The sequence below is a fragment of the Buteo buteo genome, chromosome 9 (assembly GCF_964188355.1).
Source record: "Buteo buteo chromosome 9, bButBut1.hap1.1, whole genome shotgun sequence".
NCBI classification, from domain to species: domain Eukaryota; kingdom Metazoa; phylum Chordata; class Aves; order Accipitriformes; family Accipitridae; genus Buteo; species Buteo buteo.
In genome coordinates, this window is record NC_134179.1 from 8,095,708 (window position 1) to 8,204,010 (window position 108,303).

The following is a 108,303-nucleotide window of genomic DNA, read 5'->3' on the forward strand; positions in this document are numbered from 1 at the left end:
CCAGAATATTTGACACCAACATAGATGCCAGGATGGATGTGCAATGCAGGACAGCCTAGAAAGCTTTCCTCTGGTAGAGATGTTTCAATGGAAGTGCATACAAGATTTTGTTTTTTCTCGTTTGTTCGTCGTTTACGAGCAAGGCCATTTCAATCAGCTGGTAATTTTTTGTAAAGCGCTTTGATTAAATAAATATTGAGACTGCGAGCACAAAATGTTATTTTATTATACAAAACCTCCACGATCGTAACCGCGATATTGATCGAGCTTTCAGAGCATCATGCACAGAAATAACGACTCGTGTAAATAGCCCCAGACAAGTGAATGGTGCGAAGCTGCTGGGGGGCCGGCACTTGTAGCGGGGGATCTGCACTCTTTCCCCCTCCCCAGCCTCTGAGTAAGTTGTGCAGGAGAGAGCTTTGTTTCCAGTGTAAAAATAACGCCTGCTTTGGTGGGTTTTATCTGCGCTTTGCCAAGACGCGTGACAAATTTGTACTAAATCGGAACCTCAAACGATGCCAGCACATAAAAACAGGAAAGCTATTGCATAATACAGGAAAATGAGATAAAAATCCTTCATACGGCACAGTTGCTTCAGAAGCAAGAATAAACAATATTTAAAAATGTATAAACACAGATGGCATATTTTCCTTAAAAAAATGTTTTGAGAAAAATAAAAGCCTCTTAAAAAGGAATAAAATATGAAAAGGAGGAGAAGTAGGTCAGAAAGAAGAAGTCAAAGGAAGGGGAGAAAACTAACAAAACGGAAATCAAAAATAAAGCAGATTCTGCTGTGGCATGGCTGTGGCATGGGTCCAGGCAGCTTTCTGCAAGCCTCCGCTGGGGTGACGGTGAGCTGCGCGTCCTCGGCTCTGATCCAGCACTGTCCCAGGGTCCCGGCAGGCGGACAGCCAGCAGCACTGCGGGTGATGCACCTTGGATGTTTTGACAGGCACTGGCTACAGCAAAGAATCCTGTGCCGTGTTTCAGGGTGAGGAGAGCCAGAGGCCGCCTGGCTGCAAAGGCAAAGCAGAGGGTGGAGATGCCCCTTGGAACCACCCTGCCGAATGGGGGTCTGAGCCTACCTGCAGGTTCCAGGGCACAAGAAATTAAAAAAACACATTTAAATGGCCTACTTACCCAGGAATCAGTGACAAAGGAGAGAGGCGTTTGAAAGACTCATTTATTTGCACCATTAACTATTTTAACGGTCTCTCTCCAATAACAATCGTTCCCACGGTTAGAAGAGCAGGTGTTCAAATAATGAGAGCGATTGAGAAGCCTCGGATGGTCATTATTATTAATACCCATAATAAAAATGAACCAGGGAGAGGTACACCCCGTGTGCTCTTTTATGCCCTTCTGGTTTCTAGACTGGTAGCTCTTTCCTCTGGGACACCTCACGGGAGGTTGGGCAGTAGCAGTGGCCAAGATGCTGGCTGTGAAGGGATGTTGTTAAAAGCATCACAGAGACTAGACCGTGCCTGCAGCACACACGGGTACCTTCCAGTTGGCCCTACGGGGAATAAGAGCCGCTTTTGAGTTGGTTTTGTCCTGCTTGCTTTCCGCTCGTACCGCGCAGCCTGGGTCAGGTGTGCACAGGCTCCTCGTGCATCGTGCCATGCCAGCACCCTGAGCAAGCTCTGCTCAGCGAGGGGCAGTGCTGGCAGCCGAAAGCACTCAACAGTTACGAAAATATGTTTCTTGTTCCAGACTTGAGCATTTAGTTCACCAGGCAGTGTCCGTAAAAGCTGTGATGTGGGGCATGTGCACCCTACGTGGTATTGCGCGCTTTGGGTTGCCAGACCAGAATTAGCTGTACCTATCGTTGTGCCGGAATAACCAGAGCCGTCCGGGCAGTTGGACGAGGTGACCATTGTAGGTCCCTTCCAACTGAAAATAGACTATTCTGTTCTAAGCTAGGCAGCGTGCTGCCCATGCCCTCGCCGGCCTGCACTGCCTCGTCTTGCTGGTCCCTGGGGCTTTGCAGGGTTTGGGGGCCTGTAGCTCTACTGGAAGCCCACACAAGTCAAGGCTGATGCACTGGGAGCTTCCAGGAGCGCTCAGAGTTCAAGCTTGTGTTTCCCCGCATGCTACTTGGTGGGAAATCTGCACTCCAGGAGAATGTTTTTAGGACTCTGAAAGTATGGGAAAACGGCTTAAACATTCAAAGGATGTGCTTGGATGACAACAACTCCTCGTGGGAGTGAAGTTTCTGTGTGAAAACTGAGCTGAAGGTGCTTGTGCCTTCACTTTCCATGCAGAATAAATACCACGCGAGGCAGCGAATTATCTCACAGCGAAACCTCTGCAGCAAGAACTTCATTGATTCCAGCCACATAAAAGTTCATTTTGCTGGTGTAAGTTCAAAACTGTCACTACGTCTCAGGGAGGAAGAAACACAGGTGTGCTTTGTAAAAGCAGTGATGGAACTACAGCATCCTTACTCCTCTGGCAAGGTGAGCCGGTACAGCCTCTGCACATCTGCTTTTGGGGACCATACCTGTTATGGAGGGGATCTCCTAACGAGAGAGGGGGACATAATGCTGGGCAGAGAGTGGGAAACCAAGCCAGAGAAATGCATATCTGAAACAACACGTGCCTTCACAACAGCGGGGCTAGTGAAACACTGGAGCTCTCTGACAAAGGAAACAATAAATTCACCATTGGTTGCTGTCCTCAAGTGGAGGTTGGACAGGTTCCTGGAAGACAAGCTTTAATTCAAGGATGTTATTGGACTCTGTAGTGTTCAAGGACGCCGTAGGATGAGTAGCTCCCTCCACCGGAGGACTGAGAGGGTGAAATACCCTGACCTGTGTTCAGCAGCGGATCAGAGGAGACTATTGTGGTGGCCCCTCTCAGCCCCAAAGCCTATAAATATTCACCCTCCTTGTAATTATTTCTGTTACTGCTCACGCTCAGGTAAAAACATGGAAGCACTCTGAAGCAAATCTCACTGCCGCTGGAGTCCACATGGATTTGGTTTGGCATGGGCTGGGGTGGGGACCAGCAGTGCAGACCCCCTGCTTGGGTACCTGCCCCACGCTGGGGATGCGCTGCTCCCCGCTCGTACAGCAACAGCAGGTGAGCCAGATGTAACGATGCTTCCTGCGGACTTCAATCTCATTTCACCCCCAGGCTTTGCAGAGAACATGGAAGCTGCTGCTCTAAAGCTGCTATTTATTCATCCCCACTTAAGCTTGGGGGCTTAAGGTCTAAAGTGCGCTGTGGTGTTGGAAAAGAAAGAGCCCTTTAGCAGTGGTTTCTGTTAGAAGGGAACCCGGTTTCCAGGGCTGGCAGAGGTTTCAGGTGATGGTGAGGGATACACAGCTAGTCCTTCGCCATCCCTCAGGAGGCAGAGCAGGGCTGCTGCTCCCCACCTGGGGTGCTGCAGGAATGAGCGGTGGACACAGGGACTCCAGCAGCACAGGATCCTCCAGTGCATTCAGGGCTCGGAAGCATTTTGTTGTTGAAATCCAACTGAGTATGAATACTGATTTCCAGTATTTTCTGGCTGCTGAGTCCTGCTCCTCCAGCCCAGGCTGGCTCCTGGCGCCACAGCTCCCAGTAACCAGCTCAGTCCTGGTGTGAAACACCTCTCTGGGCAAGATTGAGCACTATGGATTGTGGTTTTCAGAGGACGTTCATGCTGTTTATTGAATGTGGTTTATTTTGGAATGATAGCTCCAGGTTACAGTTGCTCCAGGCTGTTGCTGGCAGCAGCAGCCACCCCTCAAAGCTGCGGAGGTGTTGGATGTCAGGAGAGACCTTTCTCTTTTCTGAGAACCAGCATTTGCTGTGGCCTGTTGGCTCCAGGAGCTGGACTGGAGTCCCTGCAGGAAAAATGGCACAAATAGCTGGGTTTGGTGGGGTTTTTTTCAATGAGTGGAGCAAATAAGCTGGTGGAGGAAGAAGTGGAGAAAGGAAAACTCAGGCAAATCATTGAGTGTCCAACTTTGGAAAATGGCAAGCGTAGCTGTTTAGTCCTTTGCTTTTCACTCTGTAAATTGAGGTTTCCCCGCCTTCGGTCTCATCTGCACCAGCGCTTGTTTTCATCTATGGATAAGCCCCTCGCCTACTATCGGTACTCTACCCCTCATACTCCACTCCTCGCATCCTGACGTGGGGCAGGAGAAGGGGTGCCGCGCAGGGTGCTCCTGTGGCTTCCAGGTTTTCAGGTGTGGGGGCTTGCCCAGCAGTACCCGGTTGGGGAGGGGAGAGCCCCTCCAGCGGCTTGGGGGGGCTTTTGGAAGCAGGTCCAGACCTTGGACCCCTACAGAGAGAGCCTTTCCTGTGAGAACCGCAAAGGAGCAAGGGCACATTAATATTAATAGGTCCAGAATAGGCATCAGTGGGGACTCAGCAGATAGTCATATTTAACTAAAATGCAGAGTACGTCTCGGCGGCAATCAGGAGGTTTTGCCACGTGTGTGGGAGGTAATATATTGGTGGTGTTACAAGTAGGTCTGCAATGTGTGAAAGGGCATCTTTCTATTCAGATGGCTCAAGACGTGATCTTGTAAAAGGCCAACATGTAAAACATACGCTGCTGACATGGCCTGAGTGGAAAAGCAACAGGTTTTCATTCTGTGTGGGAAGGTAAAGGTGATAATCTTTCCCTTCCCCCAGTGCTATTTTGGTAGCAGCGTATCAGTGTGTGCTGTTGTACGAGGGCACGCCGCAGGAGGGAAAGAGAGGTCTCTGAAAAACGGCTCCCCGAAAGCCACACAGGCCTACGTGCTGCCTTCTGTCCACCATGCCTTTAGCTAAAACTTGCTCTGTTTACAAGGCGCAGGATATTTTCTTATGGCCAGAACCATGAGCTGACTCTGGGCTTTACAAGACTCACTTGCTTATCGCTGATGACGATGATTCTTCAATTAGAATTTAGCTGGCAGCTTTGGCGATGTGATAAGCTGCACTGATACCCGTAATGGGAGTAAAAGCCTGTTGGTGTCCTACCTGGGATGGGTCGCAACCTGTGCAGCACCTCCAGAGCCCCTCGTCATATGCATAGTCACGTATGTAGTAATGTACGTAGGAAGACACGACCAACCTTCCAAATGCAATTCTTTGTTGTTTGAAGATGCCGGAAGCTGAGCGGCTGGCTGCATCTCTTTCATTGCCCACTCTTTCCATTTGTGATGAATTCATGTAGAACAGGTGACTTTTTTAATGTGGCCAAGGAAAAGTGGCAAGGTGCATCTATTTAGAAAGGAAATTGGCTCTGCTGGCGTGCTTACATCACCCAGCACTCATGCTGCCTAACGTTGTAACACGTTGTACTGTGGGTGCTCCTCCCTGTCAATCAGAGTGCGAACCCACTGCCACGGGCTCCATCCTAAAATACCAAACACGTGAAAAGGTTCAGTGAGCACGTAAATACTCCCATTAAATCGACATGACTCCCCATACACTTCAAGTAAAGCCTGTATGGTGTTTAGAGAGCTTTTAGCCTATTCACTCATGCTGCCAAGGGTGCAATGGAAATACCAGACACCGTAAATGGAATTGAAAAGAGGAAAAAAGGAGGGAATTGGGGGGGGGGGGGGGGGGGGGGGCGGGTAGGGGGTCGTGTCCAATGTCCTTCAGCAATTAACAATGAGAAAGGACATCCAGCCACGTTTTGACCTTCCCTCTAATGGAGCTCGCAGAGATGCTGCCAGTGCTTTCACCCACGTCGGAGGAAAACCCCTGCTGAAAGGCTGCAGCCTTTCCCAGCCGGTCCCTCTCAACCGCTTGTGCCCAGGGATTTTTTGCCGTGAACACCCAGGCATCTCCCTCTAGCGGCATCTCTTCCCATCCCGGGTAGGTGCTGCCAAGACCTGTTTTCTCGGAAGTAAAAGGAAAGGCAGGGTTGCGAGGGCTCCCAGATTCCTCCCCTTGTACTCGTGAGTCGCCTCTGTAGTTATCTATCTGCTGCATTTATGAGACTAAAGGAAACGAATACATCTCTCATGAACTGACAAGCTGACAGGGGACAGCTTCACTCATTGCTGCAGTTCTGGGCCAGCACTTCAGACCCTTCCCCACTGATATTTTCATTAGCAAAGAGCTTAATGTTTGTAAAGCTCTGCAGTACCTTCTCCTTAGAAGCCGCTACGGTGAAGCAATTACTAGGGCAGCAAACACCGGGGACACACAGACACAGAACAGTTCAATTCCTTGTGTGGTTTTGTCTGATAATCGGTAACACATTTCATTTTTTCAGTCTGAACGCTTGTGCTGTTGATTTCTGGGATATCATGATTGTCCCCGCTATACATGTGCTTACCTGCTCTGCTACGTGATTTGCATGTAGCTGTTCAGTATCAAGTAATATCACCATTTCTGTTAGTAAACAAAATGTTTTAAGAATGCTTTCGGTTTAACTCCAGCCTTCTGAAGTGTGTTGCTGACCAGAGCAAGCTACTTGCAGAGGAAAGTTCAGGCCCCTCAACTGACACACATTCCTTTTATATGTCACTTTTCCCGGGTTGCACATCTAAAAAGTAGTAATGCTTTCTCCATACACCTGACCCACGGGCCAGTTTAGGTGATGGAAGCAGCTCACCACATTTCCTATTCTCACGAGTGTGTTGTGAAAACAGGAAGTGTTATAGGCTAGACACTTCCAAAGTGATTAGCAAAGGCTGATATAGCTGCCAAACCAATACACTCCATCCTGACCTGAAGGACCCACAGCACTTTAGGGTTTGTGCTAATGGAAATGTCACCTGCCCGCTCATAAATCAAGCGGCTCGTGCCATTCCCTTGCACGCAGATGCTACCCACATGGTAGTTTTTATTTCGCAAACCCGCAAGAGGCTGGTTCACCTAGCAGCCTATGACGAGCAAAAAAGAAAGGCTGTATGAAAACACCATCTTTCAACAGAACTGTTTTTATTGTGTAGTGAAAGACTGAATCTAAAACTGGATGAAGAGGAGTATCAAACAGCATGTTTTACCTAGTACATACAAAGACAGACGCTGCTGAGGCTCGAGCGTGTCGATCCTTGCTCAAACCACAAAGAAGCAGTAACTCAGGCTTCCATCTGCATTTTAACAGCTGTTAAGAAACAAGGTAACCGAAGGGTGCAGCTTCTGGAGAGACTGGCAAACAGAAAAGAACCAGGAGACGCATCTAGTATGTGCTGCGGGATGGCAGGGTAAGATGAGAAATCAGCTGGCAGTTTTATCGCTTTCTCCATTCTCTATTAGTTTCCTTTTCTTTTCATCCGTTTTCCTCTTGAAGATGCTATCTCTGTAGAACTGAAGTTCTTTGATGCTTTCCCTGATGTCATCAAGTGCTCTGAAAGAGAATTAAAGAGGGTTTCAAAACGCCTGTGCACATCTTCAGCTACATCTGGATTCTAGCGCTTCTGAAAAACTCCAGGCTGTAAGAAATCAAGGTCTGATATGCACAGATCGCACATCTGTCAGAAATAAAACCCACCCTCACTAGTCTCGGGTACGTAGAAAGCAAAAGAAGTCCACCAGCGCTGGCACGCCAGGGAGTAACACACAGCTTATTAGTTTACGTCACCGTGGGACATGGAAGCTCCTGAAAGCCAACAGGTTCGACAGCTTCGAGTACTAAAACCAATTCAACCCAAGACAAGGGCTCCAGAGACCTGCTTTCAGCTCCTGCCTTGGCCTGCTTCTGGCTTCTGCAACAGTCACCCCTGCCTTCTCTTTTCATACCAGAGCCGCCCCTCCTGCCAAGCATGGCCACATCGAAGCAGAGAAGTAAAGGTTCAGTGGCTCCTTTTCACTGTCGTTTAGGACAGTCGTAGCTCTAAGTACCAAACAGCACCTACAGAAAGTCCACCGCAGACACTTTAACACCCAGGTGTCTTGCGCTTTTTTCTACGTTTAGTCTGCGCAGATGAAAGAGCAAAATGGATGCACTTACATGGTATATATGGACTTATCAAAACCTATGGATCCCACAGGACCCACTGTCTCCTCTGTTCAGAAGAAGCAGAAAATGTGGCTTTCTAGAAATATGTGTTAATATTGTGCAGGATCTTTTCTTGCAAAACCTCGAGGCAACTGCAACTTTTAGGGATGCCTCAGATGCTTGCAGGAGAGTAACTCAAAATTAAACCCTTCCACAGGAAGGAGAATGAGCTCCCTGACACATGACGACCTCAGGAAGACAGCCAGGAACAGAACTCTCATCTCCCCATTTACAGTCTTCCAATTTTAGTGTCTCTGCGAACAACTCTGCCCCAAAGAAGGACAGATAAAACCCATTGTTAGGCTACCATTTTCATGTGCCTTCTCACCGTGACGTCTAAGAAGTGACAGATGTATCTATGTTGCCAAACAAGCGTCTTGGCTTGAATAGCAAACAGAGTGAATCAGAGCAGATAAGGAAACTTCTGATTCTCTGTGTTTTAATAATCCCTTTCCCTACACTAACCAGGCTTCAGACAGGAGGATACAAACGTCAGGGAGCAGAAGCACACGGCCTCTGCCATTGTCTGCATTAGAAGCGGCAGGCCGGGAATTCAGAGGAAGCTCCACACTCTGCTTGCGAAGAGCACAGTGTCTGCCCAACAAGCCCTGCTCTGGTATTGACAAAAGTAGAAACTTCACCTGTGAGAAGCCGCCTTCTTTGGTGCAAACTCGTATTCCTCTGGATACCAGCGTCTGCAAGTGGAAAAAAGTGCCACTTAAAAAAGGAAATTGGGGTTCAAAAATATGTCCGGTGGCTGTGCAGGTTTGTTACAATCGGTGAAAGAATTTCGGCTTCCCTGGCATCCAGAGAAGCCACAACCCTGGGAGTCAACGTGCTGCAAGCTCCAGAGCGCGCCACTCACAGAGTACTCCACGGCTCATTCTGCGCATCCGCCCGAACAGAACAGATGAAAGAACGAGGTGGCGGTGGCAGGCAGCCCTCTCCCAGCAGCTTTTAACCTTGTTTTAGAAGAGCGCGCGTTAGTGCCACTTAACAGGCTTCCCTAGATTACCTTTCATAAGGACTGCTTAATTTGGGGAACGTTTACCTGCAAAGTTCTTTGACAGTGCTCACATCAATGATCCTGTAATGAAGATGCCTCATGAACTGAGGCATGTATTTGTCAAGAAATTTCTTATCTGCATGAACAGAGTTACCTACAAAGACACAAAACAAGGTGTTTCTTCAAAGACGTTACAAAGCTACTGTGAACGACATCTAAACGAGAAGCAGGCTAAGCGAGCTGGGGAAAGATCATAGGGTATGAAAAGCTATTCGCAAGCAGCTCGTTTATCCCATTTTCTAGTAAATATGATTGCAAAGGTTTGTCAGATTTTCATTGCAGGATCACACGCTGTTTAAAAACGTAATCCCTCTGTTAATTCTCCAGTGACTACTCCTACAATTTCTGTCGCACAGATACGTATCAAAGTACTATGCAAGCATTGGGTTTTCCGCAAAGTGACAACAGGCATTGCTATTCATTTCACTTAGCATCAGTCCCAAGACCGTACGTGAACGTCCTGAATGTAGCTCCAGGTAGCAGGACGTTTGGCAGATTCATATTTGGCGTTTGGGTTGATACACAGGGAAGAAAAGACGCCGCTGGGTTCACTGCTCAGATTTTATGGTCACAGATTGCTGTCAGCAGTTAAGTGGCCTGCCCCAATTATAACCATACACAGAAACATTATTGCAAAGAAGAATTGAAGTTTCCCGCAGCAATGATGTGCAGTATTTGCTTTAGGGAAGCTGCAGAACGGATGATGCCATTACTGAACCTCTCCTTACTAAAAAGGTTTTGATTTGCATGCTAGATCTCGGCTTAGAAAAACTAAAGCATCCCTGCCACATACATCAGCGGGCCTTTCGGCATCTGGCCAGGAGTCGCAGGAGGGATGGTATTGTTACTGTTAAGAAAGAACATACTTTACCTGCGAGAGGACAGAGACCGGGGGGTGTCTGTTGTCGTACAAAGGAGAGAAACTCATACTCCGCTTGCTGCAATGAAATTTTACTCTCCTTCACAGCCTTAGTAAGGCCAGACTGCAAAAAAGAGCCATCCATCATAAATCAGAAATACACTGCCAGGAAAGATACTTCCAGAAATGCTCAACAGCAAAAGGTCAACCCTTCAAGCATTGGTTGTTCCCCAGCGTGCCCAGAAGTACCAACTGAAATCTGTGTTTCAATATTCTGGGACGTCCCCTCGCCTTTTTTTCTCTCCAGGCATCGCCACAAGCAGATCTGACTGATGTGCAGGGTGCCGCTCAGCAAGTAAAAATTAGCACAAGTAAAGGCGACCGTAGCATAGTCCTAACAACCCTGATGTTCCCGTGGGTTTTAGTGGTTTGGATTTTTTTTTCTTTCCTGGTCACTGTACTTTCCAGGGGTGGTTCTCAACTACCGAGATGTTATGCAAGTCTTGTTTATACACCTGTACATATGTGACCCAGGAAAGTATTAGATTTCTCTTTGTTGAAGCAGAGGCATTCACCTCCCCAGCGCAAAGCAGTAGGTATAAATAAAGAGAAATAATCAGGAGTTGTGGCTTAAGTGTTTATCAAGATTCCTATAAATCAGAAAAGTTCGTTCTTTCTTTTTTTTCAACAGTTAAATGTCAAATCTGCTCCAAGTGTTCTCAGTGATTTATTTCCATCTGGCTACGCTATATATTTCCACGACTGTGCCGCAAAAATCTACTTGACAGATCCAAGTGGTGGTTAAAAAATTCATTATGTGGCTGCATTTTCATCTATATTCTAATTGCTTCTCTTTTCTTAGTCAATTAAAAATAAGTAGCTCCTCAGGAGCAGCGATAACGTATGCTACCATCTTCAATTCACTCGTGAACTGAAGCCGAGTTTGAGTCCTCAACTGGAGAAGGGGAAAAGCACCCATCACGGTAAATTAATATTCATTTTCCAAACTCTTGCTAATCCTTCCCGGGGAGAGTGAGATGCCGAAGGGGGAGGAGGGGAGGGGTTATGGGTGTCTTAAAACTTCAGCCTTTAATTGAAAACTAACTTGAATTTCAATTCATAATCAGGGATTGGAAAATCCATTCGTTTTCTTGCTACCAGCAAGGAGGAAGCTTTCTTTGGTGGCTAAAAGAACTAAAAGTAATCTCTCACTCCAAAAGTTAAGCTTTCGGCAAAAAAATACACTGCGCTTACGGCGCCGAGGGGACGGGCAAAAATAACCATCCAGCGTTTACAGTAAATGGGCCTGTCGCATTCTACAAGTACCTAACTTTGCAGCGATAAATCTGCATCTTGTCAGCTCTGGACCGTTCTACGCTGACCTTGCCCCTGTACTTACTTGGGACTTCAAGCCACCTCTTCCCCTCTCCCATCAGAATTATTCTTTGAACTATTTTACGCAACACGGAACAGACTTCACCGGGAGGAGCTATCAGAGGAGTCCATCCAACCCAGCCTACAGCTGGGACTCCGGCAGAGGCACGCCACAGCCGACAGCTCAGCAAGCAGACTGGGGAGCTGAACCCGACTTCTTAACCTCATGCCGAGAGGCAGGCGCTGAGCCTTCTGCCTTTGAAGACGGGAGCCAGTGCCACACATCCGAGAGAGGGATCCCATTCCCAGGCCCACTGACACTTGCCTTGCCCTGCCTGCAGCTCTCCCGTGTGCCATTGCTCCAGCCATGTCAGGGGAGCACTCACTAGCTGCTGGCCTTTGCTGATGCTTCTGGCTCTCAAGTCAGAAAGTTGCTTCCAGCACTATTCAAACTTATTAAAAACTAGGCTACAAAGCACAGGCTGCTTCGGGGCCATCTTGCAGCTGAGATACAGGAGGACAACTAAAGATACAGGAAAGCAATCCGCAGCTGTGCCACAGATGACTTGCGAGACCTTGGGCAAAACGTTACGCGTCAGCTCCTCGCTACGAAATAAGGATGATACTTACTGTCTCCCATTCTTTATCTCCTCTGTTTGACTGCAAACTGTTCAGCACAGGAGCTGTCTCTTTTTAGGTGACTGTACCGCAACTAATAATTCTGAATTATACGTCACTCTCACCAAGGCAAAGACAAGAGAAATTGCAGCGTGACCGCTCTAGAAGGGTTACCTTCCCGTGATGCTCCTTGCACCACTCGGACATGCCGTCCAGCAGCTCGTCGGGCTGATTAATGATAAGGTTAGGGCCCTGTCAGGAAGAGAGAAAGGTAACGAAACACAGCTTAGTATCAAGCACTCGCAGTCTCCAGAGGCAACGCTGCCACGCACAGCGGCCCCCCGCCATTTAGGGAGTCGGGGAAGCAGCTGCTTGGAGGGTAGGTACGCAGCGGCAGCTCGGGGGGGGCAGAGCAGCATCCACCCTGTCCCCCCACTCGCGTCTGGGCCCGAGGCGCCCGCTTCGGAGCAGTAGATGCCCAGGCGGCCGGAGCAAGGGGCCGCCCCCCCCCGCCCCAGCAGCGGGGCCCAAGGGCCGAGGGCCGCTGCCCGGCTGTTATTTTCTCCAGCTTCCCCCGGGAAGCAAGGGCCGAGCGCGCCCCGGGTGCCGGCCGGGCAAGGCCGGGGAGCCCGCAGGGCCCCGGGGGCGAGGCCCGGCCCGGCCCGGCCCGGCGGCTGCTCCTCCTCACCTCGGCCAGGACGTTGAGGTCGGAGTCGGTGATGAGGCAGGCCATCTCCAGGATCTGGTCCTTCTCCACGTCCAGGCCCGTCATCTGCCGCGGAGAGGGGAGGGAGGGGAGCGGCACCGTCAGCGCGGCCGCCGCCCGCCCGCGCCCCCCGCCCCGCTCCGCCTCCCCTCCCCTCGCCCCGCACCTCCAGATCCACCCAGACCATCCGCTGCCCCATTCCGCCGCCGGCCATGGCCGCCGCCCGCCGCCGGCCCCGCCACAGCCGCCCGCCGCAGCTCCGCAGGCGACCCAGGCCAGCGCGGCTGCCGCCCAGCATCGCCGCCGGGCCGCAAAGCGCCGCCGCCGCACTACAACTCCCGGCAGGCCCCGCGGCGCCGGCACGCCCCCGGCGGGCGTGGGCGGCGGGCGCGGAGGCCGGTGGGAGATGTAGGCGCGGCCGCCGCCTCCAGGGACGTGGCGGAGGAGGAGGAGGGCGGGGGGATCCCGGGAAGATGCTCCGCGGACGGCGGAGCGGCCGAGTCCTCCCCCCCACCCCGGATAAACCCGGAGAGATCCAGGGGATGCCCTGGCCGCCGAGCGGCTCCGGTTAAACGGAGCCAGTTTTGCTGCCCAGGGCTGAAACGAGGACGGTTCCGCTCCGGCCCGGGTTCTTTCCAGGGAGGCTTTTAATGCTCCTCTCCCCGACAAGGAACGCCCCGCTATCCTGCCCCCAAAACGCCGCCCAAAATATCAAAGAAGCCAGAAAGCATCCCTCCCACCTCGAGTCCCTCTCAGGGGATGCACCCTGCATCCAGCACAGAGACAGACCCCTCCCACCCCACCCCACCAAAACACCGGCTTCCCTGCAGTGGCCATTTCTCTGAAATTCTGGCACTTTGGGGGTCCCTGTCCACCCCCCGCCCCGCAAAAAGCCCTGAGGTGTCAGGTTAACAAACACATTTAAAACTGAGGCACTGGCTGCGGCAGGAGAGCTTGCTGCTAGTCGCTTTACAAACATTAAAAGGTAACTTTGATGAGTTGGGTGGGCTAGGTTTGGGGTTTTTTTATACATATACACGGTAAGAAACAGATTGGGCTTTGCCACCAAGTTCTTTACGAGCCCGTTGAACGGGCGTTAATGCCGCGACGGGTGCCACTTGGCCTCTCTGTAGCTCTCCCTCCGGTAGTCATAGTCGTGGCTCCAGCCATCCCGGTGCCTGTCTTCATAAGCAGGCTCCTCTCTGCCCCCCCGGTAGTGATGCTCGGCATCGTGCCCCCTCTCCTCAAAGCCGTACTCCTCCCTCTTGCCCCTGCCGTAGTCAGGTCCCCGCTCCCCGAAGCGCTGCTCGCGGACGAAGTGCCTGCTGTCTGGGTGGTAGGGGTGGGCGCTCAGCCTGCCCTTGCGCTGGGCCGGCACCTCTGGGCGCCGCGGCATTTGGGAGGCCGGCGAGGGGTGAAAAGCATGGGGAGCGTGCTGGTAGGCAGGCACGGGGAAGCCAGGCTGCTCATACTTCCCCCCAAACTGAGGTTGCTGCCACATGGCGCTGTTCATCTGGAAAGAGAAGAGAGGAAAAGGGTCAGCGGATTTGGGGCACTCACTTCCCAGCAGCGTGCTTGAACCTTTCCAGGGGATGGGGGCCAGAGAAACACTAACCCCCACAATGGCCTCTGAATCACACATTAACAACACCGTAAATACAGGGGAAAAACAAAAGTTGCTGGTTTGGACACGAGACTAGACGCTAACTTACAGAGCAGCTATTACCGACTGCTTCACCTACAGCCGAAGCTCAAAGCTCTCCCCGCTGTTAACCACCTTGGCGGCAGAAGCCCTAAACGTTCCAGAACTGTCATTTCAACACTCCAAAAGTACACTCCCACAACCTCTCACAATCGTTACAAGAAACAAGTACTCAAAATCAGAGACAACTCTGTCACGTGTCATCTGTCAGCCATGGGCCACTGCAGGGTCAGATGCTGTTAGCACAAGCAAGCAGCCTACCACTGCTTGTCTCTGAAGGTTATCGGCCGATGGCAGAGACCGCTGCGCTGACGAGAATCCCGCTGCTACCGCACCATCAGGACTCCTGTCGTATCTGCAGAAAAAAAAAAGGTCAGGAGCTTCAGCCTTAAACTCAAGACTAGCACTTGTGTTGCGCACTTGGCAGCGCCCTCCCCACTTTGCCTCAACGGACCTTTTCCGCGCTTGCGTTAAAACGCAACGGTCTTCTTTTGGTGTTCGGATTTCAGGCACTAAAAAGGGTACCAAGGGCACTAAGAACTCAAGGATTTTCTCCATAGGGAAGAGCAAGCAAACTGCGCTGGGGAAGAGAGCCAGGAACACAGCAAAATGCGCAAATGCTCTTTTCTGCTTCAAACTACGTGCAGGTACCTACGGTGTGTGCTGACAGGACTCGTACCTGCTGCAGTTTGATGCCGGATGCGGCGCGCCAGAGGGGCTGGTGTTGGCGGCTCCATGCGGGGACAAAGATGGATTGCCGTCCTGAGATGCATGACTGCTCCCTGAAGAGAAAGAAACATTCCGCAAGACTGACATACGTGAATTAGAAGAACTTGGGTATGAAGTGAACTTGCAAGGCGCTAGCAGTTGCCACGTGCTTAATTAGCTCTTGAGTTTCCTCAGTGGCCTGCAAAAACACGTCATCCAGTCCCCAGAACAAGACACCGCAACTCTCTTAACACCCGCAGGGAAGGATGCAATTGGGCAGCGATGTTCTGGCCTACATGCCTCATTCAAATGACATCAGGGACGGCTTTCACTGCCTGCGTGACGATTTCGAATGGCCTTCAAGGGTACCAGTGAAGCACCAGAAAACTAACCCAACAGAAGGCTCAGCTCCTGGACTGCACCTGGCCGTAACTGATGGAAAGGTGCTAGGGGGGAAGTACAGGGACAAGATCACACACCTGCTTGACACCAACTTGCTACGAAACCAGCACTGGCTGTTATGTGAGTGACCGCTGGATGAGAAGCCAGTGCAGTTTACCCCACCCCGTGTCAGTCTGCTGGGCTTTGGGAAGGGGCAGCCGACGGCAATTTTGCTTTCTCTTTCTCTCATAAGTGGGTTACTTAGTGCTTCTTTTGGCGGGTACCTGATCGGAACTGGATTTTGATGGGCCTCCCGTACAGCTTGATGCCGTTCAGCAGGCTCAACCCGTAGGGGACCGACTCCTCGTGTTTGAAATTCACGAACGCAAACTGCTTGGGTCTGCCGTCTCTGTCCTTCGGGATCTTCACTTTAATCACCGGACCCGCCTGCGAGGCAAGGAACGAAAGGCGTGAGAGGAGAAATGGAGCAGCTCCCCGAAAAGCTGGGGCCGGGCGGTTTGTCCCCGGAAGTTTGTCCTCCGCCGGCCGCCGTACCCTCCCTCGCCGGGGCAGGCCCGGCCATAGCGGCCGCGGCCTCCCCCGCTATAAAGCGCGGCCGGGCGGGGGAAAGGGGTTCGGCTGCCGGCCGGTACCTGGTGGAACAGCTCGAAGATGAGCTCCTCGGTGACCTTGGGGTCCAGGTTCCCCACGAAAAGGGTCCGATCCGCCTCGGCCGCCGCCGCCCCCATCGCCGCGGCCGGGCAGCTCGCGCTCAGCGGCGCCGACGCACGCCTCTGCGCAGGCGCCTGCGCCGTGACGTCGCCGCGTCAGCGTCCGCGCCCCCGCCCCCGCCCCTTCCGCTGGGCCTGGCCGAGGGGGACCGGGCCGGACCGGGCGGGGCTGGCGGCGATGGCGGAGCCGGTGGAGCCGGTGTTCGGCGGCGGGAGACGGGGGGTGGGGAGAGCCCGAGGCCCGGGAACCGGCCCGCCCGTCTCTCGAGCGAAGCGGCGGGCAGCTGCGGGCTCGGTGGGCCCGGTGCCTGCGGCGGGGCGCTGGCCCGTTCCCTCCAGGCCCTCGGTGCTGAAGTCGTAACTTACCGTCAGCCCTGCGTATCGGACCAGAGTTGTTCGCTGCAGCAGGCGTGGCTGCCCCAGCCTCAGCCGAGCGGCCGTTCTGGTCAAAGGCGACTTTTCCAAAACGGTGACAGAGATTTCAAAACCCCCAAGTTAGTTGTTTGCAGGTAGGGAAGCCTGCAAAGGCTGTCGATTCCCGGAGGCTTGCGGCGGAAAGCTGGGGACGTCGTCGCTGTGGGCTCCTAACCCTTTTCTCTCTTATGAGTTGATACTTGGGGAGCCCAGCCGCGCCCCGTAGGGCCGGACACCCTCCCGCCGCGAGTGCGCTTAGCTGCACTGATGGCAGGCCTCCGGAATGGAGCGTGGACCTCACTTTGCGTCGTCAAAGTAACAGCGGGAGAAGAAGCCTAGGTGAAGCCAGCAAGAGAACGGTGCATTTTGTGCCGCCGCCTGGTTTTATTGCCACCATACTGCGATGGCCGCCTGTGTCCCGAGGGCTGCCTCCCGCAGCCACGCTAACTGGGGAGGGCGGCTTGGCCCTCCTCCGTTAGACTGTTAGGTGAAGGGGCCGCTCTTGGGTTCGTGTTTGGGCAGAGCGCTGGACAGTCGTCTCCCAGCTACTTCACTTCTGCAAGTATTTTGCAAAACAGCTCCCCTGCCCCTGGCGCTTGATCCAGGACAGTTCTTCCCAGCGACTGTAATCGCCTGGCTATTTCAGAAGATGCTGGATGTAGCACAGGGGTATTTTCCATCTGGGAAAATTTTGAAAGGGGAAGTCGAGCCTTCATTTTTCATTAGATTCCAACGCGTTATGGCAGATCCTATTTTCTTGTTAATTAGGTGCTGTTCATTTTCTTCACTTCATTACTTGCTACCGCACCTAGAATTTATATTCATTTGGTTTAATCGTGTTCGCCTGGTTACATTCTAAACAGTTACTCATTCAGAAAGGAAATTATTACCTCGCTCTGCCAGGACTTCCACTTTGCCTTAATTTCCCTGGAGCCTCGTTTACTTCCCTCTGCTTTTTCTTTTTTTTCCTCTCTGGGTCCCCTTGGGCTTGGCTAGAAGTGTGTGTAGCATTCGCACCACCGTCGGCTTGCTCCCCGTGTGCCAGGCAACTTCCAGCAAGCACTGTGGCCCTGCGCAGTGGGCCATAGGCAGCCACGTTCAGGGACCCACATGAGGTGCCGACAGGCTCAGGCGCTGCCCATCGCAGCCTCGCACAGCCCAGACCTGAAAAAATGAGCAATGAGAGAACGGAGAACTATTTCAGGTTTTTCACAGGCATGCTCTTGTAATTCTGTTGCGCTTTTTTCCCTTTTTGTGTTACTATTTTATGCCCTTTCTGCTCTTCAAAGAAGCAAAATGGAAAACCAGAAAGCTTTTTTGCTTTGGGGGGGCAAAACACATTCTTCAGCTGCCTATTTTCACTCTTAATACACAGGTGCTCTTATATATTGCGAGAGCTTCGACCAGTTCCACGCCGGAGACAAAACAAGCGACTAGTCCTCCCCACATCATTGCTTGCGCTTGTGCCTTGCACCTCTTTCTTGGCCTGCCTTCTTGGTTACTGCCCTTAAGCTGTAGATTCCCCACATCTCCCAGCTCGGGGCTCTGGCTCAGCCCTCCTGTGCGGTGCAGGAGCCCAGTGGCCACTCGGTCATCTTGGCCATCGCGTGCCTGCCATGCAGCCTCTGTCCCCAGCACCAGTTGCAGGCATCAGCTGCGCCTTCCCTCTCGCCTAACTGCGCTCCTACTCCTCTGGTGGCTTGGCCACCTCCCTGGCTTCTCCGAGAGGCTGAAGGCACTGTGGTGATGGGACCACTTGATCGAAAGCGGATGCCTGAAAATTCCCTGCAGCCAGAAAGCGGGTACCCATAATTACACCCCACGATAGCAAGATCTGTCAGACAAAGACATTGCAAATGATGGTCCTTTCTCCCGAGAGCCTGGAAGGAGGGGTCCTGCCAGCTAATGCAAAAACAGCACTCCTGATCCCCACATGCCATTTTCATTACGGCTGTCGAACATCCAGGGGCTGATTGACAGCTGTACGGAGAGGGAGATGAGCTGACAAAGATAGCAGCTGCGGTTACTGCCGAATGAACTGAGCTTCAGTCACCGGTTTTGATTCGCTGCTTTGGCTGCATGTTCAGGCATGGGGTGAGTGGGGGCAAGTCACCCCCTACGAGAGGAGGAGGGCGAGGTGAGGAAGGAAAGGCAGGGTCTGGGAAGGCAGGCTGCCATCTTTTTACACCATCTCCGTCGTGTGGGCTGTGTCCTCCTGTTCCCAAAGCTTGCACAGGCGAGGGGAGAGCTGAGCCAGTCATCGCCCGGGTCATCGTCTTCCTGGCACCAGTGCGGCCTGTGCCCACCTTGCTTCCTTAGGTGCCACCATGATTGCTGTCAGCGAGTGGCAGGCGGAATACCGCCTGGCCTCTTAGCTGGGAAAGGCTTTCAATGACTCCTGGCAGGTTGCGACAGAAGGGTAATTGTAGCTACAAACGTCTCCGTGAAGGGAATCATTGTGCTTTTTAAACAGACCATAAAAATCCCCAGCGATGCCGATGTTCGAACAGTTAAACAGCGATTAAAGACGCCAGCGCTACAAGACCTGGGCATGTTATTTCCAGAGAACATGTCAGCAGCTGCTGCATTTCCTGCCTTTACTGCGCTGCGCTGGCAGGCGCGGAGGTCTTTATGGAAACAGTGGCCTTACATTTGGCGTTAAGTAGCGAGCATCAGAGGTCCTGATCTGCCTCTGAGCATCCTCTGGTTTTCAGCTCCCTTTCGTGGAGCTGGGCAATGAGGCCATTCCAGGCACTTGTGGCAGTGCCAAAAACCTGCACTGCTTGCACAGGGCGTCCCAGTGGCTCTGGGGACAGTCCTGCCAAGCAGAGCCCGAGCTGGCGGTATCACTGACATGATCCTCGTCTCGCTGACATGGCATCTCCAGTCTGCACTTCGGGGGTCGCATACAATTACATCTAATGACCTTAGTAAGTCTGTAACTGGTGCCGACATTACCCTACAGCCCTAAAGACTTTAGCGGGTTGGGCTTTTTTATTGGGTTCGTACCAAGAAACTAAAAGGCGGCTGGACAGAGAGGAGGCTGAACCCCTCTGGTGCCTACCTGGGCTTGCTGGGTGCTGTGGAGTTTATGTGGTACTTGGGGACCGTGACTCCTTTCAACCTTTCGTCTCCCTCCTGGGCTGTATCACTCGCTCTCCCTCTTACTTCATGCCAGCCTCTTCTGTCAGAAGCAGTAAGATTTGTGACGGGACTTGATCTGTGTATATTCAGCGAGAAAATTTCGTATGTCCCTATTTCTTCTCACTCTTGAACCAAAACTACCCTAAAAGAAGATCAGTATGAGAGAGAGGAAGAGAAGTTTCAGCAACAAATCCCAAACATTTCTTCCAAAAAACTGCTGAGAACTGAGGCATGCTGAGTGTGCTGATATTATTATTAAAAATGTCTAGGCTCGAGTATCTCTAAAACAAATCTCTGGTGTGTCGCAGGCTGGCTGTAAGCATGGGAGAACAACTGAGTATGCGTGCTGCGAGGTGCTGCGAACCGGGGGAGGTTGCTTTGGGGAGAGCATCATTTCCATCTGTCAACCCTTTCTGTCCTGTTCCTGTGTGCGTGCCGGCAGCTGGCAGCTATGTATTGCTGGGGTGGCAGCATTTTGTTGAACAATTTTTACAGGTTTACTGAAAAGATCAGCAGGTGCTCTTGGTTCTGGGAGTGCTGGGGATGATCTGGGTGCAAGGCATGCTGCTCCCCTTGACAGCACCCTTTTCTTCCCCCCCCCAGCCCCTGCACTTTTCAGACAGAGCACGCAGGGTTTGCACAGAAATCAGAAACAGATCTGGGTTTGAACAATCTCACTGCCTTTGCAGCCAAACTTTTCCCCATAAGAATGGATTTTGGCCTCAAAAAAGGGGCATCGTGGCTGGAAGAGGGAAGCTTCTCAGAAGCTCTGCTCCAATGTGGGAGGATGGGAGGGAAGGGGCTTGGGTGCAATTCCTGTTTCTGGGCTGGGGCAAGCTGGCGGGGTTACCCCGACCCTGGGCTGCTGGTGTGCAGCCGGGGCTTCGAGGGCTGGTGCTGTGTGCAGTGCATAAATCCCAGCCCGCAGACACTCTTATAGCACTCGTGAGTTGATTTGCTTTCAAATAAAGGGCTAAGAGGCTGTGGGTTACATCAGCAGGGCTTTTTGAAACCAGACATTCTGCTGTTTTCCTCCCCAGTGCCCATGTGCTATCCGGTGATGGAGGCACACCTGCCTGCCACAAGGCTCAATGGGGCTTCACGGTCTGCGTGGACATCGCCGGGCAGGTATGACTGGACCTCACTGAACTTCACGTCAAAGCCAGTGCCCTCCACAGCTTCTTCCACCACGTTTCTCTCCAGGCAGAGGCACGAGAAAACCTGCTTGTTGAAGGCATAGTAGGTTTCCTGGAGGATGGTCACCATCACCAGGTGCCCCCTGGCTTCACAAGGGCACTGACATTTCTCAGGCCGCTGCGGAAGGTGGCCAGGTCCTTGCAGGCGGCCTTCAAGTGGAGGGTGGAGAGGAGGCAGTCAGCAAGAGGCAGGGACGCAGGGTCCACAGGGTTGGCTTTGGTCATGTCGCACTTCAGAACCTGCCTCACCTTCTTTCTCAGTTTCTCCTCTTTCGCAGCCCACTTCTCCCCAGCAAGTAGACAAAAAATAAATATATGAAGGCTCCTTATGTGCTTCTTTAGCATCTGTGCCTGCGACTTCATGTATGCCGTGGTTGGTGGCAGGGCGGTAGGAAGCCAGCCTTGCCTGTCCCCTTCCAGCTCAAACGTATTTCACCACTGGCCTCCAGTCGAAGGCTTCCGCTTCATTCTTCAGCCACTTCTCCAGCTCCCGGCGGTTCTGGTCTGCATAGTCCAAGGTGATGTTCTTTGCTCACAAGCGGACAGAAACTGGTAGATGGTGGGGCTGCAGCCGACGTCTAACAGGGTATTACCCCTCAGCCTATCTGGTACGGAGTGGGGGGAAGACCATCCTGGCGAGGATGGAGACCGTGCCCCGGGACAGAAACATCTGGCAGCCCTGTCGGGCTGTGCTTTGCCTAACCCAAAAACGCAATCCCAATTGCCATGGACCCACAGTGCAGCCCTGGGCAGGGCTCCCCGATGCCCGGAGCTTTCTGGCAGCAGCCCAGCCCAGGGGCAGCTCCTGCAGCCATCACAGAGCCCCCAGCCCTGCCCGTGGGCAGGGGCAATGCCTGCTTCTGGAGCAGAGGCACTGGCCCCCTACCAACCCCTACCCAACCTGGATTTGACGGTGTTCCCAGAAACCGTGGAGCAACTCCAGCTGGCAGTAGCCTGTGTGCATAGATAGACACACATGCCTATATATTTTTTTTTTTTTTAAAGTGTGTGCATGTGCATTTGTACAGCACACAGCTTGCTGTGCACTGGGGCACACACCGAGCAGCGTGCAGCCCGAGGGCAGCCCTGCAAACAGTGCTGTAGACGTCACCCAGCACTTCGGGGTAGGTACTTGCCCAAGGAGAACATTTTAAACAGGCCCCTCAGGTTTTGCACCTGAAATGTGTTGGGCCATCCCTAGCTGTCGCTTAGGCTGTAAAATTATTTCAAACGCTTTTGAGGGTCAAAACAACGCCAGTAAATGTCTGCGTCCGTGAAGACCGCTGGAGTGTCCATCCTGCTGAGAGCAAGCTCTGCTGCTCGCTCCTCCCGCCACACATTGTGCAGTCCCCGTTGTACTTGTGGTTTTAACCTCCCTCCTGCATCCTCTGCTCCAGGTGCCAGCTGGACACACTCCTGTTCATGAGCAGGGCTTGCTCTTGCTCTCTGTTTTTGCACCGAGCTTTACTTCTTCCATAATGACTTGCTATTGAAATCCCCCCAGCAGCCCCTGAGCCCCACAATCCCCTGTACGAATGACCATAATTAATGGCAATCCCTGGGATTACATTACATGTCCCAGCTTTACAGTAATTGACAGCGATGACCCCATACAGTGTGAGCCAGTATCACCAGCAGTCGCAGCCCAACAGTTCTGTAAACAGTCTTGGGGCATCCGACACATTTACTTCTTAATAGCAGATTGAAGTCGGCGTGTTTGGTAATATAATGTGGCAAGGAAGTTTTAAGGCCATTAGATGCCCTGGCAGAGGACTGTCCCTGTCTCTCCCGCAGGAAGGAGGAATCGCTGTCAGTCCACGAGCAGCACCTGTCAAAATTTCCATTCCGTCTCAGTGATTTTGTTGCTTTTATTTTTTTCAGGTTTCCCTTGGAAAACTGCAATTTCACCTCCTCGCCCCGAAAACCAGAATATTCCCAGCCTTGGCGCCCGGCTTTTGCCTCCAGAGCCGGCGCAAACCCTGCGCCCCTGCCTGCACCGTGCTGACGGGCGGTCCCCACCTGCGGCGTGGGCACCCACAGCCCCTCACCCGCCGTCCCGGGGACCGGGGAGCGGCGGGGGGGTGAGACGGGACGCGGCGGCGGCCGCCTCCTTCCTTTGCCATCGCCGCCACGAAGAGGCAGCAGAGCCCTGCGCTTCGCGCAGCGGCGGGTGCCCGCAGCATCTCGTCCTCTTCCCGCTCGCCCAGCGGGAGCCGAAATGATCAAACAGTTTTAGGCTCGTTACCGACTCCGAATCTATATAATTGGCCTTTGCTTTTTTAAAGATCGGTCATTAGGAGCAACGGGCGGAGGAGCCGCCGTAGCATCCTCAAACTAATAAGCGCTGGTTTAGATCCCGAGGTGACTTTGCTTAACAAACCCTGCTCCCCATACCGCATGCACGGCCAGACCTGCTCCTGCGAAACCAGCTGCCGAAGATATGAAGCGTAAAAAGGATGTCAGCTTGAAAGATGAACACGTTAAAGAGGTTTTCTTCTGAGAGCAAAGCCAACAACAAGCACTCCCTGCTACTCTGGTGCTGAGACCCTGGGCTACAACGGTCTCTAAAGCCACCAGCCCCGCCAGAGCTCCCCCGGACTCCACAGGTGGCCCCAGAGGCGTCTTTGCCACGGGCTGTCGGTCCCCGAAGCAGACCACAGGCACTCCCGACCTTGCAGCTGGAAGCCCTGAGATAAATCCTATTGATGCCAGGGGTTTTGTCCCTGCCGCCTGAAATCTCAGCACCGCAACAGGAATGGGAGGTTGAGGAGAGGTGAATTTACCCCCCTGTGAAATCCTTGGAGCCGGGAAGTTTGAGGTCCTGCATGCTATACCAAGCTGTGCCCACCCAGGCTCACCCCCCACCACCCCTGTCACGCATGCCAGGGTGCAAGGGGATGCTTTCACAAAAGGGAATATGCCAGCAACAAAGTTGATACTGAAAACTAAAACGCAGCAATGCTTTGGTCTGTGCCCCCAAGGAAAGTGCTGGGGGTGGGAGTGAGCAGCAAGGCCACCCTGCCAGCCCCAAATCTCGCTCCCAAGGGGCCTCTGTTCTCACTCCTTGTGGCATGTGTACATTTTTCCTGAAGGTTGCTTGGCTCGCTTTTCCCTCTTGGCTCAGCAGGCCCAGACACTCTGTAGGGCCATTCCTGAGGAAGCCACCTGGGGCCGGTGGGGCTGCCAGGAGGAGGAGAGGGGTCTGCTTTCTGCAGGGGGACACAGAGAGAAGGGGGCAAAAGGAGTGGTGGGCGTACGCGCCCTGCTCCTCACCTGCCTCCCAAAGGACTGAGGAGACATCAGGGTGACCGATGAGAGCCGCTGATAAAATCAGAGTAATCACCCAGTGCTCCGCTGGGGTCAGCTCTGCGCTGAGCATCACCAAGTTCGCAGTGAGGCTCAGAGAGCAGCCTGAGCCCCAAAGCCAAGCCTGAACATGCATGCCTTTGCCGGGCTCTGAATTTATTTTTTTTTTTTAAGATACCCGACTGAGGTGTATAAAAGCATAGCCCGGTAGCCGGCTGCAGCGTGGGGGCTTTGGCTTGTTGCTGGTGCTCTTTGCCAGTGCAGTGCTCACATTTCAGTCCATAGAGCCTGTTTTCACTCATTGAGTGACATGACTTGGGGATAAAAATCTACCTGGTGTCTGCTGCAAGTAAGGCTCGTACTGGTGTCTGAGAGCCAGTTTGAAAGCAGCTAGCTCATGCCTTGCGTGCAGGATCGGCCCTATGCTCAACCTGGGTTTAAGCCTCAGCAGCCCTAGGGCTGGTCCTGGGCTCTGCAGCCGGCAGCACCAGAGCCCCCCAGCCTGCTCCAGCCCACCCCGGTACCCTTCCCACCCTCCTCCTGTGCCCTCGCCCCAGAAGAGAGGTAAGTGAGATACGCAGGCACCGTCACATGGCACAGAGCTGAGCTGGGGTGCCCAGGGAAGGGAGGCACGCTTTGATGGTGGGAACAAAAGCACCCTTTTCTGTATTTTACATGCTTCTTACTAGACTGAGTTTTAGGTGCTCCCCTTCTTCCTATTTGCAGGAATATGTGTAAAGAAAGCACCCAAAAAGCAAATGTTTCTGATCTCTGATACTTTTTGGAAAAGGGAAGCAAAAGTTCCTTTTGTTGAAAACACTGGTTATTTGAAACAAGCGGAGACAATTGTGCCTTTCAGGGATGAAATGCACTCATTTTCTGAAATGCCACAGCTCCTTGGGGGCTTTTTGCAAGCTCCGCAGCTTTCTCTCACAAGCTTGGTTAGGCTTCTCTGGGTGGAAGTTCCTGGGGTGGGTGGGTGTGCAGCAGGATGGCAGATCTGGAGAGACAGTACTAGTAATTCCTGAAGGGTGCCCGCTGGGGAACTGGTGCTTTTGGTGGAGTTGGTTGGAAGCATGGTGCTTGGTTGTTTCAATTGTTGCGGAAAGCGTTTTGAGCTTTTTCCTGTGTTTTACTTGGTCAAAAGTATTACACTTGAAGTTTCCAGTTGGGCTTGGAGGGATACCCCCCTGCTGCTGCGTCTTTCCCTCTACCTTCTTACTCCTGGGGGCAGAAGCAAGTGCAGATGTTCACCTGATTTTCTCTGTTGCATGTGCATCGATATGATCTTAGTTAAATTATATATAATTAATAAACGGGCACGCTGCTGGGGTCTTGCCCCGGGTCTCACCCGGTGGCTTTGGCTCCCTGAGCGGCTCCTGCCCATGGTAGGGAGTGGGAGCAGCCGGGGCTGGGCGGCACAGCGCCGGGAACAAAAGACGCCTCTTCCTCCGCGTGGTGCAGAGGATCCCGAACAAAAGGTTCACGTTCCCCCGCGCTCTTCTCTTTCTGCCTCTCGCTCTCCTTTCTTTTCTACTGCTCTTCGATGGGGATGTAAACAGTCCTTTTTCTGGTTTAAATTTCTCTGTGCTGCAACAAGAAACTAGCAATTAACTATTATAAAGCTGTTTTACAGTCCTGTGGAAACCCTTTCCATCCACTTTGGTTTAAATGGGTATATCTTTTATTCCTAGTTTTCAGGAGTGTAAAACTTTACAGCATTTGCTGCAAACCTGCATACTTTGCTTTGCAGTTTATTGCTCCCTCTGCAGATATAGCTTACTCATAAATAAGGCTTTCATCTCTACAGTACTTGCCTAAGAACCGCAATGCCTCTGAGCAGTTTCATTAATGGGACTTTGCCTAGAAATCACAGTGTGATTCATCTCCAACCTCTTGTCTTTCCTTTACCCGACAGTGCAGAGCTCTGCACGAGAGCTGTGGTGGCAGTGGGTCGCTCGGCCAGGTTATTCATGCCCCAACCAGCAAATCCCTATGGCTCTGGGAGATGCAGCAGATGGCTCCGGAAAGTTTGGCGCGAGCTGGGCTAGCTGGGTCTCTGCGCTGGCGTTGCTTTGGGCACCGAGGTGGTGGAGCCTCAGAGCAAGGAGAAATGTGAACGCGCCTGCCCCTGCAAATCCTCAGAGCTGGGCTGGCTCAGGACCTCTCCCGCTGCTTGTCCCACGCCTTGTGCGATACAGCAAACGGAGGCATGTCCGAGGGGCAAAGGTACCTGTGGCATGCAGTGCAGGTGCTCTGCACTATGGCTCGTGAAAATGGGCTGCGCTGCAAGCCTTTCCTCGTCGTGTCATAGGTGCCGGGGGTGCTCTCCAGCCTCGGCATGATTCTTGCTCTCCCCGAGCGTGTTGAGCTGGGGGAGAAATAGTTCTTCAGCTTCTTAGGCAGGTGGGATGAGTTGTCCAACTGCCCTTTTCTGTGCTGTTAGGCGAGACGCTTTTGCCCCCTTGCAGCACAGGAAGCCAAGAGGGAGCTGTGCCGCAGCCTGCCGTCCGGGCAGAGCGGCTGGATTTGGCAGTGGGAGTTGTGGAGAGCTCTGGAGTGCTTTCGCGTCTTGCTTTCCTTTTGCTGGCAGCCCAGCCAAGAAGCTCGTATTGCCAGTGGTGGCATTAACCTCTGCTGCAGAGCTGGGTTGCATCGCAATAAAAAGCTACTTGGGGGGGGCTGATACCTGCGAAGGGAGAAGTGTTTGCTCAAATACATGCTCCTAGGGCCACGTCCCTTGTGGGCACAAATCAACCCCAGAGTCGGCAGAGTAGCAGCAGCTTCAGTCAGCAGAGCTGAACTGCCTCTATGCAGCTGCTCGTACTTGGTAGGCTGCTTTAGGTGGAGAGCTTTCCCTCTTCAATAGGGATTGCTTACAGGTTATTTTAAAAAACCTCTTTGTTTTCCTGTGATTAGCAATGAATAAGGCTGCTCCCAGCTCCCATGGTGTGAGGGAACAGATGAAGAGGTAGAACTGATGAAGTCGAGGTTCCTACGGGTTTAGGTCTGACGTGGACGTGCTGGTGTCTGATGACCACCCTGTAGCTTTTCTTTCGATGGGAACACCAAGAGGGGCTCTTTTTTATCCTGCTGCCTATTTTTCTGCAACTCATAGAGATGTGCTGGGCTTGACATCCCTGAATGTGGCTGACATTGGCTCAGATGTCCGAAAATCAAGCCAACCAGGTGAGTGGGCGCCATGCTTGCTGGTGCCTTCATTCCTCAGCCGACAAGCCAAAAGCCACAGTGTGCAAATGGAGGCCCGCTGGGTTTTTATGCACTGCTGGTTCTGCCCGTGTCTCTGGGAAGGGGATGAGGCACTTGGCATCCCAGCTTTTGTGGTGGGTCCAAGGGGAGGAGCGGGGGGACTGGTCCCTGCTGCAGACCCAGACCAGCCACTATTTTCCTGGGACTGTCATGACACAAAGGATTCGGAAAGGTGTGGGATATTAATTGCAGCTTTCAGACCCCTGCGTGCTACATGGTAATTTCATCGCATTACGGCAGTAGTGGTTTTAAAAATCGCCCTCCTCCTGTCCCCTTTTAACAAAGTACGTCTCGTTTTGCAAAAATGCATTTAGGGCCAATTTGTTTTGAGTCCAGAATGGCAGCAATTAGTGTTGTGCGTTTGGAATAAATGCAGTAATACTCGTGTAAGCATAACCTCTGCTGAAAGGATGAAACCAGGCGGGGACATTTCTGTAGATCAGCAGCACAGGGTACCATGCTGCAAGTCCCCGAAAACAGGGTACCTTACATCGTGCCTTTGAACATTCCCGCTATTGCATTATTAAAAGCTATTTTACCAGGGAAAAATAAGACCTATTTAAAAATGCATCGGTTGCATGCGTCCATCCCACCAGCCGGACACGGTGCTCCTCTCGGCTCCCTGTGCGCAGTGGCAGCACCCCGGCTTCCCTGGCTCCAGGCGGGACCAGGGTGGATGCGTGCTGGCAGTCACCACATTAGCGGATGGTTTATGGGACCATTTGCCAGTGCCGGTACCTGCCGCCAAGCCTCCAAATGTCAGAGCTGGGCGCGGGGAGGCAGGCGAGGGGAACAGGTGGGCTGTGTGGATCTCCGGGGCCCCACTAATTCACAGGCAATAAATTAATGACGGGAATGGGGACAAAGTCCTATTCTGGGTGCAGGTGACTGAGCAATTCCCTTCTGGCAGCCAGAGGGAGGGAGGGAGACCTGTCATCAGCAGACTGCCTTTGATTTTATTGTCTGAGCCAGCCTTAAAGGTATCCTGCATTCGGCGCTGACTTTGCTCTTGCTCAGGGTTTTGGAAGCGGTGGCGAGTCTCGCCTAAAATAACGAGCGCCTCCACTAATTACACGAGGCTGTCTATATGCAACACAGGCCATCTCTCGCATCTTCCCCATAAAGGAACCAAAGGTTTCCTTCACTCCCAGAGAGATGGGAGATGTTCAAATCTAATGACATCAGCCCTGTCGGTAAATAGCGTAAAGCCATTTACACCTGCACAGACCTGGTCCCCAGCCTTTGTCCTAGGCGTGGGGTGGAAGCTGGCTCAGCAGGGCAGGAGCAGACCCCAGCAGGGAGGGAGGTCTTCCTTGGTCCCCTCCCATCATCCACTTGCATCCCACCTACCTCCAGGAATGAGAGTCAGTGCTGTGCAGGAGGGAAGGTACAGGTGAAAGGGGTGCTTTGGTAAGGAACAGGGCCAAAAATCCTGGGAAAAGGGAAAAACCCAGGAGTGGCACTTTATTAAACAAGCTGTATAACAAACTGTCGTTACCCACAGACTCCGTATCGGCATGGTTTCGATTTTGTCTGTGCTGTCTTTATCGGATTCCTGAGGTAGCCTTTGGAAAAGCAATATAGTATTTTTGACGTCCAGTGAAGATTTTCCTATAGCAGCCACACTACAGGGATTATATGTTCAACCTGTGACTTGCCTGGGAGGGGAAAGGTTAATGGACACCTGCTGTGTTACTCTTACATTCATTAAACTTGCTTGGAAAGTTCATGGGTGCAGTTCTGCTCCGGACAATGTCAGGTCTCCCTGATGTTGAAATCACCCTTTCTGGGGAAAGCAATCATGTCCGTAAGTGAAGTTTGGGGTCCCCATGCTGCAGCAAGGGCGCAATTCAGAGTGTGAAAAGCAGACCAGCTGTTTTATTAATTGCATGCCTGCCTACAATTATCACCGGCATTTACAGTGGCAGTGGCCGGCCCCGTACTGGGGCAGCATGCCGGGTCCCTGGCGCGGCTCTGGAGCCCATCCGGATCGATGGCTTGATAACCGATAAATTAACGTGCAGTAAGCATCACAACAGCTCGCATTTCTGCATTGCACAAATGAGATTTTGTGGGTTATTTACAGCTGCAGCTGGCCGTTAAGAACATCGGTGGGTGAAGTCGTTTGGATTAATACGTAATTATTAACTGGGAGATGTGAACCGGTAACTGGCTTGGAGGGAGCCAGGGCTGATCAGAGCCATACCAGCAGGAGGCAGGGAGCGTTGGGCTCCCTTCAGCTCTGCCTCAAGAAAGCACTCTGACCTCAGGTAATCGCTGCCGTGCTCCCCAAAATGGGGAAAACCACTCTTGAGTAATGCTGCTGAGCGTGCACCACTTCGTTAGTGCTTGCAGAGCGCTTTCTTGGAGACCCTTGGCTAGGGAGTGGGCAAGAAGTGTAGTCGAGGGACGTACCCCATTGCAGAAAAGCTTGGGACTCGGCAGTTAGCTTCCAGCTCAAGGGAGAAGATGCTGGGAAATGCACTGTAGGGGATGGATGTGCCTGGTCCCAGAGCTGGAAACCCTCTCCTGTGGGGGGGTTCCCCTCCGAAACGGGAGTGCCTGGGATGAGCTGAAAGCCAGTCTGAGAGGCTGTGGTTAGAGACAGGAGCGCGGGGCCCAGGGAAGAATTGTCAACGAGGCACGTTGGGTGCCGCTGACGAACCTTCTCACCCTGCAAAAGTGCAGGAGAGATGAGGCTTCCTGGGAGCAGGCTGCTGCCACCCGGCCCAACGAGCCCGCGCAGATGGCGGGGAGATAAATGACGCCATCTCCGTACTGTAGTGGCTTGGCCGTAATTTCTGGAAGACATTTATTAGAGGCAGCCTTCCCTTTTTCAGGGACTGTGACTCCTCGGGCAGGGGGAATTGCGATGGGGAAGGTGGAAAGCGTAACCCGGCGTTACTGATGAGAGCGGTGCCCAAAACCCCATCCATTCCTCTCCTCCAATTTTCTCCTCTGACAATTTATAGGTTAGTTTGATGCTTGAATAGCTGTGTCTCTCTAGTAATATGTATTCTCCGTAAGTATTCCCCGCTGTGGCATATCCTAAGAGAACTCCATCAAATAATTATCTTCCCTTTTATTTATTCACAGTCTTTTCACTCGATCTGCATCACGATAAAATATTCCAATGGTTTCCTCTTAGCACCGAGCCTTCCCCAGATTGTAAAGTGTATTTATGTACAGTATTAAATCCGCCCTGCGCTGCTCTTTATCTCGGCACTTTCCTCATCTGATGCTACCGTCGGGCGCTCGCCCCAGCCACCTCCTGCCTCGACACTCTGCGTCACCAGGGCATGCACCAAGTCTGTCTCGCTTGCCCGAAGCCAGGGGTGGGAGAGGTCTGCCGGTGGCCAAGGACAAGGCAGCGGGCTGCTGTGGAGGGATGGAGAAGGGCAGACCCACCGGGGAACCTTCTCGTCTCCCTCCCTCGTTCTTCGAGCCAGGATGTCGCTGCCTTACAGGGCCGAGTTGCCCGCTGTCAGCAGAAGGACGTGACTGCAGGATGGCCGAGTGCAATCAGAGCAGGGAAGAAACCAATAACCTCTTTCCCCCCCTGCCCTGCCGGAGGGACTGAAAGAGCAGCAGCGCTGCTCTTCTCCGAGGACTTGTCGGGTCTCCCTGGGCAGCTGGCTCGGCGGATGGCCTCTTGGGGAAGGCTGCATCTCTAAAAAGGGCTTGCCAGCCGGAGGGTGGCTTTTTATACATAAAGACAAGTGATCTAAGGGGATGATGTGCAGAGTCTGAGCGATGCTTTCCAATGCTGTTGAGTGTTCAGGAGCAGTCCTCAGAGGAGGTTGTGGGCCCGCTGCAGGGCGGCCGTTGTCCATGGCAGGGGATGTCCCTTCCGCACGGGGCTGTGGGTCCGTGTTTGCAACTGGGAGAACTGCAGCTCTTCCAGAATAGCCTTTCTGAAACCAGTACCTCCTTACCTGCCTGTGGATTGTGGTGTGCTATACATCAGCCAAACGGGGAATATTCAGTGTCCTGCAGCTCCGTTTGCTGCTCTAAAAAGCCGCTGTGCAAGAGGGTGGGAGCAGTGGCTGTACCCACCTGAGATGCAGGGGCAGCATCTTGGCGAGCGCTGGTGCCCCTCTGCAGGTGTGAGTCGTCAGAGGGTTTTCTGGCCTGAAAGGGCTCACCTTTTAAAATTTAAAATCCGTAGCAACGCCGGGGATTTCATTGGGCCAGAAGAGCTGATCTGCCCTCCAGGGATGAGAAAGTAAAAAATAAAGTTAAACTCTCTGAGTTTGCTTCCGCTGCTCTCTCCAAGTGTGTGAGCACTTCCCAGGAGCCCATGTGCTATGAGGCAGAGGCAGCACCTGCGCTTTCTGCCACATCTGGTTGCCGTGATGTGAGGACAGCAGTTAATAAGTTAGTCACGGAGCAAAATAGCGGTGACCATTCCTAATCATGGCTTTTATTCCCTGCTTTGCCTACTGTCAGCTTGGCTGGTAGGCGGAGAGGCCAGGAAAAGGGGTTGCTCCCAGAAGAGGGAGATGCCAGAGAGAGGACAAGTCGTGGTGAGGACGATGACCACGATGCTGCCACTTGCTTGGCTCCGGTACCTCTTCGAAGTGGCTTCCCCTCAAATCATGAGGAGGCGAGTTCCCTAGCAAGGGTTAACTGAGTGTATAAAATTGATTGCGATTTTAGTAATTCAGTATAATCACAGTCTACCAGCAGGTTGCTTTTCCAGCAGGAGGGTTTGGAATTATTTTCTGGAGTTTGCAATATAGAACTTAAATTAAGCCTCAGAAGTCAGAGGAGCTCTGCTGCATCTCTAATGTGGTGCTAAATTCTCAGCAGCACATTCTCTGTATTAAAGCCTTTGCTAGCAATTAGGTTCATTAACTATCACAATACCTTATTTATTACTCGGCATGCCATATGGTTTCCCAGCTAAAGAATGGCACCCGTTCTAGCACAGACCATTTGGCATCATAAAAATGTTAACAAATAATGTTATGGCTCTCAAGGGCAAAAGGGCTCGCTGGGTTGCAGGTCTGAACGGCAGGAGAGAATATGAAAACATTTTTCTTCTATGGCAAAATAAAGAATTCCTCGAGACAGAAGTATTCAAAGAATATCACGCTCGCATCACGCAAATGGGAGTTTTATACATGCCCATAATGGTTATGTCAATATTTGCAGCAGGCAGCGCTCTCACTCATCTCCTTTCCTTCCCCCCTCTTCCCCATCTGAGCACGGACCTTGTTGGGAGCACCGACGGAGAAGGACCCACCTCCACATAAGTGTGCGTCATCTTATACCTCTTGATTTTTATGGGGTTTGTGAGGGCGCTAGCTTTCTGGTGTCTGCCACTCTTGGTGTTGGGATCGATTAGCACACACTGTCCTTTATTACCGTCCAAACTTCATCCCTGCAGAAGCAGTTCTGGGCACCGCATCGCGGCGCTCTGGGTGCCGACGTGTGCACACACCATTGATTTCTATGCCGCAGAAGGACCTATAAGGGGGGACATTGTGCCAGTGGAAAGAGCAAATCAGGATCCTGGTCGTGGAACATAGCATTAGGCATTCTGACCCTGAAAAGAGAAAAATCTTAGCTGTATGCTTGTTTAGTGGTCTTTGGAGGAGAGTGCAACCTGCCTGCAGCCCAGGCTGTGAGTGTTATGCAGAATACGCTTGCACTTGGTTCCTCTTTTCAGCAGGATTAGGATTACGAGAGACAGGGACAGCGTTTCAGGTCACAGGTCACTTGAATTGTCTCATCTCAGGCACCGTGTGGCCAACATGTGAGGAAAACGTACTTTTCCATTCCTGTTCTGTGACTGCGTCCCCCTAGAATAAACACATCCAAAAGGTGATTCTGACAAAGTGCGATTTAAATCTGAGTAGTAATGAAAGCACAGATTAACCCAGACTTTCTGATCCTATTACAGTATCCCATAGCAGCCTCCCAATTTCCAGCAATTGGTCAAAAAGCACGGGCTTGAGGCACAAGTAACACTGCCAAGTTTCCTGGACAATGCTCATGCTTGTGCCTAAGCGAGGTGGTTTCCCTCCCAGCCTGCTCGAAGCTGATTCCTGCCGCCAGCTTTCCGATTTTCAAGAGTCACTGGCAGATGCCTGGTGCCACTGCCCCTTGCCGTGAGTGTGGCTGGTCGGGAGGGAGGCAGCATGTCCTGGGAGCAGTGTCCTGCTCTCCCTGCGGGTCCAGCCTTGCCCAGGCTCACCGGGAGGGAAGGGATGCCCTGAGCAGCTGCTGCTGCACGTGCATGAAGCCCAGCAGACCGGAGGTGCGTATTACATCTTTGGCAATTGCGGTCCCTGTCAGAAGCCTGAAGGAGATGCAAAACCAAGAAGAAAACAACTCTTTCGCTGCATGCATTAGCTGAGATACAGCGGCTGGAGTCCTGCAAGCGGGGTCCCCTTGTCTTTACACAGCTAACTGCAGCAGCGCAGCATCAGCTTTGTAATTCCCCTGCCAACAGTCGCAGGGGTTGAGGCAGCCACTGGGCTGGGGGACACAGTACCCTCCTGCCGACAGCAGCCAGCGGTGAGGCCAGAACAGCTCGGTGCCCCGGGATGCTCTCAGATAATTGCCATGGCGATGACCACTTCAAAACCACCTTCAGTGTACAGAATAACTGCTCTTCCCGTGGCGGGCAGCAGAAATGAGAGCACTCAGTCCAACGCTGGGCTCGGTCTGTATGCGGCAGCCACAGCAGCTTCGCTGCGTGGCTGATTTGTTGGTGCACACTCCAGAGCTGCCCATGTCCTGCTGGAAACCCTCTTCCCAGGGAGGGGTGCGATGAGGAGCGGTATTACTGCAAAACTTGCAGGCTTTAAAGCCAGCGAGGATTATTTCTCTTCACCTCAGCTGAACTCTTGAGCAACGCCCGTGAAGTATTTCACCTGCCAGTTAAGGCAGCACTGCTTCATGTCTGAAAGCAAGCCATTTTTTTCAGGAGCCCACAAGCTTTGTTTTCTATCGCAGCTGATGGCATGCAGTACTGTAAGCAAAGCCAGGTTCTGGGAGTGAAAGCGCTCGCTCAGAGTATAAGCGTGGCCAAAGATCGGGCCCCAGAGCTGGGCACGGTGAGCACATGAGATCTACGCTGCTTCCACCTTTGCAGAACACATTTGAAGTCAGGCATTTCTCACCTGAAAAACTGTATTTAAGTAACTGCCCTTGCTCAGCACCGTTGTACCGTGTCCACCGGTGAGCGGGCTGGGAGTTAAACCTGCTTTTCCGTATCCTATTTCCAAAACCATGAGTCGTTCCCCTGCCCCTGACAACTGACCTGCCACGGGGTTTAAACTCTCCCTGCCAGACAGTCACTGCAACATCCCCTTCCTGCCAGCCTCGGTGCCCCTCTGTAGAGGCTGCAAATTTCTCTCCATCCAGCACCTGTGGTCCCAGTGCTACTGCTGCCGCTGTGTGATATGCCCTGTGTGTCACCCACGTGCCATTGGGAAGCATTTGTAACGAGCGAGGTACCCACGGGGAGAAAAGGTGTGCAGCTGGTTTGCTACAGGGGTGTGGGTCCTGCAGCTCTTGGGGAGGATTAAGGCAGTGACAGCATTGCCTCCCTAAGGCAGGGGAGAGGGATAGGAAATAAGCTGTTAATGCTGAGAGGTTCTCTCAGAGGCTCTGAACTCCTATTTGCTTTTAGGCTTTGCAAACTTTTTTTTCTTATTCCATTTCACCCTCCTTGGAAATAATTACTTCTTTCATGAGAGTTGCAATTTTTTAATTTTTTTTATTTTTTAATCCCTTCTGATACCTTGAAGGGATGTTTCCAAAATGTGCCCCTTCAAAAGCCTCTGGGGCTGGAATCCCCCCCTGCAAAGCCATTTCACTTTGTGAATCCAGGAGAAGGCTCCCTGCCTGCCCTGTTGATCCCTTTGCACGGCACCAAGGACCCACAGTAATCTGGTGATGCCGTATCCCTTTCCATAGTGAGAGTGGCAATACAAATGCTCTGACATTGAGCGTTTGACAGAGAACTTTTTCTGAATGGAGAAATTTTCCTCAAATGGCAGAGAAATGGAATTCTGGTCCACTTGTGGTGGAATTGGTATTTCCCAGCCTAAGGATGAAGTACCTGAAGCAGCAGAAGTGGTCGGTGAGAGCATGCCGGTGAGAAACAGCGGGCTGGCTTTCAAAAGGGACTTTACACCTTGGGAGGAGGCAGGGGGATTTTGGAAGCAGCCACACACCCAGTGACAGCCGTGTCAGCTGCCTGCATCGCAAGCCTTGCCATCTCCCCCCTTTGCATCCCCAGCCGCTTGCAGAAGCACGTGTGAACTTCTGGCGCTGGGCAGATCGGCCTTATCCAGGAACAGCTTTGCAGGAGTGTTTACTTTCATTCTTGGGAGGCCGATCGAGCCGTTCCAGCAGGGAATGTGTTGTGGCCGAAGGTGGACTGTGCCAAGCTCCCTCCAGCATGAACGTCGCACGATCCAAGGGCACCATGGCTCCTTCACGCTTGCCTCCCAGTCTCGGTGCCGGCCCCATGGCGCAACTGGGCTGCAAAGCCCTTGTCCGTGGGATTCGTGGCGATGGACGCATACGTTGTGACCAAGCTGGAACGCACCGATTTCTCCCGACCTTCACGAGGGATTCATAAATCTCTCCCCTGAAAAGGGCGGTTTGCAAGCTGTCTTGAGGCACGAATGTTATCTGAGGTTTCAGTCACTTAGGAATCTGTGACCAGATAAGATACGGGGGGTTTATTGTATCTTCTGGCAATTATTAAGAAAATAAAATCAGTTAATATCTAACCTTGAACCTAGACCGTAATGCTTGGCCTCAGACTTTATTCTCACTCTTGCATACGTTCTGGAGCTGTACAGTTTAGAGGGGTGTTAGGAATGATGGAAGAGATGAACGGGAATTTAATCTGGGACTAAAATACCCTCATTATGCAGCTAGATCATCTCAGAAACAGGATCTGTATGATGTGTGATTCAGCCACTAGATTTTTTTTTTCCTGGTGCAAGAAAGGGAAGAAGGAGGAGCCCCTTTTGGCAGAAGTTTTCCCAGCTGTGAAGGCATTTTGTGTGAACATTTAATGCACAGATATGCGAAGGGAAGAGGGGAAAAGGCTTCCACAAGCGTGGGCTTTTGTTTGCACTGTCAAAAACAGTAATGCATTTTCTGTGCGCATGCACACAGAGGCACATATATATCTCCATATCTATATCTCTCTCCTTTTGGAAAGGGGAACAGATGACTCATGCAACTGGAAACGGGACATGGATCTTTGCACTTGCTAGAGAGGAAAGATGAAATCAGGGGTAAAGGTGTTCACCCGGCAGTTGCGATGCAGGATTTGGCTCACTCCCCCCAGTAAATGAACTTGAGTATCACAAGGGCATGAAAACTGGCTGCTTTCAACGGGCTGGCCAATGCCGCTCGTGGTCCTGAGCGACTTGCAGGTTTTTTAAACTCCAGAGTGATTCAGGGGCTCTTGAAAACTGTCCTGTTTAAAGGCAGGAAGAGGTTTAAGCGATATATTAATGATACGTTAATCTCGCGCTCAGAAAAGCATGCAATGGGTATTTAACTCGTCTGGAATTCTTGTTAGTGGCTAAACTTGGGCGTGATCCTTCTGGAGAAGGAACGTTCCCCCTAAGAGGGGGCTCCTGGGTGGAGATGGGGTCCTGCACCCTGTGCCAGCAGGGGGGACACCAGCCAGCATTAATGATGTCTTGCTGCATTGAAACCATTGCCTTCCCCAGCACCAAATTAATCCTGAGAAGAAGCAAAAATCAAAGGGAGGTTAGGTAGACGGGGGAAAAGCAGGCTGAAACTCGGAAATGAACCTGGCTAGAGCATCCCCTATTTTTGTGGGCAGAGTGAGCCCCCCCTTCCCCCCCCCCCCCCCCCAAAGCACGTTGCTGAGGCCCCAGTGTAGATTCTGCTCTATTTAAAAGGGGTTTTTTTCCGGGATGAACTTTACCGAGCACGCGTGCAGCCTCCTCAGTGCTGTACGGTTGGGGCTGACATTTAAAGCCTCGGCACATCTCTCTCCTTGTCCCACGCGGGACATCAAATATTTTAGGTTAAGAGAAGGGGGAAAGAGGAAAAATAATTACACAGTAACTTAAACAAAGACAACCCCCTTCCCGCTTATTAGGACTTCAAAAGTTGCTGCCTCTGGCTCGAGCTCTCTCAAATACGTACAAAGGGTAACGCTAAAAATAGGTACTGTACAAATGATTAGGTCATAGCCTGCTAGAGGGAGACATTTTTATTTAATTACTAACCCGGCAGCGCGTTGCTGGGGGGGAATACACAAACAGGGCGGTTCAAAGCCCGGCTGTAAAGTTTGTGCTCCTTCGCTGAGTCACTGTGGCTAAATTCCCTTTTGTGTGGGGGATTTAGGGGAGGAATGCGGGAAGGCTGGCCAGGGCTGCCACCCTCCTGAGTCAGAGCTCCCACTCAGCCTCCCAGCCTTTGCCGGCTCAGGGCCGTAAGCCGCTAATTAGCCTCATTGTCTTAGGGGCTGCGCGGCATCTATAACCTGGACAAAGGGGGAGGAATGGAGGGACACGCTCCTGGAAGCCCACGAGCAGCTCTTATCTCCTTTCACTGGTGTTTTGTGCATCGCAACCCAGCCCTTGTAAGACCCGGAGGGATGCTAATCCGCTCCTTTGCTGTAACGGCATCGATTCGGTCGTCCTCGCCACAGCGCAAACCTATGGCTGTGACCCCCTGCTTGGATGAGCAAAGTTGGGACTCGGAGCGGTGCTTAGGAGCAGAAATGTCGAGCCGTAAGGCTTTTAGTGTCCCCCGTTTGTTGCTCGGATGCGATATCCCTTAAAGGAGCCCAGCTGAAAAAAAAAAACCAACCCAGAGGAAAAGGAGGATTTTTCAGGCTGGGAAGCCGCCGGTCGCGCGCAGACGCAGGCGTGCAGCAGCCCCGTTCAGCCCGGCAGAGCCACGCAGATGTGCACGGTGACACACCCGGCTGTTTGGGTCACGAGGCGGGTGACGCAGTTATCCTCATGGCTGCTGCCATGCCTTTTTCGCATGCTCAAGTGTTGGCTGGATTGTGTCCCTTGCCGAGCCAGGGCCGCTATGTTGAAGGGAAAAGGCAGGCGCGTGGGGAAGGGCAGACAAGGGTTGCTGCAGCGTGCTCGCCCCGTGACGGTCCAGGCATGTCTAGTTAGCTCCGTCTGAATTATTTGACTTTACACGTTCACCTTCGCCACGACAACGGGAGAGCTCCTGTGCAGCTCCGTCGGGTTTGGCCACAGCCGTGCTCCTGCAACTATTTACTTTGGCCTCAATTGCAACGTGGGTAACTCGCAGAGAAGCGCAAAGCCGCGCCGCTTGTGCCCCACGCCGCAGCCCCCCAACCAGCTGCATCCTCAGAGTGACTCTCGGCTTCCCTTTGTGCGGCGAGCAGGGGCACAATAAAGGGCCTGTTCCCGACTCCTCCGCTCCCCCGTGCCGCCACAATGCGCTTGGGTCCGATATCCGCACGGCTTGGACGGATCCTGGTGCTAATCAATGGGTTTCACAGGGAGCTTAACGCGCCGTGGCTGCACGCTGCGCAGCCTTCCAGGGGCCCGCCACGGCTTTCCTCCCTCCCCCTTGCAAACAGCTTTGTGCGTTTAGGTTTGGGTTTTTTTAAATAAAGTCTAACACATTTAATCATCTTTTCATAAGCTGTCAGCTTGCCGCGTGCAACAGTGGAGCACCATGCTCTACCCCGTCTCTGAGCGAAGCTACCGCGCCTGAGAAAATCCTGGTCCTGTGCATGCGCACGCGAGAGCTTGGATGCTGTAAACTTCTCTGGAAGCCTGGAGCGGTAACAAAAACCAGTTCTTAGAAGTCATGGATTGTTGATTTCCGTTAAAACAGATCTTACTTTGCACAAAATCCTTGTTCCAGTGTTTCAGAATTCAGCTCTGCACCAGCAAGACTGGAGAACCCTCCAAAGACGCCAAAGGCGAAACAAAACTATTCATCAGAAAATGCACGAGTTAAACCATAGGAAAGTTCTGTCCCCTCGCCCTGTGCGCAGCTCGGGTGTGTGCCAGCCAGTTCTCCGAAGCAGCGGGGAGAAGAGGTCGGGGGGGCAGAGCTGGGCTGGGGGCAACCGAATTCAGGGCCCAGCAAGCTGGAGAAGTGGGAGCCATTTCGTTGCGTCCCTCTCTGGGGTGGAAAGCAGGGCATGAGGAGTCTGTCTAATATTGCTGGGGGAGTGCAGGTGATGGAAAAGGGCATTTACCCCGGGGAGAGGGAAAAGAGCAGCTGCCTGTGCACGGGTTTCGGGTGGTGACAGAGGGGAGCCAGCTGGGGGGAGTCCTCCTTCCCTCCTGTTGGTGCAGGATGGATGATGCTGGGGGACCCGCTTGCCAAAAAGTTGTCTTCAGCCATGGTTTTTTGTGGGCTAATCCCCCTGAACAAGGGATTTCCTCTCTTACTGTAACTTTGGAGACTTTTCTGTTTTATTTTTATCCTCTGTGTGCCTAGCTGAGTCCCAGAGGAGCAGCCTGAAGCTGCTCGTGCTGGCATCCCTCAAATACTTCCAGGCCATGACTTTGCCCTATCCATGCTTTGTGGAGCTTTTCTTCTTGCAGGCCCACTGATGTTTACTGGGCTATTTCTGTCAGGCAAGCCAACGTTCACGTCTCCCCATCCAAAATAAACGCAGGCCTGGGGGCTACAAGTGGATCTGAAGGGATCCCTAGGTTTCCCAGGAAGGATGCCCGTGCTTCGCCTGGCCCTTTGACAGGAAGACCTTCCCGAGAAACCATGGACGTCTCACGAGCTTAATGCTGGAGGTTAATAATAATCGCACCAGGCAGCACATCATTGCCCCCGTATCTGGTTGAGAGATTTACAACTGAAACTCGTGGCGGAGGAAGAAATTGCCTCAATCACTTGGAGTAATGGCACATGGAGAGGCACTTGGGCGTGACTGCTATTTAACATGAGAGCCCAGCTTGGCTTCATTTAACGTGCTGGTTCTTTTCTAATAAACACGTTACACTACAAGGTGGGGATTAAGATCAGAAAAGTAAATAAATTGGAAACTGATGGGGAGAGATGGGAGGGAAAGGGAAGGTACTGGGGGGGGGGAAGTGACGAGCGATTAACTCCCGCGCCAGGGCGCGGGGAAATGACCCCCAAGGCTGCAGGGGTGGCTTCCCGAGCTTTGTTTCGGCATCTCGATGTGCTGCACCTGGGGGGCTGCAGGTGCTGGGCAGCCCTGTGACTGCCCCCCCACCCTGCAGGGCCACTGGGGCTGCTCCTGCTCCACCAGGAACCTCCCGCCCTGGAGCCACCGGGCTCGCGGCATGCCAGCAGGTCTGGTGCTGGAACTTGGGAGATGGTTTTCCTTCCCTTCTCTGGGGCGCGAAGGCACGGGGCTGCTTTTGCTTTTCCTCTTTGGCTTGCAAATGCATCCGGATCGGCTCTTTCCGTTCCGGAGCGAGGCACCCGACATAAGCGAGGTGGTGGGCACCATTGCCAAGGCTCTGCAGGAAGGAGTTGGCGTTTCTTTCGTATTTCCCCTGTGCAGCATGTGGGGGGCATTGCTGGGGGAAAGGGAGTTGCTGCTGGAGGTCACGGACAAGAGTTGCTGGCTTTTTCCCGTTTTATGCGTGTTACAATCACTCTGTCTTCACTCTGTCTTCTTGCCAGCAAGGAATCTGCCATCTCCGTGTGTGCACAGGCACGTGGGGGGAACAGACTGTAAGACTTTGGGAGGAAACGGAGCTCGGGTACAGGCAGAGGCAGCACGGGCTGGCTGGAGGGCTCGGGAAAAAGACCTCCGTGGTGCCTGGGCGAGGTCTGGGGTTTCCAGAGCTTGCTTTGGCATGGCCCGCTCTGACAGAGAGGTGGGCAAGGGAAGAAATCCCCAAGTGAAGGGGATCTTGTAGGTTTTGGCTGGCAAACGTGGCTTGCAGAAGGATGCTCTGGCCAGAGTCGTCTAACCAGCTCTTTCATCTTGCTTTGCCTCTGAAGGCAACACAACCTTCGCATTCAAAGCCTCCGCTGCCCAGGGAGGTCTCCAAAGACACCAGCCCGCTCCAGCCATAACACCAACGTGGCGGCATGCTGGGGGTCTGGGGAGGCCTTCGGGACGCGGGGGGTTTCCCTGCTCGGGGTCGACAGGCGGGCGGGTACCTTTTGGGCAAGGCAGCTGCGGGAAGTTAGTCTCTTAAACAACTCAGTAGCTTTTACTATATGTGTTAGAGGAGCAACAAAAAGCGCAACGCACCAGTTGACGGGAAGGACTGGGGGTTAATTTTCAGGATGCTGCCTGGGAATTTAGCCGTGGGATTTCCATTATTGCTAATGGGACTCATGCAGCTTAATTTCATGCGAGCTACGCTAAAAACATACCCCTAACCGTCTGCAAAATTTCAGTCCCGAAATCAAGCCTTTTAAAAGTTAGAGGAGGGTAAACAAACACCTGAAACCACACTGTCTCGCTATTTCCCCCCTTTCAGTCATTTGGATTTAAAAGTCGGGGAGGGGGAGGAACTCGAGCAGTATCAGGCAATTAAAAAAACCATACTGCAGGCACGCTGGCTGCCTGCACTCCGCGTTTTCGCTCTCCGCCAGTTAAAACGGCAGAGTTATAACCCCCCCCAAAAATAGGGGTGGCTGATGCCTTACCCTTAAGTATACTACCGCGAGCGCTGCGTTATCGTACGCGTCTAATAACCCGAGCAGCACCGCCTTTCATTGTGAGGCCTCTGTTATTAGGCTGTTCTCGTTAAATGACTGCTATCATCTGGTCCCAAAGTACATTAAATCCCATTATAATTATAAACACACTTCCCCATAACGTTCTCCTTAGATTACATTTGCGCTGCTTTACCCCAAGGGTATCTTTGTACTAATACCGTCCGTATTTGTTGTTTTAGCTGACGACGCCGGGCCCCGCGCTGGCTGCGGTGTGCCGGGGGTAGTGCCGGGGAGGGAGAGGTCTGCGTTGCTCCTGCCCCGCCGGCCCCTGAAGACGACACGGGCCTTCGGATGCCCCGAGTGCGGGCACCGCTGACCCCGGCCGAGCATGCTCTGCCCGGGGAGCAGCCGCCTCGGCGCGGGGCGTTGCGCGGCCCACGCTCTGCCGCTGCCGTTCTCTGTCGTCGTCGGTATTAGAGAGCCGCCGGCCTTTCCCCTGCCCGTTTGGGTTTGCTCCCTTTCCCGGGCTGCCGTCGCCGATCTTTGCTGGCAGACCTCCGTCGCCCATCCTCGGGCGTTGGGGACCCGCCACGTCCCTACCTGCGAGCAGGGCCGACGCGGGGTGGGGGTTTAATCCGGGCAAAATAAGCTTTATCGGGGCGATGCGTCCTCGGTGTCGCGTCACGCCCGGCACGGCACCGGGCCCAAATCTGTCGCCGAACCCGCAACTTGGCGTTCTGGGCGATTTTTACCTTCCTCCCCCTCTTAAATCTGGGCGCCCGCCTCCCCGTAGCGCCGGGTGACCCGGGGCCGGGCTCTTAAATCCGGACTGCGGCGAGGCGGGGAGGCTCGGCGCACGGGGGCCGGTGTCCCCGTGTTCCACCCCCCCGGTCCGTCCCCCACCCCCGCGGTGGCTTTTGTCTCGCGTGGGTGAGGGCGCGGGTGGGGCGGTGGGCGCAGCCCGTCGGGGCGGGCGGCCCCCGCTCGCAGCCCGCCGCCGCCGCCGGTTCCCCGGTGCCTCGGCTCCTCCATGTTTGTTGTTGGCAGCGCTGTCCAGCCGCCGCCCCGGCCCCGCTCCGCTCCGCTCCGCTCCGCTCGCCGCCCCGCAAGGTGCCGCGGCGGGGCCGGGGATGCGCGGGGGGGGGCGCCCGCACTCAAGATGGAGCGGGCGGCGGCGGCGGCGGCGGGGGGGGAGGTGGGGGGTGGGTGGGGTGCGGGGGGGGTGGGGGGGTGGGTGGGGGCGGCCTGACGTGGGCGCGGGGCGGCCCGTGGGCCGGCGCCGCGGTGATTTGCTGCGCGGCGCGGCGAGCGGCGGCGGCGGCGATGAGAGCGGGCAGTGCGAACTGCCGGAGCAGCCGCCGGCCGCCGTGAGTGCGGGCAGGGGGCGGGCGGCGGGCTGCCCCGGGCCCCCCCCCCGCCCCCGGCCACCCCCCCCTCCACACCACCCCCCCCCCCGCCCGCCCGCCCGCGGGGACGGGGCTCCGCCGGCTCCCGCCGCGCACCTGATGGGGCTCCGCTGCTCGGCGGAGCCCCGCGGGCGGGACGGGACGCGCCGGAGCCGCAGCCGGAGCCGGAGCCGCAGCCGCAGCCGGAGCCGGAGCCGGAGCCGGGCGGGCGGCGGCGGGGGACGCGCCCCCTTCCCCGGGCGGCAGCGGCGGGGACGCGGCTCCGCCGAGCCCAGCGCAGAAACTTTTCGGCGAGTCGCCGCCGGGCTGCGGGCTAACCTCCCTCTCCTCCCCTCCCCTCCCCTCCCTTCCCTTCCCCTCCTCCCCCGGCCCTCCTCTCTTTTTTGCCCTTTCTCTCCCTTTCCCCCCCCTCCCCTCCCCGCTCTCTCCCCCCCGCTCCTCTCCCCCCTCCGCCTTTTGTTTTCGCAGATAGTCGGCACACAAAGCTAGTCCCAGATTTGAGCGACGGCGAGGCACCCTGATGAGTGAGCCTCGGGAGCGCAATGGATTTGACTAAGATGGGCATGATCCAGCTGCAGAACCCCTGCCACCCCACCGGGCTGCTGCACAAAGCCAACCAGATGCGCCTGGCGGGGACGCTGTGCGACGTGGTCATCATGGTGGACAGCCAGGAGTTCCACGCGCACCGGACGGTGCTGGCCTGCACCAGCAAGATGTTCGAGATCCTCTTCCACCGCAACAGCCAGCATTACACCCTGGACTTCCTCTCGCCAAAGACGTTCCAGCAGATCCTGGAGTACGCGTACACCGCCACCCTGCAGGCCAAGGTCGAAGACTTGGACGACCTGCTCTACGCCGCCGAGATCCTGGAGATCGAGTACCTGGAGGAGCAGTGCCTGAAGATCCTGGAGACCATCCAGGCCTCCGAGGACAATGACGCCGAGGTCACCATGGCCGACGGAGGCGCCGCCGCTGAGGAAGAGGAGGAGAGGAAGTCGAGGTACATCAAGGGCCTCTTCGTCTCCAAGCCCACCGGCGAGGAGAGCGGCTACGCCGGTGCGGCTGGCCAGAGCCTGCCGGCGGCCGCGGCGGACCAGAGCCCCTCCGCTTCCGCTTCTTTTGGCCCCCTCTCCGCCATGAGCCCCACCAAGGCGGCGGTGGACAGCTTGATGACCATCGGGCAGTCGCTGTTGCAGGGTGCCCTGCCGCCTGGCGCCCCCGAGGACTCGCGCCCCGCCGCCGCCCGCCGCCCCCCCGGCCTCGCCGAGGTCAAAACCGAAGCGATGCAGGTGGACGACGCCTCCAGCCGCAACAGCCCCCAGACGGCCGAGCCCGGCGCCTCCGGCGGGGAGAAACCTGACGAGAAGGGCAAGGAAGGGCCCGGCACCCCGACCCGCGGCAGCGTCATCACCAGCGCCCGCGAACTGCACTACGCCCGCGAGGAGGGCGCCGAGCCGCCGCCCGAGCCCGGCCAGGGGCTGCCGCTGGGGCCGGAGCCGTCCGCCGCCGCCGCTGCCCAGGGCGACAAGCCCTTGGGCATCTATTCCTTGCTGCCGAACCACAAGACTGAGCCGGTGCTCGGCGTGCCGCCCTCCGTGGCGTCCGCCCTGCACGTGCAGCCGGCCCTGGCCGTCTCTATGGACTTCAGCGCCTACGGGGGGCTGCTGCCCCAGGGCTTCATCCAGCGGGAGCTGTTCAGCAAGCTGGGGGAGCTGGCGGCCGGCATGAAGACGGAGAGCAGAGCCCTGGGCGAGCAGTGCAGCGTGTGCGGGGCAGAGCTGCCGGACAACGAGACCCTCGAGCAGCACAGGTGAGTGCCGACGGCGCGCCGCTGCGTTCCGCACCAGGCGGGTGGGATCTCGCTGGAGGATTTCGGTTTCCGGACGGGCACCGCGCCTGCCAGCGCGAAGTTCCCGCCGCGTAGCCCAAAACCGGGACCCAACAGCGGTACGCACAGAGGGACGGCTGTCGCAACTTTTCCAGGTCTGGCAGCCATGCCAGAAGGTTCCTTCCAGCGAGCGCCGGCTGGGGAGGACAGCCCGGACGGGGCTCGGGCCGTAGGTGTTTCCTGCTAGCACAGACCCCGCCGGTTTCCCTGACTGGCGTCCGCCCCGAACTGCTCACGGTCGCTACCGTTTGAGCTAGGGATCCGCACGTGAAGGGAGGCCGTGGGGTCAGGCAGCCCTCGCCCACCCTCTGCCAAAAGCCGATCCCATCCGCGCCAGCACCCGGGCACGTCTGTGCGGGGCAAGGGGCGGGAGAAGAGACCTGCGGGGTCCCCGCGCCCGGCCGCAGTGGCAATGCTTGAGATCGCTGCGTGCAGTGCCTTGCTAGCCTGGTAGTTTTCTGCCGCTCAGCTTCCCGGTTTATGAAATGCTTGCACTTTGCACAAAGTAACACGTAGGTCAGGCTGGCTAACACTGAGGCGAGCGTGGAGGGCTCGTGCTGCTGCAGAGTCGCAGGTCCATCCCTGCGAGGACGGGTTTGGAGTTGAACCTCCTGCGGCTGCAATTTCGGGGCTCCCCTGCTCGGGGTGGGGGTGGATCTTTGTGCCCACGCCGAGCCCCGCACTTTGGGGAGCTGCTGCGGGGTGGGAGCATGGTGGCTGTGACGGGCACGTGAGTTTGGTGCTCCCCCATTTACCGTCTCCCGATTGGGGGAGCGGGGACCAGAGCTCGTTCCCCGATTTGGCTGGGAAGCGGACTGGCTTTAATTACCGCACCTAAGTCGGCAGCGCCGGTCAAACCCCTTGGTGCTGGGCGTGCTTCGGCGAGCACTGCGCAGCACTGGCCCCCGGTGCGGCTGCAGCCCCGCGGCAGGACGGCAGCGTCCGGCCCGGGGGAAGGCAGCACCGGTGCAGTGCTGGAGCTGCTCGCAGCCTCCTCGGGCTGCGCACCGTCTCGGATTTTTAATGAATCAACAGGTTAATTAGTCCCGACGCACAGAACGCGCTCCAGGGACGGTGGCCGTGCCGGCGCATGCCTCTGGTGGGGGAGCCAGTGCTGAGAGCACGCTCGCCGCCTGTGGAGGCTGCCGCCCATGAGCGGTGCGGGATGCGCCGGAGCCGGCGTCGGGTGCGCGAGTGGCGGTTCCCCGCATGTTCAGCCCATGAACATTTCCAGTGCGGGGCGACAGCCGCCACTCCGGGGTTCTTGGCCCCGCACGGGTCTGCGAGTGTTGGCAGCGTCACCTCTCGGTCCGGCCAGCGACTCGGAGCTGCCGCGCAGACCCCGCTGAGAGCAGCCCTCGGCCCTCGGAGGGGTTTCCCGGCTCTGTGCGGGTGCACAGCCGCTTTCTGCTTTGTTCCCCCGTCTCAGAGGCGGGAGAGCTGGGGCTTGTGGTGGTTAGCGTGCCCGAAGCCACCTCGGTGCGGCTCTTCCCCGGCCGGCCGTGCGGTGATGCAGACCGAACGTCACCGGAGGAGAGCTGCAGTGAAGGCTCAGAGAGAATTTTAACGTGCCTTTCTGCTGCGGTCTCGAGCATCTCCCTTTCTCCCTCCGAGCCCAAGAGCAGCAACCGGTGCGGCTGCAGGAGACAGAGACGCTGGGGCTGCCCGGCTGCTCCTGCCGCTGGCCAAGGATCTGCCCCGAGGCAGGGCGGGCTGTGAGGTCGGATCCTTCCCCGTGCACCCGAGCGGTCGGGAGGTGGGAGAGCGTGGCCCAGCTTGTCCAATGCAGCAGCCTGTATCTCGCAGTGCCTTCCCCAGCTTGGCTTATTTTGGCAACCACGGCTGCGGGGTCATAGCTTATTTCTTAATTATTCGTGATCCTTATCGGGAGGCTGGGTACACGCCGTGCTCCGATGGGCTCGCCGGCTCTGACTGAAGCACAGAGCCAAGTGTCGTCCCTTGCAAGCGAAGCCTCGCAGGCAATTGCTTAAGCCAGCGCCAAACTCTGTTAGCCTGTTCTTGCTTTCTGACAGATTACCTGGCGCTGGCAAACTTTGCAGGGTGAGCCAAATCCTTTGAGCCATTTTTAAACTGATCCGCGAGACCGTCCATGTTGAAAGGCATTGGGTAACAGTCAAATGAACTTACTGCCCCCCCACCCCCACCCCCAGGGTCTAAATCCAAGGCGGTGTGTGTTTGTAGACATGGTCTCATGTGGCTTTTTTATAGCATTTGCTTTCTAATACCTTGTGAAAATTACCGTTTGGGGACGATTTGTGGGATCCTATTGTATTCATGGAGCTGTTAAAGAGCATCTACACTAGACTGGGATCCGTAGCTCTCTGCCGGAGCAGTTCTGGCGGTGGTGGCAGCTGCACCATACCAGCTACAGGCTCCTCTCCACTCCAGTGCCTGCTGGAGAGGTGGTCTGGGGGAGTCTGCGCCCCGTGCTGAGGTCCTGGCACCACCTCCCCGAGCTGGCTGGCGGTGGGGGCAGGATGTGCCGAGAGTACCGCGGTGTTGCTTGTCAACCGGCGGCTTTCGCTGACCCCTTTCTGCTGTGCATTTGCTGCTGTGGTTTTGCTTTCCGACTTCAAAGTGAATGTGGAGGTGCTCGAGCTGCAGCAAGCTGGGGGCCAGGGGGCAGCTGCCGGGGAGGGGTACGTAACAGTACCGCGGGCTGCTCGGCTGCCCGGCACGATGGCTTTCACATGCCAAGCCCCAGCAGGTGACAGACGGAGCCCGAACCCATCCAGAGCTGACGCCGCTCTTTCTGCAAGGAGCTCAGCAAGCCAACGGGTGCTGTGCCTGTTTACGTTGCACAAACGAGTGTATACATATGGCGAGTATGTTTGTTTACACGCACACATGCCTGTATAAGTATAAATATATATAAGTTTATAGTCTCGGAGCCTTCTGAGTGTTGGTCCTATCTTCGGTAGTATGGGAAATGCACGCAGGAAAAGGAGAGGGAAGGACCGGGCTGGCTTTTCGCTGGGCTTCGGCAAGGGCGTGGGGGAGCCGCTCACTCCAGGTGATGGAAATGTGCCTGAGGGATGGTTGTCTGCCCCGACCCCGTGCGGGAGCGTGGCTCCGCGGCCACCCTCGGCCCCGTGGCAGCATCGCCTGTGCCCTGTCATAACACCGGCGAGTTGAGAGCGCTGAGCCGTGACCTTTTGGTGGCCAAGCGGCTGCAAGCCTCGGCACTGGCCCTGACCAGGGTTTTTGGGTCCCCGAACCCACCAGCTGCTGCACAATCCGGTTTGGGTTTTTTTCTTCTTTACCAAGCTTACGATTTTGACTAATTGAGTGTATATCGAGTTGGCGACTCTTCAATTTTTTTTATAAAAGATTTCCTCCTAGGTTCAGCAAAGTTCAGACTTAATCTAATGTTAGTATCGATCATCGCTTCTAATTGCAGACAAAAAAAAGCCATAGTTCAGTGGCCCTTTTTGGTGTTGTTAGTATGAAGAAAAACCTCCCGAGCTGCGACGCGAGTGCCGTGCTGAGCCCGGAGTTATGTGTCATCGAGAAGTTAAATGCCTTAAAACTTTATAAAAGACACGGTTTCATTTTTTTCACGTCTATAGCAACAGTGAAGGCTGCAGGTGGGGATGCAATTCAATACAGTTCACTGGTGGCACGGCCGAGCATCTGAACCCCGATGCTGTCCAGGAATTCGCCCACCGTAGCGATGCGGCTTGCTGGCAGCGTTTGCCATGTGTGTGTCTGTGCAAGGTGGAGATGCTCGGCTGGAAAACGAAAGTGCTTCGTGGCGATGGTGTCGGCAGGCTAGCGGAGGCTGGCAGCAGGCAATTGCTCCCCTGGGAGCGGTTTTGGCTGGAAGGTGCCCGTCCTCGCTGTCGTATGACAGAGTGCACCTTGGGGAAAGCCTCCATCCCAGTTCTCGTGTCTGAGTTTGGCATTTGGAGGTTTCGTGGCTGAGCCGTCACCTAAAAGACGTGTGCTCTGGTGGAGTATTTTTGGGGTAGGAATAAGGAGGCTTGCTCTTCTACCTAGGGCCACAGTGCCCTAAACTGCAGAGTTTTGCCCTCTTTTCCCCCTTCTGCAGCGCAGAGGAGCGGCAGATCTACCTGGCCGCTAGCAGCAGCGCTGGCGTGCAGGACCAGGCATTGGTGCTGTCACCCATCTGGCGTGCAGGACCAGGCATCGGTGCTCCCGCTGATCCGGAATGTTCCCACTCAGGGAAACAGCAGCTTCCCGTGGGGCTCCAGGCCCCGATTGCAACGCCCGACAATCCCCGTCACGTGTAGCCTGTTGGTCCGCTGTCCGCGTGGAGCCGTAATGTTAGTGCCGTAGCAAACTTTAGGTAGCTGCCTAGGGAAGTATTCTGGCATTCGCCTCTTTCTTTGCCAGCCTCACCTCTGTTTGTTTCCGCCTGGATTAGCTGAGCGTTGTACTACTGATGCCATTAGGCACGTTGGCACTGCTCGACATGTCACAGTGAGAAACAGATGCAGGATACCATTAAAGCAATAAACGTGATAAATCGGATCCCAAGTGCTTTGTGAGATGTTATTAGCGTTAATTTTGGTAGCCCGATACAGTAGTTGTTTTTTATTTTATTTCAAGCGTTCGGCAATTTATGTTCCGCTGCCACCGAAACTTTAAAAAAGGGAGGAAAAATAGAAAACAAGGGGGGAGGGAAGAAAAAAAAAAAAGCCAGCAGCCCCCCAAACTCTGCCCGTGATTACTTCCAGAGTCTGAAGACGACTTGGCAGCTCTTGTTTCTTGCTGATGGGCCTTATTAGCGGCACCTGGCATCATAAGGGGCTAATGGAAACCAGTGTTCCCGGCTGCCTGGCCACTGCCGCACGGCGCGGGGCGGCCGGGCGAGGAAGCTCTTATTAGCTTTATGGGCAGGGGGACGTGCCCCGCTCAGGAAATGAATGTTGCAGCTAAGGTCCGCGGCGCTGACCCCGAGCGTGTAACCTGTGAGCGCCGGCGGAGACCCCGCTCAGGATGCTTGGGATTTCGGGGGCTCTCTGGTTCTTGTCATAGGCAGAGGGGGAATACGGCATGGTATGTTGCAGCCTTGAACTTTTGATTTATTCAGTGGGGGACTTAACCGTTTCCATACTCGGCTCCTAGCGCGGAGGGGGAAAAGCCCCCTTCGGCTTCCGTGTTATTCCATCAGTTATTCTGCATCATTTTAGTTGTGTGGGTGATGCCTCTTAAAGCAAAACTCTGAGATTCCCATCAGAAAAGACCAATTTTAAAATTTTTTAAAAATCTTTTTCCCCTCGCCCGGGAATAACTTTTGCATCTTCCCTACCGATGGCGAGGCTGGCGGTGGTGTCCGGCACTTTTGACACTTCGCCAATGGCAAAGGGGCTTCCACGGTGGCAATGGGGATGCTGCCTGCCCTCTGACCGGGTGCGTCCACCGTCCCCAGCGTCGCTCGTTTCCCCAGGGACCAGGGCGGGTGGCTCTGTGCCAGCTGATCCCCGTGGCCTGCAGGGTTGGGACCCTGATGTGTAAAACCTGCCTGATTGAGGACACTTGGGGTGGCTTTTTCCCCAAAGCACGCTCGCTTGATGTCGCTTGCAGCAGTTCGATCGGCTTTGCACAGCCTTTTCAGTTCTCGTTACGGCTCGTAGAGTGATGTTGGTTAAAAATGTATTTATTGGTTGCGCTGAGGGACCCTCGGTGAGCCTGTGCTGTTTCAGGGGTGACGCTATCGACTCTTTTTTTCTTTTCCCCGTGGCACGTGGGAATGGTGCAGAGCAGCGCGGGCAGTTCGCGATGGAGCGTCCCTGCAGCCTTCCCTGCTTCTGCACGACGTTGGCTCTGTAGTTACGCCGGTGCGTAAGTCTGTTTTCCTTGGATAGAGTAAAAGGATCTGCGTTTTCCTTTTTGCTCGCAATTAGCAAGATTTTTCTTGTACTCCCCAACCCCCCACCCCTTGACAGTTTCAAGAGAGGCTTTAAATGAGTAATTACTAAATATTTCCCGGCAGCCAAACACGGGGCCATGGCATCTCCTGTTGCAAAAGTGAAAAATATTTCTGTTTGCAGTTAATTTTAGTGGCAGGCAGATCATGTTAACTGGGTGTAATTGCTTCCAGATATGGCAGAGGGTTTTGTGTGTTGGGATGAAGGGTCTGGTAAGTGCTCACTTCCTGTGTAAATTAGCCTATTCCATTCATTCCTCCTCGCCCGGCAGTCCTGGCTTGTGTCACTCTGCCTGCAAGGTCCCCCCCCCCAACCCCAGCCCCGTGTTAGGCAGCTCAGGGCTTTATGGTCGCATTTAGTCCTTCACTGGGCATCGCTCCCTCCTTTGCCGTCCCGGGCAGGCACTGTCAGGATGCACAGAGGTCTGCAGCCGACGAGCGATGGGAGCCCGGCGCCCACGGGTGCCAGCAACGTGCCCCTGCTGACGGCAGCGTTCTTCGCGCCTCACGGGTCTCGTCGGGCTTTCTGGGGGTCGGCTCGCTCGCCGGCCCCGGTAGAGACGGGCGGTTGCAAAGTGGCTGTGTGACGGGTACCAGCTGAAACGAGAAGTGTGGCACGCAGGGAAATTCAGATGGAGGAGATTCGGGAAACACGAGCCACAGAGAAAGGTTTATGCATCCTTTTGAATAAAGGCAAAGAAGGCAGATGAATCTGCGTGTGGTTAGATGCCTTTTAATACAGGCTTATGAGCTTTCGATGCAGTCATGACATCTACTCTTATTCCCGGGCTCGGGCCTGGTTGCAGAGACCTGCTGCGGGGCGTTCAGGAGCATTGGGCGTGGATTCGTTCTGGATAATCTTTAGCTAGGCTGAAGCATGCCTGAAATGCTTGGTATCGCTTTTGAACGCCGGTTTGCACTCACAGCACTTTGGATAACTTCTGCAGCTGACGTGGGGAGCAGCAGATACCTTTGTGAGAGTATTAAGCACTGCTGGACCATGTGCTTTCACAAATAAAGGCGGATTCCTCTTTTTGACAAGAGCATCCGCCGGCTCAGGCGTTTTGCAGCTGAAGAAGAAGAGAGCATCACCGTAAAATTCGGGTTGTAGGCGCGAGGCTCTGCGCTCTGGCCAAGGGCCAAGGCCGCCCGTATCATTTTCACTGTAGTGTTCTTAACTGATTTTAAGTAGATTATGGTTGGATACACGCCCCGCTGTGCTGGTTTAGTTTTCCATCGGCCTTCGTCGTCTCGTTGCTGTTTTATTGGCACGTTGTTTAGCAAACGAGTCAGCGATACGCAATTGAGGAAATACTTCTCCACGTAGGCACGAGCGCTGGAAGGCGTACTGAGCCTCGCTAGAGCCGCCCGCCATAAATCGGCGTTAAACACCCTGCTTTGTTACCGGCGTCAGCGCAGGAGATGGGCTGTTTATCTGCGTGTATCAGCCGGGCTGATAACCCCGTGCTCTGTTTAGTGCTGTACGAGGAGCGGCTGGCTTGCTGCGCGCCGGCGTCTCCCGTGCGCAAAGGCAGAGTGCTGGGGGGAGCGCCGCTGGACGCCGGCACGGGGGCGAGCGGAGGATGCCAGCGCAGGTGATGCCACGGTACTTGCCTCGCATGCCGCGGAGGGGACCTCTGCACCCCCATCTCGAAAAAATACACCTCCATCCGTCTGCAAAGGCGACTTGTGGCAGGGAGGAGGACGGCTGTTTTTGCCCTGGTGACCTATAAAGAAGGCAGACGTCGACCGAGCGGAAAGACAAAGAGAAACTAAAAAACCCCCAAACACGAGACCGTTTCCATCGCTGGTGTGCTCGCAAGGTCGGAAAAAGCACAAATACCCCGTGGGAGGCGGGTACCCAGGGCAGTGGGCTCGTGGTCCCTGCTGGCACCGCTGGTGGGAGCACAGGGCTCTTATTTCCCTGTGAAATAACCGTGCAACGCCACAAGGTCCGAGTCACTTCACATGCAGAAAGGCAGCAGAAAGCCGTCCACACGCCGAACCACCCGCGTGGCTCCCGGCATCGTGCCCTTTGGCTGGCAGAGCCAACCCCTGGCACGGCAGATGTCCCTGTGCCCAAAGCTTGGGCTTTGTGAAGGTGAAAAAGGGGTTCTGCTGTTGGTGAGGACCTGTGTTGCTTTTTGAGTAACTATATTTTAAAGGCATAATGCAATTAATATACGTGAGTGTGTGTATATATATATATATATAAAATATATTACTATTGCCTTGTCATTTAATTTTGTCTCAGATTTGCATTTATGCACCAGGTGCTACCCCAGTTACAAACCACATGCTGTTTGCAGCTCCATCACGACTGTTGAAGGTGCTTTTATCCTCTTGCCACCGAGTCTGGGGACGGTGCTGGGCTCCGTGCGCTTTGCCCTTTGTCGCCTTCCCTCATTCTTTTCTCCACGCATTATTTATAGTAAATCATATTAGAAAGGAGTGCTAAGGAGGAAGTGTGATTCATCCTCCTTGCAACCAGCACTGACATAAATAAAGGCAAAGCGCTTACTACGTGTTTTTTGTTATGGTATTTAAGGACAGGTTTTACTAATTTTGGCATGCACAGACTAAACCTGTGAAGGCTACGGCTCCAAGAAATTCGATTTAACCGCAGCACAGACTGCACCTTAAAAAAGTCCAACCAAAACCCAGCCGGTCTTCTTAGAAGCATGCACATGTGGCAGCACGAGGCTTTCGGGACATCTCATGGGTGTCCAGATTTTACTGCATGTCTTTGCTTGGTCCATTGGCTTCTTGGGGGTTTGCTGGGACTTGCTCTGGCCCGGGCGCGGGGATGGCTGTGAGCCTGGGCATCCTAGTTGCTTGGGTGTATCACAGGTCTGGAACGAGCTGCTCGAGTTGGTCCAGAAAAGGGCTACCCGATGGGGGCAAGCCAGCAGGGAAGCGGTGAGGGGTTGCATAGAGGGGATGCTCGGTGCAGAGCGAGCGAGCAAACGGCTCACAAATCGCACAAATTCAGGCTGGCCGCGGGAGCTCGCTGCCGGCAGCGCAGCGCAGCGAGCGCCGGTGACGGATATCTTATCTCCGGCTGGGCACGGGCTGCGGTCTCAGCCTGCTGCGCAACACACACAAACTGCCTTTGCGTGGGAGAGATAAGGCGCAGGCATTGTGCAACGCCCACGCCTCGCCGGTCCCCCTCTGCCCGCACCGCATCGGCACGGCACCGGCACGCGGTCCCGCTCGTACGATGTTGCGGTCAGCTGGAGGGCACGGGTGCCGCCTGCATCACCAGCGCCGCGGCAGGTCCTCCCTGCCGGTGGCACGTGGCAAGCCCGGTGCACGGCGGCATAGGGTGGTCGGGGCGCGGCAGGGCGCCCGCTGGCTTGCACGCCGGGGCCCCTTTCTGCGAAACGGCGCAGCGCTCAGAACCGAAACCCTCTGTACCTCCCTACTGGGTGTTCTGCTATTTTTACCAGTAACGCGGTGATTTCCTCTTCTCTTTCTTCCTTCCCCCCGTTCGTAGAAAATACCCCAAGCACCAAGGCGGGGGGGGGAGGGGGGTGTGCTTCTGCGAACGAGAGCGGTGGCCGGAGGCACTTGTAGCGTGCAAGCTCTGTCCGCACTGCCCTCGCCTTTTGGGGGGTGGCGGGGGGGCTCCCGCAGCTGCCCCGTCTCACTGGGGTTCAGGCGGTGGGTGCTTGGAGCCCAGCTCCTGCTTGTCTTGCACGTGGGTTGCCTTGCACAGGAGTGCGGTGTGCGATGAAGCTGGCAGAAACTCCGCTTCCCTCCAGCAGGAATCTTTCTCGGGAAAATTTGAACTTGGTTGAAAACCTTTCCCGTGGAAAAAAAAATGAAAAGGAGTTGTTGTTCTTGCTTTCTGGGTCCCTGTGTCCTCTTGCTCCCAGGGGAGGGATGGGGAAACGCTGTTCTGGCTTTGCCTCGCCTTCCCTCAGCCTTTCAGTTCGTTGTCACCCTGGCCGAAGGGCAGCATTTCATCGTGGTTTTTTTGGGAGGGTTTGGGCTTTACGTTTCTGGGCGGCTGCCGGGAAGATCGTGTGTAGGCCAATGGGTGCTGTGGTGGGACCTGGGCCACCAGCAGCTCCCAGCCCGCAGGGTGCTGAGTCAGCAGTACCCGAGCCCAGGCAAGAGTGGGGCAGCACTGGGGCTGCCCGCGGCCCTGCCCGTGGGATGCCCGCAGCTCTGCCCGTGGGATGCCCGCAGCTCTGCTCGTGGGAGCTGTGGAGGGGCGCCAGGATCTCGGGATGCGGAGGCAATCGCTTGTATTGATTTCTGGCTTATCTGACCCTTTCGCTGGAGGCGGCTCTTCCCTCAGCATCTAACCAAGTGTAACTTAAAGCAGCCCAGAAATGTATATCATCCTTCCCTTGCGTTAATTAGGGCTGGCCAATGCATTATTTAGCGGGGTGGGAGCTGCTGCGGGCTGCCCCGGAGTGGGTGTCGTGACCAGCCAGCACATGGATGGGGGAAGTGGGGGTCTCTGGCGGGTTGTGTGCCATCGACGTGGGCATCGCTCTGCATGAGCCTGGGGATGCCGGCCGGCCGGTGCCGCTCCAGCACATCGGGGTGGCTGCAAGGCCGAGCAGGGAGGAGAGCTCACGTCAGACCTCGCCGTTGGGAAAGGGACTCGTCCGGCTGTGCCCCTCCAGAAGAAGATGGGAAGAAGATGGCAAAAGAGGGGACCCTGGTGATGGTCAGCTGAGCAGGGGGTGTCCCACAGAGGAGCAGAAATGGGCGTCTCCTGAGGAAGGCACTTGGCATGCTTTCCTTCTCCTTATCCCATAGCACAAGCGATGCACGGCGGGGTCTGCTCTGCTGGCCAAGCGCCGAAGGCTCGGCCACTGCCGGCACGGGCAGCTGCACCGCATCCTCCTCCGGCTGGAGGTGGAAAGCAGCTCCCTAATTAGCACCTTTGTTGCTAAGTGAACGAAGCGGCCGTGCGCGGCGAGCTTCCCGCTAGCGATACGTGTGTCGGGGAGGGGGCCATCAAACGCTGCACACAATGCCGTGTCGTGCAGCCGCAGGTACCGATGTGCCGGACCCTGTTTGCTCACCGCCCTGCCGCAGGCGAGCATCATGGGCTAAGGCCGGGAGGCAAACACCATTGGCTTTCCTCTCCTCCCCCCTCTGCTTCATTTGCTTTCCTCTTCCCGCCCCCCCCAACTTCGTTTGCTTGGGCGTTTGGTACCACCCGCAAATACAGTTGGTGGGGGCTGATAAGGATCACTGACCTAGAGCAAGCGATGGGGACTTTCTTCCTGCCAACATTAAAAGCAAACCGTGTTGCATTGTGTTTGTACGCCTGGGCTGGGGGTCTCCTGGGTTGGATGTGCCCAGCCGCCGGTCCTCAGCGCTGCAGCTTCTTGCGTGGATGTGCCATGAGTGGGGTTTGCATCCTCGGTGCTCTTGTGGATGAGGCATTTTAGTCCCTGGCGTCAAACGCGCTCTGCAGGATCGAGTCTCTGGGCTGTGGTGTGGGGTAAGGATTTTCCACCCGACCAAAAAGATGGCACCTGTGTGCGCGAGCAGGATTTCTCATGGAAAGCCATGCTGTGCCAGGATTTGCTTTGCCGTGAGCCACCGTGGGAAGGGATGCTCCTGGTGCTTCGCCTGCACTCCCATCCGTGCCGCGTACCATCGCCTTTTGCGGCCGGTGGTGTTGTGGGGCATTTCAGTTCTTCCTCTTTGGGTGTAACGTGCGGCAAGTGCGTCTTTGTATGGGCTCCTTTGTGCTGCGACGGCTCACGCGGAAACCACGTTTTCCGCATAAGTAAGCGGAGGGCGAGAGAAATGACAGCGGTGACAACGCGAGAGCCCGGGCAGAGGCAAGCAGACAAAGAGCAGCCGGATGCCGCAAGGCGTCCCCCAGCCCAGGCGCGTCCCGGGTCAGCCGCAGCCCCAAGCCGAGCCCTGGTGCCCCCCATCATGTCCCCACGATGCCCCGCATCCCCCCGTGATGTTCCAGCCCCTGCAATATGCCCGGCATCCTCCCTATGATGCCTAGCCCCCCCTGTGGTGCTGAGCCTTGGTTCACCCAGGATGCTGTGGACCCCCCCCAGCAACCTGGTCCTTGGGGGGCTCAGCAGGGGACCGCTCCACAGGCAGGTGGGTGCTGGCTGGAGCCAGCGGTGCCACCGGTGCTGGGGGACCACGGCCGGGCTGTGAGGGCACTGGGTTTGCTCCGTCAGGGCATCGTGCTGGGCTGTAGTGGCGATGGTAGGGGCTGCTGCAGGGTCTTGTTTGTGTTTGGAAGTTTTCCTTCCTCTCTTCCAGCTAATTTAAGGTTCGGGGCCAGGCGGTTTTTTCCTTCTTTACGTACATCGGCTTAATTCTTGCTTTGGTTTGCAGCCACTCGCTTTTCCCCTGGTAGGGTTTTTGTCGCTGTTATTAACTAATGAGCTGATTCTTTTGCCATTTTTAAATAACTGTATTTTTCCTTCAATGCGAGAAAGGGAAAATGTCTTTTCTTAATAGCACAGCTCTCAAAAGTCATTGAAGGCATGAATTTGCCATTCTTCCGCACAAATGTGTGGATTACCACACTTTTTATTACCAGGACTTGAATTGCTGAATCATGGAAGCGGGCTAATAGGAAATGTTTGCGTACATGATGTTGGGAAAAAGGGCTATTTTGCAAGCTGTTGTAGCGGGCTGGGGTGCTTTTTCCCCTTTCGCTATGATGTTGCGTGGAGTCTGTTGTGCGGGACGCGTCTTGGTTCCCGGTGCCAGGCTGGGGTCGGACTCAGATGCACGGCAGCGGTGCCTCCTGGGACCATGGCTCTGCTGCTTCGCGTGCCCCCAGTCCCCCCGGCCGTCCCCGACACGCAGCCTTGGCAAAGCGCTGATTTACCATGCGCCCCGGGTGGGTGCGTGCCGGTTGTCCTCTGGATGCCATCGCTCTCACCTGTTGCGACGAGGGTCGCTGCTGAGACAGCTCTTCTGCTCCGATCCACAGTGCTTGTATTTTCAATTACCTTTGGTCACCTCTCGTACAGCGTCTGCCCTGCGCTGGTGGGGTCAGACATGAGTTAGCTGCAAGTGTCACCGTGTTAAAAGAAATAATCGTATCGTCTTCAGAGGGATGCTAACGATGGATGTTAATGCCAGCCTCCTGACGGTTTAGAAACAGCATCTCTCCTCCCTCCCCCAGAATGAATAAATCGTGAGCTATGCCGGTCCTGGTTGTTCAGCCCAACTAACGACTCAGCTCTTGCCTGTCGAGATGCTGCAGCCGTGGATGCTTGTGCCCTGGGTACCAACCCCTCTCTGGGTCCAGGGGCTTTTCCCCTGGGCTCTGTGGAGCGACGGCACGCCGTGGCGCTCGTTAAACAAGACCCTTTTGGATTGCCAGATCCCTTTGATTCTTCCTGCATCGTCTTCTGCCACATGCTGGCTCCGCGTCCCGAGGTCGGGTTTTATTATTTTATAGGTGCCGTAATGTTCGGACTGTGTTGTGCGGCAGTGGCCGGCACAGTCTTCCTGCTGTCCTCCTCCGGATGCTCTTCAGCAGTAAACAGGCAGCCGTTGGGTGGCCAGAGCACGCGTAGGGGCTCTTGGCCCCTGGTCACGTTTCAGAGCCAGAATGGCCCATGTTTAGGTGTGTGTTTTGGAAAATACATAATATTTGGGCTAAGGCTTAATGTTTTTACCATGCTCAGCATATGCCGCCAATCGCGTTCCCCTGTGCGTATTAACTTGTGCCTTTTCATTAGTAAATAATGCCAGGGAGGCAAGGGTAAAAAGTAACATGTCTGTCTGTGCGTAAAGATTCGGTTATCCCTGGTATTGCTGTCTCTCTCAGCCTTGCTCTCGGACGACTGGGCAGCCTTTAAAAGATCTGCAGACAGCCAAAGCGCCAGCAGACTGGATGCAAACCTGGCTGCCGTTATTTCCAGTGCAGCTCTGAGCCAATCGCCAAAAGTACATGCTAGGGAGCGGGAACGGTGCAGAGAATAATTTTCACCCAACAAATGAATGTTCTTGCAAGAGCAGATTTGAAATCTATTTAACTTTTCAGTGTCCCATACCCCTTTAAATGTTGCAAGTGTGTTCTCACTGATGGGTTACCTTTTCTTTCCCCTCGGGCTATAATTAGTGTCCTTTACACAGAATTGCCTTAGAATTGGATTTGAAGAAGATAAGAATCAAATTACCAGTATTTATCTTGTAAATTCCAAAAGATCTACTGAGAGGCACTGTATAAAGAGGATTTTAAAAATTTTATGCTCTGAAAATGCAAGCCTCCCATCGGTCCCAGGATTCCCTTGAGCATCGCATCTGCAAAATGCCCTTACGCCTGGGACATGGCTGGAGGTGCCGGGGGGAGAGGATGGCTCCTTCCACTGATAAAACTCTGCTTGCGGGTAGGAAGCTGGCTTGCTGGTGAAATACATACAGAAATGGATGTACTTCCATCACCTGAGAGACAGGGACTGGATTTTGTTTGTCAGGGCGAACACAGGGCAGGTGGCGATGGTTTGCATGGTGCCGTGCCTCCGGGAGGGCGATTGCCTCCTGGTTTTGCTCTTGGGCTGCAGGGGCTGAATGGGGGTGAGCATCCCCTCCGTCCCACTGGGCTTTGCCGGTCCAAGGGAGGTAACCGGGTGCAGGACGGGACTGTTATCTCAGGCTGGGCATATAAAACAGCCTGGCTTTGGTCTTTGCTTTCATGGCTGGTCCCAGGTGGGCTGGAGGAGAAAAGCCTTCCAAATGCAGCCTTTCCCCTTCTTTTCCAGGCTCCCGCCCGGTTTCCCTCCCTGCTCTGCCGGGCGGGATCTCAGATGACAAGGCAAGTCAGGCACCAGAAATGGATGGAGGTAATTTTGGTGGGCTCTGTTTTGACAGAAATTAAGCATCTGAATTTAAATTAAGGAGACGGAGAGCCCGGGCAGCTGAGACTGTATTTTCATAGCGTAAACAGTTGCAGAAGAAGATTAATAGCATCTGTGTAAACACTCCGTCGCAGCGGCAAGGTTTTTGGGGTTTTTTTTTAATAGTTGGAAAATACTAAGGACGGCTAGAGGCAAGAGACACCGTACCTCCCCTCCTGCTCGCCTGCAGCGCGGCGCGCACCTTCAACCTCCCCGTCCATCCCACAGTAAATATTTCAGCCGCCCTCAGCCCCGCTCTCCCTTCTTGCAGTAAATTACATATTAAAGTAGCCTGGTAACTGAGCACCGGTTGCTGCGCGATAAGCTCCGGGAAATCGATATGTTTGCCATGTGCCTGCTTGTTTATGACACCTGCCTGCAGAGCAGTTGAGCAATGCTCCGCGTGCCCGGGCTGTGCTTCGCAGGCTCACCTTCTCCCAAAACCCAGCCGCCTCTCACAGGAGAGGGTGCAACAGCACCCCTTGATTTTTTTTGATTTTTTTTTTCCTCGCCAAGCACAGTGTTGCACAGTGGCGCTGCCCAAAGCCACCCAGCAGCACCCCATCGCAGGGGGTAAAATAACGCAGGCAACGATATTTGACAATATGGACTACAGGGATGCTGGCAGGATGAGAGATCGGGTCGCATCTTCATCCATCTTCAGGGCTTCTGTCGGCCACCCTGTGGGTTTCTGCTCTACTTCCATTTGTCACCTCCCCAGAGCAGGTACGGGAGCGGAGCCCGGGGGTTTAAATACTCACTTTGTGTGCCTGGGAAGGAAGGCGGCTGCCTAAACACACGACTCTTTATGGGTGGGGGTCGGCACCTTTGGAGCGCTGTGCCACGCGAGCCGAGGGTGCAGGGACTGAGTGCCCGGGCAGTCGCCAGTGCGATGCCGAGGACCCGTCGGCTGCATCCCAGTGCGCAGGAGATGCCCCAACGCCTCAGCAGCAGAGGCTTCCACCGTGCGAGCAGCCAACCGTAGTTCAGCTTATGGACTGGGACTAGTCCCGAGTTGAGAAAACTCTTCCCCTTGACTTCAGAGCTCAGACTCTCCAAAGGTTTGGGTGCCTTGCCTGCGCCGAGGGTCAGCGCCTGCCCACATTCCCCCACTGCACCGGCGGGGCTTTGGGATGGGAGTGTACATTTTTTTACTTAAATCTCAAGTCAGCAAGCTGCAGTAATTGACCTTTTGACCCAGATATGAAGTTGAGAGGTAAAAGACACGGCTCGCAAGATTTTTGTAAAACTGTTGACCTCTCGCAAGATTAACTCAGAGATAATAGTAATTATAAACAGATTACGGTGGGTCCAATCAATAGTGAACTTTACCTCCTGCCTAAAACTGAAGGTCGGTGTTTTACTGCAGCAAAGATAACTGCTGCGGCTTTTCACACCATCGTGAGCCAGTCAACATCCCTATACGTAGGAAATCCATTAATTGAGAGCGTATGGTTTCCATGGGCACTTCGGGAGGGGGAAAAGGGACCCACGGGATGGTTCAGCGCATCGCCCGAGCGTGGGGCTTTGTGATGCCGAATCCTGTAGGTGAACTCCAACGCGGTGCGAACTGCCTCCCTGGGTGCTGTTCCAGCACGCCTGGACAGCAGCTCCCTCGAGATGCTCAGATCAGGAGGAGCGAGCACAGAGGGGTAGCACCCCACTCCGAAAAGGCACTTTCTCTTCGCCTAGCTTTTAATTGCTTGCTTTCACTTTTTATGTAGAAAAGATTGTCCATTTAATTAACTCGAGAATGCAATTTCAAAAGCGCTAATGCTTTACACATGACGGCTCTTAAAATAAAAGTAGCGTTCCAGTCTCGCGCCGTGCTTCCTTCGCCTCTGTGTTGGCCTCTCACGGGTTATTTTGGAGAGAAACGATCCCCCCTGGCAGCCCCCAGTTCTTGAACAGGAGTCGAAAAGATTTGGGGTGTTTGAACCTGGGTTCACCCTGTTAGCATTGTGGGGCTGGCGGGAGCCTTCCTTTCGCAAAGTCGGCGATTCCATCCATGTCCTTGTCTTTCCCTGGATCTCACCTGTTAATCTCCAGCCGATGGCACCGTGAGCCGTAGCATCCTCTCGCCGGTGGCCAGAGTGAGCAGGTCAGCACGGCTCACTGCCCAGGGACAGCCCGGTACGCGGCCGGTGCAGCGTGGGTGCCGGCCGGGGTCTGCCCTGGGTGCTTGGGGATACCGTGCAGCTTGGCTAGCAGGGGTGGAGGGATGGGGGCTCGCTTTTCTGCAGCACCGGCGAGCAGGTTTCATTTCTGCAAGAGGTTCTCAAACCCATGCTAGCCTTGAGTTTCTCTTTTTTACCCTTTTTTTTAAATGGAGCTGCTTTATGATGAATGCGCTTCCAGGCACAGAGCACACCCTCGCCACGACCCCTCACTGAAAACACCCCTTAGGGCCTTTCAAGGTTTGTTAGCTTTTACCAGGCATCTTTAATCTGTACCAAATGGATGGGGTGGGGACACACACACACCCCCCAAAGGCTGGTGAAGTGGATGGCAGCATGGTCAGTCCAGGCGGCTTATCCGAAACCTGCCTGCCTTTGCTGAGACGAAACCCCTAGGGTATCTTTGCTGGGACCCCTGCCCCTGCGTGCGGGCAGCCCGTTAGCACTGACGAGCCCCAGAGCTGATTCTTCTGGGCTTCTCTTGCTATCAAAGCGGGTTTTGCAACCGGCTCTGGGGAAAACCCCCATTTTTCCCTCCCCGCTGCATTAACGCGTGCCTTTCCCCTAGATCTGAGCAGGGAAACCTGGTGGGAACTTTGAGGCGAGTCACTGGGTTTGTTGTTAAAAACCTGCACGCACACACCCCCCCCCCCCTTTTTTTATGTAGCTTAGAAACCTCTCTTTGTGGCAGAAGGCTGGGAGGGTTTGAATACCACATACAGGCGTAGGAGGCTGACTGAGACCATACGGCTTTATCATTCATTAATTCCTGTGCTCATTCATCCCCCTATTTAAACTTCTCTGTAAAGACGGGAGCTACAGATGGTCTTTTGGTACCCGCTTTAGCCTGCAGACCTTGGCCCCGACAAAGGGGTACAGAGGGAGCAGCAGAGTGTACAAAATATTTCCAACCATTAGAAATCGAGGTCTCATTCACCAGCAGCTCCTGTTTTGAAAGCGAATTTATGCGAGAGCATCATAACCCGCCAAACGGGGCATTGCCAAGAGTCAGGCTTAACTGAGGGGCAAGCGTTAGCCACAGTTCTACTGGCCGTAATCCACGTTAGAAATTGGAGGAACAGCAGCGTTTCTTTAGCTGTGTCCTTGCCTTTGTGTTGCGTAACATAAAACTCTGCTTTCTCCGCTGACGGACCAGCTCCCTATGCGATGAAGGGGAGCGAAGATCGCTTTTTTGTCTGCATTATTTTGATGCCAGATCATCGTGACCGTTTTTCTTCAGGAATTTGTTACCGTTAGGGCACCCCCGGGCACCACACCGCATCCCTGCGCAGGAAATGATGACCCGGAGCGAGCTTCGCAGGGGTGCTGTAGTTTGGGCATCCCATGGTAGCTTGTGCTGGCCAGAGATTTTCTCCTTGCTTTCCATTTGCACAGCAGCTGCCATGTTCCCAATGTGTTTCGGTGTTGGTTTTACATGTGGTTGCAGTGACGTGCCGAGCCGGGGATGCTCTGGAGGTGCTTGGAGCAACGCTGGCAGCTCCTCTGCCTGCATGTGCCTGAATTGCCGTAGTTGAATCGAGTCCCATGGGAGCAGGGCATGCTCAGGGCTCGCATCGTCCCCATGCTTTCCCCCCCTGCGGTTTGCAGGGAGGCGCTGGGGGATGCGGGGATGCTGGTGTGGAGGGATGCACCCCGTGCACAGGAGCATCTCCTCCGGGTGCTGGGTGGCGCGAGGGCAGCCCCCCACCCAGCTGGATGGTTCGCATGGCTCGCGCCCCAGCTGTGGCGAGGAATGCTTCACCTCTGGGATGGGATACGGCCAGGAAACCCAGCTAACATAAACATCCTCCTCCGACCCAGCAAAAGGGGGGCTTCAGCCAGCAGCTCCTGCCTGGTCCCCAGCCAGCATGCAGGATTAAAAGGCTTCGGTGCCTGATAATGCAGCAAAGGTAGGAAGACCCCGGGAAGCCTCCCCTGCTCCTGGCATCATGGGGGATTTTGGGGGACTGCAATTGCACCCCTTGGCAGAGGAGGAATTGCTGGTCTCACCGGCTATTGGGGAGCTGCTGGGGTGAATGTGGGACATTTCCTTAGGAAGAAGCCTCGTTGGCTGCGGCCGAGGGGGTTTGGGACCTGATCCCGTGCCCAGCATTCGCTGGGTGCGCTCGACCCTTTCCACAGGAAAGTCAGGACCAAAAGTTTTCTTGGGGAAAAAAACGAATTCTGCGCTCTTGTTTTTGCACATGCTGTGCCTAAATATTAACACCAATTGAGTAAATTGCCTTTTAACTGCTTTTATTTGCTTTCATTAAGGGTATAATTTAAAAGCTCCTGAATTTGCATGGAACCTGTTGTGCACGTTGAGGAGGGGGGTGACGCTGCTCATAAATTAATTAATCGTGAGCAAACCTCCTTGGGGAGGTCCGGAAGCGCCAGGACGGTTCAGCAACACCCGGGCTCCTCGGTTCAGGACGCCGCGTACTTTTGGCCGGGGCTGGGGGGAGCAGAGCGTGCTGTCAGGGCTGGCGTCCTGCTCGTAACTTGGCTCACCCGGAAGGTATTTATTTATTTTTCAGCAAAACATGTTGTAGGCTGAGCAAAACTGATTATGGAGAGCTGAAGGCAGTGCTCTTCCTATTAACGCACCAGTGTTTGAACCCACGCAGAAAGTATAAAAAAAAAAATAAAGGAGAAGGTTGCCAGTCTCATGCCCCTCATCCCTGTCCCCCAGTGTGGGGCCCTGGGACATGGGACTGCCCGCAGCCTGCCTGCAGCCTGCCTGCAGCCAGCAACATCTGCCCTCATTGTTCTTCCATGAGATGACAAGTTTCCAGTATGATTTCAGCCAGTGGCCTGCTCGCTCCCCTCCGCGCAGATGTTTGTGCGGTTTCGGGAGCGAAGCCAACTCGGACGCCGCGAACACGATGCAGGCAGCCCCGCGTGCCGTGCCGCGCCGACAGCTCCGCCGGGACTCAGGCTGCGTGAGCTCTTTTGACACCTCCTGCTTCCATAGCCCTTCCCAAAAAATACGTTTTCCATAGGACGGCTTCGCTGTTGAATGGATGGCGATGACCTTGGTCCCTGGCTCCCCCCTCCATCCCAGCTGTCCCCATGGAAGCTGCCCCGCTCCAACCACACTCCGTTCTCCCCCATGCCACTTGTCGTTAGCAGTAGCAAATTGTGCCTCTGAATTGCTGACAGTAAGCATTTTGTGTCTCCACCTTGGGAACTTGGTTGGAAAACTGGGCGGTTTGCGGAAACAGCCTGGGTGAAAGCGCTCGTCGGTTCTCTGGGACGGCTGTCCCCACGTTCCCAGGTATACTGGTCTTTGCCATCGTCGGAGCATCCCGGAGGGGCACTTGGCATTTTCAAGAGGAGGGAAGGGGTGGGGAGAAACACCCGTTGCTGTGTGGTGCTTCTGGTTTTGGAATGTTTCTCGCTTGTGCATTTGCAGGGGGTACAGCTGGTACCTTGGGGCTTTGGGGTGCCGGTTGCACCTGGCACCCAGGCTCGCGCTCCTGCCTCGTAACCCCAGCCCACGCAACCCAAAAATCAGCCAGAGTCATCGGTACTGTCACGCTGACCGGCAGCCTTGAGTCAGCAGCAATAGCACCTGTACCCGCTCTGCCCGGTGCAGGACCTTCTGCAGGAGCCCTGCGGCGATGCTCCCCAGCTGGATGCCGGTTACCAAGGCCGACAGCAGACAAAAACCCAGCCGTGCCGGGGCTTGGTGCGCCCGGCTCGCCATCCCTGGGCTGCGGCATCTCTGAGTCGCTCCTCGTGCTGCCACCTTGCCCTGGGCACTTTGGGCTCTCACCAAAGCCCGGCGCAGTTCAGACACGTTAGTTCACTGGCTTGACAAGGCACATAATGTTCATCTCCCGGCTTCTAATTGGAAATAATTAGTTCTTTGTCAGCCCTGGGAACTCCTGAGGAGGTGGCGTGGACCTGGGCGAAGGCAGCGGCGCTGGTGGAGGGCAGGAGGAGAGCAGCCTGTGGCCTGGAGAAGTCTTTCTGGGGAATCCTTGCGGAGCGCAGTGTTTTCAGCCTGTCTGAGGGCACCTCTCTGCCGAAGAAGGGCTGCGTAACAGCCGAGTATTACGGTTTCATTAATCAAAGACACTTCCACTGCCCCTTTACAGCAACACAACTGCTGCGGCTGTCCCTCGCTGACAGCTCCCTAATTCATCTTCCCGGGGGAGGAGGGGGGACCTGCTGCTGCTCTCCGCTCGCGCCGCGGAAGCTGCAGCCGTCGCCTGTTTTCGGTGCCACGGACGCGTGTCTCGGAGAGGTTCAGCCCCAGCGCTCAGCAGGGTTGTACGTGGAGGCAAGTGTCATCCCTTGGCTCCCACACCTGCAAAACACCTGAACAAGAAACGTAGGGTCGGCTTGTTTGCAGGGGGAGATTTTGGCAGTTGCCAGCCTTCGTCCAGAGGCAGGGAGGGTGGAAAACAGAAATCTGTTTTATGGCATGTGCAAATATGTACTTAAAGGGGGGACTTTGAGTGGCTCTCGCCGTGGCTCTGGCAGGTCGGTCCCTTTGCGTCCTTCCCGAGCTTTTCAAGCAGAGCTGGCAGGGGGAAAGCTCTGGGAGGCTGTCTGGGAGTCGGTGAACCAAGGGCAGGCAGTTTGCATGGCAGCAAAGGTGAGACCCCTGGCCGGGCTCATGCACGCGCCGCTGCAGAGGGGAACGCTTGGGGTTCTTCCCGTCCCCTGGCCCAGGGCGGCATCTCTGCCGATGCCCAAAATACGGGCGTAAAACCCAGTTGGGCACCCGACGGTCGCGTCCCGGGAGCCTGCAGGAGGGCATGCGGCAACACGCAGAGCTGGCTGGCGGCAGATTGGAGTTGGGCATCCTTAATTCTAGCTGCAAAACCACAATATTTTGGAGTTGCTAATAATAAGAAAGTGTTTTCATCAAAGCGCTTTATTCGTCTGTGTGCTGACATCTGGAGAGCGGAGATAGATATTTTCCTTAAGACTGTATTTCCAAGCCGTGAGCTCTTCCCTGGCTGTTAATTAATCCTTTGTAGTTTAGCGACTGATGAAATCATGACTCTATGAAATTTTAATCCTTGCGCTGTAGAGGCACAACTGACATTATCAGAGGACCCCAGGTGTGTGCTTGAAATTAGTTTGTTGAATCTCTTGCATATTTGATTACCTTATAAAACTCCTCGGGATCTGGGCCGCTTGTTGGAAAGCCGACATTTGGCTATAATTTCTGCCCGTTGTGGCTGCAGTTCCCAGCCGGGCTGGTGCAAAGGGAGGGGAACAGGGGGAAGAAAACAGGGATGCACAAAGGAGCGGGGCATCAGCATCGTCACCATCTCCGTAATGAGGCGAGGGGTGGGAAGGATGCATCTCCCTGATGGGACAGAGCAGAGCAGAGCTTCTGCTGTGGGTTTATTTCATCCAGCAGGAGGGACCCAAAACAGCAGGCAGGGACGGGAGGCAGGTGTGGAAATATGTGCACCCTCCTAGGAGTAGACGTGGGAGGAGAAACGGGGCTGGGAGAAGAGGATGCCGTGCAAAGCTCACTGGGAAAATAAAACTGAGCCCAGCGCTGACGTAAAGTCACCAGAGAGGGACACGGGGATGTCCGCTCCTGCCCTGCTGCCCAGTGGAGGCTCTTCCCTCTCCCTGAACATGAGCTCAGCACAGGGAAGCGGCTCCTGGGCTCATCCTAGCTCATCCCTGTGGCAGCCCCGTGGCTACCAACCTGTTTCTGACGCATGTCCAGCCTCGTTCCTGCCATCGGGTCATTGAAGAGAGTGGAAATTGTAAAAAAAAAAATCCCCCTACCCTAAAAATCTCCCCCTTATTTAAGTTGTTCTTTGCTCCAGCATCCCGTTAGCATCTCAGCTCTCCCCTATCTCCCCACTTTTGGCTCCCTAGGGACTTTTGCTATCTCCTTGGGGCTCCAGGAGCTGCAGGCTCCCTCTGTGCCAGGGAGCACCAGGACGATGCTGCCAGAACCATCCTGGGACCCTTCCCAGCACCTCCCCGGAAAGTGTCCGATGTGCCCTGCCAAACGCTTTCCCCATGTCCTAAGCGTCCCTTAAGGTCAGGAGGAATTAGCAGCCGAGGCCAGCGCTTCACCATTTGTGGACTGCGCTGGTGCTCCAGCGGCACACGTGCTGCTAAGGAAACCAGATGATGAATATATTTTTAAACTTGGAATCTGTGAACCGCTTATTATTTCTGAATTAGGAATCAAAACATCTGCATAATCATGCTGCTGCTGCGGCAGATGTACTCGGCACTAAGGTCACTTTGCTTTTTTGTCGAAATTTTGTATTATTTTTAAGAATAAGCTCCCCCAGTGCTCTGCTTGACGCTTCTGACACCCATGTCATGTTTGCTCAGCGTACCAGTCGCAGCGGGTGTGATGCCAAGCACGGCCCCGCAGGGTCAATGCCACCCAGGGAAGCGAACGCTCTCCTCTTCGTGTTCGGTACGTCAGTGTCACCAGATGCCCAAAGAATGGGGATGATGATTTTGGACGGCCGAATTAGCGCCGGTTATTCTGAGCGGGGCTGCATGCATCGCGACACATTAACCCCTTGCTGCCCACGCTCTGGCCCGCCAATGACAGCGTGAAATTTTGGAACTTTTTGCATCGGTCTTGAGTATCGGTGGTGGTGCCGCAGGGACACAGGGGCCATTCCGTGGGCCAGCAGGAGCTGCTGCCACCCGGTGCCGTCGCTCAATGAACCTTTGGTACAGACAGCACCGTGCCGCGGCTGCGTTCCAAATCCCCTTCTGAAAGGCGAGGCAGGCAGATCCGCCTGGGTCTGGAGCTGAGGCAGCATCTGTGCCCACGTGGTCCAGCTGCGATGGACAAGAGACGTTTCCCGCCACCGGCTGCACCATCCTGGGTACGACTGATGGCTTCCCATCCACACGCGCCCATCTGGGCACGAGCCCGAGGAGCCCCTCGCTTGGGCGGGCCGGGATGCACAAAGGGAGTGCTGGTGGGGATAAAACTCCATCCTGAGAAGTCCTGTTCAATAACGAGTATTGAACGCTGATCTGAGACCAGGGCGTTGGAATAAATTACAAAAAATAATAATGATCTTTATGCTGCTGCCCTGTTTGCTGCGGCCAGTTCGTCTTTTCCCAGCCCGTGGGCCTGAAAGAGCACGCTGCGCCGGGGGGGCTGGTTGGAGCAGCCGGTGGGAGATGCTGCCCGCACGTGCTCTGCCCGGGCAGATGGTAAAAATGGGAGAGCTGCTGCCCTTTTGCAGCATTCATTAGCATTTGTTTGTGGGCAGGGTCTAAAAAGAGATTTAAATCGTGCTTTTGGTGTTCGTTGCTTGTTTTTTCCATAAGGTGAGGCAAAACAGGAGGGATCCTTTCCTCAGCTTTTTTGCGGAGGGGGAGCATTGGCATCGTGCTGAAATGATGTCACGCCACAGCATCTGGTTTAAGCTTGTAAATTCGCTCATGGTAAATATAAATATTATACGGGCAGGGAGTTTTAGTGCTCTCTATTGATAGCTATCCCCTCCCCCCCCCCTTTTTTTTTCTTCCTTTTTAAACTTCAGAAATAGTAAAATCTTTCTTTCCAGCTCCTGTAACGTTTATTTATTTTTTTTTAGCAGCAGTGGTGGTTTGAGGGCAGGTTTTTTTTTTTCCCCTCCTTAATTTATTAAACCGAAAGGAAGGTCTCGGCTCCCTTCCCCCTTCCCCATGCCCTTAATAGCTCTCCCTGCTATTTTAATCCGCCGGGCTGGGAGATGAGGGCAGAGCGGTGACTGTGCAGGAGCCGAGCCTCCCCAGCACCACGTCCCGCGGCCGGCTCGAGCAGTCCGATGTCACCAAGCCTCATAAATAACCATGTCGAGGGGAAAATCACCCTCTCCGCCACGCGGATGTAAAACTCTTATCGGAGGATGTATAACGTGGTTTTTGCAGACGACTTGCTGCCCGCTGACCTTGGCTTTCTGCGAGATCCCCGCTGCAAATGAGACGTGGCACCGCCGCCTCTATCTTGATAAAATAGATCAGGGGACGAATTGATTTTCGTATCGATTTACCCGGGCAAGGGAGGCGCGGGTGGAAATCAGGCGGCGGGCAGGGATTTTGGGGAGTTATTTAACCCGGTTGCAGCAGGGGTGCGAAGCTGCACCGGTCCCGGTTTGCCTGCCCGGTGTTCAGGGCTGTGCGTCACGCGCGTTGCGGCGGGGAGGTACCGGCCAGCAGCCGCCCCTCCGACGGGGCACCGCAGTTATAGCTCCGTATAAATAAATTCCGAAGGCTCCTATAAAACTCTGTTATTGCTGCGGCACAAAGTTAGATCCGCTTGAGGTTTCTGCTCCCTGGCTCTCGCACGCGGCAATGAATATTTTATAGGGAAGGAAATACTTAGCGTCTGAATCTTTTTATAGCGCTGCTGCTCCCGCGGGCAGTAACCTGCCCCCTCGCCCACGCGCCTGCCGCAGCCCCCTCGCCCTTCGCGGCTCCGCACTGACGCTCCTGGGGCTGAGCCCCTGTGGCGTCCTCCCGGCTCCGCGGCCCCGGGAAACGCAGCGGGACGGGGTGAAACGCGGCGGGACAGGGGTCTCGATCTGTTGCACGGGCATCGGGAGATGCAAGCAAAACCACTGCGGAATTCACGAGGACAGATTTCTGTCCATGCCTTTCACTTTCAGGTCGGCGCAAGGCTCTTAACGTTGCACTAATGCATATTTTTGTCCTCCTCTTAACTTATTAGGACTCTGCAGTTTTGCTTGCGTCATGCTAGCCTTACGATTCCCCCACTGTGTTTGAACCGGCTGCCAAAATATGGATCGGGGGGGATGTGGGCAGTGATGTGCAAACCCCCGAAGCCCCTTGGCGTTGATCTCCCGAGGCCAGGCTGGTAGCAGCAGCACTCTGCTGCAAGCTTTGCCTCGGGGTTCGCTGCTTCAACAGGTATCGAGCAAAACTCTGCCACGCTAGAGCCTTTCCGTGGCAATAAGGGGTGTTTTTGCCTTTCCCTGGTAGCCGTGTGCCCTGCCAAGCTGCGTCCCAGCCCGGAGATGACAAAGTGCCCTTTAGTTAATTGCAGAACGGATCGCCTGGAGTTAAAAGTTCTGATTTATATGACTATGGCTCTAACTGCTCAATAACACGGGCCCGTAATCTACTTTCATTTCAAACAGAAGGGTGATTTATGGGGCAGCATGCCGCTTTAGCTCAGAAATGAGGTGTTCAACATATGCTCTGTTGACATAAATTTGGAATTTATCGCTCCTGTCAAAACTGCCTGTTGGACAAAGGTGCGCATTAAGGCAATAAATGGCTCGGAATAGTTTTCTGTCAAATTTCCTAACCATTGTATTCACTCTGTTTGAGGGGAAAAATATACACTTAAAAGTAATCAAACGGCCAAAAGCCATGTGTCTTGCTGGATGGGGAGGGGAGGGGAGGGGAGAGGAGGGGGTCTCCTCCCCACTTCCCAAAAGGGTCGGCGGGGAGGGGTCTGGCAACAAGAGCTCCTTCCATAAAAATAGCAGAAGGCATTTTTATGCAGGTTTTTAAGCAGGCAAAGCAGGACTTTGCTTGCCGTGGTGGGCCACTTGTAGTGGTCTTCAGGTACCAGGGCTACGCTGGTACCCATGTCCTTGGGATGCTCCACCGAGCCCTGGTGTCCCCTGGGAGCGGGCAGTGGCGTTTGCCACCGATCCCGGCCTTTTCACACAAAGCACCCTGTGGGGAAAACTCATAATTTTTACACCGCGCGGTCTCACTGGAGTCGCCGTCCCTTTGAAGTGCTTTTTGCGGGGCATTTACAGGCCTTTTTAATTACCGGCAGCTTGCGAGGGGCCAGCCTCCCGCCCAGCTTTTGTTTGCCGGCACTGGGTGGGGAGGGGGTATCGCTCCACGGTCAGTTTATATCCCGCCTGGAGAGCCCTTTGCCAAACACCCGCGCCAGGGCTCGCTCGCGAAGGTCAGTCCCGGCCCTGGGATGCCCTGCCGCCGGCATCCTCGCCACCCTGGGCAAACCTCTGCGCCGGACTGTCCTCCAGCAATAGCTCGTGACCTGGAGGCTTCAGCCAGCTTCGTGGTTCTGTGCGCCTCAAGTGTTGCATGGAGCAGGAATTACAGAGGAGAACTGTCTTTTTACAGAAAAGGTGCTTTTCCCGATTGCCACTGCTCTCCATCCCTTGGGTGTTTTCTTGGCTGGTTTGCTTGTAGGGACCCTGCAGGAGAAAGGGAGTACGTGGAGCATAATTTCAGCATCAGATTGGAATAATAAAGCATAGTTTATCTCTTTGCACTTGAGTTTGGGCAACATGGCCTAGCAGTGATGTATTTTAACGCCCTTAACTTCCCCCCCTCTCCCCCTTTCTGGAGGCACAACTTTAGAAGCACATATTGATCTTTCCCCTCAGATCTTAACAGCCCGAGCAGCCGTAATACCTTGCTTACATCTGCCAGGTTTTTGTGCAGTTTTGCAACATCTCCTTAATCCAGCAAGCAGAAATAGAACATTTCAATCATATTTTGCTACCGGGAAACCGAGCAGATAAAGCGCTTTAAGACCTTGTTGAAAGGGACTGTGCAAGATGGTGAGTGATAAGATCGTTCTATAAGCAGGCACCGAATGGAAAACTTTTGTTGACGCTGAAATTTGTTGATAGAGATATTGCAAATAAATCACTCGGCGAGCACCCCGGTGCGTTAAAACAACAAGGAGGTTACGCGACTGGGGGAAATCTCAGTGCCCGAGTTGGATGGCAGATGCAGACTTCCAGGGAGCCCTGGCACCGGCAAGATCGGTGGGCACCTTGCTCCCATATTTTTCCCTCTCCTTGGTGGGGAAGGGGGCAGAGGGGGTTGAACCTGCACGCCCTTTTCTTGGACCGTGCTTGGCATCGAGCGCTGTTGTCCGTCTCACCATTACAGGGGTGAGAATAAATTGCTGCACCTGGGAAGGTGTTCTCAATCTGACCTGGGCTGCCCTGGCTTTTGCGGGTCCCTGCTGGGAGCAAGTTGGCTTTGCCGTTCTTTCTATAGGTTTGGGTGATGCAGAGAAAGGAAACTTGTCCTTTTGTTTCTGCTCTGTTTCTTGAGGCTCACTTTAAAAAAAAAAAAAAACACAACAAACCTCCAAGTTTTACTCAAACTAATTAACCAATTTCACTTTAATTCACTGAAAAGGCGTTCTAGCCTCAGAGGCGAGCGCTGCAACGTTGGCACGGGGGATGCTGCGCTCTTCCTAACCAAGTGGTTTAAACCCGGCGTTAAGTGCAGCAGCGAGCTCAGCCCGAGCCGGGGAAGTGTGACAGGCATGTCCCTAATTAAAAATGCAAAACGAGAAGGTTGTCACTTATTTAGCTGACTTGTTGGCAGCAGAAGTCTGTCAGGAGGCTGGTGTTTTATTTATTTTTGCAAGGCAGATAAATCCTTTGGATTGTAAACCTTCTTGGCCTGAATTCGTGCATGACTCTTAATCCTCTGCTATGACACAGTGAATTCAGGACAAGCCTGATTAATAATTACATTATACAGCAAAGTTGAGAGTTGAAACCAACTCCTGCTCTTTTCCTCTCTGCTCCCTTTCTGCTCCGCAGCATTTGCTCAGTGCGAAACATCACAGGGTCTCCTCCTGTGGTCTGGCACTTCCAGCGTTGCCTTTCAGCATCCCTGGAAAGCAGGATTGCAGGGTGGGATGGAGGGCCGGCTGCTTTGCACGTTTGCACGCTTGCCGGGGAATTGGACCCTATGTGTCCTGGGCCAGGGGAGGGCTGGGGGCTCTGGGCTCTCTGCAGCTGCAAGGGATGATCCCGCTAGAGCTCGGTGCAGCAGCAGCCTCACACCAGTAAAACTTACTCCGGGGCGGGGGGAAATAAAGCTCATGCAAAGCTGAATTTCCCCCCACCCCAGGCCATGCGCAGAAGGCGAGCGTCCTTGCAGCCCTGCACAGCCGGGGCTGAGCCCTCCTGTGGGAGCGGCAGAGCGAGGGTTCAGCATCCAGCCCTGGGCAAGACCGTTTCTGTTTTGTCTTTGGCAATAAGGCAATAAAAATATGCTCGTCTTGTTGCAGAGCGATGATAAATGGCAGATGTGAGCAGAGGTCGGCATGCAGCGATTTGCCGTGTTACTCCTCAAACACATACAAATACTTCTCTGTTTACAGCATCCGATTTTGAAACTTTGCACGTGCTCCTGTCGTGAGCCCTCCCCAGCCATCGGTGCGAACGGCTCGCCTTCACTGAGGAGTGGCTCGCAGGCAGGAGCCAGCACGCTTGGCTGGAAGCGTTTGGGACTTGGGGGCTTTTTATCAATGCTGCTGTGGAGCGCAGAGCCAGGTTGCTTTGCAAAAGCATCCATTTATCACCAGCTGACATGGTGAAACAAAGCAACGAGCACCCATTCCAGGCGTTTCAGGTGCTGCGTGATGCCCCCCCACGTGCTTGGAGGAACCGTAGCTGTTTGAGAGGAGCGAGCCTCGGGATGCCCCTCCACAGCAGGGCGGGGAACGGGTTTGGGAGGGGTTGCCGTTGTGTGGCAACGATAGCTCGTGGAGGAAGATGAAGGTCGGTTGGTTGTCATAGACTTGGACGATACTTGTGCCCAGGTCCGTGCAAACGCTGTCCGTTCAAGGTTATTGCATTTGATGGAGAGCTCCAACCTGCCGTGGGTTGTTTGCTACCCAAAGATGGAGCATCGACGTCTTCACAGCAAAGAGAGGGAAATAACGTGGGGTCTGGCCGTTGCGGCCGAGCCCCATGTCCGCTACCCACCGAGGCAAAGGGGGAGATGCTGTGACCAGTACCCAAGCCCCACCCCTGCTCCCCGGGATGCCGAGGGATGCTCAGCCCCTTGGCGTGGTGCAGGATAGGCGATGCGGCTCAGCTGCTGCAGTCGGGAGGTTGTGCAATGCTGCCCGGGCGTAGCTTAGTTTGTGCCTCGTGGTGCCAGGAAATGGTGAGTGGCATGTTTCCTGTTTGCTAGCTGGTGGTTAAGTTTTCTGCTTGTGATTTGTGTCAGGCTGACTCTGGATGGAAGTTGGGATTCAGTTAGAAATGCATACAAACAACCTCTTAAATTTTTTTTTTTTTTTTTTGGAGTACAGTACCTTTTTCAAAAGCGCTCGGTGCATAGGGAAGGAGTTTGCCAACACATACTTTGCGTTAACTCTAGAGTTAAGATTTATCAGGTTTATTAAAGATTCTAACTCGTAACAATGACAAACATGACACGGGAGAAGGCAGCCTCATCAGTCCTGGGGAGTTACCCAGGACCTCCCATCCATGTCCTTGCTATGGGGCTTCTCAAACCAGAACCAATGTCGAGTGATGTGTAGGTTGCGTGAAATATCGGGAAGCTTCTCGGCCTTTTTTTGGACGACCTTCCCCCCGCACGCAGGAGGACTAACCCCTCTCTGTTCTCCCCTAGGAAGCTGCACAGCGGGATGAAGACTTACGGATGCGAGCTGTGCGGGAAGCGGTTCCTGGACAGCTTGCGGCTGCGAATGCACTTACTGGCTCACTCAGGTGGGTTAGGAGGGGGATGCTCAGGGCGGGCCGGGGGGATGCTCTCCGTGCCCACCCAGAGACGCTGCGGCCGCCTGGCTCGCGCGTCTCATCTAGAGGAGATGCATGCGGAGCTGGCTGTACCCTTCCTAGGACAGCACGTTGCAAACTTTTTCTCCAGTGCCCAGTAATTTGATTTATTTAAATTTGCTTTTTTGGAGGTTGTTTTCAGTTCCTTAATTGGGGAAATATTTTCCAGGCTAAGCAGCTCGGAATAACAAACTCTACGTACCATGCGGCTGGTTGTTGTCCAGCCCTGCCTGTAGCATGAGCATTGCTTCCGCTTCGGCTCCTGCGCACGTCCCGGCACCGTGTTCCTCATGCACAGGCGCCCGCCGCAGTTTCGTTAGCAAAACTGCTGCGGAATTAGGCGTTCTCTGCCTAATGAATCTAACTAGCAGGTTCACATGATGCAGGCCCTTTAATTAAATAGATAGGGAAGGGCTGGAACACTGCACTGGTGGGAAGGCTTGTGCTCTGCAAGTCAATGTAGGCTGATGTTCCTGTTGGGCGTGCAGCCCCTTATACAGCTGGGGGTTTACTGTAAAAAAATTCAGGCGGCCACCAGAGCCCCTTGCTCGAACGCAGGTGGGAGCCCTCATCCCACTCCTTTGAGGACAAATCTCTTGGGCTGGCAGGTACCACAGCCAAAGCTGTGCTTGCAGGTAGCTTTGCAAGGAAGCTGTATTATAGTTTATATTTTTTTAATATATTTTTATCTATTCTTTTCCCCTATTGTCGTATTCCTTTTTTCCCACTGCCCCTCGTCCGTGCCAAGGGGCACAGAGCAGAGATATACCTTGCCCATACCCAAGAGAGCGGTGCAGGGCTGCCTTCCCCACGCTCCTTCTGGCCAGGTGGCAGGTTCTGCTTTTCAGGGCATTGGAGCTGGCCCCGACCGACCCCATCCGCGCCCCACCACTTTTCAGGATGGGCACTGGCTCCCCAGGGTGCTGGCAGGCAGCGGCAGGTTGCCAGGTCTGGTCCCCGGGATGCTGGTGTCCCCCCTGACCCTGGGGTGTCAGACACTGGTCCCCACTCCGGCGCTGGGACGCAGGATGCTGGTCCCCGGGATGCTGGTACCCCCCGGTGCTGGGGTGCAAGATGCTGGTCCGCCCCCGGCACTGGGACACGGGATGCTGGTCCCTGGGGTGCTGCCCCCCCCGCTCCGGCGCTGGCGCGCGCGGCTCATGTTTGTTATGGTCGCTTTGGCTCACGGCCCGTCCCTGGCAGGCGGCCAGCTTTGTGGGTACAGTATGTACAGTGAACGCCGAGCCAAGCTTGTCATCGCGCGGGATTAATTATTTTTTTTATTTTTTTATTTTTTTAAATCCGGCGAGGGCGGGGGGGGGTGGGGAGAGCTCTGCCCTGCGCTCGCAAACAGCCGCCGCGAATTCCAGCGCTGTTATTTATTAAAGCAGGAGACCTTTGCACCTCTCCCCTCGCCTCCCCCCTCCGCCAGCCCGGGATGCAGTGAGGTAGTGCCGGGGCAGCGGCGCGAGGGCTTGTTTTCGGCACGGCGGCTCTCCGAAGGTGGCTTGCCTCCACACCGACGGACAATGTGTTTAATCGGGAGTTTGCCCTGTGGGAGAGCATCACGGTGGGACGGCTCGTGCACCCCCAGCAACCCCCCCTCCAGCAGCCCTCGATGCCAAAGGCAGCAAACGCTGGGTTTAACAGAGGTTCACACCTCAAAATTCCCCATCCAAGCGTTTATGGGAGATACCTGATGGTAAAGGTGCATTTAAATTAAGGAACAAACTGGGGACCGGCCCTGGGGGGGTTACGGTGCCCCCACGACACGGCGGGCGCTCGGCCATGTTATCGCAGCAGCCTTGCAGGTGCAAGGTAAATACTCGGCTAAATGTTTACACTCCAATATAAAGCGTAAATATAAAGCCTTTAATGCTGTGCAAAGCCTTTCCCTACGTGCTGCCCGGCGCCGCCCGCTCCCGGCTGCAGACACACTCTCAAAAACCTGTAAAGACGATCTCTTAAGAGTTGCCCCTCTTCCGGAGAAACGAATTGCCAGGGAAAGCGAGGTGGGAAACCCAGCTCGTCAGTGGTGTGGTTGAGGGGCACCATCAGTTCAACCCGGGGAGGCTGGTTGGGCATCCGCGCTGCAGCTGACACTCGGCGGGTGCCCTCGTTCGCGTCCTGGGGTGCCAGTGACCGAGTCACCTGCTTTGAGTTGGGTGTTTTCCCCAGGAGAGGAAGGAAAGCGGATTTCTGCCTTTCCCCCCGCTTGCTTTGCCTTCACCCGGCAGAAACGTCTGCCGTCGAGATGGCTGCCATGGCCCTTCTCCACTCCGGGCTGTGAACGGGGGCGAGCCCCGATGGCACACGGGGATGCTCGCGGGCAGCACGCAGGCGGCACGGCCGCAGCCCCCTGCCCTGCTGGCCAGCGGCTTCCCTCCCCACCCAAACATGCTCAATTCATCCCGTGCCACCGGGGACGGGGAAGCACCCAGGTCCCCTTGGGTGACGGGACGGGCTGTGCTGGGGGAGCAGGGGGTGCTCGGGGAGCAGGATCCAACGCGCAGCTGGGGATGGTACCATGGGCAGGAGGGAAGGGGACGTCCCACCCCTCGCCTCCTCCCAGCCTGTTTTCAGGGGAGGGGGCTCCTTCCGCCGCCATCCGCCTCTCTAACGAGCGTCACCCCTTCTCCCCCAGCGTGTTCACCGTTATCTCCGGCGGGCGCCGGGAGGTGGTGGACCGGAGGCGGGGGCGATGGCGGCTCTGGCCCCCTTGCCCCCGGCCGGTACCCGCGGCAGCTCCCCGGGGAGGCCTCCACCCGCCCCCCCCCGCCCCGGCTGGCCGGCATCCCGCGCTCGGTCCCGGGTGATGTCAGCGGCCTGCCGGCAGGTCTGGATGTTCTGCCAGCGTTCCCGCGTTTATGATCATCCGCAGATGTGCATCCAAGAACACACTGTACCCACAGCAGAAATTAATGCAGGCTTGACTGCCGGCCAAGCCGCGCACACGGGGGAGAGGAAGAAAGAAAACAAAAACTGTTTAATGCTGTTTATAAATTATACACTGGCTGATGAAAAATACATTTCTCTCACCACCACCACCCCCCCCATCCTCTCTGCCTCGAGAGCCTGAGCTGAGACCAGAAGAATATGGTTTGCTTTTTAGCTCCTGTTTTGGCTGAGTTCCTGGACCCAGCCGCTGGGTCAGAGCCAGCTGCTTTCTCCCCCCCACCCTTACCTGATGAAATATATTAATTTTTCACCCGCCGCCGGCTCTCCCCGGTCCCCTCCTTCAGCCACCCCTTGTGATTGAAGGTGGGGTGCGGAGCAAGGTGCCAGGACCCCTCGCCCCACGGCGCTCCCCCTACCAAACGCATCCGATGTGCGTCTGTCTTGTTACCGCTAAATGTACGTGCCCATCGTCACCCGCCCGCTTCCCCCAGCTTTCTGCTGGATGGGGGAAACTTCCCAAACTTCCCCCAGGGTCGTGGTGCTGGAGACCCCCTCTCCCAGGGCGGAGAGGCAGGGGTAAATGGGGCAAGAGCCCCTCCATCCTTCCTCATCCCTCCCCGCGCACTCGCCAGCCATTTATGCGGCTTTTGTGTTGTTTTTTTTTTAATACCGCTAATGTTTATCATTTGCCCAACAGGCTTGACAGATTTTGTTTCCTGTCGAGCGGCGCGGCTGTGAAGCCCCCCCGGTTGCCAAGGAGCCGCCTCCCCGCACCGTCACGGGCTGATTTGGTATTCCGCGCGGCGCCCCGCCGCATTTCTGTATGCAAGACAAAGTGTTTTGATGGAGGACGATTGCAGGAGTGTCTGGAGGCTGTTTGGAGTTTTATGGGCTGTGCAGTACGCTCCGTGCTCGCTCGCCGCGCGGGGCTGCCGGGGCTTTGGATGGGGTTTGTCATTTTTTCCCCGCCGAGAGGAGGCTGCCGGAGAAAGCAGCACTCGCAGGGTGGAGGAAAAGGGGGAATTATGTAAGAACCTGCCTTTTTTTTGCTCCTGAGCTAAAAATCTGGATATTTTTTTTTTTATTTTATTTTTTTGTATGAAAATACCCGCTGCTCCACCCGTCGCCATGTGGCGTGGGAGTCGGTGGCGCCGGCTGGCAAAGGCTGGGCGACGATGTTGTCGGTGGCTCCCCACCTTGCCCACCCCCAAGCCCCCGCTCCATCATTCCAGGTGCTTTCCCAAGCCTCTCCAGGGTGGCCCGTGAGATGCCGCCGGAGCATCCTTCCCACGAGAGCCGCCCGTCGTCCAGGCACGCTCGGGTGACACTCGTGGCACTCGGCCGGGAGAACTGCCGAAACCCCCCCGGGTCCCCCCCGGCACTGCCCCCACAGCTGTTCCCCCCTCCGAGCTGGCGAGGAAGGCAGGGGGTGATGGCGAAGAGGCGGGCATGGGCTGGGCTCATCCTATCTGCTGCCTTCGGCTGGCGCTCGGCTCGGCAGTCCCTCCTTACCTTCTAAAGCCCGCGCCTCGCTTTTTTTCTTATATTCAATTTTTGCCTTTTGCTGGCACTTTGGGGAAAAAAGGAGGCAAAGCCGTTTGCCTCTCTAAATCCAAGCCTGCTCTGCAGCTCCGTCTTTTTTTTTTTTGGCCTTTCTTGGGTTTCTCCAAGATATTTTTTTAGTGCAGAGATTTTCACAACTGTCTCTTCCACTTGGGTGAAACAGGGGAGAAGGGAAATAATGACAATAATAACAGCAATAATAAAAATCAAAAAGCAGCTTGATGTGGGCAAAAGAAGAAAACAAGAGAATGGGGTAGAGAACAGGCTAAATTTAAAATTGTAATTGGCTGACTTCCACAGGCTTGCGGGTGTTTTAATGACTCATAATAACTTCATTTAAAACCAGCTGAGCAGAAAATAGATTGGAGAGGAGCCTCAGGCCATTATGGATTTGTTTTTTTTTGACAAGCTCTGTTTTCGGCAGCCAGGAAGGCACTCGCGGAGGGCTCGGCTGCTTCGCTCTCCCCGAGTTGGTGGTCTGCCCGACAGAGATTGTATAGAAAGCGGGGCCGGCTCTTTTTTTTTTTCCCTTTTTTTTTTCACTGATTAAAAATAGATGCCTTGAGGTATTATTTTAGCATCACTGTGGTTTGGTGCTTTTTTTTTCTTTGCACTTTTGATGTGGTAAATGGAACATAAATAAAATTGTTTTTGAAATTACTGAATTAATTAGGTAGTAAAGCGACGACAGTGCATAAATTTACTCGGCAATTTTTTTTTAATCCATATTTTTTCCCCCCTCTCTCCACCTTCTCGCCAATTACAGCCTGTTAATAATATATAATCCCAAATTTTTATTAATCCCCTGTGCTGGGGGAGGGAGGAGAATAGATGTTGCATCGTACCGGTGGGGCCGCTGTGCCGAAACCGCAGTGGGGAAGGGCCACGGCGTTGCTGCCACCAGCCCGTCCTCCCCCACCACCCTTCTCCCCGCGTGGCCGCGGGAAATTACCCGTTTCCCATCTTTCTTCTCCTTTCCCCATCCTCCTCCTCCAGAGGATGCTCGCAGTGCCTCTTTTTCCTTTTCCCTTATTTGTTCCTGGGCTACAGCCTGTATTTTCGGAGCACCTCTCCCCACAGCCTCTTGGCCCCCAGCCCCATGAGAGTTTCTCTCGCAGCTGGGGACAGGGACATGGTGGTTCAGTACATTGTAAATTGAGTTGGGAAGGGGAAGGAGGCATCTGCTGTGCCGGCCCCCTCCACCGCGTGCCTCTGCAGGCAGAGGGGTGGGAAAGCGGAGCCGTCAAGCGGCCGAGGGGCTGCAGCCCCGCAATTAAGGGCAGGGCAGCAGCGCAGGCAGGCAGGCCAAGGAGCGGCGCTCGCAGCCGGTTTGGGATGTTTTACTACTTCCTACCATCCGAAGTGCTAAAGCTGGAGAGCCTGTTCCTCATCCCCAATAAAGTAATTAAAGTGAATGGGCGTTGGGAGGTACTATTGGGATGGTAGTGGCTAAAACTAGATGAGCTCTGTCTTCAGAGCCACCTAGCTAAGCCTGGCTTGAGGGGAGGGAGCTGGCAGCCCCCGCCTGTGCCCGCCCGAGCTGAGCCCACGGGGATGCTCGCCGTGAGCCTTTCGGGCATCCCCTTTCCGAGAGCTGCTTTAAACCCCGACGGTGCTGCCTGTCCTGGCCGGCATTTGGCCGTTCCCTCGCATTTCTTTTAGGGGAAATTCAATAAGCTTAGCCCTGCCCCTCCTTATTGCTTTGCTTCGGGGGCACCGCAGTCCCCGGGCAGCGCTGACCTTGCCGAGGGGGGGATGTCGGGTGGCGATGACTGTGCAGATAGCGCTGGACGGAAAAAGCGGCAGCTCCTCGCCCGTTCGTGCCAGCCTCTCGCTGCAGGGACCTTTATTAGGCAGGAGCTATAAATTTGCTCGCACGGATATAAATGTACGGCAGGGAGGTTGATGCCAACTGCGAGGCTCGCGCCGAAACGCAGCTGATACTTGGCAGCACGCGGAGTCCCGTCCCGTCGGGAAGATCATCCGGAGATATCTATATGCTGTAGGCGATACGAGGTGCTCGCTAAAAATACCCTCCCCAAACTTGTGCGTACCTTCGGAGAGGCTAATCGTTTCTATGGCCATCGTTTAAAGCACGAAAAAAAAGTGAGAGGTGGTGAAGAAAGCCCTGACACAGGCTCTGGATGGGCTGCTTTCAAATTCGTCCTGCTCCCTTTAATAACAAACATGGAGCCGTGGTGGTTTTTTCTGAGCCCTGTTATAATAAGCTCAGATGTTGGATGACATTTTTCCCGGTGACTCACATAGTAAAATTAACCTTGAACTATTTACATATTCAATCGCCGCCCTCCCTCCTCCTCTCCCTCCTCCTCCCCTCTCCGCGAGCGTGTGTACATTACAGGAATCCTGGCTCCGTATCAGTTTTTGTTTTGCTGATGAGAAAAAAAAAAAGAAAAAAAATTCCCCTGCCTGGAGTACACATCTACTTGAGGGAAAGAACACGCAGTCCTGGCCTTTGGAAATTGGCAGGCGGCGTGCTGTTCCCGCGCTGATAAGAGGTACTGTAAATAAAACTGTACGGCAGCGCCTGCTGTAAAATGCCCCTCGTCTGTACTCATTGTTCTGACAGCTCCGGCTTTTTTTGGGTCCGCTGTTTTGGTACACGCTGTGCTTCCTTATGTAAGCGAGCGCGCCCAGCTCCTCCCGGCGTTCGCCCTGTTTATTTTCGCCTCGCCAGGAATTTTTTTCTGTCCCCCCCCTCCGCCCGCCCCCCGGCCAGATGCTGGCCGCCTTTGCCTTTCCTCGCTGTGTCTCCGCAGGGCCGCTCTGCGGGCTCCCGCTGCCCCTCTGGCCCCGGCCGGGCCCACGCTCGCCTCTCGGGGGGCGTGGGGCACCGGCCCGTGCGTCATCCCCCCTTGCCCCGTGCAGAAACGGGGGAAGAAAAAGCAAAGCCCGTGTTTGGCACGACCCTGGCACGCCCCAGCCCGTGGATGGGGTGGGCCCCCCACGCCAAGCACAGCATTCCCCCCGGCGTCACCGGCGCATCGCAGCGGGGAGGGGGCAAGCGCCGGCAGGCTGCTCCGCCTGGGAAGGACCTGTTGCGGCGGTGGGTTGCTGTAGCCTCGTGGATCGCGGTTCGCAGCGGTGGGGCCAGAAAAGCTTCGAGTGGAGATGGAGAGTCATTGCCTTGGCAACTGCTGGCTGCGCATCACCCGCGCCGGCATGCCGAGCGGAGGGCAGCCCACGGCTGCTGCCCTATCGATCCCCGTCCCCCCGCCGCTCCGGCAGCTTCTTCCCGTCCTGGGCGCTCTTGGCGCCCTTTACGCCGCGCTCCTCTCCCTGCCCTGGGTGACGGGAGGGGACCGCCGGCAGCATCCGCGCCCGTGAGATACTCCGCATCCCCGAAAGCGCCCCGGGCATGCGTCCTTTCGGCCAGCAGCATGTGCAGGGGGACCTGCCCCGGTGCCCCAAAGCCCTGGTTTTTGTACTTATCCCTTCGCGAGCGGCCGTGTGGCCCGTGCACGCTGGGGTTGTTTTGAATGCAAACTTGACATCATGGCGAGGGTGGCGGAGAACAACGTATGCACAGTAAACAGGCAGACTGTCGTATTGATTAACAGATGAGACCTCTATTATCGATCAACGCTTGGCGAGAAAATTTATCACTTTTAATTTCGCCGCTGCCAAATATTTCTGCCTGCGAGCCAGCCGTTACTGAGACAATTTAAAGGCAAAGGAATTCTCTTTTTAATGCATCTCGTGATACCTCCCTCTTTCTCCGTCACCTTTTCTGCGCACCTTTCTCCAAATCTCATTGTGTTGGGGGGCGGGGGGCTCAGGGAAGGGCAGGAAGGGGATGGGAGATGCTGTCCAGACCCCTGGAAACGGGTGGCACGGCATGCTGCGGAGCGATACTCCCCGCCTCGAAGGCTGCTCTGTTGCACTCAGCTCCTCACAACAGACGAATCAAACCTCGAAATCTAAGAAATGAGTCCACAGCTTTGTCCCAGCAGCAACGATTCAGACGTGGTGTGTATCGCTAATCTCTTTGTATCTGGAAGTTACTTATCTGCTGCTGGGCATCCTGTTTTTCTTCTCGTCCTGAACTAGCGGCACACGTTGATAGTGATTTTCTAAGAATTTCCCCCCCAATACGACATCTCTCTCCAATAGTCGAAGACGCCTCTGAGCTTCTCGCTCGATCACACCGTTTCGGCCACATCTCTGACCAGATGCATCCTCGGGTACCGGCATCAGCGGCTGCGACGGGAAGGGGCAGGAAACCAATTACAATTAGATCGGTTACAACGCTAATGAAACGCATTGACGTTTAATGATTTTTTTTTTTTTTGGTAAAAAAAAACCCAAATATTTAATTTCTTCCTGGCAAGCAACTCTTTATTGTGCATTGTGCTGTTATGTGCAAGGAAAGGGGTTAAGCAAGGCGCTGCTTTTTGCGGCTCTGCTGGGGATTTAAAATACGAAACCCTTCCATTGCAAAGGCCTGGCAGTTTGAACGATGGCAGCGGCCCCAGCCACATCCCCTGCGCAGGTTTGGGCGGGCGTCCCTCAAATAACCCTCCTCTCCCCTTTCTCTCCCCAGCGGGTGCCAAAGCCCTGGTGTGCGATCAGTGCGGCGCCCAGTTCTCGAAGGAAGACGCCCTGGAGACGCACAGGCAGACGCACACCGGTACGTGGCCCTCCCTTTTCGTCCTTCGCTTAGGCGTGAGTTTAATATTTAGGCTGCCTTTGTAACCTTTTGCCCAATGGAGAGCTTAACTCTTTGTGGTTCCTGCTTCTGGCCTGCCCAGGTCCATTTCTTGACTTTAATTTGATTAAGGTAAGTTGGTTGCATTTTCTGCTGAATTCTTAATCGGAAACGGTTTTGTACTTGTGTTGAAATCTGCGTGTGGCGTTTGCAAGGGAAACCTCCCCAAATGGCTTTTGGTTTTGGGTATTTGCTGCTGCCTTAGTTTGGTCTGGTTTTGCTGAGCTTGTAAGGGTGCTGTTGGTGGAAGGAGGAGCACAACCTGTCTCTGTGGTTAAACCGAGCATCCTTGCACCACTTACTGGTCACCCTTGGTTTCTCAAGCCGCAGGCAACAAAATTTGACCAGCGTGACGGCACTTGGCTACCATTCGGGTTTAAGAGAAGCTTCCCAATGGATAAATACCCTTCTCAGGAGCGTTCGGATGCTCGGGAGCCTACGAGTGATGAGTTATGAATCAGCCCATGCCGATAGGTCTGTTGCTGTTTTTCAGAGCATTAATAGGAACAAGCACGTTGCATCTGGAGCACTGGGGAGGTTTTGCCACGCTGCCGCAAGGTGGATACGTGGCTGCGGGCATCTGCTGGATGATAGGGCTGTGCAGCGGGTGTGTGGCTGCTTGTAGGAAAGGATGCTCTGGGACCCAGGACCCGAGGATGGGGCTTCAGGGGAGGGCTGGACCCAACTGCGCACAGAAAACCTCTTTCCCCTGTGCTCATACAGGTTTAAAACCCCGACTGGAGTGGGTGCCATGGGCGAGCCTGGCCTGGCTCTGCTGCTCAGCCAATTAATTCAGTGGCTTGGTGCCTGTGCTTTGCAGGAGCAAGGTAGCCCCAGCTCTTCTTCCACTAAACGTGGGTATGAGGCACTGATTCACACAGCGCCGTGGCGTTTATTGCTCAGCGTTAACGTATGCACGTGGGAAACGATGGCGCAGCAAATGCAAGGTAATTTGTTCCCTGTGCGAGCAAAACATCGGCCCTTTCCAAACAGCTCTCAGCAGTTGGCTTCTGCCACGTTTCTGCTACTGCGCTTCCCAGTCCTTTGGCGTAGCCGCCGTCAGGGAGCACAAGGAGCTCTTTATGCATCTTGCAAAGGCCGCCTTGCCCAGGAAGGGTTTGCTACGGGGCATGGAGGAATTCATGGCCGGGCGGTCCCAGGTGCAGCCTTTCAAACCCCCAAAACCAGGCTGGAGCAGGGCAAAGCACCCGCTCCTCCCTGCGCTATATCGGGAGCACTTTAACTGAGCACAGGCTCGTCTTTCAGTGCTGAAAACCCTGATAAATGCCACTGATGGCTGAGTTTGCACTCAGAAGTGGTAAGGTGGCTGGGCTGGCACAGAGAGCCCAGCTGGCTTCACGCTGGGGGTTTGGGGACCGACTGGCGATGCAAAGTGCTGTGTCACCGGGCGGGAATAGCTCCGGCCGTCATCTGATCTGGGAGCTGTGCTGGCCGAGCACCAGTTCGTAAATTGTAAAGTAATTGCCCCCCTTATCCAGAGTCATACAGCTGGAGGCTGGGCTTTGCAGTTCAGGGTCTTTTTAAAAACCATGTGTGCTGTAGGTTAAGGAGGAGGAAAAGGCTGTGATGGGGCAGCCAGCAAGCCGAAGGCACTGACTTTGCTCAGGGATGAGTGACCCGAGCCCAGGCAGGGAGTTAAAGGCAGCCGAGCAAGCAGCAGCTAGCTCCCCATTTCCTTATATTTCCCGGAGCTGTTGAGCATCCCTTGGGGCGGTCAGAGGGAGCCTGGCTCCCCTTAGTACCCAGGGCTCCAGAACCCTGGGTGTGACATGGGGAGCAGGTGCTGTTGAGCAGCTCCTTAATGACGCCTGCACCCAAAAACATCCCACAGATGCAGAGCAGCTACACAGTTTTGCTAATGACCTTGACGCTTCTGCGGGGATTAAAGCCCCTTTGGTTGCTGAAACCTGGGGGCTGGACCATGCCAAAGCTCAAAGGGCAGCAGGAAAACGGAGCGCAGGGGACGCGGTGACCCAAGCGGAGCGGGTTTATCATCGCCACCTCCAGCTGTAAACACAGGCAGCTCGGTTACGTGGCGGAGAGGGGCTGGGTGGCCAGGGCAGATGAAATGAATCGCTTCCTCTCCTCGGGTGGCACGCAGAGAGCTCTGTCTTGGCACGGAAAGCATCCCTCCCTTGCCCTCGCTATAATTAACCCCATTCCCAAATAACGGCATCTCCCAGAGTGGGTTTTTCTTGGGGGCGTCCTCCCTTTGCCCTTAACAGCACGTTGGTTGGCAAAAGACCTTCCAACCTCCCAGGCAAAAAAATAGCCCTTTTTGGTAGAGACACAGGTAGCTTCCTTCAAGAATGGCATCAAAAACCAAGCAGGGTGCATCTGGTAGAGGCCAGCCAAATGTACCCACTTTGCTCAAAAACATGGTGTTTAGGGGAGGATGCGGGACCTATCTGCAAACAGTCGCTGCTTGTCCAGATGACCTGCAGCTGCAGAGCGCTTTTTTTTTGCAGCGGATGGCCAAGATAAAGGGTTCTCAGGGTTTCTTTTCAGCGTAGGGGGCTGTTTTCTCGGGTGAACAGTCAGGATCCAGGACCCCCTTTATCTCACTTATTTTTTTTTCCCATTGCCCTCACTGCCCCTCCGAATGGCAATGCGAAATAGGAAGCCAGCCTGTTGTACATGTGCCACAACAAACGCTGCCCGTGTCCTACAGCAGAAAACCTACGCCCTGCTTTCTGAGGCAAGGCAAAAAATAAGGATCAAGAAAGGAAAAATAGTTTCTGCTTGTAAGCACAGAGCTGGCTATGTGCTGCGTACAGCCCCATCGACGCAGGACTGAGACGCCCTCTCCGGGCGTTCGCTGTCCTTGGCCCCTGTCCCGTGGCAGTAGGAAAAGCAGCAACTGTTTTGGCTCATCTTCCAGCAGCACAAGCTTGGTGCCACACCAGGAGGAGAGCGTGGAAAATTCCTTACCCTTCTCCTAAAATGTAGAGGAAAAAACAAAATGCATTGAGAAGACAGCCTGAGTACCCCCAGCAAGCGCCAGTGGGGCTCGGGATGCTCGCACGGCTGGTGTTCATGCTAATGGGGTTCGGGCTCACCGCCGACTTTTATAAATATCAGAGGTGACTCGTCTAAAGTTTCCTCCTGTGTGCCAAGGCAATTAACGCGCGCGAGGTTGTACGCGCTGGGCGGCCAGTTTCAGTCAGCGGGCCAGCACAGACTTACTCCTGACCCAATTTCACGTGGGCATGCTCGACACCTAATATAGAATGTATTTTCTTTGGCATGTAGTTGGCTCTTTGATTTGTGGAGTCAGCGTGCCCCCGGCCGCTCTGTGGAGGATGCCTGGGAGCCTTCGCCCTCCCCTGCCCGTGTTGCCTGCCCGCACCCCCTGCCTACATCCATTGCATCCCCCCCGGCTGGCAATGCCAGCACTGGGACGCAAGGAGCAGAAAAGAGTTCATAAAACCAACGTGTAACTGAAAATTGAAAAGCTATAAATCTCCCCCCCCCTCTTTTTTTTTGTCTTTTTTTTGTTGTTGCTGGGATGTTGGTAGCGTTTTGATTTAATAGTTGGCCAAACACAAGGGTCTATTTTATTCAGAGTTTACAGGCCTCAGGGCTGTTATTCCTCCAAATTTAATAGCATTGAAATTGCAGGGTTGGCGATAATTTGCCTATCACTTTCTGCTCTCCCATTGATGTTTATTGTCAGCGGGATGGAATCTCAATCCGATTCACTTAGATAACATGTCTGTTAAACATTTAGATAATTGTGCCATCATTAACTTGTCACATTATTTTAGAGATTCAAAACAGTCGTGCGGTATAAGCAGAGGTACAAAGGGAGAAAAATCCGGCACATGAGAGCAAGAACCCGGGAGACGAGGCATTGGTGGCGGTGGGATGCCCCCACGCTGGGTCCTATGGAAAGTGTCGCTCAGTGGCTGCTCAGGAAGCTCAGCCTTCCTCTCCGTCTTGGCAGGGCTTTCACCACTTTTTTCCCCAAAAAAAATTTCTGCTCCCATTCTAAACGCACACTGAGGTACACAGTGGGGGCAGGGGGGGGTGTCTTACTTTTTTTTTTTAAATGCCAGAGCACTTGGCATTTTTCTGTGGAAGAGCATCCCAGCAACCCCGTTATTGGCTTGGGTTTGCAAGGGGGATGCATGGGAGCCTGGAGGAGGTGGAGGGGGGGACCACACCAGACCTGTGCTGTCACACAGGCACACGCCGTCTCTGCTCTTGGCAAATATACATTTAGTCCACTTAATTACCGATTTGTCTTATCTCCTTTTCTTTGCTTCACTTTCTCTGCCTCAAAATGGTACCCGTCTAAAAAATACCAGTGACGCTATAGACGTACGTCATGCAATTTTTTTCGCTGTTGGAAATTAAGGATTTTGAGCAAGCGGAACATAACACGCAAGTTTGCCTTACACTCACTGCGGTGCCACGAGCCAAGGACGAGCCGGCTCTCCGCCAGAATGCTTCTCTGACTCCGCCGACAGCTGGGGGTTGCCTTGGTGGTGGCACTTGCCACCAACAGCTGTCTGCAACGTCCATGCTTCGACAGCAGGCAACTTGGTTTCAGGAGATGCAATTCTTGACTCATCTCGCTGCATCCTCTCCCACAGCTTGATCGGAGCGGTGCCCGGCTGCGAGCCGCCAGCACGCTTCCTCACCGAATCCAACACGACGTCTTCCCAGGCTGCCTGTGACTTTCTATTACCGTTTCACAGGACTCCTGAGAGTTTTCAGAGACCAGCTCGATGAGGCTTCTGGGGGAAATACCGCTGGATAGCATTTTTCTCCATAGCTAGAGATAATGCACTGTAGTATTAAGTACGCTTAGAGGTAATTATCACTCCCCCAGTTCTCGCTTCGGTTCCACGGTCCCGGCTGGGGGAGGGAGCGCAGGCGATGCTGTGCAGTGACGCCCAGACAATGCTTTGCAGATTTTCTGTTGGATGCGAGTGTGAACTTTGGATGCTCAGGTACGGAAGTGCTGGGAAAGCCCCTGTGCGCTCCTCCGGCATGCCGCCGTGCCCTAACGCTTCTGCTGGAGGCTGTGAGCAGCGGATGCAGGGCTGAGATGGGCTTTGGTTCGGGTGCTGGGATCACCGTTCATCTTGAGGAGGTAGGAGTACCCCGTGATGCACCAGAACAGAGGAAATCGGTGCTGGCTTCGAACCATGACTCCTGAGCTTAGGAAGCAAATCTGGTTAACCGTTGCACCAGGAGAGTGTAAAGACGTTTTTTTCTGGCACCTTCAAACGCTGGCAGTGCCCAGTGGGAATCCTTAGCCAAGCTGGGAGAATTGGATTTGGGGTTGGGGGAGCTGCTGCCAGAGGCACCTCCGGGGCTTTGTGGCTTCAGTAGCAACTGAAAATGCAAAATGCTGACGGCAAAGATGCTTTCGTGGCTGCTGTGACATTTTTGGGTACAGGCATCTGACTGGAGCCAGATGTGCCATGCGCAGGCACGGCATCTTTTGTGCAGCATCGCCCGTAAACATACTTAAAAGAACCTTGGAAAACATAACTCCGTGCTTAATTTTGGCTGCTCGATAGGGAGCAGGACTCGGTCCCTCCGACCTTTGGCTGTGGCAGAACGAAACAAAAATGATGAGCTGAGGAAGGGCGAAAGAGCAATCCGAACGCATCCAAAATGCAAAGCCTTGAGTTTTTTAAATAGCCTCATGGCCAAGTTTGGACTTGAAGGCCTGAACACGGTACAAGCGGAGGGAAGGACAAGCAGGCATGTTCAGCTAGCGCCCATCGCCTCTCCTGTGCTTCCCAGCTTGTAGCCCGAGCGCTCCTCCCATGCAAGCCGGCATCTTCAAAGGAAAGTGGGTTTCTTTCTATAAAAACGAGGGCTTGGGACAGTTACGCTTCCTTTCGGAAGCCTCCGTCACTTGGGAGTGTAATTCATGGTGCAGGCAGCTGTGCTGCCTCTGCCGGGTTGCCCCCTGCCACCTCCGAGCACGGCGTGCGGCCGCGGCGTGCCGGGAGCTCACCGGCAAGCGCGCGGAGTGGGGGCGGCGGCTCGTTAGCACCGGCCCTGGCCAGGCGGTGTGTGCCGCTGGCCCCGGCTTCGGCGGGGTCTCGGGGCGGCAGGTCCTGGGGGGCTCAGCACAGAGCCCCTTTGTCTGACAGTAATGTCCTGTGACAGCACTTGAAATCTGAGTCCCAGCGCGCATTCCTGGAACCGGGAATCTCCCTGCCTCCCAAGCCATGGCTGCTTTTTCCACCTTTACAGCAAGCGGCAGGAAGAATTCCCCGCACTTCAAGGTGGGCTCAGTCGGGAAGCGCAATGAGGTCAGGCTTCGTGCGAACAGGCGGATTCGCCAAAAACAAGCCCAGAGATGGAAACGTGGCAGACCCACGCAGCCGCGGCCAAAACCAGCGGCCAATGGTCGGCCTTTAATTTTCCTGTGCAAATACTATTTAAAGCGCGATGAGAAAAGCCCTCTCGCTAAGCTACGGAGAAATCTTTCTTGTCCTTTAATTCTAGATGAAGGGGATTAGTGTGAACATATTTAACCTCTGACCCGCGGACAAAAGCATTATCAAATTTAGTTGCCGAGTGGCTCCCCATTTAACCGAACCAGCGCAGTGTCTCAGCAAATTTTTTTTTTCTTTCCTCCCTTGAAAGCTTTAACAGCCATTGTTGCCCCTGGAGCACAGGGGGACTTGGCAGCCCTCTGCTCGCCTTCAAGATGCTTGTCAGAGCCCCTGTAAGGGAAACCAGCGTGGTACGGTCGCTGCTAGAACCTGCGAAGGCTTCAAAAAGCAAGTGACCCCCCCAAAAAGCCAAGCTTTCTCTAGATGGGGCTGGTTTCTTCCTGGTTTCTGCACAGCCGCCTTGGCCCCAGCCACACACCCGCCTGTGATGGCTTGGAGGATGCTCGGCCGTCGCTCTGGAGCACAAAGAGATGCCTCCATACCCCTTTGCTCCTCATTTTGCTCCGGAGCATGCAAGAAAACGCACTCCTGGCTATCGCACTCTCGGGAGAGCCTGGAGATGCTCAGCGCTGCCGTGCCAGGGCTTTATAAAATAGGGATGAAACGTGGGTGAGGAGGCGGCCGGGCTCTCCTGGTCCGGTGGAGGAATGCCGAGAGGGGCCTCCCGTCAGGAGCCGGTGTCCGTTTACAGTGCATCTCTCATAAACCCGGCGGCGGGGGCGAGGGCAGGGGGACCGGCCCTCCTGGTATGTGATTGATTATCTGGTATTTATGCCATTGAGGACTTTTCAGCGGCTCGGGGTCAGGGGGTCATCTCATGTGTCTTGCTGCAAATCCGCTTCCTTTTGTACAGTGCGGGCTGGGTGAGCAGACACACAAAAACAGCTTTTTCTTTTCCTTGGGAAAAAGGGGAGGGGGGCGGGCTGGTGTCAATGAATTTTTTTTTTCAGCCTTTCCTGAATAGTGTCCTTTTTAATTCCAAAGAACTTTTAATTAAAAGTAGCAGGAAAGTTCATCTCGACAAGGTTTAACTTACCTTAGCAGTTACTTTTGTCCCCCGGGATTCGCGTCTCCCCGCTTTACAAAAAAAAAAAAAAAAAACACAAGAAATGGGGGAGAGGCTGCTCTCGGTACCCTTTTGCGTCTCCACGGGTTTACCGAGAGGGCCTTTTCATCTTTTCTCTTTTTTTTTTTTAATGATGGGGGTGCAGGAATAATAAGCGGACGCTGCGAATCCCGGCTTTGTGCCTCGTGGCAGCCGGTCGCTCCACTGGCCGTGCTCTGCCAGGGATGGCTGCCTGCACCACCAAAAGGGTTGTTTTGTTGGCCAGGACCCGAACCGGGGCTCCCCAGCATCTCCACGGGGCCGGAGGATGCCAGGGTGGTACCACCCCGGCCGGGAGAGATCCAGGAGTGGCACGGGTGGGTGACAGGCAGGCGCTGCTCTGTGCCGGGTGGGATGACGGCGATGGTGCTGAGGGCAGTGGTGATGCTGATGGTGGCTGTGATCACAGCGGTCTCCCGTGGGGTGGGATGCTGCAGCCCCGTAGGCAAGTGCAGGGGCACCGTGGAGGGCAGGTCATAACACCGCTGACCAGGGATGTCGTCTGCTGTCCCCTAAAACCCTCCTGGCAGGGCAAAGCACACACCCACCACGATGTGCTGGTTGGCAAGCGCTCATGGTGGAGAATCGTTGGCCAAAAAGACCCTGGGGGTGGCTCTCAGGGGACCAGAAACACTGGGTGAGGGTTTTATCTCCTTGCTGAAGCTCTTTGTTTAAAGGCAGAGCGGTTTCTAACACAGTAGTTTAACTATCATTTGGAACGCAGTGGGAAAAATATGCTAGGTTTTCGACAGAAAGTCATTATTTTTTCAGCTGCTTTCACTCCAAATTCCAACCAGGAAGAGGAAATCTGGGAAGCCGGCACAGTGACAACGACTAAGCGGGTAGATGACAGCTTCCCTTCTGATGTGGTGGCCAGAATCACCGCCACAATTTGCCTCCGGTTGCCCTAGGGAAATGCTCATCCTCGGGAAGGGCAGGGATGGTTCTGCAACGTGCGTCTTCCTTGGAAATGGCAGGGATGGATCTGGCATTCTCCATGATGGAGAGCCATGGGACAGGCTTAGGGTAAAGTGGCACCCAGGGGAGGTGCTGCACAAAGATACCCAGATACCGAACAGATTAATGCGTTTTGGTCAAGCAATGTTTGTTTTGCCAGGGCAGGCAGCTTTTCCATCCATACCTTTAGTGGCTGAAGGAGCTGAACATCTGTTTTTCCCAAGGATGATGGAGAGTGAGGGAGTTCAGGTGCACAAGGCACGTCCAGACGCACTTGGTTCGGCAGTGCCAGCATCTCCGAGCATCATCCCCGCCTGCCGGCATCATGCCATCTCCAGGGCACACTTCGTCGCTGCAGAGAAAAACTGCATCCCCCCACTCCTACTTACTTTTTCCCTTCCCGGGAGGAGTGTCTTCCAGCTCCGAGTGTACTGTTTTTCACACCTGTCTTAAGGCTGAATTACCATCACTGGCTCCTTCGGGGATCTAAATGTAGACGCGTTTGCAAGGGTGCGATATCACCCAGGTCTCCCCTCTCAGCTGCATGGGCAGACGGGGCTCGACAGTGGCGTTTATCCCTCCTGCCGACATGCAGAGAGGCCTTTTGTGATGGCCTCTGTCTCCCGCTGGCTTTGTTCAGCGGCAGCAGGATGCAAACGCCACCGACCCGCACCCTCCCGTCCCAGCTCCCCGGAGCAGGTCATCATATTCCTGGTATTACCGGCCTTACCGTGACCATAAGCTCATTGGTACCAAAATGCATAATGGGTGCTGAAAAGGGAAGGTTGTCCCCATGGGTGCGCTGCATTTTTGGCTGCCTGAACGTTTTTGATATATATTGATCTATTTTCATAGATACTCAGTACAACGAAAGGCTTTGGGGACTACTGCTCTGCAAGGAGGGCATGCCTCCGGCTTCGGCCAGAAGGTTTTAGGGCTAGCAAACATCTTCAACTGTTTGGCCTAAAAAACCAGAAATCGAGCTCGGAAGTGCAGCGCACCATAGGTGCAAGGCCTCCGCAGCGCGTTCCCAGGCTCACACGGCATTAGGAGCTTGGGAAACTCTCACCTCCCCCAGCCGGGAGGTGGAAATGCAGTGTAACGGGATTGGCCCCAACAAACTTCATCTGATTCTCGTTTCCAAACACGAGGTTTGTGCAACGCTCGGTTTCTGCAGGAGGAAAACCTGTTTATACTCTGTCAGTGCAGGTTTGGGTGATGCTGAGCGTGCCCCTTCCTGCCAAAGCCTGGGGACCACGTTCAGGGAGGGCAGGATGTGGCTGGATGCTGCAGCAGCCGAAGGGCGAAGGCGGCTCTCCCTACTTGCTGGGGAGGAGGGCTTGGGCAGGAGATGCTTGGGGGTGGCTTGTCCCCTGTACTGGTGACAGGGGCTTGCCTGGACCAGCGCTGTCCCCCGGGGAGCGTCCCTTGCGGGCAAGGAGCTGCCCGCATCCCTCGGTTTGCAGGCAGGTCTCCATGCGTGGGCTCAGCATCCTACCCTGGAGATGGGGGGACGTGCCGCAGTCCTCCTCAGCAGCCGATCCTTCCCCCCCAGCAAAATGCGTCCCTCGATCAACGCCCTGTTTGGACCCGTGGGCTGCCTGGCAGCGCTTCACCCAGCGCGGGTCCAGCTGCCGCCGTGATTGACGCAAAGCCAGTCTATAAATAAAGTCTTTCTCTCCTCTCATAAAGACTTTGCGGTTTAGTTTGCTTTCAAGGTCAAGATCAGACCTTTCTAAATAAACACATATCAAAGGATCATTAGCGGAGCAGCACTGTTAAATTGAGATATTAACTTCTGTCAGCCGCGCGTTTCCTTTTTGTTCTGTAACTCGCGACTGCGGCGGGTTTTTATTATTTTGGCCCTAGGCGGTAGCATCTGGCTTCTGTAGAGACTGTAAAAATTAAAAAGCAACACAAATCATTGCGAGAGAAAAGCAGTAAATTCAATGATAAGAATTTAAAATTAAAATGTTTCGGCGCTTTTATATTCCACGAAACATGAAACGAATGAGTTGTGTGCCTGTTGCCATAAAGCCGCCGCCGCTAATAGTCACTGGGCTCTTTCCCTCCCCGCTCGCTCTCCCTCGTAATCGTTCTTGCCTGAGCAATCGCAGGAAAGCGCAATGAAGGAAGGTGATGATGATGATGATGGTGGTGGTGGTGGTGGTGACGGTGATGGAGATGCAGGGTGGCAGGGAAAGGGGCGAGGTGCTGCTGATGGGACCAGGAGGAGCAAAGGGCCCCCCGAAAGGGAGGCGAGAAGGGGATGCTCTTGTCCCGATGCGCTCAAAGGAAGACGGAGAGGTCGAGTGGGGAGGGTGTGACTAATGCGCCGGGTCACTGGGACGCGGGACCGCATTGTCCCCCGAGTCCAGATGGCCCCCGGAATAAATCACCCCCGCCGGGCGCGAGCTGCCCGTGCCAGAGCCACGGCTCAGGGCTTGCTGCCCGCTCCCCCGGCTCGCTGCGGGTGCCCACATTTCGAGCATCCTCCACGTGCATCCCGCCCTGGGCGATGGGGAGGACTGCGGCCGGGTGGGGAAGCAGCCCTGTGCATCGCTACCGGAGCACAAAATGAAGCATTGAGCTTTGGGCGGGGGGTTTAATCCCCTGTGTTTGCAAGGTCAATGTGGTACATCTGCTCTGAAACGCTTGAGTTTTTGTAGGTGTTGGTGGAAAGGCGAGTGGGTGCTGAGGCAGCGGGCAGTGCCGGGGAGGGGGCATGCCCTGCCCTCCTGTTGCAGCCGGGGTGGCCTCATATAGCCACCCCTGGAGGAAAACCAGCAGCAGAAGAGCAGGCGGTGCCGGCTGCTTTTTAAGAATTAATTTCCCGTAGTCGGTTAAAGTTGGGAAGAAAGCTGTGCTATCTCTGAGTAAATAATAATAATAATCAAACAAATGCCCCCTTGGGAGAAGTTGCCTTCCATAAAGATGTTAATTAGCGTGGAAGCCGAGCCGTGGAGTCCGGAGGCAGCCTTTGAAACCAGGATGATTTGGTGACTCCGGCACAAAATGCGCACATCTCGTGTGTTTATCATCCGGGGCTTTTTCCCCCCTCTCTCTACTTAACCGTGAAGGTTGTAGGGGCTGTTGGGCTCCAACCGAGCAGCCGGCATGGTAACGGGTGCCACCGTAACCCCTCAATAGCACTTTTGCTCCAGTGCCACACCAGAGCGGCTGGGGGGTTGAAAAGGGCTGACTCTGCCATCCCAGCGTGACACCCTTAAAAACCCGTGCGTCCACGTGTATGTGTGCAGGCGTCGTGTAGCCCAACAGCAGCATTCAGGGAAAGCGTCCTTCGCTCTGCCCCGTGGGTTTGCTTGGGTGCTGCCACCGAAAACACTGCTTTTGGTTTCATAACAACCCCGAAAACAGACCCTGAAACTGGGTTAATCTTCTTACCCCAAGCAGCGCACATCCACCAGGGCAAAAACGCAACCTCGGTGCCGGTGCTGTGGTCTGGCACCCCCAGGACCCTGCCAGTGCCCACTGCTTCTGCCTGTCCTTCATCACCCATCCTCCTCCTCGGCTTGGTGCCAGCAGGACGTGCGTGGCGGCTGCCTTTCCTCCCTACGCAGCCCCGGGGAACCCTCGGCGCCAAGCTGAGCCCAGCACCTTAAGTACGTGCTTAAGTCCCGCCGGCTCTGATGGTTCTCAGTCCTATCCTTACACGCATCGTCCGAGCAGGGCGGCCATCACCTGCCCAGCCGCTGCCTCTACATCAGGGGCATCTGCTGCCGGGCAGCGAGGGGGCCAGCCTGCACCCTCCGCAGTGGGGATCCAACGCCTCTGCTGAAGCCGGCAGAGATGTGTAACGGCAGTGATGGGCCGAGCGCTGCCGCCTGCGCCTGGAGATGCTCCAGGGATGGATGCTCCAGCCGATGCACCCCTTGCCGGCACTGCTGCCGCCTCTCTGCCTGCTTTCCCGCAGGCAGGGCTGGAAAGGACGGCTACCTGCAGCTCCTGGGCTGCAGTCGCCAATGTTTTCATCCGCTTGCCTCGGCAGCCCCAAGGATGCTAAAAATGCTGCCCTCCCCTAAAGCTGCTTTTCATGCACGCCAGCAGCCTGCAGCCTCCCCTGCAGCTGCAGCCAGCAGCATTGTCCGGGAGGTGGAGGCTGGTAGGGAGCCCTTGACACGCTGACAAAAAAAAGTCAAACGTCCCTGAAATCTCATCTCAGAAGAGCCAACGGGCCTTGGGCTCCTGCTTCGCACGGCCAGAATGTTTCAGAGCTGTCCGCCTCGCTGACAGAGGTGATGTTAGTGTGCCTCTTTGGCACGTGCAGCATGTAAGAAATGACGTTAAATACAAAGATTGAAGGAGGAGTGAGTCTCGTTGAGGACCCGAATTTGCAGGACACGAGGCGAGGGTTTGGGGGTTTTACAGTGGGCGCAAGAGGCAGCGACAGGCTCTGTCAGCATCCTTTGATGAGCGCACCCTCGTGCCTGCTTAACGCCAGAACCTTCCTGGTGTGCCCCTCCGCAGCCTTTGATTACAGGTTTCTGATGCTGTCGATTACAGCTGCAAGGGACAGCCAGATCTGCCTCTTTTTTCGAGTCTTGTAACACTGCTCTGAGGAGAGACGGGGAAAAGATGGCAGCGTCTAGAGGAGGATTCAGGGAGGGTTTGGTTTGTGCATCCCGACGTCGGCTGTGCGTGCCTGGGGACCGCCAGAGCCGTGCTGCCGCAGCTGAGGCTCCATGGAGGATGCTTCACCGGCACGGTGGCATCGGTCCCCTTTGGTCCCCCCTCCCTTGCTGCCGGAGCGTCCCTGGGCCGCCCTACACCCGCCTGCGTCAGGGGTCCAGGCTCAGTCGGGTCTGGGGGGCCGGCGGGAGCGCGCACGCACGCGTGCACACGCACGGGGGGAAAAACTTGAAGTCAAATGTCTGAAAGTCAGATCCCTTTTTAGTATGAATTTGCTGTATCTCATTCTGAGCACTAATTCCAATTTAATTGCAAGTGGCCTGAAGCCTCTTCAATAGGAGTAACAAATGGTTTGATTTTGTAAACTTCATCAGACTGCATTTTAAATGCGACACACTAGCCCGGCTCGAATGCCAATGAAGCACTGAAGTAGCTCTCTGTTTACTAATTATCCGTTTTTACTTCAAGCCACGCTGGCTGGCTTGTCTGATTAAATCGGATTTGTGGGATAGAGAACAGCTAGCAGAGTTTTCTCTATAGTAAACGAGATTGAAACTATGGGCCGCCTGGCTGCACACTGTAAATTATATTTCCTTTTAAAGGGGACGTGTCGCCTTTCTCCCGCCGGCGCACCTCCCGCATCCTGAACTTCACTGGAACCCGCCCGGCTCCTTCGCGGCGCCCAAGGGCGAACCACCCTGCCTCCCTCGCCCCTCGCCACGCGGGTTTTTACTGTAATTCCCCCTCTCGCGGAGGCAGCGGGCGGGAGACGGTGCCATGCTCGGCGCTGTGATGCCTGCAGCATCCCTCGCCGTGACTCCGGCTGGGGCGGAAAAGCCCCTGACTATCGTGCACTGCGTCTTGCTTGTCTTTACGTCTCCATCGATTGCGCTTGTTTGGGATCGAGCCGCTGGAGGACTGCGACGTGCGTCTCCAGGCTCGCGGCCGTAGGGTTTTTCCTCCCTCCAGCAACCATCCGTTTCCTAAAAACAAGATTTCGGACTCTGGCTATTTAAAAGTACCCTGCAAGATGGGGCCGGCGCGCTTGCCCAAACAGCATTGGAAACCCAGTCTGCTCTGGCTTCTGCCTCTGAACCCCACGGCAGCGCCGATGGCCACCCCATTAATGGTTTACGGCTGCCAGCAAACGGCGCCGGGTCTGGCAGAGATACATAAAAGCGGGGAAGATGGGCGAAGGTGGCTGCCGAACGTGGTGTAACGGTCTGCGCTTAAACCTCCACAGTTGCTAAGACTTTAATTCCGTGAGCTTGACCTACGCCGCCCCCTCCCTCGGTATCTATCTTTGTGCCCGGGGGCTTTTTTTATTTTAATTTGCTTTTGAACGTCCTGCAAAATTAATGGTGCGCTCGGGGCCATTGTGCGGCGTACAGTAGAGGGAAGGGCCAGCGGCGCCCGCCGAGAGCCGCCGCGTTTCCCGGGGAATGAATTGCTCGCCCGCCTTCGCCCCTTTTAATTGTTGACAGTAAAAAGCGTTTAAATGCCGCTTAATTTGTAATCATCTTCCCGCAAAAAGGGGAGAAACCATTAAAACGTCAGGGAAATGAATAAATCCGTCTCTCACTGGTTTGGGGCGGCGGCGTTTCTTTATCGGGGGTGATTTTTCTTCTGATGGCTTGAGGGCTGGCTCGGGGCTGCTCCGGCTGGGAGCCCAGGGCCGAGTCCCTGCGTCGCCCGGTGCGGCTCTCCTTGCGGCAAGACCGGTGCTGCCAAAGCCCGGCTGCGGCAGGGACGGCAGCGACCCCAGGCACCCTCTCGTGAGCTTTCCCATTTTTTCACACCTCCCATCCTCTCTGCAAAGGTGGGACCTGGCTGCCCGTACAGCTTTAAAAAAAAATCCAAAAACATAAACTTAATTGCACGCCCACAGTGGGATAGAGCCCGGCAGGGCCCCTGCTTGATGCCACCATCCTCGGCTGCTGGAGAGCCACGTCGGCGGAGCCTCGGGGCTGCAAACAAGCGGTGCCTGACCTCGGTCCTCCGTGTCCTGCTGCTGGGCACTGGCCTCGATGTGGGGATGCAGGGCCATCGCCTGCATCCTCCGCCTCCGCGCCAGGCTGGCATCAGCCTTCAGACCCCGCAGATGCTCTGCTCTTGGAGGGCAGCTAGCAGCAGGTGCCTCCGCAAGCTGGGCCAGTGCACATCAACCTCCCCGTTTGGGGTGTTGATTTATTTCCTAATGCATTACCTAAAAAAAAAAAAAAAAGTAAAAAACACCCTTTGGGGGTCCTGGCCAGCAGCACCCCCAGGGGGATGCCCAGCTCCGGGGGGACCAGCACTGTCCCCATGGACTGGCCGGTGTATCCCCCTGTGCGTGCACGAGGCGGCTCATCCCCATCGCCACGGCTGCCAGAGTCGGCCCTTTTTTTTTTTTTCAAGCGGGGGCCAATTAGTTTCACAAATGAGGGCCCTACGGTGCCAGGGAGGATTTGTTACGGCCCCGCGCGCCGGCCCGGCGGCATTGTCCTGCCCTCCGCCCCCACGGGAGCCCATTGTCCCCGGCCCCAGCGGGGGCTGCTGGCGGCAGATTTATCGGGGCCGGCGTCCCGCCGGTCGGGGCCTCCGCTCCGCAGCTGGCCACGGCGCTGGGGGCTCAGCCCCGGGGACCTTTGACCCGTCCTGCTGTCACCGCCGGGGCCGCCGAGGGCCGTGGGGCCGCATACCTCTTGGGATTTTCTTCGCACGGCCCGTTCGGGGCTGGCTGCCTCTTTTTTTTTTTTTTAATTTTTTTTTTTTTTTTTTTTTTGTCTCGGGAGCGTTTTGTCCGCAGCTGCGTGGGGGGTGCGTGATAAATCCCTGCGAAGGGAGAAAGGCAGCTCCCATGCGGAGCCGCCTCTCTTGCTGCTTTTATTCCCATTTCACTAGGGGTGTTTTGCAGATTTCGGAGTGTTTCTGGGCAGCCTCGCCAAGGCTGGGAGTGAGCATCCCTCCTGGCAGCTCCTGCATCCCCGGAGCCACAGGGCAGAGCTGGCCGCGGTGTGCCACCACGCGATGCCAGGGCGGGTGGCAGCGCGCACTGAGATGCTCTCTGGGATGCCCATCACCTGGCTGCTCCCCGGGCTGGAGGAGTGGGGCTGGCCAGGAGGATGCTGCCAGCATCCTGCACTGGGAGCATCCTTAGCTGGCACCTGCCTGCACGCCAAGCAGGACCATGATGCCGCCATCGCCGCGGGTGCCTGCCGCCCGCTGTTTCCCTGCCCCGTGGCACGGTGGTCCTGGTGGGCTCCCCTCCCAACTCTGCCTCGCCGCTGGGTTGCCCTCAGCTGGTTTTGGCAGCATCTCGCACAGCCCCCCCACCCCTGCACTTCCTAAAGGCAGCCCAGTTCCGTTGGTTACCTTGAACATCTTGCCGCTCCTAATGAATTGCTAATACAATTTCCTAGATAATTTTATTTCCATAGTCCCCACATTTTAATGTCTCCAAAAAGCTAGCATTTATTTACTTAATTTCCCCGCATAATACAATTTGCACTGACTCATAGGTTCTGAACAATCAGCTATGCATAAACGAAAACAAATTGTTTAATAACACAAAGGTCTGATATTTTTATTGATGCTGTATAAGCACCTGGGGTTAGGGGTTTTTTCCTGCTTTTGCTGTTGTGTTGATGCAGCCAGTTTTATACCCATGGTCGGTAGGATGGAGCTGGCGGTTGTATTAGAGCTGTGGATCGCAGGGGTGGGCATGTTACCCTCTTGCATCCAACCCCCTGCTCCCCGGGGCGGCTTTCTGGGGTGTTTCTTGGGGTCCCCTTCCCCCTGGGCCTTACGAGAGCTCGACAGCTCTCGCAGGTACATGGGGAGGTGGTGATGGCCCAACAGCTGCCTTGCATTTGCGCGGCCCTAGGCATTACAGGGTTGGGGCTTCCAGTGCAATAAAAAATGCAATAAAAACCCCCGTGCCCTCCGGTTCAGCCAGCAGCAGGGTCAGGGTGGCACCGCTGGGACCCCAACAACACCCAGAGCCTCGCAGCTCTTGGGGTCCCTCCTGCTGCAGGAGCATCCCTGTTGCTGGGTGGGAGTGAGGGGACCCCGAACGCCCGGTGGGGTGGTGGTCCAGTGGGATGGGGGTGCTGGGCAGCGCCTGAGTCGGCTCTCTCCCTCTCCCGCAGGTACGGACATGGCCGTTTTCTGCCTGCTGTGCGGCAAGCGGTTCCAGACGCAGAGCGCCTTGCAGCAGCACATGGAGGTGCACGCCGGGGTGCGCAGCTACATCTGCAGTGAGTGCAACCGCACCTTCCCCAGCCACACCGCACTCAAGAGGCACCTCCGCTCCCACACAGGTACGACGGCACCGCCGACGGGTGCTCGCCACTCGGGGTGAGGGCAGGCTTCTTCCCCATTCGTAACAAAAAAAAAAAAAACAAACAAACCAAAAAGAAAAAAAAAAGGGAAAAGAAAGGTGACATTGTCGTAAAAGTGTCAAGGCAACTGCAGTTGAGGTTGTTGGGATTTAAAAAACGAAACGGAAAAAAAAAAGCTGCGTGTAATAAGTTGATCCGGTATAAGGTGACATGTGACCTTCTTAGGGGATGTGCGATCATACCCGCTTCATCAGCTTACGGGCGGTAGATGCACATAATCAGCCGGTGCTCGGCCCTAATGGGATTAGGGCGACCTGCGCGACGTGTAGCTGGTGCTTCAGCGGCGCAGCCCACTGGGGCAGGGCTTGGCTCTGGGAGAGCCGGCTGGGAGAGCAGGGCTTTGACCGCCTTACGCCGTGTCCTCAAAGAGCCCGCGCCGTGTCCTCGGCTCCTCTACCCGCATCCCCAGGCAGGACCAGGGGATGGCAAGGGGAGAGGTCCCAGCCACGCGGCGAGCATCGTCACGGCTCTCTGCAGCTGTGTGGGTGAAGCGCTCCTCGGCCTTTGCCCACACGAGTTAGAGGCTTGTGCGCCCTCCTCGTCTGCACTTTTATGGCTGGCAGGGAGGAAAACGTCTGCCAAGCTGGGATGGCCCTTCTCCTTTCTCCTGTGAAGCACCGTGCGTGCATACAGCCTCAGAAGGGGACGTCAAAGCGGCTGCTGGGGGGACGCGCAGGGAGGGTCGCTCCGTCCGCGCTGTGGCTGGCAGCTGCCAGACCCACACGTGTGCTTGGGCTTGGGGTCCCGACGTGGGAAATGGGAGTCGCGCGCTGATGATAAGCGCGTTAATGCCGAGCACTGGAGCTATTTATAGCCGGTAATCCGGTGACCTGGGCTGCGGGTCGGGCCGCGTGTCCCACCCCAACCTCTGCTGCTTTAGCAGCTCCTGGCTGTGAAAAAACGCTGGGATCATGGGTGTCTAATCATGCTGCATGGTTTCATCCTGCATGGGTGCAGGATGCGAGCATTTCTCCCGGGGCCGGAGCGCGCTGGGAGCCCTGGCTCCCATTTACACGGCTTCTCCTCACAATCAAGGACCTGGAAAGGCCATCTGCCTCTGGCTGCACAGTCACTATCTCTGCCCAGAGGATGGAAAACCAAGGTGATAATTGGGAATCAGGCCTGGGGAGGGGAAAAGCAGCTGCCAACACGCACCGCCTGCCTTGCCTTTGGAGGGGGGATCCGGAACGCATCCCGAGCATCCTCCTCCAGTGCCCAGCCAGCAGCTGCGGGAGGGGGCGAGGGGCCGCGGGTCTTGGCTGCGGCACACGGGGAGAGAGTAAAATATCATTTTAAAGGGGAAGCGAAAGCACAGGCATGTGAGTATATAACGAGAAGGACAATTTATGCCCAGGCACGAGTGCAGTTTGACACGGGGATAATGAAAAAACGTAGGTCATTGTGGATGACTTAAGCCTTCACAGCTGAAGAAAATGTATGAAATGCGGGGAACATTACACGCTTGGCAGCTCCGCACATCTGCAGCAGGACAAGTGAAATACAGTTCGCCATTCTTTACCATAAACTGTGCTTGTAGGATATGCGGCACAGAGAAATTGTAATTACAGTGACAAGACAAATCAGTAATATTTAAATATTCATGAACAAAGTCTCGGACGATCAATCTATCTTTATTGTCCTTGCCTTCGCGGCTGTAATAAATAAGTAGCTGGAGCCCTCACCTTTCCTTCAAATCATTCTGCCTTTGGTGCCGAACCAGAGTTCATTTATCAGCTGCCTGGTCTGGAGCGCGGGAGACGCCCGGGGCCAGGTCTGTGCCGGCGATGCCGGGTGAAAAGCCTGGGAATCGGTGGCGGGAGGGTCACGGCGCCCTCCGGTCTCGTTAGCCTGCTGCGGACCTGAGCATCCCCAATGCACGGTGTTGCAGGGACCGGTGTGCCGTGCTGGGCTGGCTGGGATGCTCCATCCCCCTGGCATGGCGGCGGCGGGTGCCAGGGCTAAATCCAGGCCGTGGGGCTAGTTTTGGCATGGCACGGTGGCCGCGGCGGCGTCTCTGACGCACACGTGTGCTTGCAGGTGACCACCCCTACGAGTGTGAGTTCTGCGGCAGCTGCTTCCGGGACGAGAGCACGCTGAAGGGCCACAAGCGCATCCACACCGGTGAGAAGCCCTACGAGTGCAACGGCTGCGGCAAGAAGTTCAGCCTCAAGCACCAGCTGGAGACCCACTACCGGGTCCACACGGGTACGTGCTGCGGGGCGGGGGGTGTCTCCGGTGAGGCCGGCGGTGCCGGACCAGTCCCCCGGCGGAGACACCGGCAGCGTGGACCAGGGCGGCGGCCGGGGATAACGAATCATCAGATGTGCCGGCGTGTAACTATTGTAAATAGGGGATCAATAGTCAGATCGGTTTTGCTGTTCATTACTCGGTTATCGGCTGTGCCCGCCGCGGCAGTGTCGATGCCGGGCAGTTAATTACCGCCCGGAGGCCATGAGCCCCCACTGACGCCCCCGTCTCCCCGTCTCCCGCAGGCGAGAAGCCCTTCGAGTGCAAGCTGTGCCACCAGCGCTCCCGGGACTACTCGGCCATGATCAAACACCTTCGGACCCACAACGGCGCTTCCCCCTACCAGTGCACCATTTGCCTGGAGTACTGCCCCAGCCTCTCCGCCATGCAGAAGCACATGAAGGGCCACAAGCCGGAGGAGATCCCCACCGACTGGCGGATAGAGAAGACCTATCTTTACCTCTGCTACGTCTGAGGGAGGAGGCGCAGGGGCGGCGGGGCCGAGTGGCGGAGGACTGGGCAAAAAAAAAACCACCGAACCCGCAGCGTCCACGGCCTTGTTTGTTTTCGGTTCTCGTTCGTTGCTTCTCGCCAGAAGGATCCTGCGGCTTGCGCCGGGGCGGGGGGATGCGCCGGCCCCTTCCCCAGCCCCATCCGCGCCCCCCTCCCCGGCTGCTCGTGCGCCCGCTGCCCTTGCACCCTCACTGCGGGGCAGCTTTCGCCCCTCACGGCCCCCAGGGAATTCGCTCCCCGACCGGCCCCTCTGTCACCGCTGATGCCGGCCACTGGCGCTGCCGGGAAGACCATGTAGGAACGACGCGCTGCCCCGAAAGCGTGCATATGGCCAGTGCTTTGGGAAGGCTTTAATTTCCAGTGTCCTCTATCACCGCATAGGCCCCGCCGCCGATGCCCTGCTGAGAGCCCGAGCTCACGCGTGGGGCACGGCTCCGCGTGGGGCTCAGCCCCCATTTCGGGAGGGTTCCCGCCCTCCCAGCCTGCGGCATCCTGGGTGGGAGAGTGCCGGCGTCCGGCGAGCTCTAAGCGCTTTGGTGAGGGCATCCCCGGGGGGGGATCCCGGCCGGAGGAGGATGTTTGGGGTAGGGAACCGGCTGTGAGCCGGGCTGCCTTGCCGGGCTGCCTGGGATCCGGGCGGGCATGAGGGGCGCCTGGCGGCTGCCGTCCTCCCCCTGACCAAAGACCTCTCTATGCATTTCCCCTTCCTTCCCCGCCTTCCCGGGGGGCGAGGGTGAAGCCCCCCGCAGTGAGACGCAGCCGGTTCGGTGATGCACGGTCGACGCCAGTGCCGGCGTGGGTGCCGCCGGTGCACGGCATTGCTCCGAATGGGGGGGGATCCTCTTTTTCCTGCTAATTTGGGGTGCCTGGAAGGTGCCGAGTGTGGTTTTTTTGCCCAGCCTCAGCTGCAGGAGCCCGCAAGCAAGGGGTGCCCGGTGGCAGGCGGCCTCGCTCGCCGCTTTTTTTGCTTTTCGTTCGGTTTCTCTGAACTTTCTTTTGGAATATTTCCGCATTTAGCACATTTTACTTGAAATTACCTCGTTTTTTTGTGACCTCATGAGCTTTTATTGATTTGGGGGGGACGGGGGGCGGCGTGGCTGGGAAGGCGTGAGCCGCATGCCCGGCGCTGGCGGTGGAGGGGCGGCGCGGCGGCGTCATCCCTGCCAGCCTCCCGTTGTGCATTATCCTTACCAAAACTGGTATTTTTTGCCCGGCCCCGTGGGGCCGGGGGCGTCGGTTCTGAAGCTACCTCTTGTGTTCGTTTTTGTTGTGTTTCTCCTTTGCGGTTGCAGAAGTGGGCTCTGCGGTTTCCATCCCGCGCGGCGCTCGCAGCCGCGGCTTTTTTTTGTCATTTTGCTGCGTTTGGGGGAAAAGGGGGGGAAGAAGAGTCAGGAGGAGTGGGACGGCCTCTGGATGCGGTTTGGAGGGATGCTGATGGCCTCTCTTGGTTTGGGGTGCCCGTCCCACCTCTCCTGGTGCCGAGCGGGGATGCTGCTGCGGGAGCAGCACCCTCCCTCGCAGCCCAGTCCGGCTTTGCGTGCACGTGCGACCTTTGCTGCTCCGCGCAGGGTGGACGCCGCTGTTGTAGCATCCAGGATGTGACTGCGGAGAATGGCTCGTTTAATTGTTGTGCCTAAGAAAAAAAAAAAAAAAATTAAAAAAAAAAACCCGGTTCTTTCACACGGAAAGTTGCTGCAATTTCTGGCGCGCGCGCATGGTAGCTCCCTGCGGTGCACCGGCAATGCCGGCCCTGGGCGCCACGGAGCACACGGCCGAGCTCGTGTGGCTTTTTTTGCTTTAACCTCTCCTCCCATCCCACCGTCCCCCTCCCTCCCTCCCTCCTTCCCTCAGTGCCGCAGCCTCCCGGCTGCGACGGCGTTGGGATCGGTGTCGGAGCGATGCCGCCACGCCGCGCCGCGGTGCCCCGGGCGTGCGGCCCCGCATCTGTTTGCCGTGGCGTGGCGAGCCGTGGCGCAGCCCCCGCCGCCCTTCCATATATATATAAGTATATATATGTGTATCATAGCAGTGAGGACCAAGCGCCCCGCAGGGCCCCGCGGCCCCGGGCTCCCTCTCCCCTGGCTTGTCGTCGGTGTCGTGAGCGCCCGCCTGCCCGTCCCGTTGCTCTGTGTTGCCGCTCGTGGTTCGGGTCCGTCGCTGTCCTCGTTCCGTCTACCTCAGCACCTCTCTGAGCCCGGGCGCAGAAGGTGCCCAAGTTCCCCTTTGGTTTTCTCAGAGTATCTATCGGCTCCTATTTTTTGTACGACTTTCTCCCCCTCCCCTCACCGTTCGCTCCCTTGCGGTTCTGCTTGCGAGTCCTCTCTGTCCTCTAGCCACAGATGCCGTTAGCTAAAAGTTTCCTGAAAAATAAAGAAAAAGAAAAAAAAAAAAAAAACCAGTTGTGGTGTCTCCTAGTTGCAGCTCTCCGCATCTGCCTTCGTCCTGTGTAGATTCAGATGCATTTCTTTGTAAGACTTCAGTGTTTCTGACAGAGGAAAAAAAAAAAAAGACAAAAAAAAAAAAAGAAGAATATACTGCTGCAGGTTTTTTTCTCTCCATGTGTCACTAAGTGAAGTTCGTGCCTTCTATAGCAAAGAGAATATTTTTTACATCCTACTAACGGTAGATTTTTTTGTAGTGAACATTTTTTGTATTTTTATTTATAAGTCTCATAAGGAAAATAGCAATGTTCAGTTGTATACCTTGAATCTGCAGTTAGAAAGCAAAAAAACAACCAATAAAGTTAATTCCGTTGTCTCGGCCTGCCGTCTCCTGTTCCTGTGCCCGTGCCTGCCGGGAGGAGGAGGAGGAGGAGGAAGGACGCAGCCCCCCGGCTCGGGGCAAGCCGCAGGGGGACCCGTGGTGGTGAGTTCGGGGGTGCCCGCTCGGCTCCCTGGGGGCTGCGGCGGGGGGGGTCCCATTCCTAAACCAACCCCGATGGGTGGGGGGGTGCCCCCGGGATGCGGGGATGCCGACGTCCCCGTGGACGGGGAGCAAAC

At 55.1% G+C, this 108,303-nt stretch overlaps 3 protein-coding genes across 6 annotated transcripts; 1 reads left to right on the forward strand and 2 right to left on the reverse strand.

Moving 5' to 3' along the window:
* Positions 1-6,865: 6,865 nt before the first annotated feature.
* Positions 6,866-12,891, reverse strand: REXO2 (RNA exonuclease 2). Its single transcript, XM_075035183.1, has 7 exons — positions 12,732-12,891; positions 12,548-12,631; positions 12,034-12,111; positions 9,880-9,991; positions 8,994-9,102; positions 8,584-8,637; positions 6,866-7,291 (listed from the first exon to the last, which is right to left on the reverse strand). The coding sequence occupies exons 1-7, from the start codon at positions 12,861-12,863 to the stop codon at positions 7,162-7,164; spliced, it is 699 nt and encodes a 232-aa protein (XP_074891284.1). The 5' UTR covers positions 12,864-12,891; the 3' UTR covers positions 6,866-7,161.
* A 624-nt stretch (positions 12,892-13,515) lies between these two features.
* Positions 13,516-16,161, reverse strand: RBM7 (RNA binding motif protein 7). Its single transcript, XM_075036760.1, has 5 exons — positions 16,010-16,161; positions 15,641-15,803; positions 14,947-15,049; positions 14,529-14,622; positions 13,516-14,078 (listed from the first exon to the last, which is right to left on the reverse strand). The coding sequence occupies exons 1-5, from the start codon at positions 16,103-16,105 to the stop codon at positions 13,662-13,664; spliced, it is 873 nt and encodes a 290-aa protein (XP_074892861.1). The 5' UTR covers positions 16,106-16,161; the 3' UTR covers positions 13,516-13,661.
* A 27,120-nt stretch (positions 16,162-43,281) lies between these two features.
* On the forward strand, positions 43,282-108,066 carry ZBTB16 (zinc finger and BTB domain containing 16). 4 transcript variants are annotated; one of them, XM_075035184.1, is made up of 7 exons: positions 43,282-43,412; positions 43,924-45,261; positions 75,645-75,742; positions 84,837-84,923; positions 102,293-102,463; positions 104,582-104,749; positions 105,037-108,066. In XM_075035184.1, the coding sequence occupies exons 2-7, from the start codon at positions 43,994-43,996 to the stop codon at positions 105,264-105,266; spliced, it is 2,022 nt and encodes a 673-aa protein (XP_074891285.1). In that variant the 5' UTR covers positions 43,282-43,412; positions 43,924-43,993; the 3' UTR covers positions 105,267-108,066. The 4 variants fall into 4 exon arrangements, with proteins under 4 accessions (XP_074891285.1, XP_074891289.1, XP_074891288.1 ...); XM_075035187.1 differs by having other exon boundaries at positions 43,296-43,412; positions 43,920-45,261; XM_075035188.1 differs by lacking the exon at positions 84,837-84,923.
* The last annotated feature ends 237 nt before the right edge of the window (positions 108,067-108,303 follow it).

Excerpts from the sequence above, each read along its gene's own strand:
- REXO2 (XM_075035183.1), bottom strand. The coding sequence starts at position 12,863 with ATGCTGGGCGGCAGCCGCGCTGGCCTGGGTCGCCTGCGGAGCTGCGGC. Across the intron at positions 9,103-9,879 it reads CGGTCTCTGTCCTCTCGCAG|GTAACTCTGTTCATGCAGAT; the intron begins GTAAAGTATGTT and ends GTGTCTTTGTAG. Across the intron at positions 7,292-8,583 it reads AAGAAGGCGGCTTCTCACAG|AGCACTTGATGACATCAGGG; the intron begins GTGAAGTTTCTA and ends ATTCTCTTTCAG.
- RBM7 (XM_075036760.1), bottom strand. The coding sequence starts at position 16,105 with ATGGGGGCGGCGGCGGCCGAGGCGGATCGGACCCTTTTCGTGGGGAAC. Across the intron at positions 14,623-14,946 it reads CCGGCATCAAACTGCAGCAG|ATACGACAGGAGTCCTGATG; the intron begins GTACGAGTCCTG and ends TTTTTTCTGCAG. Across the intron at positions 14,079-14,528 it reads ACCTTCAGAGACAAGCAGTG|ATGAACAGCGCCATGTGGCA; the intron begins GTAGGCTGCTTG and ends TTCTCTTTCCAG.
- ZBTB16 (XM_075035184.1), top strand. The coding sequence starts at position 43,994 with ATGGATTTGACTAAGATGGGCATGATCCAGCTGCAGAACCCCTGCCAC. Across the intron at positions 75,743-84,836 it reads GCACTTACTGGCTCACTCAG|CGGGTGCCAAAGCCCTGGTG; the intron begins GTGGGTTAGGAG and ends TTCTCTCCCCAG. Across the intron at positions 104,750-105,036 it reads CCACTACCGGGTCCACACGG|GCGAGAAGCCCTTCGAGTGC; the intron begins GTACGTGCTGCG and ends CGTCTCCCGCAG.